The sequence below is a fragment of the Pseudopipra pipra genome, chromosome 2, assembly GCF_036250125.1.
Source record: "Pseudopipra pipra isolate bDixPip1 chromosome 2, bDixPip1.hap1, whole genome shotgun sequence".
Classification (NCBI taxonomy): domain Eukaryota; kingdom Metazoa; phylum Chordata; class Aves; order Passeriformes; family Pipridae; genus Pseudopipra; species Pseudopipra pipra.
Window position 1 is genome coordinate 12,542,588 of NC_087550.1, and position 144,179 is coordinate 12,686,766.

A 144,179-nucleotide genomic window follows, 5' to 3' on the forward strand; every position below is an offset into this window, starting at 1 on the left:
ATTAACATTAAGCATATTCTCATAATGTATTTCATAAATGATGAGTGATTTATGAGAGACCTGCCTGTGATGAAGAATTAAAAACATGCAGCCACAGATTCAGACCTTAATTGTATGCTTTGTGTTTCCTAGTAATTCAATAATAAATCTTTCATCTTTTAATGGTATAGGCTAATGTTAACAGAAAAATAATTTGGTTTTCAATAAAGAGTTCAGCTACTCTTCTGCTTCATTTCACCACATCCTGTGTTAGACAAAATAGGTAGCAAACATGAATTTCTCTTCCGTTTTGTACATTTAAGCCCTATTTTATTGGAGCTAACCATTCCCATCGATTTGACCACAAGGCACCTGTTAAAGGTAGCTCAGCCCAGGGCCCATGGCCTATAATTGCAAGGACAAAATCATATTTATCTTGTTACAGACTGCAATCACCTTTCTGACATCAGTGGGGTGCAGCCTAAGGGGTACAGCCCTGCCCAAGACAAGGAATGCAGCACTATGGAAACCAGTGGGCACCCCAGTGCTGCACTGAGGCATGGCAGGGGGATTATTACAGAAATGCTCTCACATGCAGAAAGTAAAATATTTCCTTTCCTATCACATGGTTCCTGGTAGCTATACTGTGTCTTAAATATGCCTGCCACTCAGCATCCCAGTACTTTTCCCTAACAAAACAAAGAAACCTCACTGATACAAACACCATCTCCATCCCAAGGGAAATAGTAGCAAATCTTTGTTCTTGGAATTAAAACCCTCTCCTTTTGTTTAAATCTTTGAGCTGCTTTGCTTACTCCATGACAATTCAATAACTATTTGCATACCATTGATTTTCTTCTAAAGCTAAAGTCATTAGACCTTTGGCCCACAGCCAGTTTTGCCAAACCTAGATGGATGGAAACCATTGCACAATTTTTAATGGTAGTTAGATTCCAACTCTGAGATTTTCTTCAGGTTTTTGATTGTCAAAATAAAACGCTGAACATACACTCGTGTCTGGTATCATTAAATTTATTGTTGAAAATTACTGGTCGATATTTGCTTGCACACTAACTAATAGCACTGACTATTTCACTGCCCATACAATATTCTAGATAATAGCGATTGAGAAGCCTCGCACCACAATAAAAATGGGCTTCAAAAAAATCAATAGATTCCTTGTTTTGTATCAAGGAAGACAAACAATAAATCATGATTTTTGAAGTGATTGTTTAGTCTGACAACATGGTATTCAGGATTAGTTTGAATGATAGGCATGATTTGCTGTAGAGTCAAATTCTAATACAAAATGCATCTCTGAGTGCCTTTGCTGCTTCTGTTTAGGGACAAGTCACTGAAATAATGCCTCAACAAATTTTTTGGGGCAAAATGTATAATACAAGTTTGGGGTTCACACCACGAGTTTTGCCTGGTTGATGCCATTTGTGGGTTGTTCAAGTTCAACGTGAATTTGACTCATGGTAGATCACGAACATGACATCTAACTCTGCTTTGAGACAATAGAATATACATACAGAATAGTAGTAGAAAAGTGATTTACCTAAATGAACATCCCTAAGTTTCAAAAATAACCATTCTGAAGTTCTTTCAGAGAGAAGACACAAAGGAAAAAAGACACTAGCACCAATCACCAAGCAGGTATGGCAATCTAACATAAACACATCAAAATTAAGTGGCTTTTTGTAGCCTATTTAGGCTGAAAACTAGTTCTGCTTTTAAGGGAAGAGTTTTCTCAGTTTTATCATAATGATCCAAATACAGGGTTTTTTTTGTAGTTTAAATCCATTTCTTTCAGAGCAGATATATTAAGGATGCAATACCAATGATGTTTCAGCATGACGAATTGTCTTCATTCATGCTCGTGGCAGAAGAATCTCTTAGCTTTTGTTATCTGAACAAACAGTGGCTTGCCATAAGACTAAAACATTGGTTATATTGTGCAAGGGTTTAATACGTCACAAATTCAGCATGGATGATTACTGAATATTCATGACTGGTAATCCTCTCAGCACCTCCTCATCAAGGACAGTGTCTCTCCTGCCTGTGCATATTTTTTTTCTGCACTGGTGATTTGCTTCAATCTCACTCTCTCTTTGTCTGTACCAGAAACAGGTGCTGGAGTTTTGTATCAACAAACAATACCTGAAGGATAAATCTAGACCTGAAATATTAGTCTCTGCTTTGCTGCAAGTTTATTTGGTTTTGTGTTTTGTTTGTTTTTTTTTTTTAATTGTGCAATTTGCATGCCATTTTTCAGCTACGTGGCCCTGAAACACTTGATTTTTGCATCCTTCTGTTCCTTTCACGGAGCAAAAATAACATACAGGACAATCCAAAATTACAGCCCAAAATCCCAAAGACTAATACACATTATATTGACTAATGTATTGTGTTTGCATGACAAAGTTTTGGTAGCAGGGGGGCTTCTGTGAAAAGCTGCCAGAAGCTTCCCCCATGTCCGACAGAGCCAAAGCCAGGCGGCTTCAAGAGGGACCCACCGCTGGCCAAGGCTGAGCATCAGCAATGGTGGGAGAACCTCTGGGATAATGTATTTAAGAAGGGAAAAATGTTAACTGTACAGGAGCAAATTGCAGCCAGGGAAGAGAGGAGGGAGACCATGTGAGAAGAAGAGCCCTGCAGACCACCCAGGTCGGTGAAGAAGAAGGTGCTCCAGGCATTGGAGCAGAAATTCCTCCGCAGCCTGTGGTGGAGTCCATGGTGAGGCAGCTGTGCCCCTGCAGCCTATGGAGGTCCATGGGGGTGCAGAGATCCACCTACAGCTCGTGGAGGACCCCACACTGGAGCAGGGGAAGAGCATGAGGAGTCCTTTCCCCTGAGGAGAAAGGAGCAGCAGAGACAATTTGTGATGCACTCACCACAGCCCCCATTCCTCATTCCACTGTGCTGCTCAGGGAGGGGAGGTAGGGAATCAGAAATAAAGTTAAGCCTGGGAAGTGTGAGAGGCTGGTAGGGAGGCAGTTGTAAGATTTGGTTTTACTTATTATCCTACTGTGATTTGACTGGTAATACATTAAACTGGTTTCCCCACATCAAATCTGTTTTGCCCATGATGGCAATTGGCGAGTGATGCTCCCTGTCCTTATCTCCATCCATCAGCCTTTTGTTATATGTTCTTTCCTCTGTCCAGCTGAGGAGAGGAGTGAAGGAGTGGCTTTGGCATCCAGCTGGGGTCAAATCACCACAATTAGGTACATTATACAGCCTTTTTATCTTTTTATTTTTCTGTCAAATAGAAGACCATGGGTACCTTGAGGTGTCAAAGTAGCTTAAGAGAAATTACTTACACAATGTCATTAAGAAGGTATATATAATAAATATTTTCAAAAATCAAACACTAATAACATTTACCAATGTAAGTCAAAGGACTACACTGCTTTTATTCTAGGTTTTGAGAAGGTGCCGTTAGAAACAATCATCGTGGCAGAAAGCAGACAATAAGAAGGAATTGAATGAAAGAGGTAGTTTTGATGGAGAATTGTTAAAACATGAAAATAAGGAGAAAGGAGAAATGAGATGCTAAAGTAATCTTTGTGCAAAGGTCTTAGGTTAGTTGGAGATTTGAATGTGGAGAAAGAAAAAAAAGTGGGGACATGGATATAGAGATTACACAGGGGAAGAAATACTAAGTATCTAGGAGAATGCAGTTCTAGGATACCGAGAAAGGGTAAAGAATCTGACAAAAGAAAAAAAAAAAACAAAGAAATGACAGGTCCCTTTTCTGCCTGTTGGATTTCCTGACAACCACAGCACTGTGTGCCTGCAGACTGATCTCAGATCCACGGCAGTTGTTGAAGGCACTGGAGTACAGTAACTTGAGGACAGAAATAACACAGATTTTCATCACTGTAGTGAAACAGCTTTTGGTGAAAGCTCGAATCACTTTGCCACATCAGTTTCACTGCTACCATTTAGCCAACATTTCAAATATTTTGCCTCATCATTATTTCTTTAATAGTATTGCCAGACTCACTAGTTGGATGCTTTGAATATGCCTTTACTTTACCCACAGGTCATTTTATCATACATTTATATTTTTCATCACAACTGATGAAAGCAAGCAGAATTTTTAAATCTTTATTCTTCTCATGGCATTTATTTTGCACTGGTATCAATAACTTCATAATTTTGAATTACAGAAGTTTGGAAGATGATTTCTTATTAATTTTCTTAACCACAAAATACTGAATTGTCAATTGCAATTGCTCAAATTGTAATCAGATAAAGACTTGCTTTATTTTGCTGTTTCATCCTCTCACAAAAACAAATAAAAGTAAGAAATGATTTTCAGGAAACCCAGTGTGGACCCTCCTATCACTTCTTACTAAATAGACCCTGAAATAAAAGCCACTTCCCTGATGATATTCTCCAGATTTTTCACTTTATCCCCAGGGTCCAGAATCTGGAACTACTAGGAAACAGCTGTGCTATCAAAGCATTCCTGTACAGAGGTCTCAAACACATCAAAAATACCAAACTGGAACTCAATGTTCAGGAAAATTATTCTGAGCAAGTACACCTCAAGCGACAGTTCAAACTGCATTTTTTATAGAAATGGGGGGATATTCCTATTTTAAAGGACCAAAAAAAACTACTGAGAAGTCAGTTGCAAATTGGGAATAGGTAGCAGCAAGTCCATAAGAAGGCACTGCATAGTACTTTGAGTAGCAACTGGACTTAAATGGAATGAAAATAAATAAAAATAAAAAATGAAAAATGCATTCTGGTTATTACGGACATCAGTTTTATTTTAATGATTTTAATTTTTACCATAGGCTTCTAGTGATGATGATTAGCAGCAACTCCTTTTATTCTGGCACGCAGGAAAATGTGTGTTTTTTCTGGAAAGCAAACTGTGCAGCGTTAAGGAATCTGGCTTAAAAGAGTCAAATAGATCTTTTGTTTTTTTCTTAATTTCAAAACACTAAGGAATCAGAAAAAAAAAAGGAACTGGAATTGAATCAACTTTTTGAGAATGCATCAGTGTATTTGCCACGTCTTTCTATCCTTATGTTATTTCCACCACGTTCTAAGGAGATATGCAATTTGCAATTAATAAAATTAATAAAACTAAATCAAGATCACAGAAAAGGAGATGACCCCATGGACTTGAACTGGTCAAGTTATCCCTGACTCAACCTTCACCCACTACTGGTAGCTCTCCCCCTTGAACCTTGCCACTAAGTGCAGGGGTCTGGGAAACATGGTGATGTAGCAGTAGAAACACTTCATGTTGCCCTTCGTGTCACTCATAGTTCTTTACTCTAGATGACCTTTGGTTTTCCTGGCATCATCCCTTTCTTCCTGGACAACTTTTCTTTTCAAAATTCCTCCTTTGTAGCCTGTCCCTGCTTGCATCCTCAATACACAGTCTATTTGCACCGGGGCTCTGTCATGAGTTCCCTGGCTTGGTCAAAAGTTTGTAGTTGAGTTGCACAGCTGCAAGATGATAATTCTATTGCACTTAAATCTCCCTGGATTTCAATGGGACACATGCAACAACTCATCCTTCAACACTCCTGCATTTCATGTGTCTTCCTCTTGTAGCACAGTTAGCCATCTGACAAGGTACCCCCAGAATCCCTGAGCTGTGAGAAGACAGGGGCAGAGTTTAACTACACATGCCATTAGAAACCTGATAAAGTTTTTAAAATAACAGAATCTATGGGGGAAAAACGTGGTAGAATGTCCTTCACGAGAACATGTTGCTTTAAAGCAGGGTTTCAGAAAGCAAGAACCCCAAATGCCAAGAACTCCTACTAAACAATATGTGCGCACAAACTCTGCAATAAATGAAAAAGAAGAGAAATAATTGTTCAGTTCTGTTCCTTGATAGGAGGAACAATATGAGCAATTTGCTGCCAAATTAGATACTAGGATAACCTAGTAGGTAATTCCTTAGGCAGCAAACGAGAGGCGGGATGTGGTAATTATTCTGTTGAGTCATCTTTAAATAGATCTGAAAAACATTACTAATGTAAGCTGACTGGTTTTTTCATTTTGTGTAAAGAAATGTTGTGTAAAAAATTCTATTTCTCAGCTGGCTGAGATGCATTAGAGAGTCTTAAAGAAAGTTAGGACAGAATTTTTATATCACTAAGCACAAGAACAAGTACAATAGAATCTGGCAACCTTCAGAGCCCTTTAACAGACACTACTGTCTCAGATTCTGGACCTAAGTCAGGAAGATCCTCCTTTATTCTTCATATGGCACAATGATCCCAATATTTCCACTCTGCTCAACACTTCAGATGATGCATTTTTGTCTATAACAAAGTTAAAAATATTGAACATTATACAAATAAAGTGAAAAAAGTTTCTTTTAATGCCATGTTAAATTTAATACTTCTATACCCTTCCTGGAACATTAATCTGCTTGAATTATTATGATAGGGAAGACAAATTCAGAGAAATGGAAAGGAATCCTAACAGCAAATCTGTGCTAAGTCCACTGTTATCATAAAAAGACAACAGGTTTTCCTAAGGAGGTTGTCTACAGCAAGATAGGTTTACTCTAAAATTTAATATCAGCTTTTATGACTGAAAGAGAAAACTGAAATAAAACGTGAGCATAAATGAAAGAAATTATACAAAAATTACTATAATTATGAACATCAAAGTTACTTATCAAAACTCCATCTTCTTTATGCTAATTATTTTCCCAACAGATTATTCTGAATAGGATGAAGCCATCTCAGGCATGAAAGAAAACTAGTGTTTTCCTGTTCCCTGATAATTAGTCATTCATATTTAGATAGTCTTCATTCACTGTTGCACAGGTGCCTCAACCTTTGCCACACAACGTTGAGCTGTATTTAAAGAAATACTCTTTGAATACTTCTATAGGAATAATAAAAAAAGCTGTATTAACAGCTTAATCACCCTGCTCTCTCCAAACAAGAGATCTGTCATGAGAAATTCATCCTTTTTTTTTTTTGTCAGAAACATGCACAAAACTGTTCTGACACTAAAATATGACAACGTTGTTTCAGCAAGCCTGCTTCAGCAGCCCTGCTAATTTAACACCCTATTCAGCAGATATTCAATTTCCGTGGCTGTTGGCCATGAAGTTTCAGTGAACTTCTATGGGTTGGCACCTGCAAAGCTTAATTCCAATTCCATAAACATAAATTCCAGCCTTCCTCATTGCAGATATGTTAACTGCCGACTATGGCCATGACTCTCTAGCAAGTCCTATTCACACCACTATATATAGCAGTCAGCATTATATGTCCATCAGACTTGCTAACTTACATTTGGATAGACCACAAGTAATGACACATGAGTGGGAGGAAAGTTGATTAAGAATGATGGAAATACAGGTGTGCTCAGAGATGTCAGAATGAAAAAGGTTCCCTGATCAATGCACTCCCATCTGAAAAAGTTACTGACTGAAACAAATGCTCCTCTCCCCAGTGTCTTCTGAGCTACTGCATAACCTCATGGTTAGAGCAATTCACCTGCATAACCTATTCACTGTGCAATCTCACGAGGTTTAACAAGACCCCAAGGGCAAGAGGCAGGGCTTGGGTTGAGGCAACCCCTGGTACCAATCCAGGCTGGGGGATGAACAGATCCAGAGCAGCCCTGCTGAGAAGGACTTGGGGGTGCTGGTGGGTGAGAGGCTGGACATGACCCAGCACTGGGAGCCCAGAAACCCCCTGTGCCCTGGGCTGCATCCAAAGCAGTGTGGGCAGCAGGGGAGGGAGGGGATTCTGTCCCTCTGCTCTGCTCTGGTGAGACCCCACCTGCAGTGCTGCCTCCAGCTCTGGGGTCCCCAGCACAGGAAGGACATGGACCTGTTGGAGTGAGTCCAGAGGAGGCCACCAAGATGATTAGAGGGGTCTAGTGGAAGGTGTCCCTGCCCACAGCAGAATGTTGTAACTGCATGATTTTTAAGGTCCCTTCTAACCCAGGCCATTCTATGATTATGATTCTATGATTGTCCCATGAGCCAGAATCTTCCAATGGTGAACTACAGCTGGGATGTTACACCGCCTCAACCATAATGCACTTTACTCTCCCACTGTCACTGGCTGGTGCACCAAGACTGATTTAGGCTAGACAGAGAGTTTACATAACATTCAACAGGGGAAGAATGCTTCTTAAGGTCAGGATGTCTGGTTTTGCCATCTCAGCCAAAAAAACAACTCAAAGTCTCAAATCTGAGTGATTTTAATCAGAAATAGCTAAATAGCACAATTCAATGTTCCCATGGAAAACTATCATAAAGTATCTGAGCATAAGATAAAAATGTCATTATTTTCAGTATTTCATCTGACTCAGGATTAAAAGCTAATGAAATAACCAATGAGATAGAAGTCTGCTATTTTAATAAGCTTCTTACTTAAATGAGCATCATCCATTAATAGAAAGAGCAATTGTCAATCGTCATCACGGATGACAATTGATAATTGTCATCACTACTTGTAGTGAAAAAAAAACATTAGCTGTATCACTGTAAATACATAATGTGAAAGAGCAGATCAGGCCAATTTACAAAGCTACAGGAAGAGTTATATAAGATTATCACCAGATCACATTGACTGATCTACAGTGGTTCTCCCAGCTCAATGCTACTGGTTCTTTGCAGTTTCAAAGGCCATTGTAAAATATTAAAAATTGTTAAAACAATAAAATAATAATAATTTGTTTGTTGCTGGAATGCGTAGGAGGAATTTCTGCTGTTTATTGAATCTGGGTTCTTGAATTGTTAGGCCTGTTCAAGAGTGTGTGCATAATACAGGTTTTATGGTAGTAGAGATGCCTAAAAGAGCTCTAAAACAAGCTGATGTGAAACCTAGAAACTACCTCACTAAAGCAGGAAATAAGGCATTGTCTCATTAAACAAATAAAAACTGACACATGGCACTTATCAATTTATGTAGCCAAACTTTCACAAAGACCATAATGAAACATCACTGCAAGCATTTCTATTTCAGATGACTCAAAGTGGCACCCTTCTGGGTGGTCAGAGAAGTCTCAAATAATGAAACTCCCCCAGACTTAAAGCCAGGATAATAAAGAACTGTATGAATTACTGTCCTTGCTAGTAAATATTAAAAGAGACGAGAGATTTATGTGCTGTTACTGAATTGATCTGGTTTTATCTCCTTAAAGAAAAGATATAGTTTTTGAATATAGTTATTTTTATTATGCCTTCAAACATAAGGACCATTTGTATTTGATTCAAAAAGATGATTATTACACACAAAAGATCTGCACTTCCTTCTTTACCATCACCCAGTGTCACACACCTGGCTGCTGAAAGAAAAACAAGCAGAACAGAAGCAGAAGTGTAGAGAGTAGTACACCGGGAATGCTGAATCGTTATGGTCCTCTAGAAGTTGCCTATCTATCCATTTTGGCCAAGATCTGTTGCCTTGCCCAAAGCTGTTTGTCCATCTGAAACCTTTCACTGACTACTTCTGTGGTGGTTTGACCTTGGCTGGCTGCCAGGTGCCCACCAAAACTGTTCTATCACTCCCCTTCCTCAACTGCACAAGGGAGAGAACTGGGACAGAGTAAGTTTGAGGTTCAAGATAAAGGACAGGTAGAGATGACTCAGCAGTTACCATCAGGGGCAAAATAGACTTGGGGAAATCAGTTTAATTTATTACCAATCAGATCAGAGTAGGGTAATAAGAAATATAACAAAATCTCAAAGAAGCAGCTTCCCCCCCTTCTTTCTAGGCTCAATTTCATTCCTGATTTTCTCTGCCCCTTCCCCTGCAGTGGCACAGGAGGACAGGGAATGGGGGCTGTGGTCAGTTCATCACAGGTTGTCTCTGCTGCTCCTTCCTTCGCAGGGTGATGACTCCCATGCTCTTCCCCTGCTGCAGTTTGGGGTCCCTCCCACAGGAGACAGTCCTCCATGAACTTCTCCAACTGAAGCCTTTACTATGGGCTTCAGGTCTTCATGAACTGCTCCAATGGGGGTCCTTACGGAGTCACAAATCCTGCCACCAAACCTCCTCGATCACAGGCTTTTCTCCCCACAGGACCACAGTTCCTGACAGGAGCCTGCTCCAGCGTGGGCTTCCGAAGGGGTCGAAGCCTCCTTCAGGCATCCACCTACTGCAGAGGAGCATCCTCCATGTGCTGCAGGTGGATCTCTGCTCCACCATGGACCTCCATGGGCTGCAGGGGCGCAGCTGCCTCACCATGGGCTGCACCAGGGGCTGCAGGGGAACCTCAGCTCTGGCACCTGCAGCACCTCCTTTCCCTCCTTCTGCACTGACCTTGGTGTCTGCAGAGTAGAACCTCTCACACTCTCTCACTCATACCTTTGGCTGCAGTTTCCTAGAGTTTGGGTTTTTTTCCCCATCCTAAATAATGTTGTCAGCAGGGTACTATCACCATTGCTGATAGGCTCGGCCTTGGCCAGTGGCAGGTCCATCTTGGAACCATCTGGCATCGGCTCTGCCAGACGTGGGGAAAGCTTCTGGCAGCTTCTCACAGCAGCCACTCCTGTAGCCCTATCACTACCAAAACTTTGTCACACAAAGCAAATACAGGTTCATATCATTTCAAACTAGAAATACTTAATAGGAATTTCCTGGGACAACAAGAATAAAGAGAAGCACTTGAGGATGAGAATGGAGCTAGAAGAGATTATAAGGAGAATGACACCACACTGTCAGCTCTCAAATGCAAGGTGCTGACAGAGCAGTAGAAGGAAGAAGAGGAAAAAAAATTTGAAGGGAGGAAAATATAGGAAGTCAGTCTCTCAGATATCTTCTCACTGTCATTCGACATGGACCACTAGTTCCTGTTGACTAATTTCTACTGACTTGAGGAGGCTTGCACAGTAGAATTCTAACACATTGAAGGAAGATAGAGTTAAATAAAGACGATGTGTAAGATATGGAGAGGGCAATAAAGTTTAAAACAAAAAATTCAAGACACTTCATGGATTTGCAGAATAAGATAGGTACCATTAATATAGATATTCCCAGATAAAACAGAATTTGAGATTCATTATCCTAAATTACAAATGGCTAGAAATTGAAAACTGTAACCTTATCTCATATTAACTTTATCTGAAAATTTGAGTTTCCCCAAACCAGTCTATCTTCCTGTCTCTACACAGTGGCTTGCCTTTATTTCAGATCTCAGGAAGAAAGATCAAACTGCCCTTCCCGTGGTTAACCTGGAAGAATATTGTAGAAGGACTCTTTGATCCACATAATAGCTAATGTAGGTGAATGCCTCTTTATCATGGATGTCATGTGATTGCTATTTAGTCAATATCTACACAGCCAATTTATAGTTAGTAGATGTACCTGTAGTCAAAGCACATCAATCTTGAGTATATGTATAGTATAATGTCTTGTTCCATTGAAATATTATATGCACCTGTTCAGGAACTGCAGCTTTATTAATATTAGAGTGCATTTCCAAGGGACTCTTCAAAGCTAAGTCTGTATTCCACTCTTGACTGCTGTCACTGATTGAGAAATCTGGATTTTTACCAAGACCCTCTGAGAATACCAGTGAATATGAGAAGACCATGGTGTACCATACCATGGATGGGATCTCTTCACTGCCTTGACCATAGGTCCATCACATATCATATCATCTCATGGTTCCCAGCAACAGAAATAAGGTTTTATAACTGGTTATGTCATTTTTTTTTGGCTATTAATGAATATTTATCTGCTTTGTGAGTGCATTTTTTAGGGGATATGAAAAGAATTGGCACTTCCTCAGGGCAAAACAGCCCTTAAGCTTCTTGCTATTCATACAAGGAAGACCTGACCTCTGTCTCTGTGTTACCTGAACGAATCTAACTGCAACAAAAATGTGTTGCACTTTTTTTCAGCCCTCCAACACAGCATGATGAGCTCTTATGATGAATTGCACCTCCATAGCACACTTCTGAGTAGTACCTACAGGAATACTGAACTGTGGCAAGTAGCACAGGGGGATATTTTTGGAATCAGGAAACCCCTTCAATTTTCCAGAATGCAATAAAATATACCACAGCTTGTGCTTCAGTGAAAAATTCACAACCAAGCCTTCAGTCTTTCTTTCTTTTCAACTATTGGAAAATGAACAGCATGCTGAAGCTGCTTTTTAACTGCTTTTCCTCATTAATTTGGCCTCATTTCACAAATATAGACTGCTTGTGCCAAGTTTTTATACAGTGCATTTACTTTCTTTCTCCAGTGTGCCAATAAAATTGTTTTTCATTTGAAGTCTTATATTTATTACTTTTGGTGTCACTTAAAGGAATAAATCTATCATGGTGCAAAGTGCAAGTCAATAAAGTAATGTACGTACATCAGGAAAACTTTTTACCAGCTAAGGTAGCTACTATGTTACAGAAAATAGAATTCTTTGAAATATACTGTAGGGTTATATTCTTAACTGTAGCTGTAAATTCTGTGGTGAGCCAATAAAAGTGTGCTTTTATGCTCTACTAAGTGTCAGTTTTAAATATCCTAGGACGCCTTGGCATGTTTTAACCTCAATCCTATAGAATTGCTCCTTTGGATTAAACGGAAGATACATATTATCTATTTTATCTTAAAAAATAAATTTTAAAAAAATCTGTATTGTTAGTAGAGCTTCCACAGAAAATCTGTCATGAAGACCTCTATCTCCTAATGGCTGCAGAGTTACTGAAACTGTAAAATTACATAAAATAATGACCTGGAGGGTAGATATAGAAGTAAAATAAATACCCACAGCCACTTAAGCAATGTATCCTCTCCTATTCTTTTGGATGGCTCACTGTAAGCCAAAATGAGCTGTGCTCAGGTCAGAACCTCACCTTACCAGAATGATCCTTTGACTACCTAATGCAGTTGGCAGGAAGGTTTCACTCTATTTTCTTCAAATGCTTTGCTGGGAATTAAAAAAACCCAGACAGCAAAAGGATCCATTTGGTGGACTTAACTCTCAGTGTGTGGGCTGAGCAGTTGGCTAGACAATCTTCAGGCTGGCTCCTGTCAAAAATTATGACAGAACCATCAAGTTGTCCACAGGAACACAATACCATCTGTAATGGGCATTATGAGTGCATTAAAAAAAAATAAGCAGATGAATAGGCATACATGTACATTTCTGAATATTATGATCAGGCAGATTCCCCTCAATCCATTTCCATTGGCAGACAGGCATCTTCCGTTCATTCATATAGAACCTCAGTTGTGGTTTAACCCCAGGTATCAACCAAGCCCTACACTGACTCACTCCCCCACCAGTGGGATGAGGGAGAGAATCAGAAAGATAAATGCCATAAAACTTGTGGTCTGAGATAAAGACAGTTTAATAGGGAAAGCAAAAGCTGTGTGTGCAAACAAAGCAAAACAAGACAAGGAATTAATTCACTGTTTCCCATGAGCAGGCAGGTGTTCAGCCATCCCCAGGAGAGCAGGGCCCCATCACATGTAATAGTCACTTGGGAGACAAACATCATCACTTTCAATGTCTCCCCCTTTCCTCCTCCCACTTTATATACTGACCGTGATGTCATATGGTCTGGAATATCCCTTTGCTCAGTTGGAGTCACCTGTCCTGGCTGTGTCTCCTCCCGGCTTCCCATGCACCCCCAACTTCCTCTCCAGCAAAGCAGAAAAGGCCTTGGCTCTGTGCCAGCTCTGCTCAGCAATAACAAAAACATCTCTATATCATCGTCACTGTGTTCAGCACAAACCCGAAACACAGCCCCACATCAACCACTGCAAACAAAATAAACTGTACCCCGGTTGAAAACAACCTCTTAGAGTTTTCTTTAGGATAAGGAATAGCATGCAAAACTTGGGTATTGCAAATAGCTCCTCTCAGACAGACCATATGTCCATACCACACCACACTGATTTCAGGCTTCTGGGTACGCTGTGAACCAGTAACTTTCAGATTAAATTTGCTCAGTGAACATTCAAAATGGTGTTTTGTTTGGATTTTATTACTACTGGTTCTGTCAGAGCATCCTTAAATCTGAAAGCCAAGCTACTTTTTCTTCCCAGCTCATGCATTTCCAGTAGAAATGAGGTCTCTGATGGTCTAATTTCACCCCTATTCAACTGGTAGTAGTCTTGTCCCGAATAAGGGCTTCAATCTGTGCAATTCTACAGAAGATGTGAGAGATGAGGAGATGATTATATACATAAAGGCAAATATATTATGGCAAAAGAACTGACTATCAGATGTAAACTATCCTCCTTTTGGATTTGTACAAAGACAGGAAAAAAAAAGAAAAAACATACCTTACAACATTTGTTCCCTTTAGACGTGCAACAGGAACACTAAAATAAAGCAAAATCAGAAGTCTTTTTCCCCAGTCAATTTTCTGACAATTTCAGAATTACACCGATTTTGTGCAGCTTGACCACGATCTGTGATTGTTCATCAGTTTTTTTTCTAGAGTGTTTAACAAAGCACCTCTTTTAGTACACACTCTATTTTTTGCTGGTATCATTTCTAGTTCTTCTGAATCCTCCATTCTTTGAGACTGAGTTTAGTGTGCAAATGACATGCTTGCTGCACAAGGTCTGCAAGTACAGTATACAATTCTTTAAAAAAACAGCATAAAATTCTTTTCACTGGTTAGCATTATGGTAAGAGTTGAGGTAGGGAAGTGACTACAGATGTGTAAATATTTAGTAGTTATCTTACAAATGTTGTAAATATTGAGATTTTGCAATATTGAAGACAATAGAAAAGCAGAACTGTTTTTACTGCCTTACCTGACAGCTGAAGAGGTTGCCAAGACTTCCAAGTGCCTGATGATGTCCAGTGATACAGTCAGAAGATTGATTACCAACCAACCCAAATGGCAGAAGAAAGTAGACATTTTTCTCTTAGAGGAGAAATGAGGCTGAATAATTTGCAGAAGAAATTTATCAAAAGAGAGTATTCTGCTCTAATGTTCTGCTTCAACTATGGCAGTGAAGCACAATGCCTTAACAAAGAGAATAGAGACAAATCACTAGTGATAAAAAAGAAGCAAAAAGATCCTCAGAGTTGCTATGAGAGCAGATACTGATCAGCTCTTCACTGGAATGATTTGTGCTCAGCATTATTATTTGTGCTGCTCAGCTGCCCAGAAGCTCCAATTGTTATTGTTATCACCTTTGCTAGTATGATCCAGAAGGAATTCATTCCTGCCTCAAAGACAATTCTTCTTTTAAAAGAAAACTCGGATAACTCGTATAAAAGCAGTACTGTCAACCTTATGAGATCTGAAGTACTAGTAGATACATCCCAGGATGTTGGAAAAGCTAGAAATGAAGCCCATGTCAAAGCTAGGGCTTGGTCACAGAGCTACCCTTTCTCGTCATTGTAGTGAGAGGACAAGGGGGAATGGCTTCAAACTGAAAGGGAGTAGGTTTAGATTAGACATTAGGAAAAAATTCTTTACTGTGAGGGTGGTGAGGCACTGGAACAGGTTTCCCAGAGAAGTTGTGGATGCCTCATCCCTGGCAGTGTTCAGGGCCAGGCTGGATGGGGCTCTGAGCAACCTGGGATAGTGGAAAGTGTCCCTGTCCATGGAATTAGGTGATCTTTAAGGTCCCTTCCAACTCGGGCTGTTATCAGTAATTATGGTGGGTTGAAATGAAATATACACTTGGGACATTATTTCTGAGCAAATTTAAAACAGTAAAGAGAAGAGAAACTCAAATCTCTTTGCTGAGCACAAGAAAAGTGTTCCAGAGCACACTTAAAAGAGAAATGTGAAGGATAGTTCTGACCCATCACCAGCAATGGGCCATTCTGCCCTGTGGCTCGGATGCTTCTGAAGAACTGGAGCACAGATTTATGAGAAGGATAGAGACAGGCTGAAGAGACCACAGTCCTCATCCTCATTTGAACCCCCAAGTTCCAAGCTGAGTTCCCTTAGAAACAAACCTAAGGCTAAAAGTCTTCCAGAAAATGGCTATGTACACTATCTATCAATCCCAGGGTAATTTTGGTTTCTTACAGGATCTGTCTCTTCTCACTCTCCTGCAGCTGTCTTTGTGTTTAGTCCTTGTCACAATGTTGATCCCTGAAACCGTCCACTAGCTCAGAAATGGTCATTCAATCCTAGAAGGAAAAAGTTCACTCATATTGATTTTCTTAGTAGGCTCAGCAGAGTGTCCAATTTCAGGTTAAATACTTTGCTTTTATTATGAACTGAAAGTAAAATATTACTGTTCATACTTGAAATGAAAACAAACCTCTGTACATATACATTTACAATGCTGTTATTGTAATTATTGGTCTTGAGTCATCTCATTTACATTTCATTTTAGGACTTGCAGGTAGAAAAATTAGGGTATTCCTCCAGAGGGAAAACTCTGCTTTCTGATCAAGTCTATTTCAAACTGTTAGAATTAAATCCACAGCATGCAGAAAAGCCTGTGTTCCAGAAAAGCACCTTCCCTAACTCAAGTACTTTTCATGACCATTTAGTTCACCTTTGTTCTCTTCCTCCACTTCATGAAGATGACGTGAGTAATGATTATTATATTAGCTCTGGTACCATGAATGCTACAGCAGACTTGCAGCATAATTCTCTTCCTCCCCAGGGAATTGATATTTTTATTCACAACACAAGAAAACCTATTTTATGGACAGAGTATTTTTTTTCCCATTTCTGTTTCTTTATTTGTTTTTTTTTTTATGCAATAAATTGATTAGGTAGACTAGCCAGTAGTTTCATAATCCTGTTCTGAGCCTACCAGAATTAATTACTGTTCGCATAATACTATTCAGGAAGTATGTTTTAAAAAGCAGAATACTCATTATGGTATAATTTTCAAGGATGCCATCCACATGGAATAATTGCCAACTGTTATGGGGACAGATGGTTGCATATTGCTAAAGGACAGGATAGCTTGCAGGTGAGGAGGTACCCAGAAATGCCAGTTGGTGCAATGTTTGGTCCTGTGTGAGGTTCTTCTCCCTCATTAGATCAGATTTCACCTGCCCTGGCTGCAAGCATCAGTTATATCAGAGTGCAGAGGATCTTAAATAACTACAGAATGGCTCAGGGTCCAGTGAAATGAGTAACAGCATTTACTGGCTTCATGACACCAGGTGTCAGGTGTGGTCAGTGTCTGGTCCCAGCATAGTCTGGTCTTCAACATAGTCCTTTGCACAAGACTTCAGACAGTTTTGATCCAATTGCCTTGTCTCACGTAATCCAAAGTTAATAAAAAAGGCACAAGAAAATATATCTATTTAGAGACCTCTTTAGCAGCATATCTGCTGTTTAGCAAACATTTCTCAGCATCCAAAACTGAAGTAGCTGCACTTAAAACTGGGTCTTTCCTAGTCATCTTGTTCAGCTTACTTTTAAAACTGCACTTTTACCTGGTCAGTCCCTTCACTAAAGAAGAGGAAAACCTCAGATCTTGTTAATGAACGAACACAAGCAGCTTTGATAAAGAACTTACTAGCACACTCAAAAATTCTTTAGGATGGCTAAATTTATTGCCTAGATCAATGGTGAAGGGTTTTCTCTCCCTAAAAGCTCACTGTGCCCTAAAAGTCAACCAGTGAGGACTTGAGTCCTTTCTATTGCAACAGCCTCACTCAGCTTCTCAAGTGAAGCAGTGAATCAAAAGGGCATCTGAGGTACTTAAATAGTACAAAAATTCTGAATGTGGCATCCCAGGCATTCCTATGAATGATTCTTTAGGATGATCCTTAAACAGAGATTTCTGAGTTAAGAAAACCATTTCAGCCAGTTACAGCAGCAAACATTCTAGAGCTTGAGCTAGAAGCTTGAGGAATCCTTTTTTAGATCTTACAAAATTATAACTGCTTCCTTTGCTATTTCTTATACAGAGAAGCAATCACACCTATCTGTATACAGACCTTGTCATTGTCATTGGGATCTTATTTTATTTTTTTCACTAAACAAACATTTAAGATGCTGCATCTGGCTCTGGGGTCCCCAGCACAGGAAGGACATGGACCTGTTGGAGAGAGTTCAGAGGAGGCTACCGAGGTGGTCAGAGGGATGAAGCACCTCTGCTATGAGAAAAGGCTGAGAGAATTAGGATTGTTCAGCCTGGAGGAGAGAAGGCTTTGCAGTGACCTAAGTGTGGCCTTCCAGTACCTGAAGGGAGTTTACAGGAAAGATGGAGAAGGACTATTTACAAGGGCCTGTACTGACAGGACAAGGGGGAATGGCTTTAAACTGAAAGAGAGTAGGTTGACACTAGATACTAGGAAAAAATTCTTTCCTGTGAGAGTGGTGAGGCACCAACACAGCTTGTCAGTGAAGCTGTGGATGCTGCATCCCTGGAGGTGTTCAAGACCAGTTTGGATGGGGCTTGGAGCAACCTGGTCTAGTGAAAGGTGTTCCTGCCCATGACAGGAGGATTGGATCTAAGTGATCTTTAGAGTCCCTTTCAAACCTGGCCATTCTATGATTCTGTGATGATTCCATGAAATCAGGGTAACTTCTGGAGAAGGATATTCTTTTTTTGTCAAAATACAGACAAAATCTTGAAGTAAACCAACAGTTATACTCCTATGTCACTTTTGTTTTGCACCCTGCATCTGTGGTGATACACCTGAACACTGCACACCTGAAGAGCTCCATAGCTATTAATGACTCAAACACATTAATAGGATTGAAAGGGGAAAGACACAAATCACTGCTAAAGGAGAAGTGGTTGCCACAGCACTGGGATATAGCTAAATGTGACAAGATCTTCAGAGGCCATTAAGTTAATGCTGTATCATATCGAACAAAGTATAGTTAGCCAGTGATGATTCATGTCTTTTCCATCACAACTTAATAAATGGATACAGAAGTTATATCGATTTTCATGGATGAGCAAGTAGATCTGAAATCTGAAAACTGGATGAAATATAAATTATGGAATGTGGACCACGTGTGATGATCTCATAACGGGGTGAGAAGTCTGTCACTTGAAGAAAGTGTACTAAACCGCAAAGGTTTATTTGACACACTATCACAATAGGTTTGTTTTTTCTTTTCTTTTTTTTTTTTTTTTAATACAGCTTGTTAAACTTCCCTTTGTGCCCTTAGGATTCTCTGAAGCCTCGACTCCAACTGTAGAAAGCTCCAATACAGAATACTTAGTTTGTCATAAAGTGGCAAGTATTAACAGGAAAGTAGCAATGTAAAAAGGGGAGCTTCAGTCAATAGCACAGAATGAAGAAATATATAGAAAAACTAAGGGGTTTTTTTATTATTTTTATTTTTAATGAGAGCTTGACAATCAGCGTCCAGATTAATTGTAATTAGAAACATTAGGTAAAAATTCATTTTTCCAAAAGAGATTTTCTAGATAATAGTTTCCTTTCAATTTACATTGGGGGGGATTTCAGCCACTCTCCTTCCACAGATTGACATTTTCAACAAAGATTTGTTTCTATAAAACCAATTTTCTTTTTCATAAAGCAGAAGGGAGATATCTCAAACTTGTAACTCAAATTGATTTTTAACCTAAAACTAAGATGTTTTCCACAGTATCTTTGGCCATCTTCTATTGGAACTATGAAAATATTCTACTAGTAAGGGCCTGAAGATGGAAACAGACTCTCTTGCTTATTTTTCTGTGTTCTGCATGGTCAGATCAAAAGTGTTAAACAGAGTAGTACTGAATCATCAGAAATGTAAGTGTATGGGTTATTTAGAGGTCAAGAAGATGCAAATGGGAGTTCAGCAGTCCCCTTGTTTTCTGATCTCTGAAAATTTCTTTGAGAAGTCAATAAGAAGCTTTTTGAGCCTTTGAAAATAGAGTGTGTTCCCCTTAAGCTCCCTACTGCTCACTGGTTTAGTTCTTTTCTCTTTTCTCTTCATGCCCTTGGAGGATGGTACTGTAGAGACCCTTTACAAATTGGTCATGAGGCAACAATTTTTGAATAATTTTTATCAGCAAGGTTATTTATTATTATTATTATTATTATTATTATTATTATTATTATTATTATTATTATTATTTCCATGAACTTGTTCACATTGACTATAGAGGAATCCATCCCTTTCCAGAAGTCTTCCTCCCATTCCCCAATGCCTTGGACATTTCAGCTACCCCAACACGCAATGTGCATTCACATTGGTGGAGGACCAGTAAAGATATTTGTGGAACATCACTTCTAGTACTCTCAGATACTCCCCCCAAATTAAAGCAGATCACATAATTAAGTCCTGGCTTTCCTGCAAAATTACCAGCAATTTTGGACAGATTGTGTGGCTCAAAAAAATCCCAGATATGACATGACCCATGAGATCACATCAGCCTGGGAAAGTATCTTAAATGTTTGTGATCAGTTCTGTGACACCACATCAATCAAGATCAGTAAAAACCCTGAAGAGATACTGAGTTTGAATTATTTACTGAAAGAGAATTCCAAAGTCTTCAGTCATTCAAGCCAGCAGCAGGTCTCTCATGGACCTTTAGGCAAGAAGGGAAAGGTCTGTGACACACTTGAGATCAGAACAGGATGCTTTGAGATTTTTCATTTTTTTATTTCTAGTAAAAACTACCTTTATGGTGTTCAGATACTCAAAACTTTTGAAATACAGCTCCTATAACACAAAGCAGATGCTCTCATTCCTAGCTTCTGTGTTTCAAGATGGAAAAAAAAATTGATGTGAATGGACAATTCTCTCTTAAGGAGAGACAGGAAAACTAAAATTTAAAGTAAAAATTCATTTTCACTCATATATTCCAGCAGCACTATTTGTAAACAGTTACAAGTTCTCAAAGATACTTTGCAGTTATTTTATTTTCCTTAGCATGCCTAGAAAAATGCTAGAACCAAAGCACCTTGCTGCATATTTAACTCATACCTTTTTCTGTTTTTAACAACTAGACAAGAAGAATTCCTTCCTGAGTTAACCAGCACCACAACACACCCATAGCCAATTCTGCCAACTCAGATCACTACTTGTATTACAGTTCGCATTCTTTAGCCCATTTTACTAAGAAACACTCTCAGGTTTTGTATATTAGGCAGCTGGAACAGCCACAAAAACTAAGATGTTTTGTATTTAATGATTTAATCAATTTTTCTCCCAGTTCTCTCTCTACAGAGAGGAAAGAGGACCATGTGTACAGAACTGCACACAACAAACACTGGTGGAATAGAAGTTGTGAGAATAAAGAGGGGTAAAAGGAAGATAAAGCAGTATCCAAATGAAAAGATTCAACTAGTGAGAGATCATGATGTATTGAAAAGAAGTTATCCCCTTGAGTGAGAAATTTACTCCTACTTTGAAGAACAACAAATATTTAAGCAACATGCATGAAAGAAAGATTTTGTCCATAATGTGATCTTTCAAAAATGAATGAAAAGGTTGCTGCTTTTAAGTATAACTTCAGTTCTCATGAGTAGTTCTACTAGTCTGATGCTTGCAAATTGCTAACCTAAATGAAGGTAATAGACACCAAAGGCTGACTCTATAGCAATTTTTAACCTTTTTCCTTCTATTTTACTATAATTGTTTATTTAATTTTATTTCACCGATCTATGAAAAGTAACCAGCTTTTATTGTTAGTTAAGTAGTATATTTACCTCATCGAAGTCCTTGTTAGCAGGATTTTGGTAAAGAAGAGAATCCAAACATAATCAGAGACTTATCCAAGTGGCCTTCGTTCGGGTAGATGATCCGAAAAGGTTAAGAGTAATCCTTAACTATCTCACCTGTGCACTTGCCATATGGTGGAAGCTCTGCTGCTAATATTAACTCTGCAGTTTCACTACATCCATTCCCTAATATCTGAGTTTTTCTACAGCCTCTTTACAAAACTGAAGGTAAGAGTTTGCACTACATACAGAAGAATGGCCTGGTGACTTCAAAAGAACCAACAAACATTCAAATCAGATTTCTGCAGTGAGTTTCCTCCAAGAGGATATGAAGCAATTTCCATCCCATCCCCTCATAGATACTGCCTGTCATTTGACATTCAACTCAGGAGAGCTGAAGGCATTCCAAGTTTGGAAACTCGTAAAGCCGTGGGTCAGGTTGCACAATATAGCGTTTGACAAGAATCATTTTAATGAGCAGATATCCTTAAGGTATGCTACATATTTAAAGTCAGAATATGTGTTGCACAAGCTTATTACATAGAGCTTTCATTGTAGCAAGTGCAACCAGCATTCTTGGAGTGCCAGTGTTTGCTTTTACTTAGGCTTAGTTAAAACAAAATCCCACAGATATTTGTTTTTGAAGTACTATCCTCGATAGTATATTCTCTTGCAATAAAAATAACCTTTGTCAAATGTTCTAAAGGAACAGAATCATCTCTTCTGTAAAGCTATACACTTTTTTCAGGCTGTAACCAACCAAACTTTTAATATATGAATTCTTATTTCTCTAATGTCTAGATTTCTTTCTGTGATGCAGGTGCCATCAGTTCTCTTTCTTCGAAAAAAACCTTCCACCTTCAAAACAATTGAAGCTTTAATTCAACAATGTAGTCTCATAAGATTATTCAGTATTCTCTGTAGACAGGAAGTAAAATCTACTGATTACACTTTCTAGAGAGGATGACTTTTATTTCATAAATATTATCCATTAAACTAGCTGATGTGGGGTATTTTGTGTGTGGATTAACTTCCCCCCTCCCCAAGTCCACTTCAAGAAGATACAGGGACAAGGGAATGCAAAGAAAGAAGGAAAACAGAACAATTTAGGAGCAGTAGCATGTTCAGATGGTGTCAGTTGCCAAAGTTCAGTTTTAAACAGAAGCATGAGAGCCAAGTCTTCAGAGTTCCTGGCACACCTAACATTGATTAAGCCTCATTGGGAATGCAAGGCCAATAGTTATAACTGGCATTCCTGCTTCTGCAAGGTAGGGAGGATCACAAATAGCTTAGTTCATGAAAAGAGATACCAATATGTGTCCAGAAGAAAATGAATTCTCTTTCCTGCTGAATCAGCCACCTTATCGCTGCAGAGCTGAATTAGCAACAATTGACTTCTGCAACTGAATTAATCCCAGCTCTCCAGGAATTAGAATCATGAAACAGCGAGGAGTCACTGCCACCCTGTTACCACCATCTGAGTTACTGGAAGTTATGAGACCATGCTAGTTCTTATTGCAGGCAGATCTATGATGAAGCTCCTCCTCATTAGAGAAGTAATCCTCTGAGATGTAGGTAGCCTTGCATCTGGAAAACCTCACCAGAACAAAAACAAGGGAACCCAGTCCTTCCCAGAGAAGGAGAAAAGACACACTCACAGCTGCCCGAGTACTGTCACTTCTTCACCTGATGTTAGATCCTGTGTCTCAGCATCAGGAAGCAGCAGAACCTGAAAAGTAAAACTGTCATGTTGGTGAATTGAGGTGAAAAAGAACAGTGTGGCAGGGAAAAAAGAAGGTTCTGCATGTGGCCATATCCTTGCTGTTTAGGAGATCAGGACTAAGCAGCACCGCAGAGTTGCTTTCATGGCATTATGGGACTTACAGAACATGATTCAGACTTATCAGGAGGAGCAAGAATGAGCTGCAGTTGCTGTATCAGTGTCAGCAGAGTTCAGGAAGCCTAATCCTGAATGAAGAGGGTCAAGATAGGTTAACATTGTAGGATACCTGCAGTAACACCTATAGAATTATCAAATTAAGGTAACAGGGTAAGGAGTAGAGGAATAGAATAAGTGTTTTTAGAGCTGAGTAAAACTGAGAGATGCATTGCAAAGAAGTACTTAAAAGTACTACATCCCTCCAAGTAATGCTCCTTTTTTCTGCAACAGCCTAGTCAACCTCCTTCTGTTAGTAAGTAAAATTGCCTCCTGCAGAAAGAAGAAACAGCAAAACACAATCCACAGCTCTGGTTCCACAGGGAATCTCTAGTGCTGAGCAGACCTTACAGTCATCAATCCTTATTGGCCACCAATATCTCCTTTGAATCACAATTCTTTTCAAATGCCTGAAAGCAGCTGAGAAGGAAAGAATGGGTGTGCCAGCCTGGTAGTCATGCTTCAAGAAACAGAGAAAGTTTTCAGGAGAAAATGAGAACAAAATCAGATTAAACAATCAAACAAAGGTCACAGCCAGAAGGAAATGCGCAGTGCATCTTTCATGCAGGGTACAGTGACAAGGCTGTAAATATGTAAATACTGTTACTGGTATCTGTAATACATAGAGACACTATCAGGCAAACAAGGTCCTGTCATCATCTCTGGCACACAGGGAAAACAGGGTAACACTGTGAAAGAGGAATATTAGTCTTCATACTTCTACTGTCACAAATGTACTACATGTTATTTGACAAATACCAATAACCAAGACTTAAGTTCTCATTCAGGCAAATCTAGTAAAGATATACAGTTGCTTGTTCTCACTCAAATATAGAACTTAATCTCCTCCAGCAGAGGCCACCTGGACTTTGAAGCTGGGCATAAGTAGTAAGAGAATAATGCTACACACTTGTTGCTTCCCCTGAGAGGACAGAGAAAGAAAGGGCTAGAAATTTGACTCAGCTGTGAATTCTGGTGAACCACTACTTTTACTCAGAAAGGTGAATTTTCTAACAAGAATTCTTTGCAATTACCTCCTTGCCTTGAATGAGTTCTCATGATAAAGCTTTAAAGTTGTCAAAATGCTCATCTTGGCAGTTTGAAACACAATTCATTATCTTAGTTTGGGACAGAACTGCTGCTCACTTAGTATTTTGCATCTGGTTTGAGAATCAGGTTTAATTAACATGCATAGAATTCCATTTTACTGATTAATCTGATCCAAACCCAAGAAATATTAATAAGTTGGGTCTGTAGTCATGAAGATTTTGCTGAAGAACCAGATTTAATGGGATTTTAAGGGGGAAAGAAATCATGTTATTTTAGTAGATGCAAGATAATCACAGTTTAAGAATGCTCAAGATAATCTGTGAATTTACAGTTTTTGTGCTGATACTTAAAAAAAAAAAGTTCTATGGCCTTTAAGAAACCCCGTTTAACTAAACTGTTTTGTTAATCCTTATTTTTTTTTTTTTAAAGCTACTTCTGCTATATGTTACATCTAAATGGATTATAATAGAAGGAAATTCAATTACTTTGGTCCTCCTTGGCAGGACTTGGTGTAACTGTCAGTCCTGCTGCACCGCACGTACGGCCACAGCGGCGTTTTGTGCTGTGCAATGCAGCACTCTGCAGAAATTCCTGATTCAGTGCTGAATTAGCTGGCTCCAGGGCTGCACACGCCGAGGTGGGAACGCTGCCACGATAACTGGAGTGTCGCTGGCCCCAGCTATGCAGACCCTAATCCACAGGTAGTTTGGGAATTTCTAAGCAGCACCATACTGTGCTGGTTTGCAAACATTTAAAGACGCTTGAATACCAGATAATGGTGCATTTCTTTTCTTTTGTTCTGGTCCTTTATTTTTTTTTGTTTGTTTGTTTTGACCCGCATTAAATTTATGGGTGGGTGGCACCTCAGATGCTGCTAAAAGGAGTGAAGAAGATGTAAAATTTTTCTAACCCTTTCCCTCCTCTAGCACTTTTTTATTTTCTCAAAAGTTTTTAGTGTCAGCACTGAATTCTTTTCCATAACTACAGAATAAAAAAACCCATTAAAAATATAATGCCATTATAGTCCCAAGAAAATTGGCAGGAGAAGCTAAGTAGAATTTTTGGAAGACAATGAGATACCAAATTGATAGAGCTCTAGAAAAGTTATTGAATAAATTATCCATGTGCAAGCTATTGCTTTCTTCTCCTACTTTCAGTTGTGTACCAAGGCAACTTCAAAGACTAAGATCATGGGCAAATGACTGAAGAATTTTAGATAAGAGTGGGAAAACTAAAATGAAAATAGTGTTTGCTGAGAAATGAACTGAGCAAACATCTGTAACTCAGATTTTTAACAACACTGCATGAAAACAAAGTACAGAGCACTAGCACTTTGGGGAATCACAAAGTAGAGAGGCTCTGAAGTCCAAAAGGCAACTAACTTAATTTATTTTTTTTCCCTTCCAGGCTTGATTGAAAATTGATTAGTGATACTGAATAGTAACCATCTTTTAAAATTAGCCAAACCTGGTCTCTAAAGTGTCCAAAACGTAACAAGAAGAAACAAATCAGCATTTAATTATCATATTTATTCAAAAATTGGTGGGCTAAGTACCACCAAGTTATCAAATGCTTTAGGTAACTTATGGAAAAACATTGCTCAAGTTTACCTATTTTCTTCTTTGATTTGTTAAATAATTTGACTTCAACTAAAAGTTACTTTAGAAAAGTATTTAGCCCCGATTTGGAGATAGCAACATTTTGAAAGCTTTATGTTCAGCTAAGCTATTCTCCTTCTAATTTTATGTTCTCCAGGTTAGGAAACAAATCTTTGAAATGTGGCAAATTAATTATGCCGGAGAAAACACAGTCTGCCTGCAAAGAGTTCTTTCGCTGACATACAAGTTACCAGGATTCAGCCATAATGATTATAAACCTGAAATATGCATTGCTAGGCTTTTGAGTTAGAATACAATTACTGTATTTCTTAAGATTCTAGGCTGCCCAGCCACTTCACGGTGCTGCCACATCTTATGTTCATACATTGTGGATGAAACCACGGAGGGAACGGGTCATAAAAACCATAAACCTGGCCCCAGCAACGAGTCCCGTTTCCATCCTTCAGAAGGCTCAGGCAAACAATTGCAAATTATGCAGTTGCAATGTCTGGGAAGCAATTATTTTTAACTGAAAGTGAAAAATTCACCATTTCCTGAAAAAAAGAAACCTACTTCACCTGTGAAAGGGATAGGAAGAAGGAGAGAGATTAATAAGCAGTTTCTTAACTGGTGTGAATTGGCACAGCAGTGATGTGCACATCCCCTGATGCAGCATCACAGGGCTCTGTGTTTTCTTTCTGCAGGAAAGAAAGCAGCAAGTGGCTGCAAGTAAGATGAACATAAGCCTGGAAAGTTTCTGCAGACAATTATGAAAATGTAGCTTGGTCACAAAATAACTGAAATTACTCCTTTTTTTTCCTTTTTTTTTTTTTTTTTCCCCTCCAAGAGACTTACATGATGAGCTGTGCAGCAAAGATCAGTAGAATGCCAGGAACAGTCACTGTATATCCAAATCTGGCTAATAAACCAGCATAAAGCATGTCAGAAAGGTGATGCATAATTTACTAAAGACAGAATTTGTTCAGTTTCCCTCTGCATGCTGTTAATTCCATTGGAAGAGATGATGTGGATGCCTGGAGACTTTCTTTAGCTGTGCAAATATACAACTATTTCATTTTTAAGTGGCTTTAGGGGCTGGCAAGCTAACAAAGTTTGCAAAGGTGTAAGGAAAAGAAAGAAGACTTTTTCAGTATCTATGCCTGCTCTTCAATATAGGATTTAGAGGGTTTCATCCCCTACTATCCATATGACATTACTGAGACAGTAAGAGACTTTACACTCTGGAAAACTTGTAATATCTTTCTAATTTTTCCCAACTCCAGGGCTGGACATGACTTGAGATTCAAGATAATTTGAAGAAATCTGAACCCTGATATTATCCATTATAGGTTTTGATCATGCTCTTCTCTTTCTGCAAACCATCAGCTTTACATAAAGGAAAGATTGAATCTCAGATGCCATGGAGATTCAAGGTAACTTCTCCATTTCAGAATGTATTGTTCAGTAGGATCACAGCTCAACTTATCTATAGATGGAGTGAAAAATTAGTTATTAACTGCAAGCATAAATCCACCAGGAAAAAAAAATCTGTATCAGTCAAACAAACAAATAACTCTGCTATTAAATGGAAAACGTTGGTAGCAAAACATAGCAGTGCTTGAAATAATTTTCCATTGTTACTTATAAACTTCAAGTTTGGGGTTTTTTCAGTAAAAAACTGATCCCAGGTAGCTTTAAGGCAGCTGAGAATCCATCAAGTATTTTAAAATCCATAGTAATCTGAGATGTATTGACTTCAAAACCTGGCTATAAACATCCAAAGGGAAAATTACTTACCAATATGCCACATAAATATATGTGATCTCTAGTTGAGGTCTGAGAAAGATGAAGTTGACTGGTAAACCATTAAATAATTTGCATACAAGGTGTCCTTTAAGTACATCTGTAATGATCTATCTCATTTAAAAGCAAAGCATTCACACATTAGAGAAATCTACGAAGTGTATTTGTACAAAAAACCTCAACATGACTCTGAAGAGTGGACAAGTCTTTAAAGTGGTCCTTTGAAGAGGCCCAGAGAATTGTCAGTGTATTTTCAGAATGACAGCAATGTGATTTTGACCATGGTATCTTCTAGGGCAGTGAGAAAAGGGGACTTTACAGTATGTATGCTGTATATTCCAGTGTATGTACACACTTTCCAGGAATATACCTGTACATGTGGATATACATTTCCCCATTTCCAAGTTGGCAATAGGACATTTTTACTCTTGCTACAGAAAACGCAGACCAGGAAGGTCTATAAAGCCTTCAACAGAATCCAGAGAGACCTGGCTCTGGATCACACTCACCCAGTGTGACTGGGGACAGCGACTACCCCCGAGTGACCCGGCAGCGGGGGCTTGGGAGGCACCCACCGCCCCGACAGCCTCCAGCCCGCAGAGCATCGGGCCGTGCATCGGGTACCTGCGCTGCGCTCTGGGTACCTGTGCGGTACCGCTCCGGCGGGCAGGGATGGGGCAGGAGGGAATGGGGCAGGGGCTGGGGCTGTAGCTAGGGGGGCTGGGGAAGGGGAAGGGGCTGTGGCTGGGGGGGCTTGGGCTGGGGAAGGCATTGGGGCTGGCGGAGCTGGGGAAGGGTCTGGGGCAGGGTCTGGGTCTGGGGGCGGCGCGGGGGCGGTCCCTGGGCGAGGGGAGCAGATAAAGGCAGGGCGGCGGGCGGAGTGGAGGCGGTGGCGGGCAGCGGCACAGCCGGGCGTGCGGACCAGCTCCTCCGGCGGGCATCCCCTGCCCCGAGCGCTTCTACGGACGGCAGCGGCAGCGGGGCAGCGCCATGGGGGCCGCAGCGGGGCTGGGGCTGGCGGCCGTGCTGGCGGCGGCCGCGCTGTGCGGGCCCGGGGCGCTCGCCGGGCGCGTCCTCAGCGGTGAGTGCCGTGCGGGGCCGGTGCGGGCGTGCGGCGCTCGCAGGACCGGGAAGCAGAGGGGGAGAGCTGGGAGCGAGCCCGCTGCTTGAAGGACCCGCATGTTGTCGGCGAGCGCTGGAAGCGCCTCCCGGGCGCTCCTGCCCCGCTGCGGGAGCGCCGCCGTCCCGGCGGGGCCATCCCGGGGCTGCGCGCCCGGCAGAGCTGCAAACAGCTCCAGGACTGGGTCCGCAGGCTCCCGCGGCAGCCTGGAGGCAGTTCCTGCCCCGTGTTGTCGGAGCTGGCTGATTGCGGGCGCGCTCCGGCTCTCGGACCGAGTTGTTTAAAAAAGGTCGAGCATGTGCTCGCTGCAGCGTCTTCCCGAGGAACAGCTGTGGGTTGAGATGTGTTGGCATCTGTATAGCGATATTTCTTCTTTGTTTGTAATGTTGTCAGGAGGACAAAAGCAAACTTTTAAGAACAGGTGGCATAGATAGTTTTATTACGTGTAGGTGCGTCCACAACTCTCAGAGCAGAAAGGAAGACAGTACTTCAGAAATCTCTGTGTTAGGTTTAATTTAAGAGCTGTATGCTCACGCTGTGTGTTTCCAGTCTACGGATGCATATGCTCAGAAGCTGCTGAATTTAATGAAAAGGCTATTTTTAATTGTACTTTGGCTCAGACCTTTCAAGCTAAAGCTAAGAGGCTCTCGGAGGCACGTTACATGTGCAGCACATCCATGTATTTGCCTGGAACAAAGATTTTACATGGTCGACAGTGCTTGTTAACAAGTTGTGTAAATGTTTGTATATGCAGGTAGAAACACTTTATGCATATGATTTGTATACAGTTGTTTCAGAGGCTGTAATAGTAGCATGTCAAGAAAACTTTTCTTGCAGTTTTTTGTGGGAGACATTTGATTTCTGAATTTGGATAACTTTCTTAGTTGCTGGTGGAGTGCAGACACTGACCACTTCGATCATGTTTTATTTGAAGCATGTTCATGTGCAGAACTGAGAGGTGCTGTTGGGCTTTTGGTGAAACAATATCTTCAGGGAACAGTAGCTAAGTAACAGTACTTCCAACACTTTGAAAAAGCTTGCTTGCCTTAAGAGTACCCTGAAATAGTTCATCTACCTCCATGATAATGTGAATTGTACTGGCTGATATGATACATTAAAGCTCTTTGTATAACGATTTATATGAATCTTATGTAACAGTTGATTTTTAAGGAATAGCGAAGATTAATCATCAATGAGATGTATTTTGCATTAGTAGTCTCACTGCTGGAGTCCATGTGTGACAGAGGAAACCCAGTCCCTTAATCTTCTAGCTGAAGGTTCTGTGTTTGAGATGCAGCAAACTGAGTAGAGTTCCAGCTTTTAAAAATGATATATGATATGTGTGTACTGCTTAGTCAAATTGTTCCTAGATGCATAAAAGGTTTTGGGGCTTTGAAAGAATACAGGCTCTGCCCTATATTTCCCTGAAACATTTCAAAGTGTATAATGAGCCTCATATCAGTGTATTATGCAGCTAATACTTGGCTGGTAGAATACAGGGAGGATTTGAAGACACTTATAGAAGAACAATTTATGTACTATTAATTAATTAGCTGAAGTTGTATTCATTAGTTAAATAACGGCCAAATATTTATTATGCTTCTACCAGATACTCTGATGTACTGACAGAACTCTTTTTAAATTTTATTTCTTCTTTTTGTCTCTTCTCTCAACGACCACACCCCTCTCCTGGAACATGCTCAGGGATAGGTCTAGTACTAGTAGTAGTCAACACTTTTTCAGACAAGAAATAGTGCTATTGAATAATTGGGCAGTGTGTGCTGTCCACCTGACTCCCATCTAGCTTATCTCTCTCCTGTATAAGAACCAACAATTTGGGCTTAAAAAAAAGTTTGTATGAATTCATAAGTCTATATCTTAAATAGACCTGATTTCCTGAGAAATTGCTAATTCATGCTTCAGTCACGATAAATAATCTTGAGTGATTGGAAGTGCCACTGTTCTCATTCCAAATAAATATATAATTCCCACCACTCACATAGAAGCTGTTTGTGAAACTGGCTTGAGTGCTGGTTGCACCTTGTGGAAAGAGTCCCATTTACTGCAGTAAATTTGTACCAAACCTAGCAATACTTTCAAATTTGCAACCATTTTGACCACAGTGTCAAAAGGGCAGAAAAGAAAGGGCCTGCCTTTTCAAAATGACATTTCCTTAAGTAAAGGCTTTCTGTTACTCTTTCCAAGTATGTTCATTTTCCTGGGATATAATTAAAACTATTGCTAGCATCAAATAATTCACATTCAGGTGTTATTTCTTTGTCAGTTTTGATTTGGAAAGTTTTGAAGAGCAGTAATACAAATGTTTTGTAATTTTTAGTGTAGTTAGACAGATGGTTTGTGAGCAGTGCTCACAGCCTCCATGTCAGGCTATCTAGTGTTGCCAGAGAACTGATTCTTGAAGACAAAAAAAATCCAAGCAGGCTCAGAAGAAAGTGCTGAGTCTGCCTTGCTGTCCCATGACATCATAAAGAACATGAAGTGATGATAATGCAGTTTGCAAAGATGCAATTACTTTAAGTATCTATTGGGCAGGAGAGATGCAAGCTAATCTTATTACTAATCATTTAACAGCCTATGTATTAATCATAGATGTTATAGTTTAATGACTGCTGTTTGCTGTCTACTTGTATTTCTGTGGCTTTTTAAATTTTGCTCTTTGCTATGTCTATACATCAATAGCAGATTAAATAGTGATGCAGTATTTTAAAGCAGTGTGTATATATTTTGGTGTAGAAGTATTTGGATATGTAAAACACTAAACGAGGAAAAACATTTAGTGGATCATGAAAGCACAAGAATTGCCCCTAAAGTATAGACTTATCTGCTTCATATGCCTTTAAGGAAGTGGATATGCTCATTCACACAGCTTATGATCAGATTTGAGTTGTACATAAAGTACTGCAAAGTAAGATAATTGAAGAAGTATCTTCATGGGTACTGAATTGAATAGACCCTTTCCCAAAAGGGTTTAACTTAGTTGAATTGGCTTGGCCTGCTTATTACAGTTTTGTCTGTCAAACTGTTAAGTATTTTCTGTAGATGAAACCTTCTACTGTAAAGTTGTGGGTTTTTTTTTTTTTTCATGAACAGTTCATTTTAAGATACACTTGTAGCTTAAAATTTGAAAGTATAACCTGAAAAAACCCACTACCTCTCTTGTCTGCAGGACACATGTTCAACAGGTGTGTACTGAACCCATTTTAAATACCCAGCATTCAGCTCCATAGTAGAAAAGCTTTTAATGCACATACATGTCCACATAGGACAACATCTTTTTGCTCAGTTTTAGGTCTCAGTACTCATTAAACCTGGGACTTGGAGAAGTGCAGGAGAAGCTGAGCATTTAATCCCCTTAGACTTCTTTATCAATTCCTTTCCTTATCTACCTATTCTGAGCAATGTCGTCTTGGAGACAAATCAATGATCTGGGCTCTTAAAGTGAAATGATGTGATGACTCTTGGATATAATACATATTTCTATTAAACACACCTTACTCCTCACCAAGAAATTCCACAATACCCTGTGGAATGAGAACACAGTTTTGATAATGGGAGTTGTGTGATGGTGGATGAGTCCTTATAAAGCAGAGTAGAAACACCAGACTACTTGAACCAGTTTTAGGAGTCATATTTCAGTATTAGAGGTGATGCCCCCTTGATCAACCCTCTTAAGCTTACCCTGCTTATGGAGGAGAGCTATGCAGATTGGCAAGATTATAGTTCTGCTCAGGGGCTAAGGGGAGTGATGGAAATTTCTAGTGCTATGCCTCAGGTGAACATGCAACTTTTCCAGGAATGCAACTTTTCCCTCACAACATCTTGTTCAAAAATAGAGGAAGGCATTGCAATTCTCAAACTCATGATTGTCAAGCCCCTGTACTCCACTTGTCTGAAGAGCCCAAGAGGAAATTCTTACCATGGAGGGAGCTGTGGTGGAATGGTATGGATAGCTGGTTTTTCTTTCACGTGGCTTTTCTTGCTCCAAGTGAGACAAGGATGATGTGCTGTCCCAGTACAGCAGCCCCGTGCAAAAAAGTCTCTTTCCTTGTTGAACTTGTTTATGTACCTTGCCTTGAATTCTATATAGTTAAGGTCTGATCCTGTGTAGATCAAACTTGTCGATTATAAGATCTTTGCAGGAGAACATGCTTTGGTTCATAAGGGCTCTATACAGCACTATTTTTCTGAAACTAATTCTCATAATGGCTTTCTCTTTGGAAATCTCTGCATCAGAAAAGACTGTACAGTACTAATGTAAAATAAGTAAGATGAAACAATGATTTGCTAGTAATTGCTGCACTCTAATCCCATACTCATACCTGTCACTCACAAGCTGGGAATTATTTTAGGCTCTTGCTGAAACAGTCCCTACTCCCACCACTGACAAACAGGAGGACCTTCGGTTCCAAGCAATCTTAAGAAATAATGAGTACTAACTAAAGTGTTGGCAGAGCTACAACTGAATCTAAATGTAGCTGCAACTAAATCAAAGTAGCTCTAGCTAATGACTCTAGGCTCACTTTATGGGTGACGGATAAAAATGGTATTTTTAGAGTGGGATTAGTTTCATTTTGCTTTAGATCTTGAAAATACCACAGATACACCCTAAAAATGCCTGTTTCATTCAGTTTTCTACACGGTGAGGTCAGTGAGCCAGCTTAGATGTGGACAGGTACATTGGGAATAACTAAAGTTTGGGGAGATGAATCCCACTCTGTGTCTCAACAGTTTCTTCCCCTACAGCAACGTACATGTAATGAGAACTAACCTGTTATGCTTAATCTCTATTTGACTATTTTTCTTAGTGTATTGTAGTACCAATTGTAGTACCAATTCTAAGATTCCATATGGATTGGCTTTTCCCAGTTTCTTAGGAGAATGTGAATGAGCAAGGACTTGCCTGTTGATTTGTCTTAATTGTGGAACTGCTGCAAAAAGAAGGCAGTCTACACTCTTGTACTGAGATGCATGTAGAGTGTTCCACCCCAGGAAACTCTTGAGTCCATAAATCAAGGAAATTAATGAAATTTTCCATCCATATATATATATATATAAATGAAATCTATGGCAAATACAGGTATTTTGGCAATGAATCCATGAAAATACATTTATTTGGAAAAAGACATTCAAATTTTACAGAAAAAGGGTGAGAATGGATGACGCTTGCTCTTAAAAATAATTGGGAAGTTTTCTCTTTTCTCCTCTTTTTCTTAATTTGATTGGCATAGGACATATTTATTGACCATGGGAGATTTAGGTTGAATATTAGGAAAATGTTCTTCACCCAGGTGGTGGTTAGGCACTGGAACAGGTTTCCCAGGGAAGTGGTCACAACACCAATTCTGCCAGAGCTCAAGAATCATTTGGACATCAATCTCAGGCACATTGTGTGATTCTTGGGGTATCCTGTGCAGGGCCAGGATTGAGACCTGATGATCCTTGAGGGTCCCTTTCAACTGAGGGATATTCTATGACTAGAGATTTATGAACTATTTCCTTCAAGAGGCAAAAATAAGAAATGAGCCATCAACAGAGGTTCTCAGAAGTGCTTAAATTTATGCTTAGGGGAAAACCTGTAGAGGGAACATACTGATTTATATAAAATTGGGTATTTGTGAAAATGCCTGCTGTTTTGGGACAGGAGACTATTACTATTCCCTGCTCCCTAGGCTGGAACACATTATACTTAAGCCATTCAAACAGTTCTTGTCATGTCTATTCCACAACATTTTAACAACTTCTTAGCTGCCATGTCTGTCTTTAAAGTTTCTGGGAAATCTGATCTGGGTTTGACTTCACAGAAAACTATTGATGAAGGGACTTAATTCGAACCACAGGATGGCCTGGGTTGGAAGAGACCTTAAAGATCATCTTGTTCCAACACCCCTACCATGGACAGGGACAACTTCCATTAGACCAGGTTGCTCAGAGTCCCATCCAACTAGGCCTTGAACACTTCCAGGGATGGGGCAGCCACAGCTTCCCTGGGCCCATCTTGTGAGTATTTGTGCTGCTTTTTATATAACAGCTGATATGATTGGACACTTGGTGCGCCTTCAGGCAATGGTATATAAAGAAATTTATTATATTAGTGGGTGTTTGTAGGACTTTTAAGAAAAAAAGAAAATAAAGTAAAAATGCTGCTAAGAGCATCAGCGGTATTTTTTAAGTTCTGGGTAAATAATCCACATCCTGGAGCAGACTTGTACATGTGTGGATCTTTCCAACACACCACATTTCCTCTTATTTTGAATAGATTCAAATAGATTCCATTGACACTTGGGTGTCATCATTGGTCTGCTTGTGTCCATGGAAGTGAACAGAGTTATTTGTACCCATGAAGAGTGTTATTCTTTAGGTAGAATTGTAATTTTTAACAAACACAATTCACTGCTAGGGAAACTGAGGTCCGGAGTGTATATCGCAGAAGAAAATGCGTATGCTCCATGTCCTGTGCTCATGGTGACATTTTTCTTACTGCCAGTTGATCAGATGCAGACTGTACCACGTTGAAGTGCAAGCTGATCCTCTCTGGGTGCCAGCACTAAGTTTTTGATTGCATTGTCCTCATCGTGCCTGGTGGTGCCAAAGAGGCTGTGTTGCTCCAAGTGGCAGTGTTTCTAGATCTCTCCAAGGCAGACAAGGGAAAAATATAGGTCTCACATCAATCTCTATTCCTTCTTAACATGGGAATAGAGAAGGCAACTTGCAGGTGGTTGTCTTAGCAGCTATATTGGCACTTAGGGTGAACCCCCAGGAGTGTAGTGGCCCCTTACAGAAGTAAGCGGCTGTCTGCCATGATCAGCCCTGTGATATATACCTGTAAAGTTCACATGATCAGAAGAGAGGAAAACTGTTATTACAGGAAAATCTAAATGGATCACATGCTTTAAATTTATGATGTGATATATATCTGAAACAGAGCTGATGCCAAAACGAAGGTATGTTTCACTTAGAAGAAAGGAAAGCTGTCATGGCTTTAATGATTTGACTGTGAGGGGAAAAAAAAGAAATACCTTTTGGGAAATACTTTATAGATTTTTTTTTTTTTTCTTTTTGATAATGACTTATGACCTGAATCAGTGACTAAAACCTTTTAATAAAAATGGATATTTATTTTCCAGTTGAAGACACTTACCTTGTATTGATTTACATAATTGTAATCGTATGTTTTCCTGCAAGGGTAGTTATGGAGGGTGAAGTGTTGATTAGCTTCTAATGAGATTTAGACATCAAGCTACTTCTTTACAGCTTCTTTATCAGTGGCCTGAGATCCCTGCTGTGTGTGCCAGAGTTGAGAAGATAACTAAAAGAAATAAAAGTTATTTTCTTTGTGAAATGAATGAATAAACCTATCACTGCTTTGTGAAGATGGCAGCTTTCATTCCAGTTCCCAGTATATCAAGAGCAAGCCTGTGTCTGAAACACCACAACATTGATTTTGAAAATCCAGGCAAACTTTTAGTCTACTCTGGGAAAGAAAAATCCTCCCAGTGTTTCTTCAACACAATGAAAAACATTTTACAGGACAAGGGATCCTAGCTTGTGTCTTCCCAAGACCTAGAAGAGTGCAGGTTCTGAGCACATAGAGGCTTTGACAAACCTCCCCAAATGTAATATTTAAATCAATACTTGTCATAAGTGTTCATTTATATATTTTTCACAACCAGCAATCTTGCTGCAATATGCAGGGAAGCTATCAGATTGAATTTTAATTGCATTTGTATTCAGCCAGATGGCAAAATCCAGGTGTTAATGATGAGTAATATTTAATATTTAAATCAGCACTGCCTAATGTTCCTTTACAAATGGACTGTCTCCTTTTGATTTCTTGGTTTTGTAAAAGTGTAGCTGTTATGGGTCTATTGAGAACAGTTGTTATTCAGAAATAACGAGTCAACTCCTTGTCCCCAAAAGTGCTTAGAAACACAATAGCTTAACTAATTAACAGCTGAAAACCCAATTTCAGCAATAAATGAACTATAAAAAGAGAAAATAAAGAAGACAGAGACTGGATTGGGACAAATGCTCCTTGTGTAATTTCATATTCTGCATAACTACTAACTCTCTGTCTGAATGGTATAATACAGTACTTTCTTTTTACTTAAAATTTCCATTGTCCCTGTTTTGTCACTTTGCAAGATTTGCATTAATCCTAGAGAAGGCTGTTTGGCTGGTGTCTGAGGACCTCTAGCACCGTCTTTGCTACGTCACAAGATATGGAGTGGTTAATGGGTAAAGATAGATTTGACCTGTGTCTGAGAAAGAATAGAAAGAATTTGCCTTCTAGTGATCATTTTATACATACTGTCTATACATCTATAACTTTTACAGGTTAATAACCAAGAATTTAGCAAGAAAGGGACTCCATTATAGGAGTCCCTTAGAATATATATATTGTTAGAAGTCTGGCTAATAGATGAGTTTTGCTTGAGAGCTTGGGGCCGGCCTCCAATGAGCCACCTTAGACATTGTCTACATGCTCATGACTGATATGATGCATACAAAGTGTCTCCCTGTACACATATCTACTTGAAGTACAGCTACTAGATAGGCAAATATGGCCCTGCGATATTTTATATAAACCATTAAAAATGACTTGGAACCTTTGAAAATTTTTCCCATTAGAAAAATCACTTAAGAAAAAATGTATGATGACAATTATGCATAACCCCTAATCCAGAAGAAGTATAAATCAGTAATGGATGTCTCTTCTCTTTGCAGACTTGGTTATTAGGAGGGTTGGAGGAAAAAATACCTACTAAGGTAGGGAAGAGATAGCTATGAAGACATTAATATGGATACAGGCTGGTGTGTGATCTGTACAGGAGCTGGTATTTGAATGGCAAATTTGAGAGCACACAGAATTGCTTAAGCAGCTCAGAAGTGTTAGCTGAGAAAACATCAATGGTCTGAATAATGACTCAGCTAGAGAATGTGTCTTAGTGTTACAAACTTTGTGAGAGAAGATGGCAGTTTGCTTTTATCCTAAATGAAGACAGAATGTAATTATGAAATATTATCACAGCATTTTTTTTTAGAAAGTAATATGAATCATCAATTAAATTCAATGAATGGCCACAAATATGATGGAGTAAAACATCAACAGCAAAACATGACCATCAGCTGAATCCAGTCAAAATCTGAGTGGATGATACAAAGGTCATTTGACAAGATGCATCAGCTTTGAACCAAAATGTGATTAGGGAAATTTAATATCTTTTAGGCTCTTACTGGTCACATTTGAAATGCATTACTGGGACTTGGCATGGAGTGCCCTGGCACTCGGGGACAGGTGAAAACAAATTGTGCCCAGTGTTACCCAGACCCTGAGGTCACTGTGCTCATGCAAGCTTGAGACCAAGACTAGTCTTCATAACACAAGCAAAGAAATATATTTCTAGCCAGTGGAATATTTTAGTTAACTTATGTAGAATTCTGTTTTTGCTATTTCATTATTACTCTCACTTAAGTTCTTGTGTCTTTATTTTGTCACTTTATTTTCAGAATTCTCCATCAGCATCATGCTGTTTTGGTTAGCATTAAATATTTCACATTCCTTTCTACCAAGCGTTCTTCTATGTTCTCTGCTGAATCCATTATCTTGTGAAGAAAAAGTCACAATATGAAAACTTAATGGACTCTACTACCTCAGACTTTGTGTATTCCATTTTGTCTCTCCTCACGTGTGCTATGCACATGCAGAGGCTGTTCCCCACTAATCTTGGTGGATACTAATGGTAGGGGACCCTGGATTGTAGGTTAGTTTGTGAGATTCAAGAGGAGGCAAGGGTGGGATTTGCTAGCAGGGAGCTTGCCTTCTACGTGATATCTTCAAAGACTCCAGCAAGCAATGTGTGTTACTCAAAATAATCTTTGTGTCCCTCATGGGCCCATGGAGGTTTAGTTAGTACAAATCTTGATGCTCTTAGGGAAGAGGAGTCTTTGACCTGGGTATTTTATCAGCAATTTAGCTTCTAAATGACACTTTGTCATGACACTATAACTTCTGTCATGACAGAAATCAAGGAATCTATTATTTCTGTTTAATGAAACATAATTATTAAAACTTAATGGAGACATAATTAATTGAAATACCAGCTAAGAATTTGCTTGTTTCTCCTTTTCTCTAAGGACACTTTTTTCCTTCCAGAAATGTTTTAATGGGTAGTTTAATTAAAAACTTTGTTCTAAGGTTGAGATCAAAACATTCTACTATGGAACTGCTATGTGACACCTAAAGATGAAAATTGATCCTTATGGATGGGATATTAGGAAGACATTTTTTACAGACAGACATTGGAATGGGCTGCCCAGGGAGGTGGTGGACTCATGGTCCCTGGAGGCTTTTAAGGTGAGACTGGATGTTCCACTTAGTGCCATGGTCTGGTAACCACGGTGCTGTTGGATCAAGGGTTGGACTTGATGATCTTGGAGGTCTTTTCCAACCTGGTCGATTCTATGATTCTATGAATGGTAGCTGGTGTTTCTCAGAGCAAGTACTGTACACTTGCTTTCATCAGCTAATGGGATAGTGAGACAGAGTGCAAGGGAAGTCCAGTCAGTTCAGGTTCTCTGCAGTAGGTGACCAGAGCTGCTGAGGCTGAGGGAACAGGGCCAGAGCTGTGTTGTATGGCTGATGTCTGCGGGAGACGTAGAAAGAACAAACCAGGAGACATTTCCATAAGGAAACTGAGACACCTAATCTTGCACTTTTGTAACTGTGGAAGAAAGTGAAAACCAGGTTTTTTTTCTGTCAGTTGTTGCTTCAACATAATGCTCTTCCCTCAAGAGGCAAGAAAGCAATTATTGATGGAAAGGTAAGGAATGGGTTCACGACACCAAGCCAAGGGTGTGTTTTGCATGTTTCTGTTTCTGCTTCTGACCAGGGTCTGGACTGTTCTGCTTGAGTGAGGAAAGGCTTTTCTGATATGCTTCATGAAAGGAAGGATATAACCACTCCACCTTCACATCAGCAGATAGTCAGATAGGGTTGGTTGAAACCTTAATTTGCCTGGGTGTTTGTAGGGAAAAAGAGTAAGAATGAGTTCTTAGGTTTTCTTAAATTATTCTTATTAAGTTAGTTAGATCTTCAATCTCACACTGAAGGAAGGATCAAACACAATAACATTTTTTTTTTTTTTTCTTTCTGGATACCATGTGGTGGCACAATGTTTTCTTTCATGTTTTCTTTATTCCCCCAAGTATCACAGGGCAGATCTTTTGGAGAGGTTGTAAATGTCTAACTTGTCTCCATTTATTCATATTGCATAGTGTCTTAATGTGATTCACTCCAACAGTCTTGCTTACAAATCTATTTTCTATTCAATTGTGACGGAAAAATTGGAATTGAATTTATACAGCTGAAATAGCAAAAATGTTGCTTTAAAATTAACTGTGGAGTCTTGTCTGCTGCAAAGATGTTAGTGTAAAGTAAAATAACACATAGTTAATGTTTCCATACTTATCTTGTCTGCTGTACAATGTGGTCCATTCTGTCGGTTTTCACTGGAAAATTATTTTTGCTTTGTAGTTGAGAAATTAGTAGAGAGAGAAAGTGGTAAAAAATGAAGCTTAAAAACCTGACACCTCAGTGCATTCCAAGAAGAGCACTAAAATATCAACTGATTTGCCAGCTATTAAGGCAAAACTGCAGATTTCCATTAACACATTTATCTGCCATAGTGGTGCTAGTTCAAAATCCCCTTCAAAAGAAGAAAGAAAAGATTCAGAGTCGGTCACTGCCTAAATGGAGGGATTAAATTAACTAGAACAAGAGAAATTCACAGCTTCTTCCAGAAAGCTTACTACTCTGCCTCACATACTTCATTCACACTGTATGGGTCTATGGATTCTAATGCCAATTATTTCTTGGTTCCTTGCTGTTTTCTCTGTTGGTTTCTGGGGGTATATTCTTGCAGAAATGATCAGCCTTTAAGGGGGAAGTTATTTCTTTTGCCAGAGGTGTAGAGAACAACAAATGAAAGAGCAGGAATTTAGGAGTTGGATTGCGTGCAAATTTTCACTTGTTCAATTCCTTCATTTTGTAAGACTTGATTTTAGAGTTATTTAACACTGCATAAACATCTGCAACAACAGTGGTATTCTTATAGCAACTCAGGCACAGCACTTGCCAGGACTCCATGACCCAATGATCTTAAAGGTCTTTTCTGACCTAAATGATGATTCTATCAAGCAGCATGAGTCTCTGTGCAGCAGCTGACTGGAGATGAATATCCTGAAGGAGCTTGGTCAGGTAGCCAGCAAGGACCCATTTGTCCTGTTAGGAAGGTCATTTAAATCAGGTTTTTGGAGAGCCACAGAAGAGCAGAGACTTAACATGAGAACAGAGAGTGAGGGGAGGCACTTCAACCACCTGAGAAACATGCAGGGGACTGGATGTGTGTGTTATAGATGGAAAGCTAATTATTTTCCCATGAAAGGGAGGTACAACATGGGAATTGAGATCTGCAGTCGTCGGCCCACTCATCTAGATTGAACATTCCTGCATGACTGAAACTGTGACTGGAATATTTTGGTAGCTGAACTTGCTCATTACTTGGTGTCAAGGGGGAGTATGTGCACAGTATGAAAGGAACCATGGAAGAACTTCTTTCTAAAAATTGTCTGGGAAAATAAAGAAAAGGCAAGACTGAACAAAGGACTCTCCCTAAATTTACATATACATCTTGAATTAATGCTTTGAGTCCACTCTTGAGCTAGAGGGAAAAGTGTGGTCACTTTTCCTTGTAAGTGATTCCTGTCCCGCATGATTCAGTGCTAACCTTTGGATGTTTGAGCTGTTATATCCATATGTGTGCTCTGGCAATAAGCCATTGTCACTCACTCAGTGGTGAGGGTCAAAATGTTGCTCAGCTCCTCCTTCCCTGTGCACTTGACCCTGTCAGTGAGACAGAGCTGCTGGGGAAAATTGATCATGTTAACAAAATTTGAATTGCAGTATTATAGATGAAGGGAATGAGCTGGGATTTCACATGCAGCTTTCATTCTTGCACTTCCCACGTCTGAGCAGTTAGAGTTATCATTTTACTTTGTTAACAGGGGCATTTTTTTTTATTCTATTCAAAGAAGTCTTAGAAAGAAGCCCATTATTTTATATGCTTCTGTATCTAAGGGTCTGTGCTTTGGTTCTTCAGCACCATTGGCCAGCCAGGACTGTGGCTCTCACTACATGGATTGATAGCAAGGTTCTTAACTTGTATGAATAAAGGGAAATGGCAGGAAAGAATTGGGACACGCAATGTTGTCAGGACGTTATCAGACGAAATCCAAATAAGCCCTCTCTTCCTGATCTTGGAAGCTTGGGTTTTTCCATGGATATCTGTAGAACAAGCTTGTCCTTTTTATTCAACCATTCTTAGCTAAAATTCAAGAGCTATTCCTGTTTTTATGTTGCATTATTAATGCAGCTTTGATACAGTCTGCTCATTCTCTACAGATTCTGGAAATTGTCCACTCTGCAAATACAGAGAAGTCTTCAGTCAGCTCTTGTGCTGTTTGCAATCTGTTATGGGAATTATGCTACTTATTTAATAAAAAAAATGAAACAATACTAAAGCAAGAAGAATGAACTAGCTTTTAGGCTTTTCTGTTTACTCCTATGTTTCTTCTTTGTGTTTAGAAAAACACTGGCTTAAAAAGTTGTGGTGCAACTTAGTTTATAGGATGATGTTGCTGTTTTCCAGTGACAAATTACGGTGGTTTTTTTTTAAGGTAAAACAGGATAAATCCTGTTCAAAGGTAAAGCCAAAGGGTTTGCTTAAGAATGGGACTAAATACAAAATTTTCTAATGCAAATCTGACATGGTACAATCAGATAATATCCTTGCAAAATTATCCAGTCAAATTAAGAAATTTGTTGATTTCTAAACAATCTAGATATTGTCTGGTAGTTTTTATTGCTTTGATATCCTTCAGTAATTTTTACTTATCAAAACCTCTCCCACTTTTCTTCTTTAATGATAAATTTCCATACTGGAAAAAATTGATTTTTTTTTTTTCCCTAAAAGATGGTTATATTTAGAAGCCTTCTCCTGTCCTGAAACGAACATACTGGAGTTCAATTGCAGCTGATTTGGGAGTGTGTTAATTTCTCATCTTGTTATATAATCTCTAGAGAATCTCAGTAATGGAAGATTAATTATTTTTCCTTTTCTGGAAAGAGGCATGTGTCTTTCTTAGCCAGAGAACTGGAAGGAATAAGTATTGTTTCTTCATTTGGCTTTTGATTCTTTCCACAGACATAACTCTGAAGGGCAAAGGAAAAGTGGTGTGAATGTAGTAGATCTAGTGCTTTCTGAAAACATCACAGGGTTTCTTTGTGAGATCTGGATTGTGTTGAGATATCTGCTAATATCTGGAGTTTCTGTTGGGTGTTGCAAAGCATGTTTAGAGAGTGGTCACCTCCTCTAGCACCTCCAGTCCCTGGACCCCCTCCTGCCTGGCTGCTGGTGCCCACCCTGGTACCCAGGGCTTCTCTCTGAGCTGAAGGATGTGGCTGCAGCTTTTGCCCTTGATGGTTCAACCAGTCAGAAAGCTGAGCAGATATTCCAGTGCTGTGCAGGCAGGACACGGCTGTCACACAGGTTGACACAGGCAAGGTGCTGCCTTCAACAGCACCCAAGTGCATCACCCATGTAAACATGGACAGTCAAGTCCCCTCTTTCTCCTCAGCTGACAGAAATAGATGGTCACTAGGGAAGGAACAGGTTCAGTCACACACACCATTTTACATGTGACTGACCCCTTTAATACCCTTTCCTGTCAGTTCCCTCTTTGTTCCTCCCCATTCCCTAACCCTGCTGGTGCCTCATGAGATTGCATAGTCCCCTCAACATCCTTATCAAGTTGCAAAGTCCTGTTTGCCTGCAGTTTCTTGATAGCTCACCAATTTGTGTGCCTGACAAGTTTTCTTTATTTCCTTCTTGTTTTTCTTCATTACGTTTTCCTGTCAAGTCTGTCAAGTCTGTGCTTGTGTATTTGGTTCCTTTTATTATTCCTTTTTGCACCAAAAATTTCATTGACCAGATACCCTAAAGAAGCAGATACTCTCCTTCCACACACCCTTACATTGTACTTTGTCACATTATAGTGAAGAGTATCTTCACACCACAAGATGAGTTCCTTGTGAATACAGCCTCTCAGGGTTATATAGCAGGATTCAAAAACTGCTAGCTGCTTCTTGCCACTAAAATGGAGAATTTTAAACATTTTTTTTTTTTAAATCAAATAGCTTTGATTGCAAAATAAAAGTGGAGTTGGTCCATTAGTATGAAATAGTTAAGAAAATACCCTCCAAATAGACCTTGGCTTTAACAGAGTACAGTCATTTACAGCCTGATGGTACAGTCATTAGAGTAGGGAGTCTTTTTCTAGAAGTTAGTGGGAACCTTCAGTGTTTTGGAGAGTTTTACAGGCCTTGGGAAGAAAGCCATAGATTCCCATGAACTGTGCAATATTTGCAACTTAAATTAGAACGAAGTATTTCAGTGGTGCCAGTGTATCCCCATGAATCCTTTCAGACAGGGGAAAAAAAAAAAATCTCCTGGCCTCCATCAGCATATGCATCATGTGCTCTATTTTTTTTTGGTGGTTTTGCCGTTCATTACTGTACCCTAAATACTCTCACGTTTTTATTTTTCAGGTCAAAAGGTGTGCTATGGTGCCTTCAAGCGCTCATGTTACAAGTTAGCCTATTTCCAGGACTTGTCTAGACGTGTGGGCTTTCAGGAGGCCCGCCAGGCTTGTGAGATGGATGGTGGGGCTTTACTGAGCTTGGAAAGCGAAGCTGAGCAGCAACTGATAGAAAACATGTTACAAAACCTCACTAAATCAGGCTCTGGGATTTCTGATGGTGATTTCTGGATCGGGCTCTGGAGGAGTGGTGATGGACTGGCCACATCAAGTGTTTGCCCCGACCTCTACCAGTGGGCTGATGGAAGTATTTCACCCTTCAGGTAAGTCTGTAAAACTGCTTATAGAGAAGGTTCCGTGGAAAGAAATGGGAATTGAAATGCCCAGCAAGCCAAGTATTGTAGAAAGAAGCTTGAAGACTGTCTGGCCCATGAAGTTTCTAGTGTCCCTCCTTAACTTCTCCAGATAAAGTGGAGCTGGTATTTTGAATCTGGAGCTGTGAAAGGGTGGCATAGTGTGGCTTCAGCCTACAATTTTCCTTGCTCCCATCTAATGAGTTTGTCCCTCTATGGCTCTTGGAGGTTGTTCTTCCACACATAGAATCTTTTAGGATGTGGCCTGATAGCAGGCAGGCAAATTCTGCAAGACTCTGGCCACCTTGAGTCAGGGAGCCAGCCACTAATTAAATTAATGCATATTAGTTAGTGTGAATTTTTCTGTTTCTACCCTTTTTGAAAAGCCTTTCATTTCCTGATTAAGCCAAAGGCCAGAGTAGCAGCAACTCACAGAACTCAGGACAAGGGGACAGTTAAAAGTCAAATAGTCAGGAAAGCAGAGCAGTAGGATTTTATTTCTGCAGAGGTGCTTTGACTCATCAGATTTTTAAGATCCAGAGATGTGGAGCTTGGGACTTAAACTCTTTTCACAGAGAAATTGTGGGAAATGAAGCATATCTTTGAGGATGGGAATGTTGGGTTTGATGTATCTTCATTGATATAAACTCTTTTTAGTACCCTGATGAACCTTACCTTCAAAAGTTGAAAGCTTGTCTTTATGTGTACCACTAGAAATTGGTATACAGATGAGCCTTCCTGTGGAAGTGAAGCCTGTGTGGTGATGTATCATCAGCCAACTGCAAACCCTGGTCTGGGAGGACCATACCTTTATCAATGGAATGATGATAGATGCAACATGAAGCACAATTTTATCTGCAAATACGCCCCAGGTAGGTGAAACTAGAGTTATATTTCACAGGTGGGACATTACCTTAGAAAAAGAATTGCCTCAGTTTTGTGAGGGAATTTTAAATAAATTTTAAATATAACATTTTAAAATAAATTTTAATAAATTTAGATAAACCTCCTTGTATCTAATAAGAATGTTTTCAAGGTTATCTTCACTATCATGCATTCCCAGGTTTGCTTTGATATAATTAATTCCCTGGTTATTTTATTCTCCACAAAGTGTTTTAAGTGGCCATTTTCTACTTTCCTTGTTCACTATGAAGTAGAATGACCAAGACATCTCTTGATCCTACTGGAAAAAATACACTGTCCTTGTAGCTGCAGACCCACCATTTTATATTAAGTTATTTTGTGATGGCTGTTTCAAAAAATTTTGGCTTGAAGATTGAAGTCCAGAACAGTAGGAAAAAAATTCTGCATTCATGCGTGTAAACTTTAGATATGAAAAGCAGATGCATGGTAGTTGAGATGGTGACAGAAAAAGCCAGATCTTAGGCAATTTGGCTGTACTTCCAGACATGACATAAGTTCTGTATATGTCAGTAGAGGAAACATGAACTATAAACTAGAACATCATGAAAAAACCAGAAAAGACGTGAAAAATAAACTTTCAAGATTGAGCCTGTAACACTTTCTACTCTTGGTGGTACTTACAGTAAATGAAAACATGGTTTGCAGCAGGATCATACAAATATTTTCAAATAATCTATGCTGTGTCCGTTTCTCAAAAACTAAGCCGAAAGTCAGAAAGCATATGAAATTATGCATTCATTTCATTAATTAATTAATAAAATCTTGAAAAGTGGACCAGTGGGAATGCCATGAGGCTTAACAAGGCCAAGTCCAAGGTGCTGCAACTGGGCTGGGGCAACCCCCAGCATGAATCCAGGCTGGGGGATGAACAGATCCAGAGCAGCCCTGCTGAGAAGGACTTGGGGGTGCTGGTGGGTGAGAGGCTGGACATAACCATAACTGCATCCAAAGCAGTGTGGGCAGCAGGGGAGGGAGAGGATTCTGCCCCTCTGCTCTGCTCTGGTGAGACCCCACCTGCAGTGCTGCCTCCAGCTCTGGGGTCCCCAGCACAGCAAGGACATGGACCTGTTGGAGTGAGTCCAGAGGAGGCATCAAGATGATCAGAGAGATAGAGCACCTCTGCTATGAGGAAAAGCTGAGAGAACTGGGATTGTTCAGCCTGGAAAAGAGAAAGGTCTTGGATGATCTAATTATAGCCTTGCAGTATCTGGAAGGAGCCTACAGGAAAGATGGAGAGAGACTATTTACAAGGGCCTGTAGTGACAGGATGGGGGGAATGACTTCAAACTGAAAGAGTGGGTTTAGATTAGAAATTAGCAGGAAGTTCTTTGTTTTGAGGGTGGTGAGGCTCTGGCACAGGTTTCCCAGAGAAGCTGTGGATGTCCCATCCCTGGAAGGGTTCAAGGCAAGGTTGGATGGAGCTCTGAGCAACCTGTCCCTGGAATGAGGTGATCTTTAAGGTCCCTTCCAACCCAAGCCATTCTGTGATTCTGTGAAATCCTACTCTTAACAGCTATTTGTCCTACCTCATTCTGTGGTTTTCTATCTGTTTTCTCGATGCTCACAATCAAACCATAATCACTCTTTGTACAGATCTGTCTGTCTGTAGAGATTCAGGCTATTTTCTTCCTCTGACTTTGGGAGATAGCTTTTTCACTCTCTAGTCTCTTAATGAATATATTAATGACAATTGATATTGGAAGCAAATATTAAATATTTGGAAGGCTTGGTATACCCACACATTTTAGCCCCACCCTCAAAATCTGTTTCTGCTTTTAAAGTTATTAGTTTATGATAATCATTATCTATCATAGACCCTTCAAGGAAATGTGACATATACATTTTTATCACTTTTGCAACTGAGCACAATTATTTTAAATAAGATAATAAAAAGACTTTATGTCATTAAAATAACATTTTTATGTCAGAAAGTTCACATTTGATTAAAAAGGTTCAATTTCAAGTATATTTCATGTCCTTAAAAAATACAAATTGAAGTGAAATAATGATTCTCTAATAGTGAACTACTTACCATTCTTCTTGAGATGTGATAAAGAATTGTTTTTTCTATTGCTTTCACCATTGGAAAAAATGTCAGGTGTTTTGGATTGGCAGAAAACAAAGCGATAACAGTGAAATTGCTCAACAATGAAAATGCATTTATATTCCTTTCACCATGTAGAAATAGGTTACTAGTGTATAATGAGGCGTAGAAGGCAAATAATATATAGGTAGATAATTGTTAGGATTATCTAACAATAATCCTAACAACTGACATCTTTGTGCAGCTAAATACAGTACTACTGAATTGTAGCTATTTATTTTTCAAGCTCTTGGAACTGTGCTCTTTAGCAAACCAGACTGTTCTCCAGAAATGCATTTTTCTGTCACATGGAGGAAAGGAGTGGATGCATAAATGTATATAAATAGGTATATGACATTCCTTTCACTGCCTGAAGAAAGTGCTGCAATGCCTGTAAGAAAATTACATTTGCCATCTCAAACTGAGATCTTACAAATGACCTTTTTTTCCCCCCAAATCACCGTAAAAGCTTCAAAGTCAGCTATTTGCAATACAAAATACATCCATTTTAGCAGAAGTATTCAAGTGCCACATGCATGTTGAATTTCAGTTTGTTATCCAAGTATGTTGTTTTTCCACAACTTTTCTGTCCGTATGGTGTATATGGTGTAGGATACCAGTCACAGGCCAAAACAGGTTGTAGGTGACTGTGATGCAGTTGAATCTAATTGTATCAGCAGTGAGTTCAGGGCAGTGCTCATTAGGCAGTCTTGATCAAGCTGCAACTACATTTCTGGTGGTCACTTTAATTTTTCTAAGCCCTTTTTACAGTGCTTTCCTTGACAGCATTTACTGGCTTTAGATCATATTGATCATTCAGCAATCTTAAATTTAATTACAGGTTGGTAATTGCAACCACATTCCAACTCCTGTATGTTTGATTATGCAATCAAATCAAAAACTGCTCTTCTGCTGTCTAGGGACAGAACTCAGTTCTTCGGGGTATTTTGCTATCTTTCTTTATATATGGTCAGATGTAGCTATTTTTTGTCAGAGTAGGCAAAATAATTGCCTTTTTCTGGTGGGCTTTATTGCTGCTTTGATTTCTCCCAGCAGTTTGTGTTTATCAAGACACTCAGAACTGCAGGCTCATAGCACTATTTAGTATAATCTTATGATGAAGGAATGGTGTTCAGTCATGCAGATTCCACCCCTATCCTCTATATGAGGTAATCAATTCTGTGATCTTTGTGAACTTTTAGTTATAACAGTAACCATAAGTAAATTTAGAAGGCTCTGCAATGCAGCTCAAAGCCATGAATTTGTCCTCCAGTTTCTGGTGCGTTACAAGAAGTAAGATATCATTCCTCTTTTAGTGATTTCAGTTCCTTATGAGATTTATTAGAAGCCACTGCCTATGATTTGGATTTTAGGGCTGCCTGATGCAAACCCAAACTACATGAAACTGGCATCTAACCTCACAAACTTGTGCTGCTTTGTTTTGTTTCGTAGCCAACATTCTGTATGCATTATTTCGAAAATGTGGATAAAATTTAAGTGCTAATCATGAACATTTAGTTTTTTGTATTGTTTTAGGATTGTCTGCACAAATAAAACTTTGAGGATGTTAGGAGTTTTATTGAGCAAAGAAAATTAAGATGTTTAGTGGTTTATTCAGTAATATAGCAGGGGCCACCAAGAATTGGAACTAGAATAAACTATAGCCCTTTTCTAAGGAGCAAAAAGTATGAAGTAGAAGTGATTTGAAGCTAGTTTGCAAATAGTCTTTGGTAAGAAGATGAAATGCTGAAGAGTTAAGCAATTACTGTTTGGGGGAAATGTATCTATTTCTATGATACTGCATGCAAAATAATGAAAACATCTGTTTTATTGCATACATATTTAATTCTTCAACAACTGATTTCAAATATTGATTTAACAGATTATGTCTTAGAAAAAGAATTAGGAGACAGAGCGGAGCCAGATTATGGTAAGAAATTTTAAACATTAAACTGATTTGCAGTGGTAAATACAGAATTATAAGGATAGCTTACAAAACCCTCCAAAATTATTTAAGTTTAACAGGCACAGTTTAAAACTGGAACGTAGGAGAAATGAATCCTTTAGAGAGCAATAGCTACAAATATATGGCTATTCAGAATAACACTGCTCGTAATTCTTGTTCCAGATGTAATCCCAATTTTGTAATAAAATCTTGTTTACATGTATATATCCAGCCGTTTAGTCAGTCATAAAAACTTTCATTTTTCCAATATAAATTAAGATGTAATTATTATTAATTTATTTAACAACATAACAGCCATATTTTTTACTCACTGTTTTCCTAAGATGTTTGATATCCTTTTCAGATACTATTCCAACAGTGCCAGCAGGAAATCCTTATGACACAAGTAAACCAGAAGATCAGTATCACATTATTGCTACTGAAACAGGTAATGTGTTCCTATGAATTTAGTGTTCTGGTAAAAATATTAACAGTGGACTCTGTTAATAATGGAAACTGTTAAATATTAATTTGTCAATGGGAGGAAGCAGACTGTTTCCACAGGAACTGCCCTGAAAACGTATACATTTGAATAACACGTAAAGAATTTTAGTCATTCTTCTTTGCAACTGTGGAAACAAATAATTTCCTTGTCTCCCAAAACTTTGGTCTGAATCTACAATCTACACTGTTTCTCCTGAGATGTAAGATTTCACCAGTGCTCACCCAGCTGTGCAGCATCTCCTTCTAGGCTGTGGTAACCAGTGCCTTGCCTCTCTCCATCTCCTCCCCACCTCCTCCCCAAGACATATTGGTTATATCTGATACCTTTGACTCATTAAAAAAAAAGGCACAAATGAATCTTTCCTAACAGACATGACATGAATTCTCCAGTTATCTACAGAATAAGCACTGTGCCATACACAAGTACACTGTGTTTTAAGGAATACCACATGCTTAGAGGAGTTGAGTGCTTTGCCGAGACTTCTAGCAGAAATGACACTTGGTATTTTGGAAATGGATACCTACTGCCTAGGTGCTTCCTGTAGTGCCCCAGCTACTTCATTTAGCAATTTATGTCCTTAATGGAGTCTTGAGGTTCATGAAAATAGGTAGTATGGCCTTAGTTCAAGGAACTGAACATCTCCAAGGAGCAGCTCTGGATTTTACAGGATTGTACCATGGGATTATTGAAAGTTGGTGCTCTGTTTCCACACTGGTTGTCTGGATTTAAGTCAGCTTCCTAACTGATATTTCTGTTGTTTGTAACTCCAGAGGAATTGATATATTTATGAACTCTGTTTTAAAATCAATACTACCACTTATAGAAACTATACAAAGACTGTTTAAAACTCCTAAACAGAGGCAACCTGAACATTCATCTTTATTTTTGCTAGTAAAAAATATTTTCAAAAGAGGTGGGTAAGAAACTCTCCGCTCTCTTTGTACATTAAACATACACTGGTGTAAAACATGGGCATACAATTACTGAAAAACAGTTGGATCCTTCTGGAAGTTGCAGACCACATCCTTTATTGTAGACAGATAATAGTCTTGGCTTTTACTATTTCCCACTTCTTTTGTCCAGGGACCTGCAGGAGAGGACCTTTAGCTCTCCTGACTAGTCAAGAACAGTGTATATCTGTCTTTTAAGGGGAAAGAGGAGATGCTCCTCCTGTGGTCCTACATGGGTGAGAATCCAACATACAAGGACAACTGAGTCTACGGGTTGTGTGGACCGTAAAAATAATAGGCTGTGAAATGTGCTTTGTTAGAATACTTGAATTTTCAAATACAAAATCTTAAAATGTCAGAATTTAAGACCTTAACATATCTTGCACATCACTCAGTAAATGCTGTTTTATTCATACTGCTGAGTTATCTCTTTGGAGCTCTTCCTATAGAAGGAATGTATAAGTGTTCTTTTGAGTAAGTTAATGTATTTTTGATATTTTACTCCAGATTTTTGCTCATACAGTTAAGGGTATTTTCAGCATGGGAGACATTAATGAGAACTTTTGTCTTGTAGGTATAATTCCGAATCTAATTTATGTTGTAATACCCACTATACCACTACTGCTGTTGATACTGGTGGCTTTTGGGACTTGCTGTTTCCAGATGCTTCATAAAAGGTAAAATATATTCATCCATAAAGGTCTTAAAATGCAGAATTCATATTTCCATTGGCAAGCTATTCATGCTGAAAGACTGCTTACATCTGTCCCCAAATATGCAAATAAGCATCTTTTCATCTATTAAAATCCAAGTAGTTTACAGCTGTTACAGCTGAACATTCACCTTCGGGCTTTTCCACATGTTGAAATAATTCCAGGTGTCAAAGTACATTGCTGTTAGGACTTCACCTCTTTATGAAAAAAGTATCTCTGCAGACCATTTGGTAGGCTGAGCTGTTGTCAGCACTTTTATTTCACCTCTTCCATCATGATAACCACCTATGCAGCATCTGGGCTGTAGGAAGGAATAGTGGGGTCCTTACAAATACAGGGTGAACTCAAGGACTTGCCTCACTTTCTGACTTAAAGTGCAGTTTTTTCCAAGGATAGACCTAAGGGTCAGCAGCTGTTTAATGCTGTTTCACTGCACATACCCTACAAGCAACAGGTGGATCACTGGAGCAGAGAAATTGAAAACAAAGAGCAAGCCTGTGCTTTGAGCCATGCATCCTTTGTATGTCATGTATCTGCTAAAGAAAATGCATAAACAGATATTTGTACATAGATGCAGTGTCAAACAGATGAATTATTATGCAAAGAGGAAATATTTCAGTCTATGAAACAGGATATATTTTGATTCATGCTTTAAAATTCTTTGGACTTTTAATTTTTCTCGAAGTACGATACATTAAGAAATGACAACTTTTTTTTTTCTGAACTAATACTTCTGAAACTTTTTTACAGGATCCTTTTCATCCTTTTTTTCAGAAAGTGCTCTCAAGGCAATGTAATCCAGAAAGGTTTAAACTGAAATAGATAATTGCTATTTTAGTAAAACATCAAGAATAATAAACAGATTCACAAACTGTTATCCCTCTTGAAGAGCAGAAATAATAGTAAGGAATATGATATCACTGTTTTAAGAAATTAGAAAAAAATTCCTCCTTATTTTTTGTCTTTATTTTTATTTTGAGATTTTTCTTTAATTTTTCCTGCCAATAGCTGAAACACCTTATTTCAGGTGAGAAAACTTTTCAAATATGAAGCCTGTTTCTGTCTGTATAAGTGAATCTACAGTAATATTTGCAGTACTTCTTAGTAATGTACCTCATTAAAGCAAGTAATCGTAAAGATATTATGAGGTCTGCATCATAAATTGATTGTCTTTTTTATGCACTTTCCTATGAAGAAAAGGAAAATGTGCACTTTTCAACATGTCTTATGACAGGCAAATACATGCTTGTGAAAGATTATATCCAAGCATCAGCACTAGGGCTGTAGAAGTTTGGAAGCTTAAAGCAAAAAGGGTAATAAAGAAACAATATAGACAACAATAGCAATTATATAGTAGTTGAAATCTGGAACCCTTATTTTAATAGCCCTGGATTTTCTGGTAAGTATGACATATGTGTTCATACCTTTCCTGGTAGGTCTTTCTCTCCCCAGAAGGGTTTCAGCCCTCAAATGCTCCTGGGAAAGCAATGAGAGATTCATGGCCCACTGAAATCAATGGAATTAGTGGTGTTGACTTCAGTGGGCTTTGATCAGGCCTTTGATGCTATAGCACTTCATTCAGAAGTAATTCATCCGAACTTCCAAGACTTCAAAATTGCATGACACAGATACTGGAAATTCACCTTGGAAGATTGTCCCTTTCCTGTTAGCTGATTAGTTTGATAGACTAAATGATACAAAAATCAGTGAGAAAGTGGTTTTGAATCAAAATAGCAGTTTTGGCTCTTTGGTTTTGGGAATTTTTTTTTTTTCTCCCAGAATGCTCATTTGGGTTTTATCAAAACTCTTAATTCAAGAAATTACACCAATTTTTAAAAATTACTTTAATCAAAATGCTATCACCAAGAACAAGGTATTTTCTTTATCTGTTGAAACAGAACTTTATTTTTTTAAAAAATATTTCCCCATCTGTTTTCAATTATATTTCCACTTATTTCCACCTTGCAAATTCATTTTGTTTCATTACAAATGTGCAGTTCTTGGGCAAAAGGCAAATTAAAAAAAGAAGCACTTGAACTGATCATCTGAACATTGTAGAGCTTTAGGAAAGGGATTCTATCCTGCTGGGGAAGGAGGGATCCCCAACTTTCCACATGAACCTGACTTCTCATTCTTTTTTAGGCTTCCACAACATGGTGACCTTTCCTCTGAAACCCACAATCCATGGCCAACCAGGACATGCCTAGCTTGAAAGGTCATGACTAATTTTGCCTGGCACTGGGCTCTTAAAGGGTACTAATAAGGAAAACAAAACCTCATCCCTGTAGCTGGCAGAACTGATCAGCTCATTCATGCTTAGATGCTCTCCCTTTCATTTCTTCCAGGGAAGCAAGGAGAAACTGCTTCAAAGACCCATCTCCATTATCATCTGAATGCCTTGCAGAAAGTTTAAATTCCAACCTGGTATATTTCTCAGTTTCTATGATTGCATTTGATGGTCAAAACAGCAATATGCTCAAGCTATTTATTGCATCTTCCTTACCTTTCTTACTAAAATATATTTCCTGAACCAGATGTGTAGGTGGTGAAAATCAGCATAGGTTTGCTGAAGATAAGCTCCTTTTATACAGCTCAAGTTCTGATCCAAGGTATTTAGAAATTGTTCCTGCTGTGTGGCAAGGACTCTCCATTCAAAGCATTTCATCATTAATTTACCAAATATGCCTGCATTTGCTATATCAATCTGGAAGGAAGTAGGGAATCAGTCTCTTTAAGAAAGGAGTGCTGAAGCTCCTTAATTCATTGCAATTGCTTTGTTTATAGCATTGTGGCCTGATCTAAAGTCCACTGAAGCCAATGGGAGTCTTTTCAATAACTCCAATGGGCTCAGGTACATAATGCATTGCTTTGTAGGACTACAGAGGTAAGTCTGGAGGGACTAAAACTACTGTACCATTCAGCTCCCTCAAAGTACATTTTAAATCAACTCAGACTTGCTTGCTTTTACAAACCAGGAAAGGAGTAAACTGAAAATTCAGAAAATTGAATGTATAGGACTGTTGGGACTCTGAAGTTGCCAGCTCACAGAGTGATATAGGGCTACTTCTCCTCCTCTGGTAATTACTTAATTGGAAAAGAACCTGTCAGTGTGAAATATTCTAGCCCGAGAGTAAAACATTTCAATTGAAATGCAGCTGCAGTGGCTCATGAAATGCCTCTTTCCAGTAGACTGCAGTGCACTGTTACCTGCCAGTGTACGTGAGGGAAGGTGGTGCATGCTCCCTGTAAAGACTAGAGTGAACAATTTTTTTAAATATTGCAGAGCACCTACTTTTAGAACCAGTTTTATTCCCTCCCGCCCATCTAAACCACAACTGAAGGAAAACCAGCCCTAGTGAAGCTTTCTACCAGTCATTCATTGCTAGGAGTCTGACTCATGCACCATCACTTCATTAGATGCCAGGTCAAGCCCTGAAGGGAAGAAGCTTTCTGGCACAGACACCCATTAGTGTTCTGGGGTCCCAGGGGTGCAGGTGCAGGGTGCACGTGGGCAGGGTTGGGGTACCTCCCCTGGGGTGGGTGGGCTTCACCCTGAGCCCCTTGGGCAGTGCTGAGGGGTGTGTGTGTGTGTCTGGTCCCCCCTACAAGGGAAGCACTCAGCTCCCGCCAACCCTGGTCAAACTGTGTCCACACCTATCCTGGGGAAGACCACTTTATAAGAGAAGGTGTGGTTAAATGGGAACTGGAATAAAAACCCCAAAACCCCAAAATGAATGAAATATGGGCCAAGTTATCACAGTTCTTGGGAGTAGCACTGCTAAGCAGGGTGGTCTGGTAACTTTGGTAACAGTTGCTTACCTAAACCCACCATGTGCCACTGTGGATGGGGAACCTCCTCTGTGAAAGCAACAAAAATGGCCTTCAGATACGGGGGTGAAACAATCAGGTCTGATCACAAACCTGAATCGGGGCTGCAAAGGCACATGTGGCACTGAAAATAGTTTATATTTTTATTTTTCAGTAAAGGAAGAACAAAAACCAGTCCAAACCAGTCCACACTATGGATTTCAAAGACGCCTAGGAAGGACAGTAGCATGGAGGTATAATGATTTACTGACTGAAAAGAAAGCAAAAATAACATTTTGCAGTGAGGCTGTATTTATAATGTCGTTGAAGAACATTAGCTTGGAATGGCTTGAAAATGCAAAGGATCTACAAGAATGAACTGTAAGCTCCCCCTTGAGGCAAATGTTCAGATCATTTTTATATAACGTTTGTTTATTAATTCAGTAACAAAATATGCCATGCTAAATAAAAGGGTATGTGTTTATTTTGCTAAGAGATGTAAGTTAGCTAGTTGTGAGCAATGAAATGAAGAGAGCGTTTGAAGTTTTTATGGGGAAATATCCACAGTGTATATCAGTTTTAAGACTGTTTGTAGTTAAACAAACCCTCTTTGTTTTCTTTAGTCTCTCATGCATTGTAACCTAGTCGATGTACTGTAAATGGAACTGACAATTTTACAGTGTAACAATTATTTATCTTTGCATAAAAGTTTGATACAAAATATTTGTTTAGTGTTTATTTGTACACAACACAGTTTTTGATCCTCAGGTACAAATATTATTTTATTAAATATTAACATAGTTGCTGACAGAGATAGCCACCATGTTGTGGCAAAATTCATCAATTTCTTGTCATAGAATGAATTCACTTTACCAGGGAATGACCATAACTTTTTTGACATGTTGCCCCAAGCTCAACAGAAATAACTTGGCAAGTGACACCTCATTAATGAGGTGTCCTTTGAAGGCAGCTACTAGTTGTTAGTCAAGTAAAATATTTTTTACTTTTTCTGATGGAAAAAATTCACAGTGGGCCAGATTTAGATTAATGTCTTTTTTACATAGACTTACTGAAACAGTAAAGATCATTTAAATATAGCTAATACTTTGTTAGGAATAATGGAATGTTGGAACAAAGAGAAGACAAATAGCATTTCTTGGAAGTGGCACTAATAGATTGATCCCAAAGTTACTCAGACTATTATTTAGAAAAGCATTAATTATGTTAATTGGTGGACAGATTTAGAGGTAACTGTGGTGCATTTAAAGTCTGCTTTTAGAGTTATGATTAACATCATTAATGTCCATTCTCTCTGGTTCCTTAAGAGCTTTCTGTGCCTTAAGGGTGGTTTTACCAGCCATTAGGAGCTGCCTTGGGGTGGTGGCAATAGCACTCTGGCTGATTTGTTGGTGACAGCCTGGTGCTGGAGCAGAAAGTTAAGGGGTTTTACTGCAGTTCCAGCAAGAGTTCAAGAGCATGAGTTCAACCTTGTTGGTTTTAACACAGATTCCAAACTACCACTGGGTGGGTGTTGGGGAGAGACCGACTGAAGCAAGACTGTTGGGTTGTCTGCACTGTGCTGGCTGATGTTAAACACATGAGTTCAGAGACAAATGTGCATCAATTTTTTCCGAGTAAAGAAAAAAAATATTTGAGAGTTCAATGCCATTAATACTAATTGTGCAATTAGTTGCTGAAGCACTTTTGGAGACATCTTAAAGTTGCTGTTATGCTATGTTTTTACTTCCTCTTCAAAGAAGCCTTCTTCTGTAGTTCATGTTAGGTATTGTTATTCCTACTGAAAATATTCTGTAGTTTTTCCAATCAGTCACAACTTTTTTTTCTGTTCAATCCCCAACTTCAGTTTCCTCTGTAGTGAGAAAATACTTTGATCCTGTGTGATCAGAAAGACTGGAATTGATTTTTCTCCTAACTTAATTATTGCTCAATTCAGCTGAGGGCAAGAGAGACCTCTTTCTTGGCAACAGTTGCAGTAAAAGGAACTTAGTTATTTTTATGGTACTGAATGATTAACTCCCTTTAACTCAATGTAAGTATTAACTATTTCTTCATGTTTCTTGCATCTAGAGGATATGTTGAGGTGTAGCAATTGATATTATGGTTAACACAGCAGAAGTGATTTCCATGCAGCAATTAGGCTAATGCAAATACCTTCAGATGTGTTTCTTATGGAGTGAAAGCAATTTCTGGGCAGTCATCAGCATGGACCACTCAAACTCTGTGAAGGGAGGAAAGTGGTATGCAGTGTTTTTATTATGGTGTACTCGGCTTTTATGTATAAGTAAGAAATATTGGCTATTGGGACAAAATTCTGTGTCATATCACCATATCCGTCCTCTGTTTCAAAGAATCTTGGAACTGTGACTCAGTTGCAAAAATAATCCATGCTGCTCAAGTGTTTCAACATAGTATTGACTGATTTCTCCACAGGCAGTTGAAGCCATGAATGCTGACTGAAGGCTAGAATGGGACTGACTAAGTTTTATAGAGATATAAATGAGTTGAAATAAAATGGCCTTTTAAAATTATAATAATTTATATAACATCTACATTTCTATGACAGAATTTATAATGGGAAATTTTATAATGTGATGGGATGGTTTATCAATATATACCTCAAAATATATCTATGCTTTGCATTTTGTGAAGCAAAAAAATACACACAAATAAAAGTATGTTCCTTCATTTCCAGGAAGCACATTTTTCTAGTGACTGGATCTGTTTTGAGCTGGCTTTTGTGTTGTTAACAGACTGAAACAAAATCTACTGTAGTGGTGTAGGGTAAATAATGCAGAAATCATGCCTCGTTTTAATTAAGCATTTTAATGTAATTGCTTCATCCAAGTCAGCTTCTACTGCTAGCAGAATGCACTTTATTTTCAGTGGTTGCTTTCAAGTGAAGGAGAGTAACAGGAGAAGTGGTCCACTATGAAAGATAGAATTTGTACCTTTAACATTTTAATGTTAAAAACTGTGTGTTTTATATGAGGGAATGTGACTAATACACCTTCATACCTTCTCTCTGGCTTAATTACATTTGTATGTGTTCCTTGTGGTCGCAGGTGTCTTGATAGTGACACATATTTTGTTCTGGACATAGTTCTCAAATGCTTATGAAGACCTGAAAGCAGTTTGGGACTTGATGCTTTTTTTATCAGTGACCACCAGCCTGTGTTTGCAAATGAGCCTTGTATTTTTAGCACTTCATATCTGCATTTAGCATTGTAAGCATCAAATCTGTAAGCTTCTTACAGAACCATACATTGGTATGTATATGTGAAGATACACATACACAGTAAATGAAAAGGCAGTTTGTACTTTTGGCACTGTGGAATTAAAAATACATTAAATTCCTACGCTAGGCTGAAAACAGAATGAAAGAAGTTCATCATTTTACACTAACATTAAGGAACCATAGAATTTAAGGCATTTCAACATATTTTAATAGAAACCTATTTAGAAAAGAGCTCAAGAAGATACACCCTCCCCTTTTTTGTTCTTCATATTCTTTCCCTTTAGAATAGTGTAATGGGATATCCTGATAGTTTTTATACCAAGCACAAAATCTGTACTAAAAAAGCACAGAAAAAGCATGTAATATAGGAACCCTATTACTTTTTATTCACCAGGAAGAGTAGGTACTCATTACTGTAAGATGCTTTTAAAAAAACATAACTTTTTATGAGAGGAAGTTGCAGTATTGTGAGTCTGCGCTTGGTTGTGCACAAGCCCATATCGATAATTGTTTGAATAATTGCCAAAACACTTGCCTGGAAAGAAAACTAAAAAGCTATATTCAATCTTTATTTAACTTTATTAATCCCAAATGAATTACACAAGAGAGAACTTTCAGCTAACATTCAGTTTATTCATCAGAAAGGATCATGATACATGATCAGCCCTTATGCCCTTATGCACAATCCATAAACCTCATTTCAGAGCTTTTTGTAATAGACAATGCAGAGGGACTCCCATAAGCCCAGTTTAAACAAACCTTTATTTTGATATTCAGACAGATCACTGGGAAAGAGTTGACTATGCATTAAATCAAATTGCACATTGAAAAACACAGTATAAAAACATAAAACCAGGTGGTTTTTTCACCTGATATTAATAATTTTGATTCTTTTTCACTAAAGCATTTGCAGTTTGGAAACTTTTTATATTTTTCTTTTTTACTGCCCATGCTTTGTAAAACCCTCCACTGTGCATTTAATGCACTGGTGTTCAAAGAAACTGTTTTCCCACACCCTCATATAAAAAAAAAAAGTAAAATGATAAAACTATTTATTAATAAACCCACAACATTTATTTTGAAATATTGCTCTCAATTGGAAATGGAGTTTTCAGTTACTAATATTTTCTTCCTCAAAATTTAAATATTCAGTTTTTCTGTGAGATTAACAGGCCAGTCTGTCTTACTTTCAACATTTCAATTATATCTCTATAATTAAAAAATACCCAGCTAATAGATGACATTTTTGATCCAGTCCGCAAACTTGGTGACTCGAACATACACTCCTGGTCGTTCAGGAAGTGCACACCTGTAGCCAAATGATATTACACCAACCAAAAACCACTTGTCCCCATCTTCAAATGTCAGAGGACCACCTGAATCTCCCTGCAATAAGAAATTCAAAAGTTAAAAGTGAACTGTTCATCTCTGAAGAAGAACCTGCTTATGATGTTTTGTTTTGATGCTTTAATAATAGATGTTGCATCCCTATATGACTTGGGCACCAAGAAGTGAGATCAATATGAATATTTCCATGTGAAAAAAATTCTTGAAATGATAGATTTCCTTTTTTTCTTCCTTTTTTTTAATGACATGATCTTCAACTCTCACCAGTCTTTCAGTACAGAACTGAGTTTCAAGTTATTTTCTTTTTTGCTTATTACATTTACCTTCAGCCCTTCATCTTTCACAAAGTCTGGGGAAATGTGTAGATTTTTTTTGTTGTTGAATATATTCAACCAAAACACAGTTCTATTTTCAGTCACCTCAGAGTTTCTTCAGTTTCAAATTTAGAGAAGAAGGTGACAAGATTTCCAAAAGAGAAGGTGTCCTTTTCTCACACCTCCTTCTCAATAGTTTAGCAGATGTAGCATTGCAATAGGGATGGAATTTAATTCATCCCACAGGCTGACTGGGGGATGAGTCAGACATGAGTGTCTTGTTTTGATGAGAAAGAAAACAATGACTATTTTTCATTGTCTATCCAGTTAGTTGAACCAATATTAATTGGTTCTTCTCATGGCCCTGTGAATAGATCTTTACTGGAGAGTTCTGCAAGGAGTTGGCCATTAAAATACTTCTGCCCATAACTCTAGGGCATCCCAGAATGTTCAAAGGCTGTGACAGCAGCCTAAAGGGGGAAGTGCTCACAGGACTCACTTGTTCATCTTTGCTTATGGCTGAATGGTCATGATCACAGCACTGGTCACTTGTGCTCTGTATCAGCCTGTGGTGCTGAACTTTTTCTCTCTCTCTTTTTTTTTTTTTTTTTTTTTTTTTTTTTGGTATGAGATTCAGAAAGCAGAAAGTAAAGAGAAAGGCCACAGAAGGAAGGGGCATTATGTTTGCACACACTCCTCCTTCTGGACCAAACTAACCAAGTCACAGCACCTGGTGAAGGCTTAGATTGGGAGAGCTAGGCAGGAGCAGTTGTGTGAGTGTGCTCCTCATCAGGCTTGAGGAGAACCGGCCAGTCTCCATGCCATAGACTCCATATTGCTGGACGAAAAATTATGTGACAACCACTTCCGAGTACATCCTCAAAGAGAAGCAGTGTGTTTATAAGCAGAGCTGGAATGAATAAAAACTAACCCTCCTAGGAAGCAACATATGAGACCAATGCAGAAAGGCAGCCTCTCTGAAATGCTGTGGCATTCACTGGCAAAAGGTCTCCAAAGTCTACAGTTTCTGGGGAAAAGCAGCGTTGTTTTCTCCCTTTCCCTTCATGAAGCATTCCTGAGACTTCAATCTATTTGGCGTTTATTTCTCTGTTCTCTGCTTTTCCCTAAACATATCCCTCTCTCCTTCATAGAATTACTCAGCAGTAATTATTCAAAGCTAAGTGCAGAAAATTTCCAGTCTTATTTAACTCCCTCCATGTTTATGCCAAGACGACATGAAAAAAAAATTATTTTTTCAACTTGTATCCTGACAAAGTACTAAATGGGCAGAATGCTGTGGGTAGAAATTACATTCATGGACAGTGATTGTCCTAGTTTTATTGACTGGAGGATCAGGGAGCATTTTATACAGTAACTAGATTTGGTATATGTTAGCAGTGGAAGTGAGTTGCTTGTATTTACCTGACAGGAATCTATTCCTCCCATGTCATATCCTGCACAGAGCATATTCTCAGTGATACTGTATTCTGGCATCCATTCTTGGCATTCCTCATTCGAAATGAGGGGCACCTCTGCTTCTCGCAATATATCCGAAGTGGGACCTGATGAAAATACAAATTACCTTTACCTGCAGCAATAAATATGTACATCCTGCTTGGAACACTGATGGTTTTGTTCATTTTCCAGCATGCTAGGCATGCTCCCAAGCAGCAGGAATCTCTAGTTCTCTGCTGTACCATTCAGGCTTATGCCCCTGTAACACAGGCACTGATTAAAAGGTGCTCGTTAACTGAATCCTATCTTTCATTTGTGTAATGGGACTGAATTTGGTTATAATTAAATAAAGATGACTAAAATCAATGAGTATAAACTCACTGCGGGGAGATCTAAGGGAGCTTGGGTAATGGAGTGTTTCCTCACTATTCGTTGTGCAACTTCGATTGAATATTTGCAGTTTTAATAACAGATTATTTTACTAATTCCTACCCAAAATTTTAAATGAAATTTTATTCTGAAATGTAGAAGGCAGTGCATTCAAGCAACTGCAGAAGTGAAATGGCACGTTTATTGTTTCATAGAGACTCCAAATCTGGAGCATTTGACATACAAACAGCACATACATTTCACACTGCAGTCAGTTTGCTTGACTTCTGGGGAAAATAATTTTCACATTGTCAGAAAGACTAATCTTCCCCCTCCCCCACCCAATGTCTGGATACAAGATGTACATATTTCGTGTTGAGAAAATAGTCATCATAACTTCTAAGGGGATGTAATAAGGTTACTTCATAGTTTAATGATCTTAGATATGTATGTTTTTTCCAATAAATATGTTAACACTCTGTCACTTTGCTTTAGAGAAGGAATGGTGGAGTGGGATAGTTCCCAAATTTTCTTACGGAGGAGTAACTCTAAACTATTTGACCTTAGCAACTCCTGTGGAGTGAGAAACAAGTTTTCCCTCACAGCTGCATGCCTGTCATAATTTTCCAAGCAGATGACCCACCTCCATTCTCAATGTAACCCCAGCCAGCAATGGAGCAGTTAATTCCTGGTAAAAACTGTTGGTTTTCTTCTGGTAAGCAGATAGGTTGTATGTAATCTGTGAATGAGAAACAAGCAATGAATTTCAACCTCTTCCCCGTGTTCAGGTTTTTGTGAAGTCTCATAGGAAGATGTGCATTGATTCAAACCCACTTTTTGGGCAAGATATCCAGGAAGCACTGGGCTGACTCCAGGATGTAAAAAATGTACAGCCACCCGACCACCCTCACACTTAGCACAGTTTTGCATAACAGAGTAAATCTGCTTTATGGGAGAATAACAGCTCACCTGTATATTGCACTTTGTGCTGTAGGTGCAATAGAGCAATATCACTATCTTTTGTTTGCTTCGTGTAATGAGGATTCATAATTATTCGATCGATGTTTCGAACTGCTGTTGAAGGCTGAGTCAGATCTGATTGAGCATACAGGCCAAGGACTGCTTGCCATCGAGATGGTTTTAGTTGTCTCCTAGAAGTTGCAAGGAGTACTCACAATTACGAATGATTAATGAAAGTTTTGAAAAATATGTGTAGCCTCATGGTAATTCGTAGTATTTTTACATTTTGTCAAAATAAATAGGTGTGCTCACAATTTTGTGATGGTAATACTATCTTAAATATCCACACTGCAGATATGTGTTGTTGATTTTTTTATGGTAAGCTTATAATGCATTATTTATAATGAATTAATCAGACAGTGGCTCAGGGGAGGAAAATACATTAACTAAATTACTATGGTTTCTTAAACACTATGAAGGATACTGCTGACTGTCCACCAGGCAATTAATATTGGTCCCAGTTAGAAAATTGGAATGGAATATCTAAAGAATAATAGGTCTAAGATGTCATTGAAAACGCTGCAGCTCATAGACTCAGAAAATTGTTCTCTTTTTTTTAAAATCTAAATAGATATGCTAAGACAAAATAATAATCTGCATTTTTTTCCCCTGAGCTACACATACTGTTTTGAGGCTGTATTCGTCAGAGAACTTAATTATTTGCTATTTTTTAATCAACCAGTTTATAGTTTCAAAAATATGTTTTCAGCCTAGTTGTTGTACTGAACTGGTTTCTACTGATCTTTTGTTTTGACATCAAGGGCTTATTTTGTTCTAAACTAGGAGCGCTTAAGTAAATGTTCAGAATTAAGGTGTGAAATGGCAAGCTCTGATTTAGGAAAATTCTAGCAAAGTCAAGATGGTAAAATTAAATTTAAGTGAAAATAAAAGGGTGATTCAAGCGAAAAGGAAGTATTAAGGCAGTTGTAGGTTTATTGTGTGGAAACTAAGAGGATTTGATCCTTCTCATTTCAGTGTCTTTGTGTGGGATGCAGCTCCTGCCGTGCAATGAGGCAACATTAATATTTTGGCACAGTCTCCACTGCCTTACTGTTTAGCTATTTATAATGAAAATTCTACTGTAATTTTCAATATTAATATTTCTTCTTTTTTTACCATTCCAGTTCCTAAGTGTCTTCTACATTTGTTTTTATTATAGATGAAAGCAAACCCTAGAAAATGTTTAAATATACATCACTTATTTGAATGGTACAAATAACACCATCTAGAGGATATCCAGTATTGCCTAATCAATGCACATAAATCAAGACTCATTCTAGTGATGCACAGTAAATCTTGATCAATCTATGATAGTATACAGTAGGAGCAGGCAAGGTTGAGTTTACCTTTATGGGGTATGATGTCATCCTTTATAGCGCTGGCAGGGATTCAACTGATTTATGGAGGCCCACATTAATTACTGATTAAGTACCAATGCTCAGAATTGATACCATATATTTAAAGTGCAATTCTTTATTGTGCAGAAAATGCTGCTTAGTTTCCATGATTCTCTGCACTAAAGGACTGAGGATTTACCAGAAAGTAAAGGAGCTTTTAGCTGAGCCCACAAGTGATTCAAAGCACAGTCATTAAACAGTGAGCTTGTTGTTAATTTTTTATATCAGTGTCACAATTTAATCCTAGTCTGATACCTCCTTAGTGAACTTGCACATGAAACAAGTGTTCCACTATCTTTAAAATAAAAAAGATGTGGCATGCATGTCACATGGCCACTTCAGCTAGTTGGAAAGATGCCCTGGAGCCAGAGGAGAGAAAGAGGCACTTGTGAATTTATTCTGAAGTAAATTTTTTTGAAAATAAATTTTCTAATTTATTCTAAAGTCAACATCTGAAAGCACTCTAAAAAGTGCTGCTTCCCAGGGATTTCAGTAGGATCTTTTGAAAGTGTGTTTTGCTCTGTACAGGACTGATGAATCTCTCAGATCATACTTCAACAGAGTTTTAGTGGTGACTACCCACTGTTTGGGTAGTTGATGTTGGGAGGGTGTCAGAATGTGTTAGTTCTGAGTGCCATGAACTTTACCCATATACACAATGTGCTGCTGTCACCAGCCACTCGTCACTGACAAGGGAAGCTCCACAAACAGGTAGTAAATTAAAATGGAGTGAAACTATCCAAGGCCAAGCCTCTCTTCTGGCGTAACTTCCACCTACAATCCTTGTGGCGTTGGTCTGAGTTACCAGGTGTTTTCCACAAGCTAAAATAAAGGAAAAAAAAAGATTAAGGGGATATATTAAATTTTATTAGACTAGTCAATATTCTTGGAAAAGATAGGCTTTGTAGAATCTGAACTGCTATTCAAAAATGGCAGAAAAAAGTTTGGTGTTTTATAGCTGAAATCAAGATGCAACTTTATAACTTGGATTTAGATGTGTTCTTTCCTTAGACCTTCTGGATTTTTTATATATGTTTTTGTTATAGATCCATCTCTAGTGAATACTTAATACTGAAAACAAGTGAAGACTGTAAATTTTCCTGTGCTTATATCATTATGACTATAGCTTTTATAGTCCAATCCCTAACCTTTCCATTCAAGCTGTAAACATTAGGCTTTATGGTCTGAACAATTTGATCTCCCTTGGAAATATTCCTGAAGTACTTACATTGAATGTTACATTGCAGATGAACCACCAGGTTGTTCAAACAGTGTTCTCTAGAAGGAAAGTGCAATTAAATCACAAGTATCTGCACACCAGATAGCTCTAAATGACTGTCAAATACATAAACATACACACATATATAAATGTATATAATCATACATATATGTACATTACTCTATCAGTTTATCAGTATCCAGCTGTTAAATAAAATAATTTATCCCACATGCTTAAATTATTTTTAGCTATAAATACACAACATTAAGCAATATATAAGATTAAATTTACATATTCCCCTCCAATGAACACTTAATTGGTTTATGTTATGGAAGTAAATGTAGACATCCTTGTGTTTTAGGGAAATGAGTCATCTGTCTGTGACAGACTCTCAGTAAAATTGTAACTGCCTATGGCATTTTTTTCGTATCTTTTGAGATGTTTTCAATACCTTACCACTAGAGATCAGTGTGACCAAAGAATTTAAAAGGATAGTTTGATACCACTGTATCATTTTACTAAGATAATAATGCACTGTAAAATACATAGCTGCATCTGCCAGGTTAGAAATTATTTAGCAGAGATATAAAGCCAGAGGCTGAGGAGCACAAGATCACAGATCAAAACTACTCAAGCATTTCTGACACCCAGAGGTTTTAAGATTGTGTTCATAGCTTGTAATGAATCTGAAACACTTGAGACAGTATGTGTGCTAGCAATTTCTATCTGATACACACAGAAATACATCAGAGAGAGAGAAAAAAAAAGGTCTGCCAATGGTTTGTTTACAGTGTGCATTTCCACATAATTTTTAAATAGAAAAAGGGAAGGTTACTTTAAACATATGATGTATCCCTCACTATGTTTGCTCTAAAATCTGATGTCTCTTGTGGGGGAAATATTGCCTGACATGACATTTTCCTGATGGTATAGTGGTACAAGGAGGAAAGCGGGAACTGTAACCACCCAGCACCTGCTTAGTTAAACTTTCACTACAGAGGGGTAAGAACAAGATATCCCTTCACCTCTGAACAGTCTCCCATCACCATCTTTTGAAGCTGTAATTTAAAAGTTGGAAACCAAATTCTGTAATTTGTATTCAAATCTATATTGACTCCATAAGGGCGTCCCTTTCTAGCGAGGCGAACATCAAGGAGAACAACCAGAAATGCACAAACCCACTGGAAACCAAGACCATCTTCTGCATAGACATAGCAACTAGATACTCTTGACCAAGCTCCCTCCATAGGCTTTAAAAGGGTGATCAGTGGGGTTGTATATTAGCTCCTTTATTTATCTGGTCCTGTGCTTTCTTATAGGTAGATGAATAAACCAGCCAAATGAATGCCCAACATGTCAGATTTGTCCCTATAATTTTACATAAAAGCAAGGAGTCACATGTACCGAGGGTCTTTGTCCCCTCACCAGTACCTACTGGTTGCTTTAGCAGAAATTACTTCATGGACCTCTGCTTTTTCTTCTTTCTGAAGCTTTCTCCCAGCAGGAAAAGCACTTCCTTGCCTGCACTTCAGCTCAACAGTCCTCAGCTGTCTCTTGGTCAGCACAGAAGAAGCCAAAAGGCAGCAGAGGCATTGGATGTGCTGAATACCCAACCCCTGTGCCTCCCTGAGTGTCAGCTACCAAACAGCATGCCAGGCAGACATCTGGAGTGGTTGGAGATATCTGTGAGCATGATCCGCACTTAGAACTGGCAAAAGCAATTATCCCTGTGGAATCTGCTCACATATATCTACCAGGCAGGATTCTGCACTGTTACAAAGCTATCCTGCCAAAAATCACATTACCTAAGGGCATCAGAGAACATTTTTACTGTCTCTGTCACTGCAGCTTTCAAGTCCTATTATGTGTGCCCTCCTTTGTTTCAGTGGTGGATGCACTTGAGTAAAGACCAAAGGCAATGTGAGAAATACATTTTGTAATTAGATTACCAGTTAATGAATTCAGTTGTTTGAATTATCTAGTCTGTGTGATCTTTCTATCATTCATGATATGTACAAAAATAGTGTGTCAATCTGTAATGGTGTCACCCGGTAAAATGATTCCTATCAGCTGTCCATGTGAAACATGGTAGGAGACACCTATTTCTGCAACAGAAATACAACTAAGATAAATGAATTTATTCCATTTCCTCCTGCATTAATCACTTTTTAGTGTTTAATTGATATTAACAGAAGAAATCTTCAAATCATTACTGCTCTTCAAGATGTCTTGTGGCAATTCTGGTTTTCATTCAAGAAAAAAAGAAAAATAGCTTGCAGTGACATTAGTTTAAGATACTTTCACCACCAGTGAGAATAATAAATAAATGTTTGGGAGTATAATTAGGACATAAAATGTATGTTTTATTTTTTTTCCCCGGAGATAAAATAGAGCATAGAAAAATAATAATTCTCTCCTGCTTTATTACTATGTGGTATGATTATAAAGGAAAACTGAAAGAACATGGACTCTTGCCGTCCTCAACACGATTTCAACATTTTAGCAATTAGACAGTAATTTTCTGCCTCAATGCTTTTGGTAAGATTCCAGAAAAATGTGCATAGTAAATCCTCTTATAAGCAGAAAAACAGCAATTGAAGTCATTATATATATATTTTTAAAAATTGATGATGAATTATAATTATGGGTGAATGTCACTCCATCTAAATTCTACTATATCATATATTCATAATTTAGAGATTTCTAGATAAGAAATGTTTTGCTAAAATAGCAGTATTTATTGTTCCCATAGTAAATGGATAAAGACTTCACTTAAGATTTTACTGAATGCTACCTAAAAATGTAGCAAGCATCTTTTTCCCTTTTAATTTACAATAGATGGAGGAGAATAGAAGGGGAAGAGTTGCCCAGTGTTACCCAGAACCCATCAGTAGACAGAGAATAAAACCTAGATATATTTATAGTCCAGACAATATACAGAATCTTGTTACCTCTCAGATAAATTTGAGCTAGAAATTAGTGTATAAATGATCACCACCATACTTTCAAGTTATCATTTGTATGAGGAAGAAACCTCACTCTACCCACCTTTTTGTAAATATTAGGCTGTGGTTCACTCCTTCGGTGATGTTGACAAATGGGCCGTTTCCAGTGAATAATACAGTTGATGACATATTTGCATTCCTGGGAGGAAAAGATGTGTATATTTTTAGATATTTACCCTGTTCCACTAGTAGAGTAATATTTGGGAAATGATTATGCTAGTGGAATAAACAGCATGACTGTTTTTTTTTTTCCCTGAAATAATGACTATTTAGCAGGAGATTCTTGAGGCTTGAAACTCATATGGATTAAAATGTGACTCACTTACTTCCACTCTTACATCTTACTCCAAGATTTCTAATGCTACAGTAATATTGAAAGAGACAGAAATTAATTGTTTTAACAGCAGTAAATATATTTTTTTTTCTTTTCTGTGCCACAATGAAGGGTTTGCAATACCAATTCTTAAATACATAGAGCTAAAACTTAGTATGCAAAACAGAGCAGTAATAGCTGAGCTTTGGAGTATCACAGTCTTGCTTTTTGGGGGAGTATAATTACATTAATACAATACTGTCTAGAAAAGAACTGAAACTGTATTTTATATCATGAAGAATGTAATGCAATAAATGTTACCTTCCTTAAAAGTCAAGTTTCACCTTGCAGATCTGTTGATATCAAAATAACTGTGGGGTACGTCAAGGGTGTTGTGTTTGCTATTGATCACAATAGTTCCTCGGAAGTGGGGTATTGTCATAGAATCATGGAATAATTTGGGTTGGAAGGGACCTTTAAAAGTCATCTAATCAGTTTAAAGGTCACCAATTAGTCTGTTCCTCAGCCTACTTATTCTTTTGCAGCAATGGCTTTTTGAACACTAAGAATTCTGTGTAAAGATAAATTGTTTTGATGTTTCTAAACCATATCCACATTATAGCTCATTCTGCATCATATACCTTGGGATACTTCATATGACCAGCTTGGAACATATACCCATGAGTCATATTTGTTTCACTTGAGGAAATATGGGGGAAAAAGATAGCTGTGGCTAAACTACATAACTTTTGGGGGGATGACAGCCTAGTCCCATCTGACCCTTTAGCCATACATATCTCAGGATCAAGAGGAGAACCACTTGTGCAGCTTTGACACACAAGGAGCAAACTGTGTATGAAAGAAGTATCATCTCTCCTCTTCAAGTGCAGGGAAGCATGAAGTTTAGACTCTGCCTGCAATTCTGCTGTGTATGGAGACTAAGACTAGGTACAAGGGAAGGGAGGTGTTCAACAGCCCTGCTGTGCCATTAGGAGAGCTGTATGACCCACCTGCTGGAAAAGTCACTGCTGCCACATTTCTCAGCCTGGAAGTGACAAAATCCACTTAATTTTGTCTCCCTCTCTCTAAATATATGAAGAATGTCTGTACACTCTAGCCTAGTGTACAGAATTTTTCTAGTGTAAACATTAGTACACTAATATGTACTTCAGAGATTACCCCAGAACAGTGACTTGACCTTTTAGACAGTCTGGGAAAATAGTAAAGTGCCAACCCAGGTAGGCCTAAAAAAACCCCCTATGTTTACATATGGACTCATATGAAGAGCTGTTATTTTCTAACTGCTTGCATTCACGCAATATTTAATATGAAAATTTTAAAACTATAAATAAAACTAACCTCTCTATACTTTTTGCATCTGAAATGAAGGTTCCTAAGCAATTGGTTTAAGCCAAGCTTCCTAATGTCTGATCCTAAATGAAGCTGTGGGCCTACAAATCCCAAAAAATCATTGACATTCCTCCTATACCTTTAAGGTCAAAGAACACATTATTAGTTGTTGACAACTGACATGAAATTAAGTCTAGCACCAAATTATGAGGACTGTCCTAATTCTGGCCATCAATGCTGCAAACACAGTCTAAACACACCTGAGAACTACATTCTCTCTTACACTGAGCCCATGACTCTTTGATGGGTGACATTTGGAAATGGTGAGGATGAAAACCTCATTGACCTGGAAATCTCAGACGAGACATCGTATTCCAGTGAAATAAATTTCTGCTCAAGACTTTTCTGAGAATTTTACAGTTCAGTAAAGACCCGGCTGGCTCTGGTCCCAGAGAAACAAGCATGTTTCACACCAGACCAGTGGAATGGTGAAAAGTTCAATGGATGATTTTCTTCATTCCAGGAAATATGATGCTGATAATACTCAGAATTTAACTATGCTGTCAGATGCATACAGTTACAAGCACAAACTGAGCAAAGGAGCATTTTCAGATGTCCCAAGAGCATCAGTTTGTTCACCTTCTATCCCAGGATCATTAAGAATATTTGTAAATGATTTGCCTAAGCTGTGTTTTGTAGATGAACATACAGACATGCCTCCAGATTTGCTTCCTGTTTGGCACATATTACAAGTACAACAGTCATATATTTGAAAAATGGAGACAAAAGGATTCACACATGTGGTTTATTAGAATCTGTGTGGAACATGGCACTTTCTAGCCCAGCTACATGATTAATAAGTATATGCTACAGGACTCCTATCATTTCAGTCCTTTTGATAAATTAAACAGCAAATGAGATTAGCAAATTATCAATTAACAGTAAAGGCAAATTGTCCTAGATGAACCTTAGCCTTCTTTCTGCAATAAAGCATGATTCTAGGTTGTAATTCAGTACAGCAGCATGAGCTATAGCCTACTCAGGACCTGTTATTACAAACATTAATTTAGCAACAAATACGGTGAGATTTATTAACAAATATGCTGCTACAGTGGGATTCAGGGAAGGCAGTGTGTTATATATGTGTACTCTCTCTCTCTCTCTCTCTATATATATATACACATATATGCGCACACACACCCACATATATATATATATACACACGTGAGCATTTTATCCTATTCTGTAGCATCAGTAACAGCAGTAGCAGTAGCCCCCAGGTTACAAAAAATGTGATATGATTTATGTTTAAAAATAATTTTTCTTGACAACGGGAATATTTAATAGACAGATATGGAATTAAAAAGAAATAACTAGGAAACTTAAAAGGAAATTTTTTAGCAGTGCTTCTGACTAGTTTATAGAGAACCTGAAACATACTGCCACAGAACGTTCTGGGGGCAAAAACATAAGTAATTTTTAAAAGGTAATAGAAAGCACCATGGAAGACAAATTTCGTTGAAGCCTATCAAATGTAAAAATGTAATTTAAATCAGTAGACCACAAAATTACTCCTTTCCAGAAGTCGCAGAGGGAAAAGAGGCAAGGGAGGGGGAGAAAGAATCAGAGAAAGAAGGCTACTGGCCACTCTAAAGAGGGTGGTATTTGCCTAGAAATATATTTAAACATGGTTTGTTTGTTCTTATATGCATGCTTAAGAGGTAACTACATACCTAAATTACAATTAGCATTTGTGTGTGTAACTATCAGATATTTATGTAAATGCAGTACCTACTCAAAGGGAAAAAAGTAAAGAATCCAACAAACATTCATCCAGTGATTAAAAGTATTTTTGAGACAACACTTGGATATTTTTCTAAATCCTTCTAACTCTGTGATTGCTACAATTAATTTATCAGAAGGGCGTTTGCAGGCATCTTTCTGTGGTCAGAGACTAAAATAATGAACTGTAAGCTTAGAATTTAATTTAGTTATTACTTGGATGAGTGACATTCCCTAAAAACTTCAGCACCGCATGAAAGCTAGTTATTATTCAGTGGATGGCAGTGAAGTTTCTTGCAATGTAAGTAGGGCCAGAGTTTACGCCATGAATTTTACCACAGACTGAAAAATGCAACACCCCTGTGCTCAACCCTCCCCACCTTTCCTGGAAAATTCTTCTGAACAGTGACTGAAGCCAAATCTATTTTTCAGTCATATACTTCCCTCCTCCCTCCCTACTCTAAATACACCTCAAGAGAAATGCAGTTTCTGCTCCCAACAGCTCAGATCTAATGATAGGTATGAAATGTGTTGGGAACCCAGTAGCAGAATATCCAAGGGATTATCTTGAATTTACTTGAAATGAACAGCAGCAGGATAAAACCAACGCTGCTGTTTGCTCCAGCTTTGCTCTTCAGTCATCCTTATAAAAGTGAATGACTGACACGAATGATGACATAAAATGATAAAAGACTAATGCCTCCACATCATTCTCCTAATGTTCTCCATCATGTGTCCTCATGCCCAATCTGCCATATTCAGTCACCAATCCTGTGGAGAATGCCATCAAAACAGAGTTTGTGACACTTACAAATACATTGGCACACCAAGCCCCTTCGCTTGACAGAGGAGGATACATTTTTTTGGATAATAAAGGCACAGTAAAATGAGGGGGAAGACGCCAATATACACTCAACAAATCTGTTAACAAGTGACAATGAATATTTCTCACTCACCCGAACCCCAACAGCTGGCAAACACTGTCTGAAATCTCTTCATTCCAATCATCTGCACATGCCAGGTGCCACGTCTTCCCAATCCTGGCCTGTACCAGTCCTTCGGTGATTAGGGAGCCATTAAGTAATCTCACTGTGGAAAAACGTGGACAGAAGCATTTTAGATAGGTGGTAAACCATGTTCCTCCCCCCCTGCCAAGCAGACAGAAATGTAATATAAACAGATTTATTACTGCCAACAAATAACACAACAAAAGTTAAAATGCATTACAGAGGTAATAAACCCAGCATCTCCAGGATGTTGTTCCCACAGGAAGGAAATGTTACTGTTATCTCCTTTTATATTTCTGCCACCGGAGAATACTCAGTGTTGTGCAAATGTCTCAGAAATAGACAATAAACAATACATTTTCCATCAACTTTAACCAGATTTTTTTTCCTTAAGCAGCGTTATATAATTTCCAAATAGTGTGTGAATACATGATGCTCAGTAACACTGGTTGGAAATAAGATTAAAATGAGAGTTGACAGAAAAAAATGGACTTTCCAGTTCCAATTGCTATGAGTTTTCTCTGTTTTCATTGGAGTTTCAGTTAAAACACTCACACAAATAACAAAAGCTCACTGAAAGCCAGTCTTTCTGTCAAAACTTTTCCCAAAACAAAACAAAACAAAACAAAAGTTTTTGGTGAAAAATCTCACACTATGGGGACAGTGCCAAGGCAGTTGGACAAAAAGGCCAAGGGAATCTCATATATGCATACAAATGGATAAAATAAGAATTTTAATATATAACATTAAAAAGAATAAAATATGTATTATAAGGAGGTCAACAGAATCTCATATACGCCTTAGGAGCTACAGCTGCATTTCAGGCAGATGTAACTGTAGTTATTGCCATGAAGTAGGGAAAAACATGCAATGTATTGAAATTTACTCCTTACTAAAATTTTTTTTTAAAATCTTAATTGCGCAGAAAACTTTTTTCCACCGAAGTCCTTTCACAAAGAGTACCCAGTCTAGTAAATAAAAAAATTAGATATTTAGGAATACCTCTCTGACACCCAGAGTACATAAATGAAAGAGGTGATATACAACAATTAATTAATGGTAAATCTTAGCGATGAGAAATTTCTGAGCAGTCTTGAAAAATTTCATAATTGCAGGTACTGCAAGATTTCTCCAATTTACTTTTGACACCTCTCTTCTACTTGAACTATAATTCCTTTTCCTCCCTCCTCATCTGATCCATGTTCTTCTCCAAATTGCTGGTAAGGGATAAGACAGTCATTGAGCATTCAACAACTGATTAATTCAAATATCATATATTTCAGAATTCTGCCTTTTCTTTGCAGTCCCTGGGAAGTTTCAAAGGTTGGGGTATTTGAAAAGACAGTTTGTCTAGTTCAAATTGTCACTTCTGATAATAAATTGAAATTGGTTTCAGGAAAATGAGCAAGGCTTTTAGACACTGAAAAGGCTCAATGTGAGGATTTCTAATTGAATTTTCATTTTGTTTTAAGATGTAGATTGATTCAGCCAAAGTTTGGATTAAATGGATTTTTGGAAACAATTCTCCCAGTCTTTTCATGTGAGCCAATTTGTTACAAAGTAGCAGACAATTGGTGGCAAAATAAATCTTTTGGAAAACGTACATCATGTTACTGTAGATAATAGTTGCCTTGTTCAAATCTTTTTTAGCAGTGACTGAAAAAACCCAGTCAAGTACTCTTTGTTTAAGAAGAAACTGAAGCGAATTTTACTCCATACATTTTAAAAGAAGAATATGTTTGCAATGAAATAGCTAATTGTACCAATCCAAAGAGGGGATCTGTGTCTTCAGACATATATATACATATATATATACATATATATACACATGTATTTATATATGTCATATATACAAAAATACATATGTATATACACATGTAAAAGATGTTGAAATCAACGAAGACTGTCAGCACACATCCTAGGATGTATCTGATCTTTAAAACGAAAGAAGATTATGTTGTCCTGAGTTTAAAGACCACTTTTAAAATTTGCATTAGTGCTCCATAGTAGATTGTCAGAATAGCACTTCATCAGAAACAGCAGTTTAACTTCTGTGCTAGGCCCAACATGATTTTAATGTTAATTTCACATTTGAGTTATTGTTTAGAGAATGCTGTTTCCTTATTTTGTGAAATGAATTAGTATACTGTACACCTACATTTTGGAAAGAGTCACTTTACCAGAGGACTAAGAAATATCAGCTATTGTCTCCTTTTTGTAGGAAAAAGCACATTCATTGTGAACTATGGATGCTGAAGCTGTGCCATCCCTTCCCCCTATAGCAATGTATCCACAAAGCAGAGTCCAGGTGGGCTGGAGAGTGCCATGTGTTATGATTTGGCTTCACAGCCACAAAACTCTTTGGGAATTTCCATCAAGAAGACTCTTATTCTTTACCCTGCATTACAGAATTTATACTGCTGTGAAACTCAAATTAATTACAGCAAAACCTGGAGGAATTTGGGAATACAAAATGGATACAGAAGAAACGGATATGTTGAGTTTTCATCTAATTTTGTGGACATTGTAAGTAGCTATAATTTTCATCACAGAGGAACTTCCTACCTTTTCCAGAGATCTTCACCATATTAGATGTATTATCTCAGAAAAGTGACTTCGATTTTCTTGCCCTGACAAACTGAATGAGACACTGCTGTGTAAACTGGCATGGCCTGCATGCATCTGCAGTATTCTGCATTTGCTGAGATTTGGTATCTGTTTTCCTAGGCAATTCCTTCCAAGTATGCATGGCTTGTATTGGATACTAGGAAAAACTTCTTCACCAAAAGGGTTGTCGAGCACTGGAACAGGCTGCCTAGGGAAGTGGTGGTGTCACCATCCCTGGAGGCATTTAAAGGACGTGTAGATGTGGCACTTAGGGACGTGGTTTAGTGGTGGCCTTGGCAGTGCTGAATTAATGATTGGACTCGATGATCTCAAGGGTCTTTTCCAATCTAAACGATTCTATTATTCTTTGTATGAAGGAAACCTTACCGCACTTTACTTCGTCCGAGCCATCTTCACAGTCAGGTACATTGTCACAAAGGTTACTCAGTGGTATACATTTCCCATTACCACACTGATGCTCATCAACTGTGCAAGCTCCTAAAGGAAAGAGAGGAAAATTAGTCCCTAATTATGAGGAAGGTTGATGTTTGCTGGAGATCTTAATGGTTCACCTGAAAGAAAAATTGAGGGCATAGCATGCAGAACCTTTGATTTCCTTTTCTTTCCATTTCCATCTGCCTCTCTTTCAAAATAAAGATAATTTTTAGATAAATAGATGCTAATTAAGAATAAAATCTGTGGTATCATACCTTGTAGTTTCTGCTGTAGTTAGCATTGCTCAGTTACTAATGTTCTATTATGTGGAATAATTCTTGGAGTGAAAAGTCAAATCCTGTCAAAAGTGACTAATGAATTTAAGTTTCAAATGTTGATCACTTTTAAAAAGTTTAGAGGCCTTAAAGTATGTCAAGCCAATCATACAAGCAAAGAGGCACTGAGAACAAAGAGTCTCCTTCTGAAACCTGTTTGTGAGGAAATGGAAGGGACAAAAGTAGCAGAAATGAATGAGGAAAGCATGCACAAAAGTAACATTAAGCTACTTCAGTATCAGATATACAATAAAAGCAGATGAGATAGGGAGTAAATATAAAGCTATAATCCTCTCTACAGCCAAAGTGTATTTTTAATGGCTGCATTCAATATATTTACAGGAGATATGCAGTCAAATCCTATTGAAAAATTGTTCATTTTCTTTATTTTACTTTCTTGGTCTTAATGACTGAAATATTTAATTATTTAGAAGCCTTATTTAAGGCAAGATAATTGCTTTGTTTCTGAATTTTTTAATATTTTTATAAAATGATTCATTCATCAATCAGCATGGCCTGTACTAAATGGAAGCAAAAGAATGTTTCATAAAAGACCTGAGCCAGATTTTCACATATTCAATGTCCATAACTAATAATAGATATTTCTTAGAACTTAGTTCTCACTTATATAGACTTTTTAATTATATTGCATACTGTGAAAAACATTTCTGTTCAAATTATGCTTCCTTTTCAAACCCCTAATATTTCATGGAAAAATAAAATACAAAGAAAAATCTATTTTCTTCTAAAATTAATTTATTTGCTGACCATCCTTTTATCCTTAGGCCTCCATGCTAATGATATTACTCTCCATCCTTTGGCTGTGAAGAATATGAATAAGCATAATTCTTTTCCAAATAGAACCTTTTTAATATATTTAACAAGAACTGGCAATGGTCATTTAGAGAACTCTGCCTTGCTAAGCTTAATTTTTATTTTACAAAAAAACGTGGGCAAAGCTGGCTCAGCAAAGGTGCTGAACCAGCTAAAAAAAAAAAGAGTTGTTGGACTGAACAAATGTGATAGAGAAGGCAGAATAAGAAGCAGCAAAATGGACCTAAGTACATATAAATCAACCTCTCAATCTTGCACAATGGGACGAAATTGAGTTACTTTTACAAATGTAAATCAATAGTGAAGACTTTAAAATATTAAGAAAATTATAGAATTATTATTACTCAATCTGTAAAAAATCCGCAGCTATCTAAACATGCCAGGACACGTTTGCCTTTTCTGATATTTAAAGCAAGAAAAAGAGTGTAGATCGTTGTTGACTTTCTGTCCATGTAAACGAACAGTCCTTCACACACCCCTCAATACCTATTGCTTTTTATTTCTCTGTTTTTCGTCTGTCAGACTTCCACAGAAGTAATACAAATCCTCTAAATAATTCTGTCAAGATTTGGCCTAGAGTTAGTGTAATTATTTGTCCTGGTAAGCATATTGCTGTTCCATATAATTTCCATTTGGCTCCATTTTGCATGATTTTGGAGAGTTGATTGCTGAATTATGAGTGACAAATCTAATTGCGGTCCCCGACAAAATCAAGGGTCTTTCAAAAGGGGACTGGCTGGGACCAGGAATGCTGCTGTCCAAATATTCAATAAACCAGCTCTTCCCAGATTATTCACATGGTAGAGACATTTTTTTTTAAAGACACAAGAAGGACCATATTACAAATATTGATCAGTTACCATATAAAATTTTCTCATCAAGTGGATATGATCAATAATAAACACTTTACAAATGCATTTAAACACACATTAATGACATCCTCAAATAAGTCACAAAGTGACTCTTTTCTGGGGCTTGTATAGGGAACAGTTAGTATTTGCCCTTTATACTTGAATAGATTTTGGTCAAAACACTAGCTCAGTGAGTTGCAGGTGATACAAAGAATTACACTAAAGAAACAAACCCATCACTTTTCATGCTAGAAAACATAAAGTCCAGATTAGTACCCACTAGGCTTTCCCTCTTTAACTTTTGCATATTTCTAGTGAGCAGGGGCTGACAGTCACCTTCCACTCTCCACTTTTTCTCAAAGGTATTTGACCAGTGGTATAACCTCTTAAATATAAAGGTTCAGCTGCTTACTTAGATTGTAGCCAGTAGTAAAGTTTGCAAGAAATCCCTTCCTTGCTCCAGACTCGTCCGTGCGGAGGATCACTGTCATCTCGTTTCTTGTGGAGAAGACATCTGGCAACAGGTCTCGTTCTGTGTAGACAGCTGTTCACCAGGAGAACAGGGACACATTTCAGCTGTTTTGTTCATGTGTATTTCAGAATATTTTGGGTTCGAAAGCAAACACTGCCACCCCATGAGTGCAGTTAATCCCCCAAACCAAAGCGCTATCAGACTCCAGCGGTCGAAGCCCAACCCCAAATCTAATTTATCAGTATAGAAAAATAAGGTTCAACTAAGAGATTATGCTTCTGCTTGTCCACATATAAACAGTTTGATTTATTGAGAAGTTGATTTCATAGAGACTGCAGGAAAGCTGAGTGAGTGCAAACATTTTGGAAATGTGATGTCCCATAGAGTATGCTTTCTCAAATTTTCCTCCTAATTTCTGAGACACAAAATATGTAAATAAATGAAAAAATGAAATTATGTAAATGAAACGAGAGAGCTTTAATTTCCTTTATATTTATATCCATCATATATTTGCTCCAGCTGTCTGATTGAATTCATTTTTGTACCCAGTACTGCTACTTGCCCAAAAGTAAGGAATCTGGTCCTCTGCCATCTCTGATTTCAACCACATCATCAACACTATCCAGATCAAAAACCTGAAAGTGAAGTTGAATGTTTTTTCCACTTTCGGCATTTAAGTACCACACACCTAGAAAATGGTAACACAAACACACAAATCACCTTTTCGGTAGTTACCTTTACAGCGTCATTTTCATGTTGAAGGGCTTTGGGGAAAATAATTCTCTGCTAAACTATTAAGAATCACCCAAGAGACTTACAAGTCTAAATTTTATTTGTAAAAGTAAGTTACATTGTCAAAAAAATCTAAAATTCCATAGACTCTCATTTTTAAAACATTTTTGTAAACTAATTTTAGGCTTCTATGACATACACACACATATTTTTAATCATTCATGTCAACTCTGAGTTTCCCTAAAGTAGTAAAACTCACTCTTTTCTGACTGTGACAATGTGACAATTAGTTTTGTCACTTTAGTCTTATTTGATAGTAAGATAATTTTTATAATCAGTCATAGAAGCCTGTCTTTCAAGTTAGATAGCTTTTTGCTTGTGTTTAGCATATTTAATCTAAGTGTGAATACTATGGAAATCTTGAAAAGAAAGTAGAAAGAAAAAAAAACCAACCCTCTTAAAATATTTTCATAGAATGAAAAGTATTTTCTCACTGGTAGGAATTTCATTTGGGAACTTGAGAAATGAATGCTGGAAATGCAAGCCATTTCTCAGCAAACAGAAACACAAAATGACAACTCTTATGATTACCACCCCAACAGAATTCCCCAGTTAAAGGTGAAGTAATAAATAATTAAAATTTCATTAAGAAGCAATGACAAGGTTCTCTTCCTTGCTTCATCTATCAACAGCACATAGGGGACCACCTTGAAGCTTTCACTTCTGCCAGCTGTAGCTTAATCTAAACTAAATAACATCAGTAGGACAGCAATGTCTTTTCACTAGTATGTTAAGAAACAATCAATAAAGAGAGGATTCCTTGCAAAATACATGCACACATTCTTTGCCTCTAAAAGACTTTAGCTATTTAACAGAAGAACTGATGTTAACTTGGCAAATACATGGAGGTGTAATGGTAAAATGGGGTCTTTCTGCACCTATTGTGTTGTTACATCGACAGAAATGCATTTGACATAATAGGCATGATGGGATTGGCCTGTCTGAACCCCCTCCATGGAGTTATGCCCATCTTCATCACTTTTTAATCAACTGGCACATGTTTCCTTAGCTTCTGATAAGTGCCATGTAGAATTTAGTTAAAAGATCCCACTGTATGCAGCTCATATCTTTTTTGGTTTCACAGCAACTGACTTGGAAAAGCAGATTTTGTATCTCTATTTTCATATGGCTAAACTTCTCCCAAAGATTTGGAAAAGAGTGACTTACAAGTAGCTCGATTAGGGTAATTGTTTGGGAAGTTTTCAGAGCTGAATGTACTGTTTGGCTCCCAGAGTTCAACTGGCCCTCCACAGTCAGCTGAAAAAGAAAACATTTCAAAAACATAGTTAGCTTATTGTGTTACTTTTTCAATCTGCTGTAACAACGGTCATTTTTAAAAGTAATTTTATTCAGAGAGCATTCAAACTAACTTCATCGCTGTAAGGAATAAGTTATGGTGCCATTGGTATAAAGCTTGAACAATGGGTTGTGAGAAGCCAACACCCTGATAAGGACACATTGAAATTGAAGAAATAAGGTGTGTAAGGAATTCCCTGTTACAATGACTGACCACACTTTCAGTGAAGAAATTATTCTTACAGCATCAGCAGAGATGTTCAAGTAAAAAGCTCATTTTGTCATCTAGCCAGTAAACTTATGGCAAAACCAAACCAAACTCAAAAAATCATTATGGTGTTATTTTGTTTTCATCAAGACCCTAAAAACTTTTACAGGTAGACCTTGTGTGTGGTAAAAACAGTCATTTGCTTTTTCCTTGAAACAACTGTTCTAATAAGGAAGGTCTTTATTACACACATGTATATGCACTTACATGTAAAAATTAAAAAAAATTATTTAAAAGCAAATATTGTAGAAATGTTTATATACACACATACATGCACTCACACACATGGACATAGCTAACTGTACTTCATATACTCAATATTCTATTTAAATACGTAGTTTAGGTAATGGTTTACATCCAAAAAGTCAGCTTCATGTTCCAAAGCTTTTTTATTCTCAGAAATACTATTTATTTTCATTCCAGCCATCAGAATGGCTGAATGAACCATTGGAATGAACTTTAGTGTTTTCCCACTTGCGTTGTTTGCAATTAATTTATTAAAAAATGAACAGTTCTCCTTCACTTGCTTCAGAAAATCGTAGTTAAGGCAGAACAGCCCTACCTTTTTTATTTTGTTTTGCTGTTGTTTTATTCTTTGAATTAATGTTGACTTTTTTTAACTTTCAGATTTTGGCTAAGCTCTAACTCTCTCCTCCCCACCCCTTATGGCTCAAACTTTGCATTTCTTGATGTCTGTCAGTGCATATCATACTCTGACCCACTTGTCTGGGGACTGCATAATCTACAAGTCCTACTAAGTCTGACGATTGAATCCCACTGGGAGAAGGCTCTACTAAATACCAGAAAGCTTTGAGCTTCCTCACAGACGCTTTATAGGACTTTCTGTTCCACTAAATCACTCCTGGAAAGAAAAGCCAAACTCTGTGAAAGGAAAAGGAACTCTTACCAACCACATGCCAAATAAAAGTATATTATGTTTCAGCCCTATGGCTCACAGTGAGGATTATTTTCTATAAATAGCTTGAACAACAGATATAGATTACATTAGCTTCTTTATGGAACATTACTGCATGTGCAAACAGACACACCTTGTAAAGCTGCTTGAAGAATATATGATTCTTAGCCAGTATCATATGATAATTTGAGCAGAGCAAAAATAACTTTTTTAATAGCAGAACAGGGGCAACTTATGATGCAATCTGATCCGGTGTTGACTACACGTAAGGCACACTAGTAATAATCTTCTTTCTTTGCACGGAAAAATGAAAGAAGTAATTGAAGTTACTGATGTCTGGAAAAAATATTTTAAAAATTTCCAGTGATCTTAAATAGAAATTCATATGGAGTTATTCATACAGCTGTTACTCATTAGGGAACCAAATAATAATCAGTATCAACAATCTTGGTCCTTTCATTGAGCATATAAGACAATTTTCTCAAAACCTTAGAAAATTATATATGACCTATTCATAAATTCCTCTGTGCTTTGGCCAAAACTTCAATTTATATTGACACACACATTTTAAGTGTGGAATCTACACTGTAATTTCCACACTGTTGTTGGTGTTAAAAGACAGGTCATAAATGAACATGCAGATGAAAGCAATCTTTGTTTTAGATGAAAGTGTAAGCTGACAGTCGTGCAAAAGACAAAAGCAAATCCAGCTTCCCTATTCCACCACCAAAAATATTTTTTCATGTTTCAATGAGCTTTTTTGGCACTGTCAATTATGCCAGTGACTCTTGTTGAAGCTCTAATTCTAGTAAAAGTAATTGACTCAGCTCAAATTCTTTTATCTCTTGTTTACAGACATGACATTTGTAGTGAAACCGTTAGTGTTAGGAAACTTGCACCACACCCATCAAAGGAATTTCATAATTCTTTGAAGATGATTGATAATATTAGTTTTTTCATCAGATTAGAGATAGCGTGTACATAGCATGTCTCAACAAAGTTATGAGAACAAGATAGTTTTTCCCAGCAACAGCTTTTGTATCATATTGAAGGACAGTGTGGATCCTCTCTAATCTCTTTCCTAAGGAAGTAGAGGCCATATGATGACATCCTTTTTTTGAATATTAAAATTTTATTACCATATTTTGGGTAGAGATCTATAGGTTGAATAACATTTGTTTAGTGTTTTGACAGCAGCACTCAGCTCCTATTTACCACAGAGTTGTTCTACCACTAATTGTTAGATTGATGCTAACTTGTGAGGTGTGTTTACCTGAAAGATGGCTGGAGATGACAGACATCAGCATCTCTCCACAGAATTGCTTTAATAAAAACTGCAATTAAAATTCCAAAACTCATTTTGGTAAATTATGACTGAAATGACTACCTCTATTAAAATTTAATTTTGCTGACAGAGACATCTTATTGAGCTTTACCTCTCTGCGTCTTATGATGGAGCTCCAAAACTGCATTTTCCCCTTATATTTAGAAGATTTTGTTTTCTTACCTGTCCTGATAAGTAGATTTTTAGGTGACAGATTTGATACAATGACAATATTAGAACACAGTGTTTCAACGTGAATACAATGCAGTCTTTTTCTATTATTTTAACTTTAGATGATTTTCATGTACTATATCTTGTCAAGAGAACAACTAGTTCTGCTTTGCAAGTGACAGTTGATCTAATAAGAGGCAGTCCTGGAACATTCTCACTGTTTGTTTTAATGATTTGCAGCCATCTGTGAATAGGTCTTTTGTAGAAATATTTTATTTTTTTTTTTTTACAAATTTTCATCTCCTTTCACAATAAATTACAAAGCTCTATCAGATATTTTAATGATTTTTTTTCCCACAAAATCTGTTTATAATTATATTAGTTTTTGCTTGGAATGTGCTTGGACTTGGTTAACATCATATGCAACCTTTCTTCATTGTACATACATTTTCCATTTATTTTTATTTTTTCAAAGCAAATGTTGCCTTTTCCCTTTTTAATGTAATCATATATAGTAGTACTAACAATACAACTAAATGCATATTGGAAAGAACTATTTAATTATGAGCCTTGTTTTGGATAATACCTCCATTTTGGGTATCAGACATTCACATAGTTTGTGCTCCACTCTTAAACCATTCTGGAACTATTATAAATTTATTTACTTAAATATGGAAGTTTCCAGTGGACGTGTGCCCTCAGACTTTTCACTATTGAGACCTCTAGTGATACTATTACATGACTTTGCTCATTCTCTTATTCCCCTGCTGCATCGCTTATAACTTCAAATATAGAGGTAATCTTCCTTCTCTTTCTTCTTCTTTCCCTGGTGTTCTGGAAGCTTTACTAACTAAAGCTTTTTGAGGCAAATTCTAAATTTTTTAATTATCCTCCACTCTTCAAGTTTTGGAAGATACTGTAGTGATAGCTTAAGATGTGATTCTACGTGTTGCTGCCAGTGGAGTCACGGGCAGGGAACTCGATCCATAGTGTGTTATCCTGAAGGTAATTTTATGGAGCTGAAGAGAGCTTTTTATAAAACTGAAGTGTGAAAATTCTGAATCACTCATGCACAAATAGAGTAACAGGAAATCAACTGCAATTTAGTGTTTACTTACTAGGAACTGAAGGGGCAGTAGTAGTAATTGGCATCGCAGTTGGCTCTATGTAACCGCTATCATTGCACTTTCCCTTTGTCAGGCCAATGTCATCCACGGCAATGTCACTGGGGTTAGGCTTTTTAAAGGCATCGAAAATAACCTGAAGTTCAGGGAGAGGGGAAAAAAATGGGATTTTAAAATTTAATGAACCATCTTTTCAACTTCCCACGCTGTATTATTCTGCCTTCTTTCTTGAATGCTCTTATTTCCACTGTAACCTACACTGGTGCTGCACTCCATTGGGGATGCCAGGGATGGGACAGAATGCCTGGCAAAACAAAATAACACTGTGCAAACTGAGGGGATCATTCTAAGGAATGCAGCAACTTCTCCATACAAATGATGAACATGATTTAAAAATATTCAATGCCTTTGCTTTTTATATATAAATCCATGCGATATTCAAAACAAATTCTGCATTGCTCATCAGGCCAAAACTTCTTCTGAGCTAATTGAATATCTGCATGAAAAACTGAAATTAATCTAATTTGCTCATTATTTTCCTTTAATATCCACATATTAAAAGTAATCCTGCAACCAAGAAATTAGTGCTGGTTAAATACAATTAGGTATAGCAATCTTGCTGAATTCGTAAATCACACATCTGCTGGAAATCTGATGCAGCCAGGTCACAAATGCATCAGATGGTAAATGCATTTCTCTAGCAGAGTTTTTGCATCAATCAAAACTGCTATAGCATGGCAAACTATTCCAAATACCTAAAAAAGGGGAACTGTTTTCAAAAGAGAGGTGCTGAAGGAATTGTCTAGAATAAATCTCCTCTTTGTGTTTACAGATAAGATAGGTTAACCACGTGGTGCCAAAAAACACTTTCATTTGCAACACACTTTCAGTGTATTACTCTGTAAGTAATTAGTGAAAATACTGATTTGGAATCTGAAATTATTTAATTTACATCTCCTCATGGCTAAGGGGCTCTAAACACGCTGGTCTAGTGCAAGATGTCCCTGCCCAAACAGGGAGGTTGGAAGTAGGTGATCTTTAAGGTCCCTTCCAACCCAAAACAGTCTGTAATTCTATGATTCCACATGCTAAATATTTATTTGATGACATGCATTAGTAAATAATGCTAGATAATATCTTTGCAGCTGTGGATCATTGGGTTCATTTCAGAGGAAACTCTGATATCAGTTTAGCTAAAACAAATTTTAAAAAGAACTGGTAGTGTAACAAACCTTAAAATCGGATGTTTCATTTAAAGTTACTTGTCCATAATTCCATTTGTTTCCATAGTTTCCTTCTTTCTCGAAAATGACCTTTTCCAAATCATCCTCATTGCTTATGCTGACTCTCAAACGATAGACATTAGGACTGTACATGAAATACCTGGAGAGGGAATAGCAATTTTGTTATTATCAGAAAAAAGTGAAATTGAAAAAATGTCACTCTTTTTATTTTATAGCCAGTTTTATGGAATTAGGAGTAATTTACAGCTAGCATGAAAATAAATTATATATTTAAATTGCACTAGGAATTTCCTTGGTGCTTTGTTATATTTTCTGCAGAAGCCTAGGTAAGCTTCATGACAAAAAAATGTTTCAGGGATACTTAATGTCACTTTTGTATAGATATAAATATTGGATACAGGGTGAAAAAGATAATACATTAAAGCTAACTGCAAGAATCAGAGTTACAAGAGTTAACGTTTCAGGTCTGGAGTTGAGGCTGATTGTGGAAAATCAAGCAGAAGCAGGTTTGTATTGCTGGTACACCAACGTGGATTAATATTCTATATAAACAAAAACTCTTTAGTTATGTTCTTAAACAAAGTATAGGTTTAGGAATTACATAACAGTACCAAAAGCTTAGGCAATATATATCTGAAGAGACCAAAGGCAAACTAATAATCCGGACTTGGTCTTCAAAATATCTCATTCCAACGGGTGTTGAGATGTAAAATCCTGCAAGGGAATGAGCACATTTTAGCCAGTACAGAATTTTTTTCTTAGCTATTAGTGTTTTTAAATTTAAAATGATATCAAGCACAGATAGTGTTGCGTGATTTGGAAGATTCCTGACACAGTAAATGTGAATGATTCTCCCAAGTCATTCATCAGTCAATGACATATTAAAGTGAGCTTTTAAGCTTGTTGGATATTCCCCAGAACCAGAGAAGAAATGGGAAACTAGTCCTTTTCAAGCCAGTGGGAACTCTGCCTTATATTTAGTGAAGGCAGCAATTCTACTTGACTTATAAAATGTCTTCCTGTTTGTATGGCTTGTGATTTTGCAGGAGAATTTCCTAACATTTTCACAATTTTTATCCACATAACAATGAGAAACCTGGATTGTATTTTGAGAGGGTGAGAGAATGACTACGTGAATATTTTATAGCAAGGTGAAGCATTATAAACAAAAAACCAAGCAAAAGTTATTTGTGGAATTGAGTTTGTAGCTTCATCTGAGTTAATTCATTGTAGCTGGGAATTTGGACCTCTTTTTGCCATATGAGGCTAGTCCACAGAAACACTGTGATTTGTCATGAGAAAAGTAAACTTTGGCAGTTCTAAAATAAAATTCTTGCTTAAGTTTTTAAAATCAATCTATTTGTCTATCTAACACATATATATGCAAATATTATATTCAAAGAATCTACAAATAATTACAATTATATAATTTAAATTATACACTATTCTGCTATCTATAATTCTAGATTACCTAGGTTTTTTCATGTGGAAGGTTAAAATGCCCGAAAATTAGTCTGAAATCTGAACTAGGCCTTTCATTTCCTGTGTTGACTTAGAAAGCATGCATTACAATAGATATGGTGTCTAGCTTTAAGAAAAAGCTCTTCATATAGTCCAAGTGACAGTCCCATGTCTTTGTTTCATCAATTCTCTTGGCATTCACAATCAATTGTTGAGTGTTAAGTTCTTTGCTTTTCAAAAGCAGAAATCCAAAAATAAGAGTTTCTCTCAGTGTATGAAATGATGAAACTCACATTTTTACTCCAAATACAGGTCATAGAAATTTAAATACGTAGTATAATAGCAGCATTACATATGGGAATATTACATGTGTCAGCTTAGATTTTGCACAGAGAAACAGAGAGCTCCTAAAATAAATTATAATTTTCAAGAGAGTTAGAAATCACTGTCAAGGGTTTTATTAAACAAATTTTACATTCTTTCATCTGATTTGTATTCTAGGAGTCAAGTGGGAAGATAAAACAGTGTTCTGAAGATTGTTTAGAAAATGTGCATTTACTCAGAGAGAGGTGAATAATTTCTACCCAATAAAATGGAAAATACTATTTTTCTTTTCCCAGAAGTAACTTCCAGAAAAATTTGCTATTTTCCCAGTCACTTGTCAATGAATGAGTTTTATATAAGTCTCACATAGAATATATATAACCATTGCAAAATCAGAAGTCTCTTAGTTTTAGCTGGAGTAACAAATCAACAGAGGAAGGGATTGTTTGGTTTTACTGTTGAAAGAGAAAACAACCCAATTTTGGAGTCTAATTCTAGGATAAGCATCCATGATAGACACTCAAAATCCGATTTCTATCAGTATTATCTCAAATTAAACTCCACTTTTGATATGATCACTCAATTAAGTTATTTAACTGTAACAGTTCCTGGAGTGTTTGTGTGTTTGGCACAAGTTCTGGCAATTATTGTGATTGGTGTGAGGTAACTCGGGATATAGATGCCCCTTGTACACTGCAGGCTGACTTTATGTGAAATCAAAATTATTCTGTGACAACCAGGAGGATATCAGCAGTAGATACAAATGAAATAGAAGTGATTTCCCTAAAATGTAATTATACTTTTTTTTCCATTAAGGTAAAGATGAGGGGTTTTGATCTATAACACTCTTGGATGATAGAAATTTCTTAGATACGGCTCTTTGCATAATAATAGCATTGAAACTTTTCAGTACCTCACACTTTATCCACTTTACATATTCCTTTATTTCTTCCTCCAGTTTTGCTCTATTTCCATAAGATCCAATCAGTGACATAAAATGTTTTGCCTGGTAGCCCTGACTCATTTTTATGGCATAATAAAATGACATCCGAGTAACACTACTATGAAGTATCCATTGTACAGTGATGTAACATAAGCTAAATCAAGTTTTTCCTTTAATCTGCAAGCAAATTTTCTTTTTATCTTACCTGAGATGTTGCCAAATGTGTGATCAAACTCAGGACCACTCATCACAGGAAAGGTAGGACCCTGAAGTCTTTCCCATACTGAAGAAGCATCTAAATTTTGTATCCAGTAACAAAAGCCCTCTTCAAAAGTGCAATTGATTTTCTCATAATCTGTGAATAAGAACCTCTAGTAAATAAAAATGACAGAGATGTTGAGCATTTTCTCAGAATTAGGTAAGAAAGAGAGACGAAAAACGTAAACTTTTAGTTATCATTGTAAACTGGAGCCCGCGGTGACTCAATTTCCTACTCTATGCAATGCAACACAATTAAATAAATGTGTCACTTGTACTTGTTAACCAGACATTATCACTGAAGGGTGGCCCTAAATACTCTTGCACTCACCAGTCTTCATTTCTGATCCTTCACCAGTAACATGGTGGGGGAATAAGAGAGTGCCTCTTGCAAAGGTAACTCTAAAGGCCAACCCTGCTCTTCTTCTCTTTTCTTTGCCATGTCCTGGATTGCTTCAGTTGAAAGGGCTCACTACCAGAGCTGGATGCTGTGCTCCATGAACCCAGGATACCCCTTTCCTCTCCTCATTTGCTCCTTTGCTCCTTCTTTGCTCACATGCATTTGCTGCAGCATCCTCACCATGATATGGTGATATTTCCATGTCTTTCCCTTTAAGTGCAGGTCAGCAGGGGCTTCCACATGACAGGAGTTTGCTGGTACTCTGGATGCTTCCTGCAGTATATTCCTTCCCTGTCACATCCCCTATTCACATCCTGTTCAAAATTTAGCAGCTGAAAAAGCCACCATTTTTCCAATTACCAAGGAATCCCAAAGCATGAGTCATATTGCTGCATTTTGTTGTCACTGTAGATTTACTGCATTCTGAACTTTCCCCAGTGCCTATTTGCATGATTGTTGCCAGTGGTTCCACAGTGTTCATTACTGAACAAACTGATGAGCTTTGTAAGACATCACCCTACTGCCAGACAGAAGCAAACAGGATGATCTTATTGAAATCAATCATTTGATCTTTAAAGCAGTACAAAATTTTCCAAACAAGGTCTAGTTAGTGGACTGAGGCCAGAAAATACTGCTTCCCTTTTACATATTGTCAGATTGAAAACATGGATGCATCAAACTTCTGGGGTAACAAACACACACACACACACACAGAGAACACTTACTGTTTAGTTCACTTGCATTAAATGTAGTGTATGTTGCATTAAAGCCACTGTAATTTTCATCATAATCTGTTGTGAACTGTACTGTAACCTCATGAGAAAAAATGTAAATTGTTTCAGTATTTGTCCCTGACAGAGAAGCTGAAAACAAATAAAGAATAATATAGTCAGAGAGAAAATAATCCCATGCACATTAAAATCTCCAGTGCTGTCACAAAAATGCAGTGGATTAGTTTACTGAGTCTTAAGGAATGCTTTCCCTCTTGTACTGTGATTCTGTTACAATAGCTTCAAACCCCTGGTGAATTTAGCTGTTTGGCTGCCATATGAATATTCTGCATACCCCATCTCTCATATTCACCAGTATGGATGACTATTGGTGAAGACTATGGAAGGCTACTATCAACTAGTCTTTTACTATTTCACATTCCCATTCTCTACTTGCTTCCAAAAATAGGGATAAATAATAATACTTTCTTTATATATTTATAGCTGTTTTCCACCTCTAGTAGAATTCAGCTGTATAGACTGAGTCATGTAAAAAATGGGCAAAATCTCAGTTTTCCAGAGTAGAGTATAGAGACAGAGAAAAGGTATCATCAGTATTTCAAGGAAACCAATGCCATGCTTATAATTATTTTCAGAGAGTATCATAGTACTTCTCCCAACAGTCCAGTTTAGATGCTTTTATTTTATGTTTTTGTGTGTGATGTTACAGGATCTTCTGACAACATATTTCCAATGAAACATGGACCCCACAAGACTATGACTCTGGGCAAGTTATCAAGATTGTTTAAATAAGAGCTTAAAAACCAAGTAGATATTTCTTAGTATATATGAGAAGCAACTTTAAAGAGCAGATATGTATATTGAGATAATTGTCTAACAGGGTAATTTTACACAGCTCCAGTCTTCCTCTCAAAAATATGCATGCAACTTTTTTCACCTCAAAATGTATAATTTACCACTCAGATTTTATGAATGGAAAAGTAATATTATCTGAAAAATAAACTTACCTTTTAAAATCTTGTTTAGTCCTACACCTTCAAAAATATCCAATGCGTCTGCATATTGTTGTGTTTCAAAGGAAGTGAAGTTCAGCTTAATGGACAAACCTTGAGGAACTCTAAAGTAGCAAGAGAAAAATAAACCTCAAAACCGAAAATCTCTTTTTGACTGTAGTAAATTCATTGAGTGCTTGAATGATTTTAAGTTCAGAAGCAACAGGAAATTATATTAATTGATGACCTATTTGTCTAACTTCTACCTTGTAATATTACCAAAAGAATAGGCCATAAACCTTTTGTGACAGTACAAATTCTCCTTTACTTGCTGGAGTTAAGTATATTCTAGAAACTGAATGTTCTGAACTCTAGGATGTGATAATCAGTTCTGCAGAGTTTTTGGTTGTTTCTGATTGTCCCCTGCTTCTCATGGAATTACAATTACCTTTTCATGCATGTTGCTATTAGATATCATCTCACTGCTCAGGTAGACTTCCTAAGGCCAGAAGAATAGTATTGTGGTACCAATATGAATAGCAAAATATCAAAATCTCTCTCCTGAAAGTCCAAAACAATGTTTCTTATGACCAAAACAGGATTTTCATGAAGATTTGATGATCTCAAACCCGCTGTTTGGGAACTTGTTATACACCCTAACCATCACACAGTAAGTTTAATAACAAAAGTCACTTAAAGTTATTTTGGTGCAGTTATGTTCTCTCAGTAATCTATACTAACTCACTATCCCACTTCCTTTCTGCAAAACATATATGGTAGTACAAACTCTAAAACACTACTATCACAATCAACTTAGCTTCCTTTACCCCTATTTGTTGTTTTCTAGAATTGAAATACCCAGTGAAAATAGCTTTTCAACAGCAATCTGCTGGTGTTTATCAGTAATGATGGGTAGAGAAGTGCGAAGTACACATTTAAATCTTTGCCTTTCTTTTTATTATTATTGTTGTATATTTCTCCAGAGGGAAAAAATATCCTTGGTTTGAAAAGAATAAAAGATATAGTTGAAATGTAGTCTTTCAGAAAGCTAAAGTTTCAGGCATATGTTGAGCGTACTGGTTTTTTAGAAGGAGAGGAAATTGCATCTTCATTTGGAGTTAAATGGGGTGAAAACGTAAAAGCTTTTCCTAAAGGTAATGGGGAAATCTTTCTGAACAAAGGCAGGCAGAAGAGAAATCCAATCTCGGACGTATTAGAGGGTGACTTTTAACACATTTTTATAGGGATAATAAAAACAATAGAGAAGTGTCTCTCGTTGTTTACTGAAAAGCCCAAAAGTTTCCCTCATAGAAACAATTCTGTTCTAAAGGAAGACAAAATTTGAGTGCCACATTAAATTTCCCAGGCCTGTCAGCGTTGCCAGATTTTTTTAAAGCAGGTAAGTGGAAGATAAATCCAGACAGCTGGTTTTGCCATTGATCAATCTGTAATTACACAGATCTGCAGAACCTCTACTATATTATTTGCAATTACTAATGATTCTTTCCAAAATGAAGCTTTTATTAGCCTCATACCTGGTATAGATATCTGCCTAATACAATGCTTCTTGAAGCTATAGCAGCACTTGAAGCAAAATTAACAGCTTAGAAGGAAATTGTGCACTTGAGTCACATTTATTTACTGTGCTCAAATTCTGCAACAGCACGAAATGAGGAACAAGTCAGACTTATATTTGGAAGGACAAAATCTTGAGCTTTTCCTGGGACACATCTAGGTTCTAAACTCCTGTGTAGCCAGTAGTTATTGATGAATAGTACTGCTGAAGATGAGAAGGAACAAATCTCCTTAACAAAATCAAAGGACTTTCAAAGGAGCCTTTGCAATGCGAAGACCAAAACTTTTCCAATTTTAAAGGCAATTCCTTAATCTCCTTTGAAACTCTTCTACCATACTAATATTTCTCAGAATCAAAGAACAGCCATTATTACAAAGCCATAATAAGAATTACTGCCTTTCAATTTTTTTCTCCCTGGTCTATGAAGTGGATCTAGAGAGTCAAAGTCAAATAGATCTCTCCCAGCTGTGGGCACATATCCTTGATAAAAAATTTCACTTCTTGTGCCTAGGGCTGAAAAGGCATTTGGTGCTATTATATCATGCAATTTTAAAACATATTACTCAATTACTTAGGAGCACAGGTACTCTTAACTCCCAGAAGAAATCTGTACCCCTAAATGACAAGGGAATTCTTGAAAATTCCATCTGTTAATAACAGTTATATCATATAAAACCATTACCTGCAGACTAGCATTTAATGCAATACTTTGAAAAGAAAACCCCTTGCAATTATTTTGAGTTATGTGATTTATTTTGAGCTTACACTTAGGTTACTGTGTATGCGTATAACCCACAAAATTTCTCAACGTCATACCTGAGAATTTTGGTAAGTGGGCAAATTTTTGATATAGTTATGGGATTTAGGCAAGCAAGTTTTAAAAGAAAAGTTACATAAATACAAAGGAAAAAAGTTATATTACATATTTTCCATGCCGGAGTATTTGGAGTATAATCCAAACAAATGGCATAAGGCTGTTGTGCAGGAAACAATATCACCTCATAATCAAAAAAATATTAGGTACAAAATTATTGGAAAATGACTTACAGTATTATCCATTGGCAAATGATATCTGCATCATATGGCTCTGGGTAATTCATAGAGTGAAAAAACCCAGAGGAATCAGTCAACATGAATTTTCCATCACAAACTGAAGCTGTAAAGATATAATGAAGATCATTTGTCAAAATGCCACTTGAAAAACAGAATTGGAGCCAAAATGAGGGCGACCTTGAATACTGGTTTACATGGATTACCTTCGAAATGCTTTGTAAACAACAATGGGAAGACAAAGTAAAACACACTATTAACTTATTCCTATTTCTAATTCCTATGACTTTTTGATCTCAAAGTACTGTATAGGAAGAAAAGTGGTACAGAAGATTTATTTTTAAATTAGAGATAACCCAGCTAATCCAAACTAGTCTAAACCAATCCAAATAATTAAAATCTAACACATGGATTTAACTAATCCAATTCTTTCTTTCATTTTATTTATAAGGAAACATGATCTTCCCTTAACAGTTCTTATCTACAGCTACTTTAAATCAGAAAACTGTGTTTGCACTACCAGAAATGATTCGATGTCATGTGAATAAAAGCAAGAATGGATATGGTTGACTATTGTTATCTCTACTTTTATGAGCTTCCCGGTTCCTTGCCTTATGTATTACTGAGTACTCCAAGAGATAAGTGGATCTCCCAAGTTTCCTGCCAGCTATCGAGTTCATTCATCTGAGGTAAATGTTATCCATCATCATCTATTTTTTCAAAAATCTTTTTTTAGTTTTGTTCCCTTGGTGCTGCTATTCCATTCTATGAAAGTTCTTGAGTTTAAGAAAACAGATACTAAAAAAAAATAAATGTCTTTTTAAATCTCAGCAAGATTAGAAATGGTAATTCATGTAGAGTTATTTTATTTCAGCAGACACTGAAGTACTGTTGAAGCTTTGGCTGCATCTCTTCAACATTAATTATCCTAGGAACCTGCTTAATGATGTTTTTTTTTCAGTTGTTCAGAAAGCATCATAGAGCTTTCAAATAAGGATAAAATCAGCATCACACATGATTTTCTGAAGATGTAAGGACAAGTTCACCAATTCAAGGCAGACGATCAGAAATCAGATAGAGCTTTTCATTAACACCAGAAATGAAATCATACCTATAACCACTGCCCAAATTATGAATTATCAATCATATTGAAATTTTATTGAGCATAGTATTCCTCTAGGAAATGATATATAAAATGATAAATCGGAGCTCCTGGTCTGTTCATTTTATAAATGTAAAATTATTTCTGACTACCACTGTAGCAAACACAACATGAAAATTAAGCTTTGTTTCAGTCAGGCTCAGGCATACACTTGTTAATAAACATTGTGCAGAATGAACTTCGCCAACAAATCTAATGCATGAGCTGGAATAGAATCGTATTCGCTTTTCAGTCTTTCAGAGGAAAACAGAACACATGAGATTTTAAATAGATAGAGGGAAAAGGTTCATGATTGAGGGTTGCTATATGACCTTTTCATCATAATAGGCTACAACATTAGAGTTGGGAATTGGTATGCAAATACTTTTCCTGTACACTTTAATACATGTGTTTCCTGTCCTTCCCAAGGCGAATAATAAAATCAGTGCAAGAAGAAGGAAAGTGCCCAGCTAGTTATTAACAAAGAGAAAAAAAAAAGGTACTGTTAACAAGCAAGAAATATTCTGATCTAAAAAGAATTTCATACCACTGGCAGTAATAAAAGGAGATATAGACACTGTTCTAATAAAATCAATGACAAATATTTGCTCATTAATTTCTGTTAGAATCACAGAACGGGTCAGGTTGGAGGGGACCACAGGGTGTCATCTGGTCCAACCTCCCTGCTCCAGCAGGGTCATCCCAGAGTACATGGCACAGGATTATTTCCAGATGGTTCCAGAATATCTCCAGTGAGGGAGGGGACACTCCACACTCTCTCTGGGTGATCTGTTCCAGTGTGTGGTCACTGCACAGGAAAGAAGTTCTTCCTCATATCCAGGTGGAACTTCCTGGGCATCAGTTTTTGCCTCTTGTCCAATGCTCAGCACCATCGAGCAGAGCCTGGTCCATCCCCTGACACCTCCCTGCAGACACTGACAGACATTGTTGAGGTCCCCTTTCAATTGTCTCTTCTTGAGGCTGAACAGGCCCAGCTCCCTCATTCTTTCCTCATAGGAGAGATGACCCAGTCCCCATTATTCTTATTGTTCTTATCGTCTTGTTTTTTTCGTATTGTTTGCTTTTACTTGTTTCTTCTTACCTTTACAGACACAGTGAGAAAATTGAAATAAGACAACAACTCAGGAAAAGGTCCTTAGGCTGCTCATCCACAGCCTGGCAAAAGTGCTTAGTGTCTCAGGAATGAGCAGGAAGAGAACAAGGACTAGTCCTATTTCCCTGAAGAACTTCCCAGTGCTTTCTCCTTGCAGGGAGGAGGCAGCTGTGGTCAAAGGTGGGCAGGGGTAGAGGAGTCATTATATTTCTGCCTCCTCCTGGAGCCCTCAGAAAAGCCTCAGTTGTCCCCCCGATGAGACAGGGGTCATCTTTTGTAGGAATCACTTCCTCTTTTGTAGGAATCACTTCCATTACTTCCCCAACATGCATCTTGCTGTCCATTTCTATTTACTTAGGGTGCTGAATGTACAGGGCACGTTAAGAGGGCTTAGTCCTGTTACCCTAGAACTTTAAGGAGAAGCTCCCCAAACTGATCAGATCAAGCTCACATATTTCACTTTGACAGGACCTTTCTCTGCCAAAGGCAGTTCATTACTTTCTGTCTTACATATGATTGATCTCTCTCAGCCCTGTAGTGATGCTCTGAGGTGGGTAATCACAAAATTACAGACATGTAATAACTGCAAAGAGAGGCTGCAGAAACACCTCCTGGGATGAGCCTCCAGTCTCCCTTTCCTTACACCTACATTTTCCACAGCTGCTTTACAGCAGTGCCCGTCATTATTAGTAGATGCTGTTCAGACTTCACATTTCTCTAGAGACCCTTTCACTGAAATTGCTAGCTGCACTTTTGTGATGCCTTTTGTTACTGTATTGCATTGCAGAGCCAGAAAGAAACCTTTCAAGATAATTTTAATCAATAAAGCAAACAAAAAACAATTGTTCAGTTGCCTGAATCTTTGCTGAGATTTTACTGAATTCTGTCTAATACAGGAAGAGACTACTAAAATGCACTTTTTATCCTATATTTTTAAATCATTAATGTATTCTAAAGTCTGAAATACTATGGGGAATAGCAATCAAGATGAAAAAAACAAGTTATTTAAAGGACAGCAGCTCTTCTGTGTGCAAGAGCACTTACAGCAAGAATTATGAATTGGCTGTAAATCTCATTGTGAAACTCAGAGGCACCTCTGAAAATCTAGACAATTTTAGCTTTTATATGACCATATTAAGTTTCTCTAGGGGTGGGAAAATAAAAAATCAAAGAGGCAGTTGCCCCGAACATGCATCTAACTTCTCAATACTCATTCCACTGTTTTCGCCAGGTCTGCTAAGAAACTTAAATATACAAATTTAGAAAAGCTATGACATTTTGGGTGGAAAAGGCTGAAAATGTAACATGAGAGACATGGAGCAATATTTTGTCCTCCAGCCAGAATTGTATTTCTTTAAGGTTATGAGCTGAAACTGCTACAATAATGGTAACTGAATGAATTGCTTGGAAATACCAGGCATCAGTGAAGATGAACGAAGGAAAACCATCCAGTTCCCTGAAGTGGACTGTAACCGTAGCGAGTTTCCTTATGACATTCTGTCTATTTTTTCAGACTCCTGAAAGTTTCAGCTCAGTTTTGTGCATTCATTAGTGACTGTTAACATGATGAATAAAGAATAATATCCTCAGTTACAAAGGAGCAGGGAATTCACAACTTATATTTCGTAGATATTCAGGGAGATATGTAAATCAGATCCAAAAGCCATATGCGTAAGAGTCCACGCATCAGCTGCAAAACTCAAGCACAATTCATAACTTAAACCACTGTTTAGCCTCCAGGGCACAGCTGAGTCATTACTACACAGCTTTGATTGCAAGTATTTGAGGTTATTTTTGTCTGTATCTGCCAATGTACGAATATCAATTAAATTCTATCCTATTTAACAGGTCTGACTGTAATATCTTAATAAAATGTGAATGAAGCTTGTACACTCAGACCTAGTAAGGACATTGACCTGTTATAGCAAGTTTAGAGGAGGCCACTGAGTTGATTAGAGGGATGGAGCACATCTCCTATGAGGAAAGACTGAGAGAATTGGGATTGTTCAGCCTGGAGAGGAGAAGCCTTCAGGAGAACCTAATTGTGTCCCTTCCCTAAAGGGTCTCTACAAGAAAGATGAAGAGAGACTATTTACAAGGGCCAGGAGTGACAGGACAAGGGGGAATGGCTTCAAAATGAGAGTAGCTTTAGATTAGATATTAGGAAGAAATTCTTTGCTGTGAGGGTGGTGAGGCTCTGGAACAGGTTTCTCAGAGAAGTTGCGGAAGTCACATACCAGGAAGTGTTCAAGGTCAGGCTGGATGGAGCTCTGAGTAACCTGGTCTAATGGAAGGTGTCCCTGCCCATGGCACAAGGGTTGGAACTAGCGAATCTTTAAGGTCCCTTCCAAGCTGGGCCATTCTATAACAGTAAGTGAAAAGCATTCATTTTATGAGATAATACTACTTCATTACTGTAGGGATCTGAACAATTTTTGTTCAGCTATACCTGAAATAAAAACAATAAAATAAAATGACCCCCCAAAAATACATGTCTCAAAACAAACGTATGATGGTAGAAATGAATGACTGACTAACTCTTTGGGGTTGTGCTGCCTTAATGCTTGCAGTGGAACAAAGGTCTAGCTGAGGCTGCTTTAGGATCTTCTGATTTCCTCACCTGTGGAGGGACCTGCTTAGAGCTCACCATTGTTATGATCCAACTAGATGGATCTGTTAATTTTGCTGGATTGTAGTGGATATCCTACTGGACTATTTTGATGTATATTTCCTCCAAAATGTTCAGCTAAGTCTCCCTTCTGAGCTGACTGCACTAAGGAAAAACACAGGTGATGGGCAGGGCTGCAATTCACCTTTTTGGTTGGGTTTTTTTTGTGTGTGTGTTTGTTTGTTTTGCTTCGGGGTTTTTGTTTGTTTGTTTGTTTTGTTTTTTAAGAAAATCATACTTCTGACAGAAGGCATGTCACCAGCCTTCACAGTCAAGCTTGCAGATTCTTTACAAAGTAAATTTGTCTTTTACTTGCTTGTATGCTTCAGAGCCCAGCATTTTACGTTTCTGAAAGCTCAGAGCAGACTTCCCCCACTGTTTTTCTCAGGAAAGCTCAGAGGGGTCTTCTCACAGCAGAGTGGGAAGAAGCATTCCAGATTTCTAACTCCAAAGTCTATATTTAAACAACAAACAAGCAAACAAAACTCTCAGGGAGTTAATGGCTCCAGACTCTCCTAGAACATTTGCAACGTTCTCCTTGCAAGAAAACTTGACAGACTTTTAACTGAGAGCTGGGGCTGCGAAGAGCAATGCAGACAGCATTAACACACGCGTTCCCACCAAAATGCTGCAATGCTGCACAGCCCTTTGGCAAACAGAAACACAGTCAGACTCCTTCCTACAATCTACACAGATCAGTGCCTGCTCTGCACAAAAGGGTGCTCGGGGAAAGTAGGCAGTCAGATGGATTGTAGAATAGAAACATAGAATCATTTAGTTTAGAAGAGACTTCCAAGGTCATCAAGTCCAATCTTTGACTGATCCCCACCTTGTCAACTAGACCAGAGCACTGAGTGCCACTTCCAGTCATTCTCTAAACACCTCCAGAGATAGTGTTTAGGGAGGTGTTTATCCCTATCCAGAGACAGTGACTCCACCACCTCCCTGGGCAGTCCATTCCAATGTTTAACCCTTTATGAGAAGAAATTCCTCCTAATATTCAGCCTAAACCTCCCCTGGTGCAACCTGAGGCCATTTCCTCACATTCTGTCACTGGTTGCCTCGGAGAAGAGATCGACCCCCACCTGGCTACAACCTCCTTTCAGGCAGTTGTAGGGAGCAATAAAGTCCCCGTTGAGCCTCCTTTTCTCCAGGCTAAACACCCTCAGCTCTCTCAGTCTCTCTTCACATGACTTGTGCCCAAGACCCTTCCCCAGCTCATTTGCTCTTCTCTGGAAACACTCCAGCACTTTAAATTCCTTCTTGTAGTGAGGGGCCCAGAACTGGACACAGCACTCTAAGATAAGATAAAGGCAAACAAAATGACTGATGCTGAAGGATATAATCTCTTGACATTAAAAATGGGGTTTCAGGTTTGTACGAGTTTCATAGAATCACAGAAGGTTGGAGGTTTAATGGTACCACCTGGTCCAACCCCTTGCTCAACTAGGGACACTTAAAACCAGTGACTCAGATTTTCACATTTTTCACTATGGTGCCAGCAACTCAAACATTTGCATCAGAGTCGTACAGGCACTCCCATGCAGACACTCCCATTCCCTAGCACTCAGGGTAGCGAGATGCAGGTGGGAGGCCAACAAACAAGTTTGGGCTCCTGCTGGGACTCCATCCACACTCACCTGGCCTGGCTGCAAAACGCTGCCACTGCCCACCTCACACCCCCTGCCCCATCTGGAGTCTGCATGCACAGATCAATGCATCTGAGGGTACACAGTAACCCTGGAAAAGCTGTTCATAGCATTTTCTATAATGGTGTTCTCAGTCCTGGAATCAAAGGATAAACTTTTCTTCTGACTCCGAGATGCCATCAGGTGGTTTCTGACATGAGGTAATGTGAATTTATATCTGTGCAGGGTCATAACTTTAATTTACTTGGAAAGAACATTATTTGATTTTACTGGTGCACAACTTCATATAAAATTTCTATATAATTTTATAATTTACATAGTGTTTATTTATGCTATTAATATTTATGTAGTAAACAACAAATTCTATAATTTTATGTCTATATAACCAGATTGTAATATTTCATTATTTATTACACATATTCTTTATTAATGAGGATTTTAAAGAAAATTGTCTCCATTCACAAGATAAAGATTATAACAATCACTCGTAACTATTTTTAGTAGAATTGATTTGGACTTCACCGTGCAGTTTATTGCCCATGAACTATTTGCAAACTAATGACAGTTTTAAGTATGTTTAAAGAGACTGATTTGCAGGGGTTTACATTCTTACCACATCTTTTTTCAGATTCGTCTGAACCATCCGGGCAGTTCAAGACTCCATCACAAAAGAAATCATAGTTAATGCAGGTTACATTGTCATCACAGCGTTCAGCATATGGCAAACACACAGCTGGAATAACAAAGATGAGAGCAATAACAGCACAGCAGTAATGCAGTTTTGCTACAAAGGAAAATTGACTTACCTCTGGTTGCTTTACCACAAATCTAATCAACCACTCTATTGTGTTTCACAAAACTGCATTTTTAGAAGACTGAAATAAAATGTCACATACTAAAGAGATAAATTTGGCAGAGAATGGAGGAAGTTCTTGAAAGTGAAATATTTTTTGAAACTAAGCTTGAAGTAAGGTTGGAAGAAAATTTCCATTAATTCCCATCTCCTTCTTCTACACAAACTATTTTATGCAATACAATAAATTAAATTTTCCAATTTCTTATGTTTGACTAATGTGAGAAAACTGCATTTTGGTTTAAATAACAGTGAAAAATCTCTGGATTTAGTTAAATACAATTTAATTTCTTCAACATATCACAATGTTTCACTTCATCATGCTAAAGGCTCTTGCTTTTTAACCATCATGTCTTAAAAACAAGAGCCTTTAAGACTAGATTTTGAAATACCAGAATTATCAGAAATCCTATTCTTTTCAGATTTGCAAATTGAATTTATAAAAGCAAATTTCTGAAAAAAAAAACCCACCCAAAACCAAAATATAGGCAGATCCTTAAAATTGTGGATTTCGCTAATAGTGTTTTCCTAGAACATAAATGTTCATCTACCTCAAACATGCTTTTTTAGTCTTTAAATAGTTTGGTCTTAAACATCTGTCGAATTCAAGTAGGTCCTAACGTGAACAGAAACGCAGCTAAAATAACCTTTGGATAACTACTAATTTCAGAATTATTAAAATTTTAATAAATTATATGTAAACTATTTATCTAGAGCTACTCACACTGTCTCTTTCTTTAGTTCAGTAAATGCTTACAGGAAAAAGTCAAAATTTCCTACGCAAGAAGGAAAAATAGTAATTTGTAAAATTGCTTTTGCAGCCTCTAACCATTATTGCTGGATTTATTTTTCTCATAAAACTGTTAGTTCTGTAATCAGAACTGTTAGTTCTGTAATCAGATTAAGTAAATGCCTGTATGATAGCATCTCGTATGTCAGCGTAAATGACAGAGAATGAAATTGGTTTGGATGTATTGTAGCACTTCAAAACACTGAATGTTTTACAAAGACACTCTCAGTGTTAGCAATGCAAATGCTATAAAGCCAAAAATATTGCCATTTTGCATCCATTTGATAATTAAAACAAACCAAACAAACTTCAGTCAGGTGTTGGAAGTGACACAGTGCCAACGAATGAATTTTCACAGATGAGCAGAGACAAAACTGTGCATTCTAGACCCAGAACAAAAAAAAAAATCCAACCAATAACGTAGGAATATGTTTTGCACAAGCCTAACACTCAAGAAAACATTGTTTACATATGTCATGATCAATTCTGGGTTTATTCAACTCAGAAAACTAAACAGCAGTGCCACCTCCTGGATTGAAAGAAATCAGCATTTCCTACTAAAACATTTTGACTTCTGTTTTAATGGAATTACAATTTATTGCAATGTAGTTATCATACTTAACTAAATAAGGGCAGTAAACACATAAGACTGCTTATAGATGTCATATACATTTCACCATATAGTAAGGCTAGAGGACCTTTCCAAAGGTTCAGATGTCTTTGGCTTTCTGTCCATTGGTAGTCATGTGAGAGTTTGCTAAGGTTTTGTTTTGTTTGGTTTTTTTTCCCCATCAAAAAGGTAAAGAAATAATAGGAAAGAGAAAAAAGTGCAGCCAGTATGAGTGTCAACATATACATCAACATGCACAAAATATGTGGTATTTTTTAATAGAATGCAGAACCTTAGAAGTCCCCTCCCTTTGAAGAGCCCTCCTTAATCAAAGGTAAACCTGTGTTTGGAGGAATGGGATGTGAAGATTGAACGGTATGACAAGAGGCTGTACACAGTTACTTACCAGCAGCTGTTGAGGTCGTGCTTGTGGTGAGTTGTGCTGAACCTGGACAAACACAGCCTCAGGTTAGAATTCTACTTGCTCTCTGGAAACACCTCTGCAGTTTCTTGGGCAGAACTAAGCAGCAGTTAATCTGAATTTATATCTGCATTATTTGCTATATCCCCAAACCCCATCTGGGGTGATGATATAGTAACGTCTGATTGAGTGGCTTGGTCCTGAAGGTCAAGTGTCACAATAAACATAAGAAAATATGTTTTTGAGATTTAAAAGTGTATTTTAAATCTCATTCTTTTATCTCTAGTCACGTGTTTTTCAATAACTTCAAAAGACTTTTTTTTCTCCCCCATTAAAATAAGAACAATGCTTTCTTGCCTTTCCCTGGTATGTAAAAGTTCTTACCTGAAGTTGGTGTCAAGGAACTTGTAATTGGACTCGTGGGATCTGTTGAAACAAAACAAGTTATGGCAACTTTAACATTAGTTAAATTGTGTATGTGCATTTTCTTACAAATAACATTGATCAACAAATCAATTGCGAGCCTGAAATCTTTCTGTCTACTTACATATAGGCATACATACGTGCTTCTGTGTGCACATGTTCACACACAAACAAAAGCCTAGGTACTAAGTAGATTTGTATTAGTGATAGTAAACTGCAAAATAGTCTGGAAAAATGGAATGCATGTTTGTGATTGCTCCAACAGAACTTCAAACAGTGCTGTAAATAATAATCGTTAGGATACACTTGGTATGTCCATCTCCTAAATTGTCTTATTTTCTTCTCTTTGAATTTGCACGAGCTATCCTGTTTACTAATTTTACTTTCTAAATTAAGACTCAAATATGCGAGTAGGATGTCAATGCCTTCAGCTGAAAACAATCCCCATGTCACCGCAGTTAACGGACCCTGTACCTCAGTTTATAAAATGAAAGGCCAGAAGGAGTAAAGTGAGAGATGTAGTAAGGCCTTCTCTGTAGATCATCATCCATCAGTTTTGTGGGGAGAAGTTGTTGAGTGTTGGCCATCACAGATTTAATTTTTTCAGATATTCCTGCTCTCCCAGACCTATTAGTATACAAACTTGTGTGAGGATTCCCCACCAATTTTCTATCAAAACATGCTAATTTAGCAAACTCTATTGAGCTAAGCTGGGCCATTCTGTGTGAAGTGGATTATGGAGTATTCTGTGTCAGCACATTTGAGGACACAAATGGCAGAGAGAGAGGAGAGCAGGGAGGTTGCAGCTGGATGGACTGTTCTCACACAGGTATGTTCAGAGAAGGAAGCTTAATTCATACCTACACAGTAGTTTCCAAAGTGTTATGCACATATATATCTGCCTATACATTTACTATAGGATAACTATTTTGAAAGGAATTAAATGTTCAAAGACCTAAAACATGGATGCATGCCTGAGCAAGAAGTTCTAATAAAACAATTATCAGGAATCTATGACTTGAAGAGTGTTGAAAAAAAATTGGAGTTGTTACAAACATTCCCAAAAATGCATTCACAAGTTGACAGCAGCCACCATAAAAGAAAACACTGGACAGCGACAGAGGCTTCAGAGGTATAAGCACAAATTACAAATGATCTGTTGCTACAAAATATCACTAAAGTAGCATGTGAGAAGGATAAGGATGGTTTTAGGGTCAACAGAGGCATAATCCAAACATCCAGCAGATGTAAATGTACCACATATGATAAAACCTGAGTATATTATGGCGTTTGGACTAAAACAGAAAGAACAAGGGAGCAGACAATATTAACAAAACAACCTCAAGCAGACACAAGAAAAAGAGTGAAGAAATTTACACCAGGAATATTACTGCCATTCCAGCCTGGTGTGCTGACAACTCCCAGCTCCCTTCCCCCTTCCTCTGGCACCTTCCCCCATCTCCTAATTTCTTCATGAGGATGTTGAACTTAGGACAGAGGGAAGCATTGAGATAGTGTACCAGAGGAAGGGACAGATAGGAAGAAATCATATGTTAGCAGTTTTAACTGTATCTTTGGTAGTTGTACACTTTGGACTATACACATTAGTAGGCCTGTAACTAGACTAATAATTGTTTTGTTGCTATGGCTGTAATTAGACTATCAATAAATACTTGTCTCCTATATTCATAGATGCATTTCTTTAGCTCATATACACTGCAGGAAGCTCCTGGTCTGGTACCCTGCCGTGGAGAATTTCTATGTGATAATTTGTATGCAGTTTGTATGTGACACCTCTACCTGCCCTCAGTGCTACAAAGCACTTCCTGTATTATTCAGCCGTCTGGCTGACTTTTGGCAGGTTTGTGCTCACTGAATTTGTGAGACTAAGGAGTTTTGTCTGCTTCATACCTTATCATCATAAGATGTCCAGTGATAGTGAGAGTCTGTCAATCAACATTGCTCTGTAAATCATTAACCACAGCATGATAGTGTCGCCTACCTGTCGAAATCTGAGAAAACTTCAGCTTGTAACTCAGCTGGTTGAAGGAGATTCAGCTTTTGATTTGATCCACTAATTAAGCTCTTAGAGCTTCTGTACAGACTTCAGATCAGTCACTGCTTTCTCAAATTGTCAGAAACAGTGAAGGCAGCTAATTAGCACTGGATGGACCCTGGCAGTCAAGCCCCAACATCCAAGGCAGCTTTATTAAGTAATACTGGCTGAACAGCAAGTCTTATGTTCCTTCATGTTGTATTGGCAACAAAAAATAGTTCCTGTTTTATGAAAGATACTGACCTGATGAAGGTAAAGGTGTCACTGTGGTAAGATTTTCATCAGCTGTTGGAAGAAAACAAGTTCATTTTAAACTTCTATTATAGCAGGGTTTCTAGTTTTATATGACAGAAATAAAGGTAAAAAAAAAATCATCATGACTATTTCTCACTGAAAGCAGCGTCCTGCTTTCCTCCTTTTGCCTGTCTCAACCTTTTCCCAGTCTTTGCTCAAACTCCATAACCTTCCTAAGGAGGAAATGTCCTGAAAGTAAGTTGAGGTTATGAGGTTTCATGGCCACTGCAATTCCTTTGAATCCTCAATCCCTATTCATTGTATTGCATATAGAATGTCTTCATCTGGGAAATCTTTGTCTTGAGACTTTATATTCTATAGAGATTTTCAGAGCACCTGTGTCTTATAGAACAGCATTTAGAATAGATAAATGAGTTAAAATTAACCTGGGATAATTTATAAGAGAGAAAGTTGCTTTTAATCACTGTGAAAACTTATTTAAAGCAAGCCACACCTGTGTTGTAGTTCTCTCCCTCTCTGAAATAGGAATAATATTTCTCTTGCAGAACATATTGAGATACATGATGCAAAACTGCCATATATGATTATGATTATTAATTAGTTACAATTATTTTATTGAAGCACTCCTGATGGAATGGGCAGATGACATGTGAAAAGAGGCATTTTAATGATCCACAGCAGTAAAAGTTTGACTACTTCAAAGTTCATCAACGGATATAAAATCTTTTAAAAAGCTCTTAATTATTTTCTTTGGTGACATTTTTGAAGTATAATGAGCAATCACTTTCCACAGTTTTGTGCAGTTATTTAGAATAACTTCTTATATGTGGTGCAATAGTAAAGAGAATTAAAGATTCCAAGACTCTGAATTTAGCCTTTGAACAGCTGAAGTACTTAGCAAAAAATACATCTTTTAGAATAGAGACATGGTACACCAGATTCAAACTCTTAAAACACTCAGTTACTACTTAATAGTGACTCCAACAGGTCTTAAAATGTCAGCTAATCAACTTCCACTTCAAAGAATTCAAATTGTTTTTTATCCTCATACTCAGTAAAAGTCTGTTTTGAAACTTTATTGAGGTAAAAATGAAGGTTCCCATTGATCTTAATGGGCTTCCACTTAGGCTTTGATAAATTTTCTAGTACTTACATAAAATAACTATACTTGTATATGTGCAGAATTTAAACCTACCTAGTCTTTTAAGTCCTATTCCTTTTTTTTTCCTCACCTGCACTTTACCTAAGCTTTACAGGAATATGAAGCAAGTTCCCTGGTTGCACTTCTCCAGAAACCATGTTCAGCATTAGTTTGTTGTTCTTACTGACATCTTTTCAATAAATGAGTCTTCACCCTCTCTGAGTCTGAGCCCTTTCCTTATTCTTTCACAAAACAAAACTATAACTGCATTTATTTATGAAACAACATAGTTGGAGCTTAATTGCTTTAATTTGAGAGCTAAAAAAATGGCAAATATTATGCTGCATAAAAGAAATGAAATGGAGTGGTTTTCACTGGGAAATCACTGCTTTGCCCTCTACTCCTGCCTTAGTAAATGTACACGATGCTGGCACATACTTCTAATAGACAAGGTTGTAAATGATTCTCTGAGCTGTTCCTGAAAGATCTGTAACAGGGAAGGAGGGCACCCAAGAGCAAAAGGAACAATCCTTCTGCTGTTTGGGAGCCAAAGTATTCATTCATGTTACTTGTAGTCCTCAAGGATTTATGGAGTTAAAAAAACCCAAAACTTACTGATGTTACCTGTGACTTGAATGCTGTTCACATCAATTTTCAAAGTCTGGGTAGGATTAGGGTTACTTGTGTTGACACCCAAAACCAGCTCATTTTTTACTTTCTCAGCTGTTACCATCTGGGTAAAATAAAGTTTGAAGATCACAACAACACTAGCAATACAAAATAAAGAGGTTCATTAGTTATTCTAGCTAATGAAATAAATCTGCTACATGATATCATCTAGACAATATTTAATTCTAACATTGGTTCCATTTGTAAAGTCATATTGTCTTTAAGTGTTGACTTGCAAAGATGACACACAAAGAAACACCTCTTAATTATCTGGTAGGTTTGAATTTTGGAGAAACTTTGTTCTTTCTTTATCTGCACATATTTTCACTGGGGAAAAAACCTAAAAAAAAGTTTATATCAATTGCTGCACCAGACCTGAATTTGAAGAAAACTAAAGAAGTAGGTTTATTGTCACTCAACAAGTTTCCTAGTTTCAGCCCTAAAATATTGATGGTGACCTTGAAGTGTTATGAAAATTGTATACTATATTCATGTCACAAAAGTGATCCCTTCTATAAAGCAAAGACCATCTGTGGGTTCTGCATTTCTGAGGATCTCCTGTGCAATTGCCTGGATTCTCACAAGGAAACAGTAATGGCTGAAAAGAGAGATATTTTGAAATCATGGTTATACTGCATTTAACTTCTAGAGGGCCTGAGTTTTATCCAGAGTGTTTTCTGTTTGCTGCCTCCTATCCATTCTGGACACTATTATGAAGTTTTATATCTGTAGCTAGAGTAAGGTAATGCCAAAGTATGATACTTGCCAAAGTTTTTCTCCTTTTACTTAAACTTAGGTGCAAACTTTTTTATTCTTAAGCACTTATACTACCCATTTGCAAGTGACTCAGTAGTGCTCTTTATAAGGAGTGATTAATCCTGTCATTTTGCTGAGCGTAGTTTGTAGTTTGTAACATGTGGAAAAACTCCCCTCTTGCATATTTCTGATAACCTCTAGGCCATGCTGAGCAAACAAAAGCTTTTATTGCTATCCTTGTGACTCAGCAGAGTTTCAAGGGTGACATAACAAACAGATTGCCTAAAGGGGTAAACACTTTTTAAATGAGAAGAAAATAATTTCTGAGACAAAGTACTATTCAAAGCAGAAATGAAGGCAGATCCTTACTGATATATTAAAAGCCAGATCCAACTTTCACTAACATCAAATTTTCTGTGACTTCTGTAATTTTTGTGTCAAGATACAGGAGTGGAATTGTTATTGCCAAATACAACTATTTACCACACAGACACATAGATTTCCATCGATGGAAAGAAATAAGCTGTTCTTTAGCATAACTGGTCTCCTCCTAAAAAAGGCATCTAAATTGACCAGGTGAGAAAACTAAAAACCTATCACATACAAAGACAATCTTGAGCAACCAGCTCAGAGATGTCTTCATCTCTGATGCCCAAATTTTGACGAGAATAGCCCCTTTCTATGTGCGGAAACTAAATTGTGCTGACTGGATCTACCTTCACAAGGACAAAAACCTGGAAGTGGCCTCCTACTGTGTACTCCATTCCCTTAAAGCTATAAAATTCTCCATGAAGTGATCATACTCCACCTAATTAGGATTATATCCTCACTATTCCAATCAAAAGATTGTTCTAATTAAAATATAATTCCTATTACTTACAGGTATTCATGGTTGGTTAATATCCTAAAACACTTTTTTCTTATTTAAGCATGGTCATTCAAATAAACTATCTTCTCTACATATTTATCAACTTTATATATTAACAGCAAACACTGATACCACAAGCACACCTGTTATCACAGAACTGCATCACCTGTTGTCATGTAATCTGCACTTTGTGGTCTTACCTATGAGACAGCTAATGATATCATTCATTTCTCAAGATCTTTCAGTTCTATTGTGTCTTAATCTTTTGCCCTTAATCAGTGTGTCATCGGACCTTTCTCTATTTAAAACTTGAGTTAGTAGTAATAACATGAGATCTGCCCCCCAGTTACAGAAGCATTCCACAAGCAAGCTCAGCACAAAATGATATCCTTTCCCTTCCAGATAGTTTCTTATCTACTTGACTGTGACATTTCCATTTCTCCTTCTAAATCAACAGTTCCAGGGACTATTACTTTTTTTTTTTTTTTCACTTCTAATCCTAAGGGATGTTTTTGAAGGAAATATGTGTCTTGAAGCTTCATTCTCTTTAGAGATCCTCATGCAATCTGTAAAGATGGTTTTTTTTTCATCTATTCGCTGTCCACAGAAGAACTGTCTAAATCAATAGCATCATTGTCTCCTGCCCATATTTTAAGTAAACTTTGTCATATGCAATTACCCAGTCTCTGACTTCTCAAATCTTTTCAGGCCATCTTCAGACTTCCTGTAGAAAAAAAAAAGCAACAATAAAAAAACCCAAAATACAAAAGCATGTTTCCCCTTGATTTTATAATGTGGATAGGATGAAAGCATGTTCTGAAATTGTTTAATAATGGAAGACAGTATTACATGTGTTTTGCTGAATCAGGACCTTACTAAGAATAGTGCAGATGGAATTAACATTGCAGAACTCACTGCAATGAGGGACTTTTTTGTCAGTTGGCCTTCAGTAGGACAATCAACATAGTAGAAGATTGAAAATGAGATCAAACAAGCTTTACTAAATGAAGCAGGTCTTCCTGTACATATTTTATGGAATCTTTAGGACACACAGGGTGCAGCTTTGCCTGGTGCCAAATGACAGTCTCACTTGCTAACAACCTAAGGAATATGACATACGTGGATCCATGTCCATAGGGACACATGAGTCTATTTCCATACATTTCAGCTTATGCCAGAAGATCTCTAACCTGAAATTTCTTCTGGATGGCAAGGACCAGGAACCCTGCAAACACAGCAGCTTGGGAAAAAATAATTTAGCAGTTCTTTAAGATATAGAATTTTTTGAGTTGATCTTAGGGCTCAGCCTTACTGGTTTGGTCAAGGTACAGACACACAGGAGTCTGAGAAGGAAGTTTGCCTAACTAAGCACATTGCTGTCAAACTTACCAGAGTAGCACTTGGAAGATGGAAGATGTGGAAAGAATAATATGGAATGTTTCCAAGGATGTCTTGAAAAGCAAGGCATTGATAAGTTTCTCCTGAGAGAAACAGCTAAGCGAGGAGTTTAGTAATTTATTTTCAAAGTTTAATTAAGCTGTACCTACTTGAACTGGGAAATGTCACATCTCCCAAATGTGTTCTTCAGATCACTTTCTTGAAAGACCTTTAGTACCTATAGCAAAATAAGAAATCTTGAACCAATACAGCATTTAAAAATACACCCAGTCAAATACTATATTTATGGTTTTAGTACTAAATCATTTTTTTCTACACTACAGAAGCAAAGCTTTTTTTTGACAATTGACTGATTTTCACAGATAAGGAATATATTGAGTTCTGACCAGGCTTAGGACCTGAAATAACTCTTCTAGGAGAGAGGAAAGAGCCATCAACAGCAGCTCATGTTAGAGAATTAATGTACCTACAGATACTCTTGAATTAAATTGAGATTGATAGGTTCTTACCAATTGTTCAACATCAAAGGCAAGGACTTTGAAATCAGCTGATGAACTGTTTTGCAAAGCAGGAATGAATGATGTTCCAGAGATTATTTTAAATATTCCCATGTAGCCATGACTATTCACATCTGCTTCAGCTAGATAATGAAAAATAAAATTCAGTATTTTGAATTATGTGGAAAAAAAATTGAAAAAATTGCATTAGATTTCATTCTACACATGACTTCTAGATTTTCATTTTACTTTGGAATCAGAGATGTTTTTCCTAGTGCTGGTTTCAAAAAAGTAAGAACATTTTTCAATGCTTACAATAGTTAAAACTGTAAACTTATTTTTGGAAATACTATTTGTCTTTGGTTCTCATTACTTTAAATTCTGTTTCAAATGCTGTTCTCCACCAACACTGTGAATGGATGAAAGGGACTGGTATGCCCAGTTATGTCTAACAAAAGCAATAAAGATATGTGGGGAGAATAATAGTGAATTATGAGGTTTTGATGTGTTCTGAATTAAAAAAAATATTTTGAGTTACTGCCTCACACTTTCAGTATTAGCACTGTACACTTTTTATATGTGTTTTTGATGACAGAACTGGAAACACCAGTGTCAGACCAGCTAAACCATTTTTGATCCAAACTTTCTTACCAGCACATACAGGAAATTCTGGGAGGATTTATAAGGAAACTAGATAACTGGTCCTTACTGCAAATTTGATCTAGATTTTAATATGTTACAGCATATGAGGTATCCATAAAACAATTTATTATACATTAAAAATATTTCCTCCCTGTGTGAAACACTGGAAATTTTCAGAAAAGACTTGTATTAATGTGGTTGACTGATAGGAAATGCCTTTTGCTTACCAGTTAGAATTCCAATGGTATTTTTAGGTTGCTTGAAGGCATTAACACCCCAAACAAGTTTTAAGACACAAGCAGATAAGCAATAAATACTACAATTAACAGCTTTTGTTGGAAACACAGCTCAGTGACACCAATTTAATATCAACTAACAACAGCAGACTACTTTTAGCTTCTTTGAAAGCCATTTATCCTTACAACAATTGCAAATCTGTTTAGCAAATGTTTCTAAATAGTAAAGGCTCTTTTTATTATATATATAAAATATATTTTTTTAAAAAATGTTTTATAATTATTATTTGTACGTGAACAAATTCTGACCTATTCATCTTCTAAAACCACAGCCATTAATTTAAAACCTGTCTCTAGATGAAATAATACACCATTTTGTACTACAGGAATTTGATAGAATTCTGGTGAGAGGGTAAGAAAGTCAGTAGAGGGAACAACTTTTAAAATCTGTAAAGAAAAACAATAGCAACTAGAGAAATGAACATGATATTCTACAAAAGAGATGTTTTGGGGTTTTTTTAACACACTTAAAAATTTAGTCCTCATAGGCTTTAGTATATTTTTTCATCTACAAAGGTCACTGTGATACTCTCTCCAGGAACTCCCTATCTCTCCTGTACTGTGGAGCCCGGAACTGGACACACTACTACAAGTGTGGCCTTACCAGGGCACAGTTAATATATATCCACAAGACCTCTTAAACAAAATTTCAGTTCCATTTGAAAATCCTCCTACATCAACATTTTAATTTAGTTTACTTTGAGTATCGGTAACTTTATTCTATCACATTTTGAGAATTAGCTGAAGATTAAAAATGACTTTATGTTAATTATACACAAGGCTGGCAGCTGACTGTCTAATGCAGGATCTCTCTCACACCAATACATTACTTTAAAATATATATATTTTTTAAAAATAAAAATGAAACAATTCCAAGAGATAGGGAACACTTAAGGACTTCAGTGGATTATCAATGTCTTCTGATTCAAACTTCATACATGGAGAAAAACCCTAAATATTTACAGTTTTCTATATTATCTTCTCTAGTTCATAAAGATGGTTGAATTATCAAAATTTTATAGCTTGGATTGCATTTCAGGGACCTCTCCCGAAGCCTGAATCATGAAAATTATTTTCTATGACTTCAGAACATGATTCAAGAGCTTGTTTTTTTTCCCCTATTTTGTTGACATCAATTTTCAGGGGAGGAGAGGAGGAAAACACACATAAACCCCATAAAACACCACTTCTCCCTCACCAGCATTAAAAGCATAACACGAAATAAGAAATACAATTACAATGGAAACACCACTGGCTTCACAGTTTGAACACCTACTGAAGAACTCCTGAAGGTAATTAGCTAAAGGTTGGCTACTCACCCTGTTCCAGCTCCTGGACTGATAACCAAGAAAGTGCAAGCAGTCCAACAGAAACACACAAAAAAACTGCAATCAGAGAAGCAAACAAAATCTCATAGTTACTAACAGGAACATATTTCTTATCAGATGATTTTTTCTGCTTCATTTCTGTCTTGAAACTTGTGTGAATTAAGGACTGACAAAAGACACAGCCTGAAAAGAAGGGTAGTGATCCACACTGAACAGGTCCACAATATGAACAGATATTTATAGGACACGGTCATAAATTAATTACACCGTAAAACTTTGTTGACATACGTTTTTACAGCTTTCCCAAGCAGTTATATTCGTGCACAAGATAAGTACATAGGAAGGAAAAAAAAAAACCCTTCAGAAAGAAAGCATTGAAGATTATGTCTCGGATAAAGAACAGGCAAAACCATAGAAGTGTAAGGTCGGTCACTGGATTTGCACTATTTCTTGTCATTTGATATTTTTAAGACACAATATAAAATATTGCTGTCAGATTTACTGCTTATACAGGTTGTTTTTCTTAATTCTTCACAAGTGCAATTATGAGGACAAGAGTGAAAGCCGTATCTTTCCTTATTCTGGTTAAAAAGTTCCTTTAAAAGTAATTTTATTTATATAGGAAATGCTGGGAAATGAGTTGTTTAGTAATGTGCCATAGTTCAGCAACATGTTCAGCACTGAATAGTAATTCAGCAGCACAAATTTAATCTGTGTAAGGCATGGTTCTTTGACCACTTAGCTGGAGAGCTAACCAGAGAAGACATTATGAAATGCATGCTTGTTTTGTATTTTCTTGCCAGGCATAAATGTGCCATGGGATGCAAGTCCTCCATAAAGTTAGAGCATTGTGGATGGCCAGTGCTGCATCTTTAATAAAGCAATATTAAATTAAACAGGCAGTGTACCAACCAGTCCAAAACATTTGGTTATAAGTTTAATCTATCAAAACTTTTGAGCTCCAGAAAAATAAAGTCATACTGACTTTATGTTTTGTGCTCTGTGAGCTACTGATGTTGGTTCCAGATCAGAGGTCTTAAGTCCAGACTTATGATGCAAATTTCTTCAGCACTCCTTTTCGTACTTGAGAATTTGAGCAAACCAGCCATATTCCTGCCTGTCAATGAAGAGGGAAACTTGTCTAAGTCAATCTTTGGAGGAAAGAAGCTCTACCTATCTGTAAATTGACAGAAATGGAGATAATATAAATTGGGAAGAAATTAGAAAGTCTTGAAATTATGTCATCTGAGATGACATAGCAGTTCTCTTCCTAGTCTTAGAGAACTGGGGTATTTGAAAGGATCTGCAACACAACTGATTGGATTTAAAGCATTCTAAACCACAATCAAGATCTTGACCTGACAGTAGGATCTTAATTTATTGTTGTAAGACAATGAAAGAAATATGGTAATATTTCCCATTACTAAAAATAAAAGATGACTTACTTAAACTCAAAGTTTTTAAAACCAAATTCAGGGCAGCTAAATCATATTGCCCTTTCAGAGCAAGAGCTCTGTATCCTCAGTCTGTATCCTGCAAAGGATGAGATCTTTGAGTCATCAGGTGACATAGGGTAAGAATTGCTTTTGTATATTGTGTATGACACACACACATATATATAATATAAATGTGTGTGTGTAGATATATATGTATACTTATGAGTGGATTAAATTTGTGCACTGAAGGCTGCTGAACTGTGGCACAGTAGTGTCCCTAACTGAGTTTTCAGCAATAATTTTAATAATCTTCATTACAAGGGGTTTAAGTTTCTATACTTTTCTGAATATTGGATCTATCACACAGGTTCAGGATGCCTCTAAATAGCTCAGTTGTACGTGTCAGAGTTATGCAATAACAGTACCCAAGCTGGAGCAGGGGAAGAATGTGAAAAGGAGGGAGTGGCAGAGAAGCTGTTATGGACTGACCACAACCCCCAGTCCCCATCCCCCTGCAACACTTGGGGGTGGCAATAAATTAAATTACTTTTCCCCAAGCTAAGTGTGTTTTACCTGTGATGGTAATCAGTGAGTGACCTCCCCATCTTCATCTTGATCCAGGATATTTTCTCTCCTCTCCTGCACTGTTGCAAAAGTGGTTGGGTGGGCGTATGGCAGCCAGTCAACATTAACTCACTGCAGTTGTCTGTGCTGCATGAAATAATACCAGTTTATTCCTGTTTTATTCCTAATCAGACCTTTTTTTATCATAAATCTTATGAGTTTTGTGCAGATGGACTTTGGACTCCTCTGTCATATTTTGCATAATTTAACTGTTTGTATCATTGGCATGGTATATCACCAGTAAAACATAAAAACTATTACCCAAAGATGACACTGCATTTTAAATTCTGAATTTATGCCCTAATGGTGAAATGATTAAGTGGAGAAGTAAATCTGTGGCCATTTACAGTTCACACACATTGATTACAGTCTGGCTGAGGACATGGATACTCTCAGGCTGGAGTTGTGACTAGCTGTGACTCCTGCAAATGAACTCATTTGCTAAACATTCTAGCTGGTGATAAGGTCATGGTAGCAATAATTAATAGGCAAGCCCTGGACTCTGAGCTGATAGTAAGTAAAACTGAGATCTTTCATTAATTTTTTTGTAACCTGCACTAGTGTGATATGGTTGTAAAAGAGTGCAGGAACTCATGATTTCACATTTCATTTCTAAACCTTCAAAATGAGGGGGACAGACTTCAGAAGTGTGCCAATCCCAACTTACCATCAGTCAGGAGTCACAGAAGCAAGGCAGTTTATGCTGGAAGGGACCTATGATGGTCATCTGGTCCAACCTCCTGCTCAAGCCAAATTAGATCAGGCTGTTCAGGACCATGTCCAGGCAAGATCTGAATACCTTCAAGGTGGAAGACCACAAAAACATGTGGAAAAACTACCTGTGCCAGCACTGACTACCTGCACAGTGATTCCCACCTGCTCCCTACCCCTGGTATCTCACTGAAATGTCAATTGGTGTAATTTGTGTTCATTGCCTCTTGGGCTTTCACTTTGCAATTCTGAGAAGAGTCCATCTCTGTCTTCTCTGCAATCATCCCTTAGGTATCTGAAGGCAGCAATTAGACACTCCAATCAGCACATTAGCCCCAGCCAGTACTGCTGTATCGGGTTATTCCATCCCAGATTCTGGACTTTCCACTTCTTGAACTTGGTTGAACATTATGAGGTTTCTGCCAGGCCATTTCTATGCCTCTTAATGACAAGTACACCCCGTAACTGCAGACTTCCCTCTAGCCATGGACTTCACTTGTTTCTACTTTTATTCCTCCTTTAATTACTTGTTTTCTTGTAAATTCCCCCACAGGCTTAGTTTTATATTTTTTTTTATCTTTATCATAATTCTAAAGTTTATTTTTCACTTTAATTTCCTCTACGAACTAATAGGACTCTTGTAAGTTGGATTTGGTTGACTTGCTACATGTCTAAGCTGATGAAATGGTATGATCCATTCAGGAACAGAGGGAGCATTAACCACTTACTACCAAATTATTACCATCTACTGCAAGTTGTGAGTATTCACAGGTCATGAACAGCCTGTACTGAAGAAATTAATCACTGTAGGAAATAATGTAAAATTCAAAACAACAAACCAGATTATTCAGTTCTATTGGAAAACAAACTGCAAATAGGAAACTAATGAAATCAGTTGCATATTTCCTAAACTCTAGTTTTATGACACCATTTGTAAACTATATGATAAAACAATATAAGATGATTTTAAAATACTTTGAATGGTACAAAGGCAAATACACTATTAATTTATTAAACACCAGAGAAATATCACAACTTACTTAATATTGATAATTGCTTTTAAAAAAAATTGTTACTATAGTCATACTAGTGAAACATCAAGTTAAGTAGTTTTTAAAGAAATAGGCCATTGCCATGGTAGAAATCTAACAGATTCACAATTCAGGTAATTTATATTTCTTCCACATCTGCAGCTCCACAGGTTTTATAGCCTTATTGGGCTGTTTTTATTTTCTTGTTCAATCAGTCTCCAGCACAGGGTGAAAAGATTGCTGACACAGGAAGGAGGGAATGTTGTGTTCAGATAATTCCTCTAATACCCAGTCTATCACAAACACACTTTAAGCCTGACATTCTATTAATAGCTAGCTATCTGTGGGGAAATGCTTTGGTTACCCCCTCCCCAGACTTGCCCTCCTCTATCAAAATGAAATGAAAATCAGCTTTCTTATGGCAGCTGTTTTGAGATGTCTAAGTGCTTTGGACATTTTGCTTCCAGAGAGGGAGGCAGAAAGGATCTGCAGTGAAAATGCAGAAACAGACTAAGCTTATTTTTAATACCATGTCAGAAGGAGAGGTTTCAAAAGGAGATCATACAGAAACGCAACTTCTTGGTGATCAACAAAACACAAAATCATAGAATAGCCTGAGTTGGAAGGTATCTTAAAGATCATCCAGTTCCAACCCTCCTGCTGTGGGCAGGGACACCTTCTACTACAACAGGTTGCTCAGAGCTCCATCCAACCTGGCCTTGAACATTAGCAGGGATGGGAACTTCTCTGGGAAACCTGTGCCTTACCACCCTCACAGGAAAGAATTTCCTCCTAAAATCTGACCTAAAGCTACTGTCTTTCAGTTTGAAGCCATTCCCCTTGTCCTACCAGTCCAGGCCTCTGCAAAAAGTATCTCTCCATCTTTCCTGTCAGCTCCCTTCAGGTTGTGACCTTCCTGTGACCAGGAAGGTCACAATTAGGTCACTTTTCTAGGCTGAACAATCCCAATTATCTCAGCCTTTCCTTGCAGGAGAGGTGCTCCATCCCTCTAATCAACTTGGTGGCCTCCTCTAAATTCAGTCCTTCCTGTGCTGGGGACCCCAGAGCTGGAGGCAGTAATATCACCTTAAAAAAAGAAAAACAAAAGAGAGTGAAAAAGATATGTGGTAGTGATCATCCAGCTGTCAAAGTTTATATGAAATTAAAATGTGGCTCTCATTTACCAAATATGTTGTGACAATTTTTAGTAGTTAAAAATATATGATTCCTTGTGTAATCCACTATTTAATGTTGTTTGAACTATGAATGATGTAATATACATCACTAAGGTTCTATCCTCTCTTCAAACATATTCTCATGCATATTTGACCCAACAGGGTGTAGTCATGGCAGCAAAGGATTACATAGTCTTTGTACACACCCTATTTTCACCTACTTTCAGGATAATCCAACTTGGAGAACTTGCTGAATCTTCAGTTTTCTAGGATGGTATTTCTTGCCCTGAGATTCTTAGATAAAATCATAACATTTTGAAAGTGCATACAGTATTAAAGGTATCAGCAATGAGTAATATTCTTTTCTTTAAACTGGACTAGAGATGAGGGGAAAACTGTGCTTTAGAACACAAAAATATTGAATTTGGAAATACCTGTGTTTTAATCAAGTGAAAGTTAGGAAGGAACATAATCTCCCTCTTCCCCCTGAAGCCATATGGTTTGAGATAATTAAAAAACCAACTAACCAACCCAAGCTGTCCAAAACCAAACTAAAAAAACAAGCTGCCTTTAGGGTCATGTAACAAGTATAAGTGCTTGGAGGTCTAGGTCATGTAGGTCTTCATTTGGCTAAGGTGTGTTGAAGGCGGGAAGATAGAGAAGGGAACTGGAGTCTGCCTCCAGTCCCTAAACATTCCCATAATCCTGGGTCTAAGTATGTATTGAGATAACAATTGTTGAAAACTGAGTTCGTGTCTGGGAGGTCTCATCTCGTTGCAGGATTTACTGGGAGTGGGAAGATCTGCTCATGGAGTCATCTGAAAAGGGTGTTTGTTCTAAGACACTACTCCAAGAACTTTCACATGCACACCTGACAAGAAATTGGTTTCCTAGAGGTGATCTCTAAACAGATGGGATGTTTAATGTGCAAATTAACATAGTAATTGGTATGTGAATGCAATTAAGTAATGATATATTTACTTTGTATGGCAGACCATACTGAAACTCTGACAAAGGGCTCTGAGAAGTTTCAGATTCTTATCACATGAGCTAATGTCTATGCTGGTTTGTGCATTCACAATTTAAATTCTGACTCCCAATAAGCCTATACCAAAAAGGAAAAAAAAAGTATAAAACCACAACAGATTTTATACATCCCTTGAAGAGTGTTCAGAAACAGGGATTGACCTGTTCAATGAAATGATCCAAATAGATTTCCAGGAACTAATCTATCTTCATGTTAGCTGATCCATATCAGGAAATTAATTAAAAATGCACTGCTGTCATTAGCAATAATTCTTCAGAGAGTCTTGATAAAAAATAAAAAAATTTGCATAGAAAGTAAAGGTGGAATATATTACCTTTCCCACAATTTGGAGCAAAACTTCTTTTAAAAACAAACAACAACAACAAAAAGACCCTACCCCAAAAAAGCAAACCCAGCACCAACAAAGTCAAAACATTCCTTGTTTAAGCACATCCCAAAAGATCTTACAGGACAGCAATGAGGTTCTTTCCTGGATTAATCAATTACTTGTCTGATTTTGCATAGTGGCAGCTTAACATTCCTTTACTTTTTCCTTCTGTTCCCAACACAGAATCGAAGAATCCTATTTTAAGCTAGAATCAGAGAGTTCTGTTTCTGAATAGATTACAATAAAAAGAGGGGCAAATTAAGAATATCCAGAAAGGAGTTCTGTGGTGAATTCAGTTTGCTTCAGCTGAAGTGATCACAGAGCCAGCAGCTAGCAATGAATATTGAGGAGGACTTTCACCTAACTTTAAAAAACTCTTGGGGGGGGGGGTAGGAGTTTTCTTCTGGAGGCAATCAATCCTTCTTCATAGACTAAAGAAACATCATAAATAAGTATTTTATCATAAATGACTAATTTTTAGGTAGCTAAAATAAGGAAAATTGAGTAAAACACGATGCCTTTCATTCAGAAAATAAATTACTAGGCCAAAATGAATTAACCAGCTGAGTTTACACCACTAGATGCACATAATTCCTTATATTCCCCCTTACTACTGGGAGAAAAAAGGTGTGGATCATGGGAACAAAGTGAAGATAATGGCAATCAATAAGAAAAGAGAAAATAGCATGAACCATCTGAGTAATGAAAAGAGCATGCCTATGCAAAGTTCTCTGTGACAAGTAAATGGGATGAGTCAGGAACAGATATGGCACACAAGGGAAGAATCAGAGTCTTAACTCAGCCGATAACACCAAATGGCAAAATAAGCAGGTAAAAGACAAAGGTCAGGAGGAAGTAGCAACATTATTGCTTCTCTGGTTAATTATTGTAAAAGCCAGTGTGGAGCAGTCACTGAAAAGAGCAGTAAATTTAGTGCAGTGTAATAGTTTCTATGAATAAAAGCAATTGCAGTAACACTGCTGTATATATAGATTTGTGCCTTGGAGGCTAATATGGAGGCATTGAAAAGAAAATTAAAGTGGCAGGGGAATGGTTCTCCTCTTTCATCCTTAGCTTTTATTCAGAATGATAAAATAAATGCAAACTATTTTTTTTTCTATGCTAAACACCACAGGGCTTTATCAGTATATATTTTTTTCTAAAGAAGCTTTGGAATAAAAACTTTGTATCTGTTTGCATATTAAAGGGCCGCAAGACACAAAAAAGAAAAGAGTCTGAAGCAAAAACTTAGATATGGGCTAGACTAGCCTCTCTCCATCTTATGAAAACCATTTCAGGATATCTATAAACTCTGCAAAATATGGTGAAAAATACTGGGGAAATATTTTATGATCATTTAAATGCATTTTCATCATTTTGTGTAGTCTCCAGCAATCTTTTCCAAGGTTGTCCATACTAGTTAGCAAACTGTTATTCTTGATATATATTCAGAAATTTGTGTCTCAAAAGATATTAAAACTGAGAAATTTCATGTTAAAATCTTAACTAAAACATTATTGTCTGTATTTCATGAGTGTTATTTCAAGTGTTCAATGAACACTGTTGACTGCAGACCTTGGAAGTTGATAAGCATTACTATCCCCTGTTCTACAGATCACCTATCTGAAGGTACTTAAAAGGTCATTAAATTTTAACTATAAAAAATGTGAATAGCACCTGTTTCTCTGAAATTTAAGTGAAATTTAAAACTCCCAGGTAATTTTGTTAAATATCTGTCTTGTTTAGGCAAACACATATTTAAACTGAACTCTTCTCTTACAACCCTGAAAAACCCTAACCATAGGGATCTCCATAATAGGAGGAGTAAGAAATGCCTAAGGAGCAATAGTTATCTCTATTTTTAACCTATATAATCAATAATACAAAGAGCAAGATCGCTTGTGTATCAACCTTTGGAATTTGGGAAATCTGTCTGTGAAATCCAATTTGATTCCATGAAACATTTGTACTCCTGTGTAGCTATATCATGGGTGTGACATTCTTAACTGACTGAGTTTCTGAAGGGCAGACCACAAGAAATAACCCCTCAAATTTCTCCATTATAGAGCCATTTGTTTTCATCTCATGTAGGTTACTTTTCTGTTGACCACATCAACCAGAGCAAAGGAAAATCAGATACTCACGTCAGAAAGAGAATACTCAAATAAAAGGAGGAGATAGGAAGAATAAATCTGAAATCCTTGTAGTTCACTCATAAAGAGCACACAAAGTGAGGTGAAAGTTGAGGCCACATAAGCTGCAAAAGAGAACTGATAAGCTTTTACCTTGTGCTCAGTGTGTCAAATATAAGCATAAGCTTGTTCTCTCTAAATACATATATTACAAAGCATTTTGACAGCATGACCTTTTTTTTGATGTTAAAAATAATCTGCACATCCTACCAAAAACATTTGGCCTCAGCTTTGCTCCTTTCTTTTTGAAATTTGTGGTACAGCTTTCCATAAAAGCTGATCCTGACTTGTAAAACAAGGATTGCATCAGTGCAGAATCCTTTGAAAAATCCCACTTTACACCTAACAGAACAGCAGGACAACAATTATGTGTTGGTTTTGGAGCAAAGAGAAGATAAGTAAACTATTGTACTCCATCTTTCAAGATCCTAAAGCAGATAACACAGATCAAAAGTTCTGGTAACCAAATGATCTGGCCACTCTTATTTTCTTGTCCTCTATATTTCACCCTCAAAATAAGTACTGAAAAAAACCCCCTTATATTCTTTGAAATACATGTGAAAGACATTCAAGTTAGAGCAAGTGATAATCCATTTAGCTTCTTGCACCAAATTAACTTTTCACTCTAGACATTTGACAAGATGATAAATAAACCAAATAATGTACAATGGGTTTCTTATTTTTATTTTTATCATGGTAATTATTTTAACAGTAGCTGACAGATAACACAGAAGGATGAGGAAAATGCTCCTGGATTTTGAAAATGAGGTCAACTAAGCATGTAATTACTTTCTCAAAGATTCATATAACTGGACTCATCTATTTGAACAGAAGTTCAAATCTTGGTCATTGTGTTCATATAGTTCCTCATTACCCATTGTGACTGCTACAAAGAGAACATCCTCTCTTTAAAAACTGTCTAAATGCTCCCAAGATGCTGAATGGTAAAATATTTTATAACTTTCTGTTGTTAAAAATATCAGTGACTTCTTTATTTTAATGCCTATCTAAATTGGGAAAAAATACCTGATATCAAACACGGTAGAACACATTAAATAGTAACAATGATATTTGAAATTGTATAGTGTTGTTTTTTTTTTTCTATTAGGAGCTTTAAGCCTCTATTCGTCTTCATTTAAGAATCAAAACTGCCACTCAAAACCCAATGAAAACTAGACAACTGAGACAAAAGACTAGTCTGCATAGAAGGGTTTACTCCCAAATGTAAATCAAGATGCTTTAGAGGAAAACAAACAAACAAAACAAAACAAAACAAAAAAGAGAAAAACAGTTGTTCTTTTAAGTCAGTGTGAAACATGGCAAAAAGTAAAACAAAAAATATTAGAAACTGACAAAATGGAAATGCTGCCAAAAATCAGGCCTTAAAAAAAGCCCTATATATGATTTCATAAAATAGTCTTTCCCTTGTAGGAAGGGAGCAACAGGAAATAGGAAGGGAATGCTTCAGTGTAATTCTACAACAATGTATTTTAAAACTTACAAATATATCTGCATTTTACCTTGTATTTATCCATCTTACACTATATAACTATGCAATAGTTTCAGCATTTCCAGCTAAGAGATATGTCAATTATTTCAATAGAAATGTCAAAACCCTGTAATCATTATACTGCCCATAAATCCCCTGACTTTTTCCAAACTTTGCAGAAACAACTCATTTCAAATCAATTTACCTTTAAAAATTTGTCTTGTTAAGCACTAGCCCTGCAGATGGGTTTGAGATCCCCATTCTTTTTCATTTGCATATAGAAATGATGAAAGACTATGGAAGTGGAACCAAGCTGAAAATTCTGTTGTTAAAAAGGAATGCAATTCCCTCTCTCATACCTCTGTCAATTCTTTAAACTATAAATGGAAAATTAAACTGTTTTCAATCACAAAAGCATAATATTTAACTTAAAATTAGAACATTAGCCTGAGCTGCACATATACTCTAAGGCATCATTGTTAGTGTACAGCTATATTGCAAGATTTTCCTGTTACTACCAACTGAAAAAAATCCATATATATTTAGAGTTATAAGAGTTATTGTCTTGGGGACAAAAGATTTTAGCACAGTCTGCTATAAAAAGGCCTCCAAGTCTCTGCTCTGGGGGAATAAGGACTCATAGGTCTAATAAGTTTGCAGAGATCTAGGTAGACAGAGCAACACAGATATAACATTCAGCATCTGTAAATGCTGAATTAGCAGAGTCCCCCTTATTTTATAACAAACATTAAGTTCCTATTTTTTCCCAGAAGTAATAAAGAATAATCTTGATAGATGACTGCTTCTAAAAGAACACGACAAATAAAGCTGGTTTATTTAAATGTGTTCAAATATTTTTTCTTATTTCTTAAAGAAAATCTTTCTCTACACTGTAGCACACGTCTGTCTTTCTTCCATGAGTTTACAGTTTCATTTGGGGGCACTAATGTCCTGCATTTCCCTTTTTTTCCGCCCCTAGTAATATTTGTTCTTGCTGGTTGTCTTTGAGACTTTATCTTTGAGATCAAGTTTATCCAAGAGAAAAAGGAGGTTATAAATTATAAAGGTAAATTGTCATTATATGCATTTTTGCAGCATTTTCAAAAAAAAAAAAAAAAAAGTTGTATTTGGAGGCTGAAAGCAGAATAATATACCAGAAAAATGATCTTCACTGCAGTCACATGTGAACACATAAGCAGTCAAACACAGAGAAAATGGGTAACATTTCAGGGTAAATCAGGCCTGTAAAATGACTATTAAATGGTGTAATAATGCGCTGTACAAACAATAAAATTTATACAAACTGTAAAAATAGAGAAATAGAAGGATAATGGAATTATAAATTCTTGCTATCATATAATTTCAGATTTTTTTTTCTGGGAATTATGTGAAGCAAATTAAAATATTTAGAGATATATTTGCTTAAAAAGATTTTTAAACTGTTTTTTAAATATTTTTAAACTTCCTAAAAAGACATGAAAAACATGACACTTTTGAAACAGATGAGATGGCTAATAGCATTTGCATCATCCTTGCAAAATCAACAAAATACACCTGCTCATTCAAAAGCCACAGAGATAGAGGCAAACCATTTGTTAAATAAAGTACAAAAGCTGAATTTTCACCTAATTTCTAATAACTAACATCGTCTGAAATGATCAATTTTCAGTGAAAAAATAAAAATACCGAGAATTAAGAGATATTCTGTCCAAAGGGGGATTTAGATTTACAAAGATGAAAGTTAAAGAGGGAACATGTTGGAAGGACATGTCGGAAATCTAGAAGAAAAATAAAATCCAGGTGAAAAATACCAGATTTCTGGTATAAAATATTAAAAGAGGTAAAATTAAAAAAAAAAATTAAAAAAAAATTAATTCATTTTGAAAAACACCCAAATTCATAGACGAAGCTATGACATAATGTGTAAAAAAAAAATAATTCTGCAAACTATGAGGAATTTAAAAAATAAAAAATTTAATAATGCTTGAAGAACTTGTTTACTCTACAGTAATATGAAATTTTGCACGTAACAGTGAAGAAGTTATTTGCTAAACACTATTTTAAAAATAATGAAAGAAAGCAACTATGAGTATAAAGTCATGTTGTTGCAAAATCAAGGATAAAAATATAGGATTTTTGATTTGAATGTCCATATTTTTGGATGAACAAACTGTATGTGTCATTTTGAAATTATTGGGTATAATATTTAAGTCAGAATTTTGGAAGTATGAATGGGCTGTGAGGGTATCAATATGTATTTCAATAAAGGGATATGGGGGAAATATTTCAATTCTTAAAATAATTTAACAAGATTCCACCTAAAGAAGTACTAAAGAAACTAAAGACCAGAGGTCTGGTGGATAGGTCCCTTAATGGGGACACATAAAGCTGGTTTACATAGAGAAAGCTTAATTCACACTTTTCAGGGTAGAGAAGAGTCTGTGATAAAGTCTATCAAGGGCTGGTGCTGGGATTTTTTTTTTAACCAGCTTTTTCAGCGATGACGTAAAGAAAGGAGGAATCAGGGAAATCTCCAACTTTGCTGCTGACGTTAAGCTTTGGGTAGTTGCCAGAGGCATTAATGACAAGGAGCACTCAGAGGAACTCTCATACCTGAGGTAATGGGTAAAGAAGGTGGAACATGACCTTCAGTGTAGATAAATGCAAGATCATACACCCAGGAAAAAAAAAATAAAATATTGCTACATGATGTTAACGCTGGGAGCAGCAGTTATGGCTCGGGAAAAAAAGATCCTGGGGGAATTGTTAGCAGTTGTTTGAAATCTTCAATTCGGTGCAAGCTGGCAGCCAGGGGAGCTAAGAAAATATTGAGAGCATCATTAGGAGGGTTAATGGCAACAATAAAGAGGACATCATTAAAATTTACTTAAAGTGCTACTTAAAACCCCCGGGGCACTCTCACCTTGAGTGCAGCTCTGCTGAATGGGCAGTTTCCACGCTCTGTATCTGAGGAACAACAGAGTATACTCAGAGAGGGTACAGAAGAAGAAGGCACCTAAAGCTGGCAGGTCTGGGTGTAAACAGGTTTCTTTATGCTTCCTAAGTGGTATCTCCCATGGGGAGACAGAGCATCCTGCTGGGATTACCTGGATAGATGGACCATTGATCTGACAAAGTTGTTCATGCACTGAGTTTTCTAAAAGCTTGCTTTACATACATATGTTGTTCTGCTTTATTTTTTAAATGCAAGTCCAGTGTGATCTCAAGCTTCTGTCTTTGACAGAATTTGAATTATCTTGACTTTGCTGAAGAATGAGGAACAAGGTCACCTATAAAATAATGTACGGAAAGCTTGATACAGCTACTAAACGTCTCAGAGCACTACATTTGTCTGCAATGCTTGAGCCGGGTTCCAGTGATTTGGTCCCTTCCTAGTTCAGGAACGATCAGCTTATGAAAAGGTGCTCTACATTTCCTTTTTGAATGTGACTTTCTTGAAATGAATGCTGTCTCTGCAGGACAGTTGGATATGGACAAACACACTCACACCTAGTGACCCACACAGAGGTGCCATAGCTCTTGTGTTGACACCCCCACTTCCAAACAGTAGCAAGGAATTACAAAGGTTCAACGATATCTCCCTGTCAAGATTAGCTACAAGTATTTACAGTGGCTTTTTTACTGCTAAGTATGCTAAGTGGTTTTTTATTGCATTCCATGTCATATGGCATGGAATATCCCTCTGACCTGGGTTTGTCCCAGTCAAATTTCTTGCCAACCTTCACCCTGCTCACTGGGGGAGTCAGCATGGGAAAGAGAGAAAACTTTGGCACTGCTCAGCAGCAACAAAAATATTAGTGAGTTAGAAACACTTTTTTACACACAAATACAAAACACAGAAACATGCAGACTCCTATGAAGAAAATTAACTCCACCTCAGCGGACCCAGAACAACAGATAAAAAGAATATTACTTAATCTGGTGATGTAATGTACTGAGTAAATAAATAACAACAAAGTAGATATGATAACCATTAAATTTAATTCAGTGGTGTAAGCATGCACATTGGTGACAGTTGATGACACTGTGGGGGTACTAAATGACAAGGAAAAAAGAGGAAAAAAAAGAAAAGATAAAGGTGATTATTTTAACACTTATTTAGGCAGTAGGAAATTTTGATCTCCTAGGGAGGAAAATCTAAACGCAGAGCTCAGTTCTGAAAAGTTTCAAGAAGTATGAATCCCTGCAATAACAAATGCCACAGCGAAGTCAATACTGTTAAAAATCACACTCTGCTTGATTTGCCACACTTTGGGAAAAATATATTTGATATCAGGAGGCAGCCACTTTGTTTATTGTTGAATCTTATTCTTTTTGCGTTATTCCAATTTTAAATCAAACAAATAAAATATAGTTTTCCCCTTGCATGGTTAGAAAACAAGACTTTTGCTTCTCACTGATGAGGCTTCATACTACCATGTGAACCACTAGGATTTCTGCACTGTGGTACAGTAGTTGCACTGACCATCTCTTCTGTTTAACCTTCACAGTGATGATCCACTGTGCTTTGAAGTCAATATTACAAATATAAAAAAGACACTTGTCTGTAGCATGTACACTGTGCTTACTGAACACCATTTCAGCAGTGATGGACAGCAGTATATTTTACAAAGTGGCTGCCTCCTGATATCTTAAGATATATCTTTCTAAAAGCCCTCCTTTATAAGGTGTGGTTAATATACCCATAGTTTAGGCTCCAGGTATGCCAAAGGAACTTTCTAAAGAACTCCTAAAGGTTTCTATGTGTTTCTCTTAATTATAAGGTATATTATAAATTAAGAGATTTTTACCAGGAAGATATACACCAGAAAGTTTCATTGTTTCCCTTAATGTTTTCTGCTTGTAGTTTTGCTCTCTAATTTTCTGTAATTTCTTATTCACACACTAATTACTTCAGTCCACTTAACAGTCACGTTCACTTCAGTGATATGCTTTTGTCTCTAATATCAATTCAAAATTAGAGATTTTACAAAATGTTATCACTTTCTAATCAACATGTGTATTTTTCATAGTACTTTATATATACTGTGATTATAATTGGACTTAAAAAAATCTTTAGTAAGTAGAAAATATTGAAAATTATGAAGATAAAATTAAATGTTAATGATAAATTTTCCCTTATTTTATTTTGCAAATCTTCTTGTCTCCAAAAAATTATCGATTGGTTTAGTCTCATTTTTCTTGTATCTTTTACACTTTTCTTGGCATAATTTTTCATTCTATAACATAACCCAAAGATAACAGAGGGACTTTTTGCAAGAACCTGTAGTGACAGGACAAGGGGGAATGGCTTTAAACTGAAAGAAAGATGGTTTAGGTTAGATATTAGGAAAAAATTCTTTACTGTGAGGGTGGTGAGGCACTGGAACAGGTTTCCCAGAGAAGTTGTACATGCCCCACCACTGGAGGTGTTTAAGGTCAGGTTGTATGGACCTCTGAGCAATCTGGTCTAGTGGAAGGTGTCCCTGCCCATGGCAAGGAGTTGGAACTGGGTGATCTTTAAGATGCCTTCCAATACAGGCCATTCTGTGATTCTGTGGTAATGTATACCAGAATATTAATCTGCCTTTCAATGTAAATAGGAGATAACCTAGTTTTAGTTGTACTCAGACCATGTACGACATCCTTCTGTTGGTTAAGTGCAGATTCAGGTAAAACCCACATAAACTGCACCCCCAACAAATTCCTCTGAGTCACACAACCTTTTATGGTTTCTAAATGCTTTCTGGAGCCTTTAAAGGGACTTCCCCCCCCCCCCGCAAAATGGTCTGTATCAGATTAAAATTGTGCTCCTTGTGCTGGCTCAGCTAAGCCAGGCACAACTGGAGAGGGGTCAGAGAGCATTAATCCTTCACTTCTTACCACTGAACTGCTTGCAGAACACAGTACGTGGCCTCCTCATGCTTCCTAACAACATCAAAGCAATGATGATCCAGGCAGATGATCCAGGGGATTCTGGTGCTGATGAACAGATACACAGGTTAAGTAGCATGGATAAGGGAGACAAATTCGGGATCTATATTCAGGATCAATTCAGTGTATTATACAGGGAATCAGAGTCTGGTAGCCCTGTGAGCATCCTGAATCATTCACTGCTCCCTTGATCTTAGACATCACAGTATACAAAGTGACCCAACCAATTAGAGAGTTTGTCTTCCAGCTGCAGTAAAAGAGGGCTTTACCTTTCAGTTCCTAAATAAAGAGAGTCAGTCCTTCCTGCTTTTTTGAGTCAATATGAAATTGTAGCTAAATGAAAAGTTGAGGGAAACAACCCCCCATATTGTTGGATTTTTTTGATCTTTCTGTTGATCTCATTTGGACTTGGCTTTTTGCCTGGTCATTTCTTGGTGCCCAGTGGGAAGAAATGAGGAGGCTGATGCCTCAGCTTTCGTTGTCTGCAAACTAAGAAGGAAAAAAAAAGGACCAATTTCATGGCACAAAGAGTCTAAAGTGATAGTGAAGGCAAAAGGTTTCAAATGCCGTTACCTGCTGTCAGAAATGGATCTTTAATGGCAGATAAAAGCTGATCATATCCCTAAAGTAAAATAAACCAGGGGATGACAGCAAAAGATGTTCATAAGGAATGAAAAGAAAGTGCTTTGCTTTGGAATGAGGCCATAAGGAAAAGTGCAGCTCAGGATAATTCATTTTACAATCTTCCCCAGGCTGTATTAGTCCTGTTGCAATTTTGCAGAATAATAGAACTAAAATGTTCTTTCCTGGAGCTGTGAGTTCAGCTTCATTAGGTCTTTTTTTTTTTATATATTGTCATTTAGATAGCAAGGAGATATGTCCCTTTTATCACCCAAAATGGACAGACACAGATAATTAAGTTGCCTGTTCTAATATCTGGGAGGATCAACTAAGCTTAGGGGTGTAGTGCATGTTTCTTTAGAAATAGCCCACTGCTTCTGTAGGAATTATGTCAGGTAGCTCTAATAAATCCAGTTGATCATAGCTGGAAATTGGTCTGATCCAAAGCCCACTAGAAGAGGGAGACTATCCCTGATATCACCATGGCTGCTGTGGTGATGAAGCCAGCCCCAGGAGATCAGAGAATGGTGATTATATTTTAAAAAAAATCACATTTATGTTTGCATCTTACTGCACTATGTATTTATACTGGTTAATTAAAATTGAAATTCACTGTGAATATCTCAGATTTCAGTGGTGTTTTAAATCTATATCCAAATACAGCTTCTTAAATACATATTTAATTAAGAAATGATGTTTAAAAGTAATTTTGTAACAAACTGTAGTGCGTCTCCTCATTCCTGTATCTATAAAAGTTTCAGCTTAGTTTTCAGCTCTTGTCAACATATAAAAAGAAGCTAAGCCACATTAAAAGTCTCAACATTATTTTGACTAATTAGTCTCCTTAAAAACCAGTGATGCCTAGTCCCAGTTTTTAACAAGCGTTTAGGTGAGATGAGATGGTGATCAACTTGAGAATAGTTCTAAAATAACTTGCATGTTTATGAATACTAAACAAATTAGTTGCTCAGGAAAGCATATTGCCACAACAGTTGGAAAATCAACAAGAGAAAATTAAACCTGATTCATAATTTCAGCTTTGATTCAGTAAAGCATGGAAACACATGCTTAAAGCTGAGCATATTATATCATATACCTTCCTTCTGGCATGGAGCTGGCACAGTCAAGTCAGTCTCTAAATGAAGAAAAAGGAGAGTAAGAAGTCCTCCCTCTGAGAAATTTCTATTGAGTCAGAGAAACTATACGAGGGTAAAGAATTAATTAGAGCATGAAAAATACACTTGTAAGGGAAGATGTGCCAATAAAACCAGGAAAGAAGCAGATACTACTTTTTTATTAGTAATTTCAGCCATGTTCATGTGACTAAAGAAGTGAATATTATCAAGAGTGGGTCAAGGTTTCTGCCTGAAATATGGGCAAAAAGAAATAAAAATTGTTAGAGAGAAGTTATTATTAAGCAGAGATTTTCAGCTAGCTGGATCTGAGAAAGTTTTTCTCAAAGTATTTAAAATCCTCCAAACATCTCTCCAAATGAATAATAAAATACAAATGTTAAGTGGCTTCAGAAAGACTTCACAAAAAGGAAGAATGAGCTGGCTGAAAACCCCAAATCTACCAGTGCACGTTCAGCTCCAAGGACAAATATCTGAAAAACAATGGAAAAAATACTCCAACTGAACATCCCAAATGAAACAGAGATGTTAGGAAAACAGGGAATTTAGAACATGGACCTTTCAAGAACAATTCACTCAGAACAATTTCAGTCAATTTTTTTTCCAAGGAAAGAAAGAGCACAGGTTTAGGTTAGTTACTAGGAAAAAAATACTTTACTGTGAGGGTTGCGAGGTACTGGAACGGGTTGCTCAGAAAAGTTGTGGATGTCCCATGCCTGGAAGTGTTCAAAGCCAGATTGGATGGAGTTCTGAGCAACCTGGTCGAATGGAAGCAGGGTTGGAACGAGCTTTAAGGTCCCTTCCAAATGAAACCATTCTATGATTCTGTCATGGCAAAGATTTTAGATTGGGTCAGTCAGACATTGTGACCCTTAAGAGCCTTGAGTAGGTTCATTTTTCTTTATATGAACATTTATCGTAACAAAACTTTGCAAAGTGGATGCAAAGCTTTTGAAAAGCCATTCTCGGAAGGCTGCCATCAGTGATCTGGCACCTGCAGCCTGTGAAAGGCTTATTTAAGCAGAAACAACTGATTAAGAACAATATTTCTGTATAAACATAGTGGTATACACACAAAATGAAAATATACACATTTTATTCCTCTGCTTTTTTCTGATTAGCTTCAAATAGGAATATATTTGCTATTGATCTGAGCTAGTCTTTACTGTGCTTTGTCCAGTGACCAAAAGATTAAGATCTCAAAAAGTTGAATATTTTATTCCAATCAGATTAATGGCAAGTCCTCATTAAATGTTTCATTGTGGGCTTGAAAACTCGTGACCCAGTGAAGTGAACTCGCCTTTACTGACACTGCAGTGTTTATAGGCTACCAAAGAAAAATGTACTCCACTTCTTTTTTGCAGTGATTTCCCATCTTGCATAGAAATATTTTACAGATTTATGGGAAAAAAAAAAAAGACAAACCCTCCAAAGCATAAAAAAAAAAAAAAAAAAAAAATCCGGAAAGCCCCAACAATAAAGGGTTTTCGTTATTCATATTAAAACCTTTTCAATCCAAGCACATACGTTTTGCCAGCAGTACAGTTCTAGGCACAGCTTTTCAAATAAACCTCTCCCAAGCGTCGAAGTGAAAATTAAGGCTTCCCTCTGTGAAGGATCAATCTGCCCACCGGAGGGCAGTGCTGCTCTTCACCAACCTCATATTTTTCCTCCGCTATTTGAAAGGAAAAAAGGACAAGGAAATTTGAGCTTCAGGGTGCAGCTCTGCGAAGTGCACCTTTCCTGCTGCTCCTACGGTTACACTGACAGCTTAGAATGGGGAAAACACACAGAAACGTTTCCAAAGAAAGTTCTGTTCTGGATGTAGTTAACCATGTGTACAGGCAGCTGCATATACACATGTATACATTAATTCCTTTTGGGGATGCTTTACTACAACTTACTACGATTTACTACAGTTTCACTCTGGTTTTGACAATGCTCAGCTTTTGTAACTTTGATAGAAATAATTGATCTCAGTTTGAGCTACGCAAAAAAGAAAGAATTCAACAATAAACTCTATTTCTGAAAGTGATAGCCTTAATTTCCTGCTCCAGAGCCACGTTGTGGCTGTTTTGTTATTATTGTTACAGTTATGAAATTTTAGAAAACCGCTGCAAACAAACTTTTTTTCTGAGAAAAACTGCAGTTACCAGAAAATGTTCTACTTACGCTTTAAGCATCACATTCTGGTCGCTGAGTAATTACCGAAACTATTTGGTTCTTTCTTTCACTTGGAAACTGATGATTACATACAGTATGCTAGAACAATTCTGCTTCTTGATAAAAAGATTGCCTCCTCCTAAAAAGATCAGGAAAAGCAATGCATTCCAGGTGGCTGCATTAAATCCTTGGACGTGAATCTTTCAGCAACACATGTGCCTATGTATCTGCAACGTTCACTCTTTAATCGTATGCTCAAAAAAAAAAGTAACTTTCAGTTTAAGAAAGATAAAAAGAAGTAAAAGCTGTTGTGCTTTTTTATTCAGAAAAGTAGAGATTTTTTTTCAGCATTAATTTTCACCTTCAGGATTGCACATTAAGGCGAGACAAGTATTTCTTAGATTCTGCTTTACCGCTACCTACGTAAATATTGCTATTTAATCAACTTCAAAAGTGTGAAGTGGGTACAACGGATTATAATCACTCAGGATATCAGCACCGAAAAATGAAGCTTCAAAAGTTTTTCTTCATGGAAACCTTGTTTACAAACCCCAGAAATATCCCACCAGGCTTTCTAAGGTGGTACATCTCCAGTGTGTTGGTGATTTTACGCACAATTTAATATAGTCTTCTCTACAGAATTTTTAACAAAGTCCAATCAAGCTCATCAACAGCAGTAGATGGGAAATAAGATTGAATGTGCCAAAGGAGATTTCTATGTAGATCATAATTCCTAGGCAAAAGAGAATGACAGCAGTGCTGGGGAAAGAATGATGGTCCTGAAACTCTGATCCAGTTACATAGGTTTCAAAAAGAATATTAATTACAAGAAGAAGGATGACCTGTTTGTGAACTGAGAGTCCTAGACAGTTTCTTTAGTTTAGTTGCCAAATTAGATTGTATCTTGAAAAATCATTTCTAGGGAGCATTTCTCAAATGAAGATAAGGGAATCCAGTTGTGCTCTGATTGCATCTGTCTGTTTCTTGTTTTCCACTCACTGTTGCTCATATCACCATTTTTTAAGGTCTTTGGATACTGAAACTGTAAGTTAGATAACTGAAAGGGTCCCTCTGGATTTGTCGACTCTGTATTGGCATCACTTGCACTTATCACAACTGCAGAGGCAAGACCCGATCTGATAAATTAGAAAAAATTTTGCGTGGTAATGAGTAGGCTTAAAATTCAACTTGGTGCATCTCCCAGCACTTTTATAGTGTCACCTTCCAGCCTTCCCCTCACATCCCCAGATCAATTCTAATATGATCCCTGTGTCTTCAAATTCACTGATTGTTTTTTACCTGGTATGGCTGGTATGGCAAATTCCTCTCTGATATATACATGTTTTTCCATTTGGGTGTTTTCGTAATGTTGGACCACAATCAGAAGCCATGAGGAGAATGATAGACTGCTAGTAAAGAATTATTCTATTTCATTTTTAACTGGTTTTAAGCTGACAGGCTTCAAATAATCAGTTAATGAGGAAACTCAGCTCACTTCTCTTAACCTTTGAACACGAAACATGGAGAGCTAAATAGCCACAAATCACCTGCAGAATGTCCTTGATATTTCAGATGCTGTTGACATCAATTACAACAAGGACACTTGAAGCAAAATAAGAGGAAAAATAAGCTGTCAGCTTATAAAGAGTATAACTCATGTTTTTCTTTCTCTTCATTTAAATTAGGGTTTAATTTTTCTTGCAACGGGGGCTGGTGGACTCTGCTGTAATAGTTGTAGGTTCCACATGTAAACTCTTCTAAAGTTTCCTATGCACTCATCTCTCCATCTTCATCTCTTATGGTGTATATTGTGTTAGGCCTTGATTTTACCTCAGAGCTTGTTGTGACTTGAAAATTGATGTGTTAATCTTGTTTGCTTATTGCCTTGTACAAAGCTTTGGTATGAATAGAACTGTTAAAAATCTGGTGGTGAATGGAAGGGACCACACATTAAACAGAGATGTAAGAATTTCTTACTTGCCTAATAAAATCATAACACTAATGAAAACGAAGCAGTAACTGAATACAGTTATAAAATACTAACAACCCAAACTAGTAAAGAATAAACTCACTGACAATAAAACCCTCCCAACGGTTCTACAGGAACACCTACAAGTCACCTATGACTCAAATGTGTTATGTTCACCTTTTCTCTGTCTGCCAGGGTCAATGGTGACAATTTTCTTAAAGCAGAGATATCTAGAGTGACATCAGCATCCTAAAGTCTTTTCAGGAGAATGATGGTGGGTTTTCTTTTTCCTCACCTGCTGCTTTTCCTCTGCTCCCAGGGAAAGGGTGAAAGCTGCCCCACAGTCCCCCAGTATAACCCTGGGACTGCCTGGGTCTGTCAGCCCTTCCCCTCTGGCACTCCAGGGGCAGTGCACTCATGAGAAAAAGATATTACTGATAGTTCCAAGTGGATTATGTGAGGCTGTCCTAAAAAATTTTTATTGGCTTCAGTAAGAAAATAGTCTGTTCCATATATAAATGATGTCTATTTTAATTACTGAGGTAATGATCATAATACCTAACTTACTCTAATCATTTCTAGAAACTGGAAGAAAAACTGAATAAATAGATTTTTGCTAAAGTTAATAGCTAAAATTAGAATTAAAAAAAATAATTTTATATCCTTTAAACATACTGGAATTAGTTACCTTTTGCAAAGTAGCAGGAACAGCTTTTCTTCCACAATCAGCCTACTACTGAGTAAGTGGATCCAGAAGATGTACATATGGAAAAATGATAGGTTATGTTATCTTTCTGAAGAAAGAGAAAATTTAGCACATAGAGTCAATAGTGCATGTAGAAGAATAAAGCAGCTCAGATTGGAAAAAAGGATATTGTCCTGCTTTTCTCTTACATAAGTGACACTAGTTAACTTGGGAAAACTTTCTCTCTCTTTCCTTTTTCTTTGTCCTTTAACTTAAATTAAGGCTTCTGGACAACGACATAAGTGTCGAGGAAAATAGACAAACAAACCTCTTATTTGTCATCATCAGATTTCAGCTAACATTAATATTTTCCTCCATGGTACTACAGATAAACACAATGGTATTGGACCAGGCATAAGAAATACTGAACATTACAAAAATATGCAATAGTGAACAGAAAATAAGAAAAAATATTCCTCCCCTATAGTACTGAAACTAAATATGTGCATTGGGAATGAGCTGTGTGATTTGATATGACTTCTGTAAAAGCTCAGTCATATCTTCACATTGCAGTCAGGTTTTCTGCATAAAACCCTGGGCTTTGTTTGCAAGCCTTCCACTTAAATATTTTTGCCTTCCATCAAAGGTTTTCACCACTTTTGTTTCCATTAAAATTCAAGATGATTTCCCCAAATAAATATGGTCCTTTTTTTTTTTTTTAGACTAACGCTTTTTTTGTTATTTTCTGTTCCTGCTGACTGTTCTTACTCTCTACATAACTTAGACATTACACTGCATTAGGTTGTATTCAGATCCAAACAGTGTACACAGAAAGTTCTCTCTTTCCAGGACCTGGGCTACTGAAACACCTCATGACTGTATAACTCTGACTGTTCACTCAGCTCCTGCTTCATTTTTGGCCTAACACACAACTGATGCTAAGACCAGATGCTCTGGTCAAAGCCAGAGCAATGTGTTGGCCAGACACAATGGATGAGAGGGGGTAGAGGTCACAATGCAGCCATTATCACCAGCCTGTTTCCCTCTCCTGAAGATATCACCTCCTGCATTCTTGTACAGTAATTGTCTGGAAGTTTCTTAAGACGCCAGTAACTAATGGATGTGGTATAGATCAAATGTACAAGATGGAAGGTATAAATACATCAGCTTACCTCAAGCTTAGCCTCAAGCTGCACCAGAGGAGATTCAGGTTGGACATCAGGAAGGAATTTCTTCACAGAAAAGATTAAACATTGGAATGGACTGCCCAGGGAGGCGGTGAAGTCACCACCCCGGAGGAGTTCAAGAAATGACTGGATGTGGCATTTAGTGCCATGGTCTAGCTGACAAGGTGATGGTCAGTCAAAGGTTGAACTCAATGATCTCAGAGGTTTTTTCCAACCTAAATAATTCTGTGATTCTGTGAAAAAAGCCTTTGAAGCAGATCCAACAGCAGCTGGACAGCCAGGGCTTTTGTGCTTCCCAGAGTGATGCAGGGAAGGAAGATGAAGAATGAGTGCTCTCACCATCGTCTAGGGAACCATTTTACTCACAGACACACGAGTCTGAACAAAGGGAATTGAGGCACTATTTGTCTTGTTTGGTTTTATTTTTGCTAATGATTTAGTAAAAAAAAAAAGCTTAATTTACAGAGAGAATTCTTCTGTAAATTTGAGATATTCAAATGAACTGTGACAATAATGCTCTGTAACAGAGGATCTCACTCTCCTCTGGTATTGTGTTTAGAACAAATAATAACACTATGAATGTTCATATTAACTTCTTTATTAGTTATCATTACTAGCAAGAGCCATGGGGTCAATAAAGTTGTTAATGATTGCTGCATTCATAGACCAGGTGGAAAAACAAGATAAGGAGCCCTTGGAGCAGTTGCATCCAGGCTAGTATTGCACAAATTTGAGCAAAGGTTGTCATATCATGTTATAAAAGTCTGAGATGGTTCCCAAGCAACCTGTTAAACATGCTTATAATGCACCATGCTCTTTACTGCCTGTAGAGTAAATAAATCTGTCCTTGGCCTAGTGGGCATTTCTTTCTTTTTTAACTTTTCCTGCTCATTTACTGAGCCTTAAACCCTGTGAATAAAGATAGCAACCCCTTGCAGCCTGAGACCATCCCCTAGCAGTCCTTGCCCTTTCTTCAGAAATTGGTTATTATTCAATGGGCTCATCTCCCCTGTCAGGTTCGGGAAGGTCAGTTTTGAAGATTAACTCTCAAATGAGACCTTCCAAAAGTCATGAGCATTTCTGTTCCATAATGCTGGGAGCTGTCCTGAAAAAGAAGTCTGAGCAAATCATACCTCCTCCACCATTCGCAATCTGCTTCCAGTCAAGACCAGCAGCTCAGTGTGAATTTGATATTTTTAGGCTAGGCTGGAGATATGTATTATTTATAGATATCTTAGCCAAGAATTTCTGAAGTAGCCAAGTTAAAAAATTAAACTGGAGCTCCTCGTGCTCTCCCTCCCCCCAATACACAGGTTATAAATGGGATTTCAGAAAGGAGCATGACCCCTCATCATATCAATATTTGATCATTCAATGAATGTGGCTCCCTCAGAAAATCAAAGCTGGCAGAATTCTCAGTGTTGATGTTCTGTATGTTAAAATGATAGCAAACTGTTTTAGTGTAGGGGTGACACAGTAGAAGCTATGCTATTCTCTTAGCCCTTGTACCATCTTCATGTGGAACGAAATCACGGAATCACAGAGTGCTCTGGGTTGGAAGGGGCCTTAAAGACCATTTTATTCCAACCTCGCTGCTGTGGATAGAAACACCCTTCACTAGACCAGGTTGCTCAGAGCCCCACCCATCCTGGCCTTGAACATTTCCAGGGATGGGGCATTCATGACTTTTCTCACGGCACCTTTGATTTAAGTCTTGTACTTACAAACAGTTATATTTCTCTCTTTCAAGCCTTCCTCTATGATCATAGAAGAGTTATGTATTTCTGGCAACAGTTGTTTTATCAGTGTTAGCTGTCATCTACATTACTACACTTTTCAGCTTTTTTAATTATGGGCCATTGTAGTAATAATGTGCTAATACAGAAAAAGAGCTTCACAGCTATAAAAAGCTCCAGGCCAAGTATGATGCTGTCAATAATGACAAACATAGGAAAACAAAGAAAAAATGAGACATTTTGGTTCACTTAATACATGTTGGTGGCAACACACTAAGAACTTAATACTTCTAAACAAACTGAGCTGCTTGCAGAGTTGGATGCTGAAGAATAAGGCTGCAGAGGGTGTAGAAAGAAACAATCAGACATGAAGAGTTACTAGTCTAGTGAGCAAACATTATAGAGATTTTTCACAGAAGAATAAAAAGCTGAAAAATATCTGAGGGCCACACTTCAGGATTATTCTCCATTTTCAGCAGTGAACTTTATATAGATTAATAGAATAAACAAAGAACTCCCATGATACCAGAACTTACTCTCCATGAGAAATGAAGCAGGGGGAATAACTCCTAAAATGATGCATTATTTAAACACTGACTTGTGCAATGGTAAGTAGCAGTTTGACACATAAAAACCCCCACAAACACATAAATTTCTGAGTCACAGTCTTCAGAGAGGATTTTCTGAAATACTGCTCTGTAGAATAAGATTATGAGTCCAATAGTGTTTTCTTCTTCATTCCTTCTTCAACATCTTTGCCTAATAAACCAATCTGAAAATACTATTCCTGCAGTTTCAACTAGGAATCAGACCCTCTGGATAGTATATTCTTATATCAGTCTTAAAAAACTGTATTTCTACATGTATACATTTGCACTTAACCAATCCCATCTCATTCAACTTCACTTTCAGCTGAGAGCACAGAAGATTAATTAATCATGGAAGGTTAATTCTGCAAGCAGTACTGAGCATCTGAACTGCTCATTGGCCTTTAGCTTCCCTGGCATAGCTTTGCCAAAACTATTCTAATCAAATCAATCCCACTCCCTTCTCCAAACAAAATCATATCTGTATCAAAATCACTTCTGCTTTGGAAAATTTCAGAACATCTTTTGTAGACTGGAAGGAAAATTCAAAGTGCTTTACCTAACTACACAAAAAGCATAACAGTGTGGGGAAAATCTCGACAGTAGGGAGGTAATTACACTTATTGTGTTAGCAATTGTACTGAGATAAAGTACATTCAAGGTCAAAGAGATTAAGAGATTCAAAGAGTTTTGACTTGAGGTCATTCATCAATTTTTAAATATACTTCTTCAGAGAAGCACAGCCTTGTGGTTAACAGGAAAAGAAAAGATAATAAAACGGACCAATTGCATAGAGGGGAGGAAAGAAAGTGTGTTGGAGTGAGTTGGCAAATCATAATAGGCATAGAAAACACTAATGGGAGATAGAAAATAGGGAACTAATGGCAGAAGGCTCACAAAAACTTCAGGCCAGCAATACCAGAACTATGGTACAAATACCACTGATTGTACAGGACTGCTAGAGATAATTTATGACTCCCCACCAAAGCCTGATTTTGTTTTAAGTATTTTCTGCATGTGAACTCACACTCTGAAAGTATTCAAGGAAAAAACAACTCAGACATATTTGGAAAGATGCAACAGAGGATTTACAATATCTCCTGCACAATTACCTTTTAATAAACATACTCCATTCTAGTTGCATATTCTCTTCTACTTGAGAGGTAAATTTTTTCCTCTTATATTTATTAAGACACTTATTATACTCAATAATAGAATATACATGAAGAAATTACTGTTTTCCATTTAAGCAGTTACCTCAGAGAATATCAACTTAGTTTGGGAAAGTGGTTTTATATGTTTTCATCTTAGCTAGATAACCCAGACCTGCACAAGTTCATGGTTTTAATATCCAAAGAACTCTCTTTGGGCAAAGAGATATTTGTTCTAGTGATTTCAACAAATGCAGAAGCAGCATGTTCTGCATTAAATGTCACAGGACAGTCTTGAAATAAAATATACCATAGCTAAGTTATTTTGGTGGGAGAACAAGCTCTAGTATATTTGTACCATTAATATTTTATAAACTGTTAGAAGTCAATTTTCAACCATCTAAAGATCCAAATCATGTATTTTACTATCAGCCAATTCCAGCAGAAAGGGGAAGATTAGCTGAGAGAAAGGTTTTTCTGTTTGATTACGTTGTAAACGATATCAAAAGCAAATTGATGATTTTTCTTCCTTTTTTTTTTTAACTGTTTTTTTTCCCCAACAAACATATCAAAGAAATTGTGTCATAAAAATATGAATTTCATCCTGTGGATGGCACTCCTGGACTGCCAAAAAGCTCATGACTTTTGAGAACTATACCTTTGATGAAATTCTAAAAGAAAATTCATATTTGTTTGTTCAATACCCACAATATTCAGAAGGCAAGACTTAAATCGCCAAGATACTTGTAAAATGACAGCAAATGCTCTGTATTAAGTGCAGGTATGCAGTTTTTATAACCTCAGAACCCAGTCAAACAGTCACAGGTAAGTTCAACAAGCGCAGTATTTCGTCTGATGAATGAGAAACTAAATCTGCTAGCTAAGCAGCAGCAAGATATTATTACAATCACAGAATGGCTTATGTTGTATATGATTAAAGCAAGAGCCCTGGATCCAGCTCCAGTTCCAGAAGAAAAAAATGAGTGTATCGTTCTATTAGAGGGTGATGATTTGACCATGTCTTCTGCTCTCTCTGGCTGGACATTCTGAGACAATTCCCTCAGTCTCTTGGGTGGGGAGGATGATGATGAAACAAAGCTTTGGGGTTAATGTGCAGTGATGCATCTTTTACAATGGGGAAGGGAGAGACAGGGAATACAAGAAAGAATACGTGTGAGTGGCCCTACATTTACCCTTTTGCCCAATATGGAATAAAATTCTCTTTTACTTGGGGCTGGCCAGGGTGTCTGGCCTCATTGGATGCTGAAAGAGTAGCACTTAATGCCAAGCAAAATGGAAAGCAGAAAGAGACATTTACATAAATGTAAATAAAGAATGAATTTGTGAAAGAGTAAATATAAGGGTTACAGAGAGAAAACCATTTGAACAGAACTGTTTGATATTGACCAGAAGTCAAGCAGTGGTGATTCATCCCTGCCTGTATTGCTCAGGACTCTCAGAGTGAGAAGTGCAGAAAATACTGGCCACCAAGAAAAACTCAACATATACTTCATACAAACGTATTTCTCAAGCCTCTTGTGCTTGTAAAATCCTTTCAAAACAGGTCTAGAGTTAAAAGAAACCATATTTGATGAATGACATTTGAAGATCTTCACACCTACTCACAAGTCCCCTTCCCTTTCCCCTTTTTTCTAACATAAACAACATCCTATTAAGCAGCTTCTAGGTATTACTGCTGTCACTGCATCCATTCAGGGCAAGCAAAAGAAGGTAGTTGTGTCCTATTAACAAGTTTTCCTATGGAAAGCACTCAGAATTCAGGAGTTACATCCTCCCAGCTTAATCCAACTGCTGTGACAAATGGGATCATTTACAGGACAGTAAACAGCCATGCACTTGTAGCTATTTGCTGCATATAAGTGATAAATTTTAATGCCCTAAACAGAGACAGTCTGTGATCTATATAAGCAACCTGTAAATCAAGATAATAAGTAGCCAAATAAAATTACTTGTCCTTTGGTGAGAAATATCTTGAGAATAAGGAATGCAGAGAAATTAATGAGTAAGTGTCATCTCTGCAAGGAATAGCATAAAACAATTTTATAAGTAAGAATTTAGGGTCATGCTGGAAGTGATTGATCAAGAGTTCCATTTTTCTGGGAGCTCTGTGAATGACTACGCTAAACTTCCTTGCTGCAAAAATCAAATGGAGCTGGAAGAGATCAAGCTGAAAGTGATGTGCATCCTAGATGTTACTCCAGGGAAATCCATGTCCAGATTCATGGTAAGTACCAGCCAAATGTACATATTAGTGACTGTTTATTTGCTTTAGATAAGTATCAGTTTGTAAGAATGACCAGATTTGTTGTAGGTATAACAGTATTTCCTCCAAATTAGGAGATGTGGTTGAGTTAAAAAACCTATGCCATGCTGCATGTCCCTACTCTAAATATAACTTAACTTTAAATGGTTATTAGGTCTCATATCTTCAACAAAACATATTTCTTACTCTTATAGACTCAGTTGAGTGCGCTAAAGAGATCTCAAAAGGCAAGAACTTTGTGAAGAATGGAAAGTAACATCATCTTTAAGGACATATTTTTTTCTTCACAGCTAGCCTAGCAACCAATTTAAATATATATAGCTCAGCCAGAATTGCTTTACTTAAACCCAAAACGCCATTTCACAAGGCTTTAATGACATCATATAAGACAGTTTCTCTCAATACCTCTGAGAAATTTTCAGCATGCTTCCACATCACTGCCTGCTTCAAACAGATCTTTAGTAAAGTATTCAAGGCACCCTCAAGGGTGTACCAGAAATATGATTTCCTTGCAAGAAATGTTTACCAAACCCCTACTCACTTCAATGCCTGAGCATTGAAGTGAGTCAATGTCACTCATTTCAGACCAAAAGGTTCAACACTTGTCCCTTGAATGTATGATATCAAATACCTTCTTGAACGTCAGACTCCCGTTCTGAGCATAGCACTCACTAGGGCAAGGGCCAAAACCAAACTGGCTTAAATGATTTGTTCTAGAACAGATCTTCAGAGAATTTCGTTGTCGCTCTGTAGAAGCTACAAGGTGCCTCTGGCACAAATGGCAGCTGCATCCATTCGTGAATGTTCTGTTCGACGGTGTCTGCTCAACAAATACTATCTATTCAACTGCGTGTCA

At 37.4% G+C, this 144,179-nt stretch overlaps 2 protein-coding genes across 7 annotated transcripts; one reads left to right on the forward strand and one right to left on the reverse strand.

Annotated features, from left to right (window-relative positions):
- The first annotated feature begins 28,788 nt into the window (after positions 1-28,788).
- Positions 28,789-56,708, forward strand: CHODL (chondrolectin). Of its 4 annotated transcripts, none has more exons than XM_064644003.1 (8): positions 28,789-28,993; positions 44,718-45,030; positions 45,775-45,932; positions 49,950-49,997; positions 50,377-50,460; positions 52,042-52,144; positions 54,526-54,604; positions 56,163-56,708. In XM_064644003.1, the coding sequence occupies exons 1-8, from the start codon at positions 28,903-28,905 to the stop codon at positions 56,163-56,165; spliced, it is 879 nt and encodes a 292-aa protein (XP_064500073.1). In that variant the 5' UTR covers positions 28,789-28,902; the 3' UTR covers positions 56,166-56,708. The 4 variants fall into 4 exon arrangements, with proteins under 4 accessions (XP_064500073.1, XP_064500074.1, XP_064500072.1 ...); XM_064644004.1 differs by lacking the exon at positions 54,526-54,604 and adding an exon at positions 54,323-54,395 and having other exon boundaries at positions 56,163-56,245; XM_064644002.1 differs by lacking the exon at positions 54,526-54,604.
- Positions 56,709-59,855: 3,147 nt separating this feature from the next.
- On the reverse strand, positions 59,856-114,022 carry TMPRSS15 (transmembrane serine protease 15). Of its 3 annotated transcripts, none has more exons than XM_064643999.1 (28): positions 113,792-114,022; positions 111,547-111,677; positions 111,187-111,254; positions 110,319-110,363; positions 107,971-108,113; positions 106,194-106,235; positions 103,856-103,897; positions 103,457-103,498; positions 101,411-101,530; positions 94,223-94,331; positions 91,615-91,724; positions 90,602-90,739; positions 89,424-89,573; positions 87,102-87,204; positions 86,479-86,629; positions 85,241-85,382; positions 81,315-81,404; positions 79,918-80,043; positions 79,296-79,427; positions 76,816-76,926; positions 73,771-73,903; positions 69,413-69,508; positions 66,374-66,423; positions 65,793-65,967; positions 63,698-63,879; positions 63,372-63,467; positions 62,327-62,466; positions 59,856-60,629 (listed from the first exon to the last, which is right to left on the reverse strand). In XM_064643999.1, the coding sequence occupies exons 1-28, from the start codon at positions 113,934-113,936 to the stop codon at positions 60,474-60,476; spliced, it is 3,168 nt and encodes a 1,055-aa protein (XP_064500069.1). In that variant the 5' UTR covers positions 113,937-114,022; the 3' UTR covers positions 59,856-60,473. The 3 variants fall into 3 exon arrangements, with proteins under 3 accessions (XP_064500069.1, XP_064500068.1, XP_064500070.1); XM_064643998.1 differs by having other exon boundaries at positions 107,962-108,113; positions 113,792-114,021; XM_064644000.1 differs by lacking the exon at positions 106,194-106,235 and having other exon boundaries at positions 107,962-108,113.
- Between the last annotated feature and the right edge of the window lie 30,157 nt (positions 114,023-144,179).

Bases quoted from the DNA above. Each gene is read 5' to 3' on its own strand.
- CHODL (XM_064644001.1), top strand. From the start codon at position 28,903: ATGGGGGCCGCAGCGGGGCTGGGGCTGGCGGCCGTGCTGGCGGCGGCC. The intron at 45,933-49,949 runs GTAGGTGAAACT...TTGATTTAACAG, and splicing joins TATCTGCAAATACGCCCCAG to ATTATGTCTTAGAAAAAGAA. The intron at 50,461-52,041 runs GTAATGTGTTCC...TTTGTCTTGTAG, and splicing joins CATTATTGCTACTGAAACAG to GTATAATTCCGAATCTAATT.
- TMPRSS15 (XM_064643998.1), bottom strand. From the start codon at position 113,936: ATGAAGCAGAAAAAATCATCTGATAAGAAATATGTTCCTGTTAGTAAC. The intron at 94,332-101,410 runs GTAAGAATGTAA...ATATCTTTACAG, and splicing joins CGAATCTGAAAAAAGATGTG to CTTCAGTTTGTGATGGAAAA. The intron at 73,904-76,815 runs GTAAGGTTTCCT...GTTTTTCCACAG, and splicing joins CTCGGACGAAGTAAAGTGCG to TGAGATTACTTAATGGCTCC.